We start from the raw sequence: 143202 nt of genomic DNA, 5'->3' as shown, positions 1-143202 counted from the left end.
AGCCTTCCTCCAAGGCAGGAACCCTGGGGGAAGCTCCTCTGCCCATCACCAGCTAACCTGGGAGGAATGTTCCTAACATACACTCAGCAAACCCTTTGTCCTGGAGGAAAAGGGGCAGAGGTAAAGAGTAACAGCAGGAAAAAGTGGACCCTTTGCCTTATAAGCCACAGTCTGAACACAGACCGTGCACTCAGCTCCCCGCTCTCCACTGAGCCGCCCGCCTGGCCTGCCAGGTGCCTTCTCTCCATTTAACCTGTAACCTCGCTCTCCCCAGTCAGAGTGGCTGGGCACTCTCTCTCTCTGTCCCTTCCATTCTGATGGCTGCCCTATCCCCAGTAAACTTTGCTGCTTTGCTCTCTGTGTCACACTTGAATTCTTCCTTGCACAAAGACAAGAACCCCACCACTCCTGTCTGCTGACAGAAGTAGGCGTACAAGTAAGTAGGTGGCTAGGGTGTTTGCTTTCTCAGTGTCCAGAAGAGGCTTAAGCTCTGAGGTGGCAATACTGATAGCTGCTTTGGTCATTTTTGCGTTCCTTGTGCCTAGATCAGCATTTTGCACATGGTAGGTGCTTATTAAAATCTAGTCATGAGCAAATGAAGGGATGGATGGATGGATGGATGGATAGGTGGATGGATAGGTGGATGGGTGGATGGATGGATGGATGGATGGGTGGATGGATGGGTAGATGGATGGATGGATGGATGGGTGGATGGATGGGTGGATGGGTGGGTGGATGGATGGGTGGATGGATGGGTGGATGGGTGGGTGGGTGGATGGATGGGTGGATGGATGGGTGGGTGGATGGGTGGATGGAAGGATGGATGGGTGGAAGGATGGATGGGTGGATGGATGGGTGGGTGGATGGATGGATGGATGGATGGGTGAATGGATGGGTGGGTGAATGGATGGGTGGGTGGATGGGTGGATGGAAGGATGGATGGGTGGGTGGATGGATGGATGGAAGGATGGATGGATGGATGGAAGGATGGATGGAAGGATGGATGGGTGGATGGATGGGTGGATGGGTGGGTGGGTGGATGGATGGGTGGATGGATGGATGGGTGAATGGATGGGTGGGTGGATGGGTGGATGGAAGGATGGATGTGTGGGTGGATGGGTGGATGGATGGGTGGATGAATGGATGGATGGAAGGATGGATGGGTGGGTGGATGGGTGGATGGATGGGTGGGTGGATGGATGGATGGAAGGATGGATGGGTGGATGGATGACATCCAGCATTCACGTAAAAGGCAGCAATTTAATAGAAAAGGCCCATGTGTTGTTCTAGAAAGAAGCCAAGAGCAGCAGTTCTGGGGCAGAGGTGTGCAGCACTCTTGGGATACCCTGTGCAGGTCTAAGTGAGGAAGGATTGGGTAGAGAGATTCTGGCTTAGAATCAGAGCCATAACAGAGAGATGGAGCACGCCTCTCTGAGCTCTCATGTAGCATCCACATGCATCCCCCATTTCCTTCCATCATACAAGGCCAAAAACTTTGGTGCATTCTCTATTCCTTTCTCTCCATATGTGCTCCATGCAAATGTATCACTAAATCTTCTCAGTTGTGTGAGAGCTCTTCAAAATGTTCTTTGAAATATGGAATCAAAAGATGAGCTTATCTTGGGTACACAAAAATTTTGAAATCCTCACGTTCAAGGGCTCTTCAAGAAGTTCATGAAAAATGTATATTATGAAAAAACCAGCTAAGGCCTAAGCCAGGAGCCAAGAATTCAATCCAGGCCTCCCACATGGGTGGCAATTAATTAAATTAAATTAAATGAGCCATCAGCGCCGCCTCTTGGAGGAGTTTGCATTAGCAGGAAACGGGAGTCAGGAGCTGCAGCTGGGCATTGAACCCAGGAACTCCAGCATGGGAAGGCTAAGCTCCCTCGTCCAAACTTATATTTAGTTCCAGCTGTCCATGAACATTTTGAAGTACCCTCATACCTTAAAATACATCCTGGGGACTGACTTGTGGTATAGTGGGTAAAGCTGCCACTTGCAGTGCCTGCATCCTATATGGCACTGGTTCTAGTTCCAACTGCTCTACCTCCACTCCAGCTCTCTACTATGGCCTGGGAAAGCAGCAGAAGATGGCCCAAATCCTTGGGCCCCCGCACCCGCATGGGAGAACTGGAGGAAGCTCCTGGCTCCTGGCTTCAGATTGGCATAGCTCCAGCCGTTGCAGCCATCTGGGGAGTGAACCAGCAGATGGAAGACCTACCTCTCTCTCTCCCTCACTCTCTCTCTCTCTCTCTCTCTCTCTCCTCTGCTTCTGCTTCTCTGTAACTCTGACTTTCAAATAAATAGATAAATCTTTTTAAAAAATACATCCTGAATGTTTCGACTCTGAGTTAAGCCATCAGCATCTCTCACCTAGCAGTGGCCGAAGCTCTAGACCATCCACCTTCTTTTACTTTCCCCTTGATACCTCTCCTCTGTCCAACATCAGACCAATTCCTGTGTTCAGAATCTCCCAAAGCTTCCCTCTCCCATCTCAGAATAAAAAAAGTCTTTGCATGGCTCACAAGGCCCATGAAACCTAGTCCCTGTTCTCTTGCTGCTGATCTGCCCCCACTCATGCTGGCCTGCTCTATCCTGCTCACCATTCTTCCTCTCTGGGGCTGAGTGTCTCACCTTGGGGCTCCTGTACCTATCTCTTTCTCCTGGTTGGCCACCTCCGGGTGCACCTGGCCTCACCCCAAGGCCTGCTGGAGATGAGTGCAATCCTCGGTGCCTTTGCCTGCCATAATGAAGTTTCTATTCCTACCTACTTCATCTCTGGGACCCTATGCCAAGCTCAGGTCCTGGCCAGGAGCAAAAGCCAGTCTCGGCGACTGAGGGCCTGAAGTAAGGAATTTGAGAACAAGTTATGTGTGGTTGTGCAGGCTGTACGTTGCACAAGGGCACACATCAAGGTGGCTAGCAGTATTACCAACCTGAAGTTTTTTTACTTACTTACAATAGAAATGGACAAGAGACCAACATTTTATCCAGACAATGTTTACTGGAGGCTTATGCTGAAACACAAGTAGGCAGCATGATGGGGAGAGGCTACACTGGCCCAGTGGGGGCTGGGAATCCAGCCTGAGCCCTTGCCCAGCGGTGCAGTGCAGGGCAGGACTGCATCCTCCCCAGGAAGGGCTCTGTCTTCTTACTCCCACACAGGCACCTTGAGTGATCTGGCAGGGCCCCAGAGGCTCGCTGGCTGGGATGCAGTTGACATTCAAGCCAGGGGCCCACAGAGCAGGTGCTGCAACCTTAATCCTGATCCTGAAAACAGTAGATGCTGAGTGGGCCCAGGAGCAGGAAACCAGCAGCAAGTTGATGAGATGTTGGGCAGTGAGTGGATGGTGGGAAAACCCCCGCCTCTCTCTGCCCTTCCAACCAGGTAAGTGGATTTCAGCTGGGCCAGGGCTAGAGGCAGCCTGAAACGTGCCCAGAATGTAGTTAAAACTGCAGCCTCTTCTGCAGAAAATGGCACACACACACATGCGTGCGCACACACTCACACACCCCTAAATTGTTGCACACGGTGCCGGGGTCCACACCACGCACCCAGCCTCTCTCGGTGGCTATTAAGTCAAGTGCCCCTGGTAATCCAGGGCATCTCCAAGACGTCTCCCAGCTCAGAGGCAAAATCCAAGCAGCATCTGCACCCTCTAGGAAGCACCTGCTCCGTGGCAGCTGTGCTGAGCGCTGGGGCATCCAGACAAGTTGGAGATTTTAGAAAACTCTATGGGAGGGCGGCCACACCCTGCCTGGCCCAAATGACCAAGGACCTCTGCGGAAGCAGATTCCTCTTCCTGACCCCAGAAACCCTGTTCTGGTCCCTTTTTCTTACAGAAGGAACAAGCGGGACCTTGGCCGTTTCCTCCTTAGCACAGAGAGCCCCATCACCAAGGGCCCTGATGGCTATTTATCCACCATCATGGCGCTGTTCAGCCTTCCACTTCTCAGACTACCACAAGGATTAACTCCATCTGTGAGATTTCCCCGGGCCATTTAAGGGAGCATCATAACTCTTTCTGTTCCCCAGAAATTGTAACCCGGACTTGGGTTTTGTAATGCTAATTGCCTTATCTTCATAAATTCTGCAGTCTTACATAATTTACCCGCATTGTAGCAGGATTTCCCAAGAATAAAAAAGCAGGTGCCGTCAATGGTAATTTGAATAAGAAAAGACATGTTAAGTGCTTCTTCTCTCACTAGTAATAGAAATTAATTAGCTTTGAGCGGCTTTGGAGGTTTTTGCATTTTTCGCTGTAACCTGTTATGTTTCCTAATTGTATGGAAAGAAGGTTTGATTTGATCACATTATTTGGTGACGGAGAGGCCTCTGTTTGGAGTCAAAGGTACAGGAACAGTGGCAGCCAGAAGTGTGGGAAGCTCTGGAGGCGGGCAGAGAGTGCAGCTTGCAGTCAGCCAAACAGCAGCTCTGAGTGAGGGCGCGCCACTTGCCAGCTCTGGGACCCTGGACGAGTGCCTTCCCCTCCTTGAGCTTCAGCTTTCCTGTCTGTAAGACAGCAGGGTCGAGAACTCTGATGGAAGGGAGGGAGCGTGGAGCCCAGGGACCGGGAGCAGCAGCTCGGGGACCAGACACACACCCACCATCCAGTCCCAGTCCCCACTCACTTGCTCTGGGCCCTTTGTAGTTCCGATGCCCTTTCACAACAAAACGTGAACTACAGAACTACAAAACGTGATTTAAACAGCTGAGGCAATGCAAACCGTAGCGTCTTACTAGAGGACACTAAAGCTAGTGCAGGCAGCAGGGCGCGCCATTAATTGCTGGATCCATATCATCAAAGATCTAGCTTTGCTTTTTTCCGTCTGCCATTCTCAATGCTGACTTTAGCCTTAGATAGGGCCTGTCTTCCCCTGGAAGGAATGCAAGCTTCCCAGCTGACCTCCAGCAGATGAGGCAGCGAGCCTCTGCACCAACATGGGATACAACCCCTGCCCTGCAGGCTGACTCCCTGCTCCACGCAGGGAGCGACCGTGGATCCTGGGAGAAGGCTCTCCATCTGGGTTGTTAGATGAATTGGGATCTACGGCTGTACGACTGGGATGGGGTGGCTTGCCTGGGATGCATGCGGGCAGTAGGATTCTACTAGAAAAGAAGTGAGGCCATGAGTGAGGACCAGGCAGCTGGTTCTATCTCCACTGTGCTTGCAGCACTGCACAGTGTAGACCCTGGGCACCCTACTGATCCCCTGCAAGCTCTGCTCTCTTATCTGCAAAATGGGGTTGTGGTGAGGATTCCCTCATCACACCTAAAGCAAGGAGTGCCCTTGAGATGTGCTACGGTCTTCCTCCTGCTTTCCTTTCTCTTCCTTTGAAAAGACTCCTCCAGCAAGGTGTTCAAAGCAGCACTCCAGGCTTTGGAAGGACCAGAAGGAAAGGGGGGCGGGGAGGAGAGGAGGATAGAGTTTCCTTGTATGCTCTCCAGAGCCGCCTTTTCAAACTGTCGTTAAAAGAGGATGGTGCAAAGATTTATTAAGGAAATACGGTGGTGATACAAGGAGCGTTAGCAAAGCAGCGCCATGAAACACGTGGAGTTGAGCCAGGACTTAACGTTTTGTACATTCTCACACCAGCCAACGCCACAGACCCCACCCACCCCTGCACAATCTCTTGGGGTGGCTTCACCCACAGTCCTGCTGCCTGGTGACCAGGAGATCCCCGGGTTGAAGCAAAGAAGCCCCCGAGACTCTAGGACTCCTCCCCCATCAATCAAAGTCCAAGGGACAGAGTGGGAGGGCAACACTCCAAGCTCCTGGCTAACGCCCCTTGTACAGCTCTAAAACATGAAGTCCAGTGATAACCAGATGGGCAGGAAGGTCAGATTCGGCTGCTGCCTGACCCCAGGACGACCCATCCTAAGTGTGGAGAAGGAGAAGAACTCTACCATGTTCTCTTACACAAACAATGAGTCGGGGAAAGCGGCACTGGCTATACTAACATCAGACAAGTTAGGCTTCAAGTTAAGGAATATTATCACAGATAAAGAGGGTGATTTTGTAAGGATAAAAGGGTTAATCCAAAAGAAATGCCTATCTATCTTAATTGCGTGTCTATTAACGGATCCTTAAAAGAAATGAAGCAAATATTGGCTATTGTAGGTGAAGATTTCAACCGCACGCTCTCAGTAATGATTAGAACAACCAGACAAAGTGGAATCAGCAAGATACAGAAAACTTGCTCAACTTTACTTAATTTACATTTTTGAGCTTTATACCCTAACACCTGCAGAACATACATTTTCTCTTTTTTTTAAAAGATTTACTTATTTATTGAGAGGCAGTTATAGAAAGAAGGAGAGAAAGAGAGAGAAGTCTTCTATCCATTGGTTCACTCCCCAAATGACCCCAATGGGTGGAGTTGGTCTGATCCAAAGCCAGGAGCCAGGAACTTCATCCAGGTCTCCCACACAGGTGCAGGGGCCCAAGCACTTAGGCCATCTTCCCAGGCTATCAGCAGGGAGCAGGATCAGAAGAGGAGCAGCTGCGACATGAACTGGCACCATATGGAATGCCAGCGCTGCACATGGAGGCTTAGCCCACTGAGCCACAACACTGGCCCCATACATTTTCTTTTTCAAATGTACATGGAGTGTTCACCAAGGTAAGTCATATGCTGGACCAGAAAATAAATTACAGAAAACTTCAAAAGATGGGAAATTTACAGATTATTCTCTAATAATGGTGGACTTAAATTAAAAAATAAATCAGGAGTGCCAAAATGTCTAGAAAAGTTCAAATAATTGAAAATTAAAGAGTACACTTCTCAATAGTCAATTTATCAAAGCAAAAAATCCCAAAGGAAAATGTGAAAAAATTAAACTGAATAATTAATACAGAGCGCATCAAAATCTGTGGGACACAGTGGAGCACTGCTCCGAGGGCAGTGCGCAGGTGTGCACATCTGTACACTGAAATGTTAATGTTGGAAAGAAGAAACACGGTAAATACATGCTCTAAGGTCTGCTTTAATATGCTAGAAAAGGAGGAGGAAATTAAATCAAAGTGAGTAAAAGGAAGTAGTAAAAGAAAGAAAAGAATGAACTAGAACAAAGCAGAGAGAAAATGACAAAAGTTTCATTTTTTTGAAAAATTAATAAGATAAAAAAAGACCCTTGTAAGACTGATGAGAGAGAGACAGAGAGACACACACACACAGAGAGAGAAACAAAAGAGCTATCATTACTGATGCTATATTAAAATAAATATAAAGCAATATTTTGCCAACTTAGATGAAATGGAAAAATACTTTAACACACACATATGCACACAACCTCTGAAAATTGCACAAGAAGAAGTAGTGAATTGGAATAGGTTTGTTTGTTAAATCATTTGACTTTGTATTTAAAAAAAAACTTTCCTATAAAGAAAACTCTAGAATTAGCTGATTTCATCACTGAGTTCTATTAAACATTTATAGATAAATAACATCAGTCTTACACATACCCTTTCAGTAGGGAAAGGCAGAACAATCCCCAACTCATTTTCTAAAGCCAGCATAATCTTGATAATAAACTCTGATGTTTTAAGAAAAAAGTTGTATAGTGATATTTTCCATGGACACCAATGTAAAAATCCTTAATAAAATATTAATAAATTGAGCCCAGTGATACGGGAAAAGGCTACTGCCTCCGTCATAGCCAATTGGGGTTTGTTCCAAGAATGCAGGGTCGCCTTAACGTTTGAAAACCGATGTTATTTACCACGCTGCAGAAGTCCAGGAGAAAAATGGTGATCACGGGTGCAGAACAAGCAGCGGAGCAAGTCAGCCCCCTCGGCCTGCAGGAAGGTTCCTCCGTCGGGCACGCGGAGGTCAGCATGGCGGCAGCAACGAGAGCAACAGGCCCAGCCGGGCCCCCTGCCGCGGTCACCACTCGTGGGCGCCATGGTGTTGGACGTTCTAGCCAGTACAGTTAGGAGGGAAAAGTAAAACTACCTGAAAAGAAGCAAAATATCACTGGTTTAGTAGAAGCTGTAGGAAATAAACTATTTTAAAACTACTCACTAATATGTTAACTTAGCAAAAATCACTAGCAGAGTAGGCTAATATACACAAAGCGATTTTATTTCAGCACACTTAGCAACAGAGAAATAGGAATGTTCATGTGCAATAGCATAAGAGCATGAAATGTTTAGGAACAAATTCTTAGAAGGAAGTGCAAGCTATTTTAAAGAAATTGAAGAGGAGCTAAGTAAATGAAGAATGTTGAGGACTGGAAGTCTCAATATTAAGGTAACAATTTTTTCTCAAATTTCTGTAGACACTATGCTTTTCTAATCATAAATTCAATAGGCTGATTTGTCAAATGAAATTGATGAGTTGTTTATAAGATATACGATAAGTGTAAAGGATCTATAATGAAAAATAAAACTGAAATAATGAAGATAATTGGAGAGTATTGTCTGATTTCAAGACCTGTGAGAAGCTTGAGAGACTACAGCATTCAAAATAGCATAGTGTAGAGATAAGGCCAGACAAGTAGGTCCATGGAACAGAAGGAGGAATCCAGAAGTAGACCCTACATACATGTCATTGAACTGTAACAAAAGCAACAAGGCAATTCAGTGAAAGTCTCCTCAAGAAACAGTGCTGGAAAAACACATGAAAACAAAATCAAATCCTACCTCACACCATACACAAAATTCATTTGAATGGAAAACAGACATAAATGTAATAGCTAAAACTCTAAAGCTTCCAGAAGGAAGCAAAGGAGACAATCTTCATAATGCTAGGCTAGGTAGACTTTTAAAAAATATATATTCATTTATTTGAGAGATAGAGTTATAGACAGAGAGAGGGAAAGACAGAGAGAAAGAGATCTTCCACCTGCTGGTTCACTCCCCAAATGACCACAGTGGCTGAAGCTGGGCGGATCCAAATCCAGGAGTGAAGAGCTTCTTCCTGGCCTACCATGTGGATACAGGGGCCCAAGCACTTGGGCCATCCTCCACCACTTTCCCAGGCCAACAGCAGAGAGCTGGATTAGAAGAGCAGCAGCCAGACATGAACTAGTGCCTATATTGAATGTTGGGGCCACAGGAAGAGATTTAACCTACTATGCCACAACACCAGCCCTCAGTAGATATTTTTAGCATATAAAAATGCTGATCACTTTGCTTTTCATTTAAACCTCAAAAAGAAGGGAGGAATCACTAATCATAAAAGAATATAATTGACAAATTTCATTTCATCCAAATTTGAAGCTTCTGCTTTGCCATTATTAAAATGAAAGTCCGTGGCCGGCGCTATGGCATAGCAGGTAAAGCTGCCGCCTGCAGTGCCCACATCCCATATGGGTGCCAGTTCAAGACCCAGCTGCTCCAAGTCCAATCCAGCTCTCTGCTATGGCCTGGGAAAGCAGTAGAAGATGGCCCATGTCCTTGGGCCCCTGTACCCACATGGGAAAACCTGGAGGAAGCTCCTGGCTCCTGCCTTCGGGTAGGCACGGCGCCAGCCATTGTGGCCAACTGGAGAGTGCACCAGCAGATGGAAGATCTCTCTCTTTCTCTCTCTCTCTCTCTCTCTCTCTCTCTCTCTCTCTGCCTCTCCTTCTCTCTCTGTGTAACACTGACTTTCAGATAAATAAATTTAAAAAAAAAAATGAAAGGCTACAGACTTGGAGAAAACATTCTCACTACATATGTCTGTCTACAGATATATAAATAAGTTCTAGAAATGAATAACATAAGACTTACCACCACCACTCTCTGAAACAGGCAAACTGCTTGAGAAGACATCTCACAAAAGAATACATATGAATGAGTGTAAGCACACAAGTGGTCGGTCCGCATCGTCAGTCATTGGGAAATGCATTGCAGCCACATCAGGATGCCACTTGACAGGCAACTAAATGGCTAAAGGAAAGAAGAAAATACTCAGTGTGGACAAGACTATGAGGACACTGGGATTCGCCACCCTGCTGATGGGAATGTAAAACAGCAGCCTGTTCAGTAGTACAGTATATTCCAGCCCTAGGCCACTCTCCAAGAGAAACAAAGACCTTTACCTTGGAAAAGACCCAAAGATGCAAGTCTTGCAGCATTTTTCACAATAGTCCCAAACTGGAAGTAACCTCAATACCATCAATAGGTAAATCAATAATAAATAATAGTGTCTTCACCCAGTGAAACACTACCTGGCAGCAAACACAATTAAATTACTGAGGCAAATCACAGCTTGGAAGAATCTCAGAACACACTCAGCCAGGCCGGCCTTGTGGCATAGCAGGGTAAGTTCCTGTCTGCAGCACCAACATCCCATTTAGATGCTGGTTCGAGTCCCAGCTGCTCCACATCTGATCCAAATCCCTGCTAATCCACCTGGAAAAGCAGTGGAGGATGGCCCTATGTGGGAGACCCTTGCACCCACATGGGAGACCCAGAGGAAGCTCCTGGCTCCTGCCTTCAGACTGGCCCAGCTCCTACCTTTGCAGCCATCTGGGGAGTGAGCCAGCAGATGGAAGATCTCTCTCTCTCTCTCTCCCTCTCTCGCTCCCTCTCTCTCTCCCCCTCTCTCCCTCTCTCTCTCTTTAACTCTGACTTTCAAATAAATAAATAAATCTTAAAAAAAGAAAAGACACACACACACACTGAGCAAAAGCATCCTCATTCAGAATTGATCTCTGATCACAGGAATCAGAACAGTGGTTTCCTGTGATGAGCAGAGATTAACTGGCCTGGAAAACATGGGAACTTTTTAGAAGGAGGAAGTCTTGGTCTATTTCCAGTTGCTATAAAAGAACACCTGCAATGGGTATTTTACAATGGAAAAAGGTTTATTTTATTATGGTTTTGAGCTGAAAGTTCAAGATCAGGCAGCTACATCCTCAACTTCTGGTGAGGACCACTGGCTGCTTCAACTCATGGTAGAAGGAGGAAGGGAAAGTGGGCATGGGCAGAGAGCATGCATGCAAGAGACAGACTTTGTCACTGTGTAACAAGCTGCTCTCTGGATACCTAACCCACTCACACCAGGACCGGAACTCCCATGACCTGATCACCACGTCTTTGGTTGCCTTGGCAACCAAATCTCAACATGCATTTCTGTGGGGACAAGTGACATCCAAACCAAGGCATATGGAAGCATCTTTATCAGGGTGGTGGTAAGATGGATATACACATTGGTCAAAGCTGACCGAATTATAGTTAGAATATGTGAGCTCTCTGGTCATAAATTTTACCTTAAGGGAATATGACCTGACTGCTGAGTTGAGAATGGGCTCGAGGAAGTGCAGGATGAATTCTGGCCACACTGGAGGCCCGGGGACAGTGGTCGGAACACAACAGTGACAAAGATAGAGAAGTGAATACTGGCAAGAGGGATTGCAGGGTAGTACAGTCAGGACCTGGTGCTGGCAGGGAGAAGCCATGTCTTATATTGTTCTCAGAGTTTTGATCTCACTCACTAAGATAGAGAAACCAAGGAGCACCCAGTTTGTATGGCAAGGTCACAGGGCATGAGAAGAAACTTTCTAGGATGAAATTCCCATCCCGTTCCTGCCCTGCTTCCTCACCTTCAGGGGTCCTCTTGCCCTCGGCATCCAAGGCAATCCTTCCAGACACATGGGCGCCTGCATGATAAGGACCCTGCTGACTTCAGCCTCAGGCCCCCACTCCTCCTTCCCTCCCTCCCTCCCTCCCTCCAATCCTGCTCTGCGTTCATTTCCAGAGGTGTCGTCGTGTCTTCGCATGGCCCTGTGCACTGGCCTCAGCTGAACGCTCTGCTTGAGAACTCTCTCACTGGGGCGATGTGCCGGTCCTTTCTTTGGGAAGCCCACACCGTTCAACGTGTGCCTCCAGTATGGGGACCTCTGCTGCCATTTTTGATTCCCACATCTGCCTTTCTCAGTAGACTGGGAATGCCTTGAGGGTAAGGCTGTTTCTCATTTAACTCTGGTACCCTCTCTATCTGGTGCCGGTAATGTTGAGAGACTAGCTAGATGGTGAAGGGTCAAGATTTCAGCCTTTGCCCTCACCATGGCTCATTCTGCAAGATCTTATTAAGGTCCAAATAAGTTCTCTGCAGAAGGGGAGAAATGCTAAATGCTTTAGTTGGTGGCAGATGACCTGATAAATGGCATTTGACCAGAAAGAGTCTATGAAAATGATTTCACTGTAGTTATTCTCTGCGGCTCTGTAAAATGAAAATGGCCACAGCTGTGCTCCCAAGAAGCAAGACTGATGTGCAATATGCTTAGGGGAAGGACACCCTCGAACCCAGAGCTCTTTACAGCAGTCTTGCCACTATGGTGATACAGAAACAAAGAGACTGAAGCCGGTTTGGATAGAGCCTCGGATAGAAGGAAGGTATGGGTTGGAATATTTCCCCTCCTGGAGATCTTTAAGAGAACAAACAGCATCTTTATTTTATTTTGCCTCCAAAGCACAAATTGCTTTCTTCTCTCTCTTCCTGGCTTCTCCCCTGTTTCAAGCATTTAGCATCTCTTGCCTGAACCTCTGTACTAGCCTGCCACATCCACCTGCCTGCAGCATACGCTGGGCTCCGGCCACTGAAGTGGCCTTTCTCTAATATAGATCCCATGGTGCTGCTCCCTGCTGAAGCCTACACTTCTTAACGTGATCCAAAAGGCCCTCCATGTTGAAGGTCCCATCTCCCTGTGCGGCCAGCTGTCTGCACTGCTGTCCACATGCATGAAGCCAGAAGGACACACTGAACACTGTCCCAGCCACCCTGCTTTTCTGGCTGTTCTCTTCAAATGCTGTGCTTGTTTGCTGTTGCTGGGTAACAAAGTGACCTCCCGTTTAGCCACTTAAAATCCCACACATTTCTTATCTCACCAGTTCTGTAGCCCAGGCCTGGCCCAGCCTCAGGACATCAGCAGGTTGTAAGCAGTGTTGGTTGGGCTACATTCCCACCTTGGGAAGAGAAGCTGGAGAAACTCCGCCTTCCTCCTCTAAGACGCCCGCAGCTCTGCGCCGTGTGGCTCCCTCCACAGACAGCTCACACACTCAGGAGAGAGCAAGGCCACCAACAGAGGGAGTCTCATGAACGTAGTGGGACCCTAGGAGTAACCACCCACCCCCCTTGCCAGAGCCTATCGGGCAGAGACAGTCACAGGGATGACACCCTCAGGCCATGAGTACCGGAAGCAGGGCGCCATAGAGGACATGGTGGCGTCTGTCCTCCAGTGGCCGTGACTTCCCGGCTTCTGAGCCTTTGCTCATGCTGTTCCCTTCTCAGGACTACTCTTCCCTTCCTACCCATCCTGCAAGCAGAAGTCGTGTCTGTGAAGCCTTCCAAAGGTCTCCCTCTCCTTTTGTACAAAATGCTTTGCTCACCAGGCTCTGCTGGCACTCAGCAAAGGGTGCTGAGCCTGACAGTGAGAGGCCTCCGACAGCCCCTAGCCTGCACCTGTCGCAGTTCTGTCCTGGGGAATGATCTCCTTTAGTACTGGGCACAGAGGAGCATTTCTAGGAAGGGTCCTCCTCTAAGCGAGATCCTGGACTGAGCACATCAGAATCCCCCGGGGGAGCAGGGAAAGGTCTCAGGTTCCAGCCCCCTGATGACCCTGACTCCAGGGATCTGGGCAGGGAGGGGGGACTCAGGAATCAGTTCTCACAAAGTCCCCCGGTTAATCTGACTCATGACCAGGTTTGGCACAACTGGTGTAGACACACCTCTGTGGGATGTAACCTGGATGGACAACCTCAGAACGCCCTTGATCAACCTGCCTTCCTCATAAAATCTATTTGGCTTCTGAAAAGATACTGATTCTCTTCTGGCCTCAGCTGCCTCCCATAAAATGGGGAAATGAGGCAACTAAGACAGTGAAGATGAAATGAGGCATTGCTCATGACAGACAGAGAGAGGGAGAGGCAGAGAGAGAGGTCTTCCATCCACTGGTTCACTCCCCAAATAACCGCAACAGCCAAAGCTAGGCTGATCTGAAGCCAGGAGCCAGGAGCTTCTTCCTGTTCTCCCATGTGGGTGCAGGGGCCCAAGGACTTGGGCCATCTTCTACTGCTTTCCCAGGCCATAGCAGAGAGCTGGATTGGAAGAGGAGCAGCCAGGACTCGAACTGGTGCCCATATGGGATGCCGGCACTGTAGGTGGAGGCTTAGCCTACTGCGCCACAGTGCCAGCCAGTTTTATTTTTTTAAATATTTATTTATTTGGAAAAAAGAATGATGAAGCAACAGAGAGAGATGGAGAGATCTTCCATCTGCTAGTTCACTCCCCAAATGGTTGCAACAGCCAGGTCTGGGCCAGGTCAAAGCCAGGAGCTGAAATTGAACCCGTGTAATATAAAAGCAGGACCCATCCTCTCGTCTGTCTCCCTGAGCCCAAAATGTTTTTATCAAAAAGAATTCACTGACTTAAGGGAGTGATACAGCTGTCTTGCAAGATTCTCCTCACCAGCCTCAAGGAGTCATTTGCTAGTCCAACAGATAAGAACCTTGATGGCCAGTGTCGTCCTGGAGCGCTTTGTGTAGGGGAATTCCAGGTTGTGGCAGAATGTAGCTGCCACCTTCAGATAACCCCCAGATCAGCTGGAGCCCACCTGGCCACCATAAATTCCCTAAAGGGCACGGCGTCACTGACCAATCAAAGGAAGGTCACACACTCCGTTGGACATGAGCTGACCACGCCCCTCTCAGCTCAATTTCAGTCTGTAAGAACCTTCACCCCTAACTTCTCAGGGAGCCTGGGAATTAAGCACTAGCTGCCCGACTCCTTGCTCTGCACTTTGCAATAAAAACCCTCTTTCTTCCATCACCCCCAGGTCACTGATTGACTCTCTGCGCATCAGGGGAGCAGATGGGTTCTACACAAACACCTCCAACTAGTTTGGGAGGGGGTTGTTCAGCAACAAAGCCAGGAGCTCCGTTGGAGTCTCCCAGTGTGAGTGGCAGGGGTCCAAGCACTGCGGCCATCATCTGCTGCCTCCCCAAGCATATTTGCAGGAAGCTGGATCAGAAGCAGAGCAGCAAGGACTCCACCCAGCACTCTGAGATGGGATGAGAGCGTCACAGGCAGCGATTTAACCCGTCGCAGCACAATCCCGGCCCCATGAGAGCCCTCCATGAGCATTGCCTTGTACTGAGCTTATTCCTGATTTTGTGGATGGAAAGCATGGCCCAATGTGTAGAGGGTGCTGTCTGAGCTAAGGATGTTTGTCTCCGCCTGGGGGCTGCCCTCCTGTCTGCCGAGGTCACTCTGCGTGGCTCACAGAAATAGCTTATCCCAGACAGCCTCCTCCTCTGCCATCCTTGTCTCCCAGGGCTGGCTCCTCCCTGGCCTCGGCCACAGCCATGGTCACGGTCAGCAGGGCAGACATGGGCCTGACCCTCCTAGGGCTTCACAGCCTTCCCTGGGGGCTCACGTCTCCCTCTGGGGAGGGGGAGCAGCCAGTGTAGCCCCAGCACAAGTACAGCTCCTGCAGAGACTCTCAAACCTGGCTCCCTGGGGGCGGCGGGGCGCAGGAAAGCAGGGGGGGGGCACCTTCCACCTTTTCCAGGGCTGCCTCTGAGTACTTTGAATTTCATTAGGGCAATTATTTCAAATGGAATTAAAAGGGTTTAAAATTAGACCCTAAACTCTTAACAATTAGTGACGCAGCGACCTGCCATCCGCGGAGCCACAGTAGACCTGTGTGGATTGGTACGTGAGCACAATGCCAGCCGCCAGATTTGCATGCACTGTTACAATAAACGGCTTTTAATAAAATGAAGATTCTTAATTACCGCTGCATTAATAAGAGGCAAATTAGTCATCATTAACGGCCCCACGGTCCCTCCCCACCTCGCTGAGAATCACCGGTGGACTTTAGCTTGGCTGCTTCTGCAAACTCTCGCATTTTCCTGCAGCCTCCTAGGAAGTGATGAGGGGTAGGGGAGAGGGGGCTCAGTTCCATGTTGTCTGGGCCAGAGATGGGTCTCTGGAGTGGCTTTCTAATTCCCCAGCTTGAGACTTCCAGGGTTCCCCATGGCCGGGCAGCGCTGTGCAGGCTCAGGTCCTCAAACACTTGGGCTGTGTCATTTATTTGCCATTAGCCATTCTTTCATTCAGCAGGTACCGTGCTGCACTGGAGATCAGAGCAGGGATCCAATACGAACTTGAACTTGTCCAGGAGCACCTCTTGGTACCTGGTCGACCTGTCGGAGGCTGAGCCCTCCTGGAATCTGTCTTCCCCAGCACTGGGCTGCAGCTGTCACGTGACCAAGCAAGGGCAAGTTCAGGCAGAGAGGAGCCCTGGGAAAGGGTCATCCATACCAGAGCGCCAGGCTCTCAGGAATCTGCCCCCCAGTCGGAGCTTGGATGAGTCACCCGTCTTCCCAGGCTGCAGTTCCCCTGTCGGTACTGTAGAGGCACTGTTCAGGGCCAACAGCCCACAGGCTTTCCGGCAAGTACAAGAGAGGAAAAGGCGTAGGTTTGGTGGGTCCTATTGTCTCTGTCACAACAATATAACTCAACAAAAAAGGCAGGGATCAAATTTAGCTAAGCCCTGGGCTTAGTGAACAGGAAAAGCCTTGGGAACCCCGATGTTCCATGAACTTGGAAAAGGGTTATTCCCCCACTAAAAAGTTAGGGGGAAGTTGGAGGTCAGCCTTCCAAAGGCCGTGCAGACTGCATCACAAAGGTGATCTCTACAAATGGGATAGAGGGGCTCTGCCTTCCTTTCCCTTTCTGAACCACACCCACCAACACATGCACACCCATAGCACATGCAGACACACACACACACACCCTAAGCAGACTAGAGGGAAGTCCAAAGGTGCTGGGTCCTAATCCTTAGAACTTGTGAATGCTACCTGGATGATAAGATTCTTCAGGTGAAATTACCCAAAGGATCTTGAGACAAGGAGAGTCCAGTGTGTTTTCCAGATAGACTCTAAATGCTATCACTAATGTCCTTTTAAGGAAGAGGCAGAGGGGTCAGTGTGGTGGCACAGCAGGCTGAGCCGCTGCTTGCAATGTCAACTCTCATCTCTGGGTGCCTGTTTGCTCTGCTTCCCTCAGGAGGCCTGGTTGCTCTGCTTCCAATCTGGCTTCTTGCTAATGCACCTGGCTTTGCCCTGGCCCAGCCCTGGCTGTTGCAGCCATTTGGGAAGTGAACCAGCAGATGGAGAATCTCTCTCTCTCTCTCTCCCTCTCTCTCTCTCTCTCTCCTCTCTTCTCTCTATGTGTGTCTCTCCCTCTCTCTGTTGCTCTGTCTTTCAAATAAGTAATCTTTAAGGGGGGGGCGGTGCTCAGAGGAAAAATTGAGGAAGAGAAGGGGGTTTGAAGGTGGAGGCAGAGACAGCGGTGAGGAGCCCGCAGCCCTAGGAATGCCGGCAGCCGCCAGAAGCAGGAAGTGGCAAGCAGCAGATTCCCTCCTTGAACCCAGAAGCGAGTGTGGCCCTGCACACAGACATCCTGCCTGCAACCCAGTGAAACTGACTCTGGAGCCCTGGTCCCCAGAGCTGTGAGACAATGAATGCATTTTGTTGCTGTTGGTGATTGAAGCCACCGAGCTTGTGGGAATTCCTGACAGCTGCCATAGAGCAGGAAGAGCCACGCCTCCTCGCCTGTCACTGATGTTCCTCTAGCTTCTGGTGCCTGTATTTTGACTACAAGGAAAAATAATCGCAATAACGTTCAGTGCTCTGTCCAGCGTCACTCTATCAGCAGGTGTCAGACCCAGCACTCGAGCCCAGATCTTTCCATTCCAAGTCTACACAGCAGTCCAAACTGAAGACAGGCTAAATGCACTGGCTCCAGGGACACAAGAACTATGGGAGGGTGATGTCAGATTGCATTTTGGGAAGACAGTCCCCCTGGTAGGGAAAAATACTGCTTGGGTCTCCAGCTAATGCCAGGTTCACACTCAGGCTCTGATGAGGATTCGCTGTCTTAAGCCTGGGTAGTTGGCAGATCCCAACTCAGGGAAGCTCCTGGCTGGGGCCCAGCAGATCCTCTGGGGCTTGCACTCACCCCGGGGTCAGGGCTTTGTGAGCCCTGGAGGTGACTCTTCAATTTAGGGCTTTTCAAGTTGTTTGTGAAAATCCCAAGCAGCTCGGCGGTGCGTGCCAGAGAGGGGTGGCTGCAACTAGTCAGTCCAGGATGGCTTCCAGAGCCGCACCTGGTGGAGCCAGAAAGCGGGTGTGTGATGATGGCCTTGACGGTGCCGGGTAAGGGGAGCAGACGCAGATAGGGGTTCACGGTGTTAACAGGCAGCAGGCTGTGAGGGAAGCTGGCTCCCTGGTTCACCACCAGACTCAGGTCTGCTGTAAGCCAGGAGTCCACATATCTGGATCACTATTTATTGTAAAACCTAAATGATACCTTAACTCAGGATTCTCTGAGGACCACAGATTTATTGATCGAGAGTTATTGAACAACCACATTAGAAGGATAATTTATACAATTTATTATACATTTAATTCAAGCACATTTATTTCCAACAATCACAAGAGATTTATAGTGTGGTGCTCTAAAGTCCTGGTTCCAAAGCTTATCGTAAAGCTAATGGTATCCAAGACACTGTGGCACTCACTCGGGGATGTACAAATAAGTCAACAGAACAGAATGGAGTCCAGAAACAGGCTGGACCTGCATGTCCAGGGGAGATGATTCAATGGAGAAAAAAATACTTTTTCAACAAATGGTGATGGAACAATTGGGTATCCTTATAGGAAGAAATAAACCTCAACCTCCATCCAATACAGAGAAATGAACTCAAATGGGTCACAGACTTAAACATATAATCCAAAACCATAAACTATAATACAAAACACAACAGCTACTAACTACATATACTGTCACGCATCACTTAATCATGTTCTCAGAAATGTGTACGTAGGCAATTTTGTCACTGAGCATCATACAGGGTACTCACACAAGCTACATGGTAAGACCTACTACATACCAGGCCATATGACATACTCTGTCATATATGTAGTGTATCAATGACCAAAATGTCATTGTGCAGCACAGAACTGTATGTATAGCGATGTACATGTAATACACACATGCACACGTCTATCTGTAAAAGGACTTACATCCAGGACATGTAAAGAACTCTTACAAACCAGTAAGACAAAGTAATTTTAAAATGGGCAAAATAGGGGCCAGTGTTGTACAGCAGGTTAAGCCACCACCTGCAACGCCAGCGTCCCATATGAGCACCGGTTCAGGCCCCCGCTGCTCCACTGCCCATCCAGCTCCCTGCTAATGCTCCTGGGAAAGCAGTGGAAGATGGCCCAAGGGCTCGGGCCCCTGCACCCACATGGGGGAATGAAGCGCCTGTCTCCTGGCTTTAGCCTGGCCCAGCTCCAGCCGCTGCAGCCATTTGAGGAAGTGAACCAGCCGAAAGAAAATTTCTACCTCTCTCTCTCTCTCTCTCTCTCATTCTCCCTCTCTCACTCTCTCTAACTTTGCCTTTCAAATAAATAATAGATCCTTTAAAATGGGCAAAACATTCAATCAGGCATTTCACAAAAGGTACATATGGCCAATAAATACATAAAAATGTACTCAACATTATTAGTCACCAAGGAGATGCAAATGAAAATCTCAGTGAAGTACTGCCCATACCCACTACTATTGTAGCATAAATTGAAAAGACTGACAATAAAAAGTGTTAGTGAATATGCACAGTGGCTGGAACTTTCATCCATTTTTGTGGAGGGTATAAAATTGAGAGAACACTTTGGAAAACAACTATCTTAGTTCCTATCAATTTAAACAGTATTATATGACCTAGTAATGCCTAGGTATTTACCCCCCAAAAAATACATGGCTACAGAAAAAAAACTTGTACACAGGAGTTCATAGCAACTTTATTTAAAGTAGCTCAAAACTAGGAACAAACCAAACGCTCACTGACAGGTGAATGGGTAAATTGTGATCCACCCATACAAGGAATATTACTCAGCAATAAAAAATGAGAGTCACCAATACATGCTACCACAGAGATGAATTCGACACAGAAGAAAGCATATTGTACGAATCCATGTGTATGGTGTTCTAGAACAGATACAGTTCATCTACAGCGGTGGAAACCATCCCAGGTTGCAAGAGGAGGCACATTCTGGGGGAGTCGCCTGCCCGGGGAAGGCGCCAGGGCACTTCCTAGGGGGAGAGAAATGTTCTATGGATCAACTGGTGTGATGGTTACACAGGTGTAGGCATTTGTCCAAACTCAAACTGGTTCACTTCATTGCAGATAACTAAATATCTCAATGAAACCTATTTTAAAACTATACACAGTGTAGGATTCTCACAATTAACTCCCATAAGCACCCCAGAAGAAACTGGTGACAACTCACGCCCAGACAGGGACATGCAGTCCAGCCGAGCCTAGGTTTTTCTTTTCTCAGGTCATTCACGTGCTGAGCAGCCCGCCGGCCAGGTTCTTCTCGCCTGCTATATGTCAGCCAGCGCTGGTACACACACTCCCTTCTAGGAGGGCTTCTGTGGGTTTTCTTTTCCTAATTCTGAAAACACCCTCCCTCTACCTAGACAGGCGTGGGTTTAGGGGAGCATGAGCTCCCTAAAATGCAGTGGGTATAGGATCCACTGAGAACCAGATGCTGGAATCAGAGCTGCAAACTTCAGGGCTGTGTCGGCTCCGGCTGATCAAAGGTTTCTGTTGGTGGTCAGGTCAGGCTCCCGAAAAGCTCTCCCTCCATCCAATCACTGGCCTTCCTCCATGGAGGAAGAGAGGGGGCTGGGCTGTTGAGGACTGCAGCTCCCAAATCAGAGAACCTCCAAGGGGCTGAGCCAGGTGCCATCATCCAGATTCACCTAGCAGCAGAGCCCTGGAAAGGGGGAGGAGCCTGTGGGGCACAAGGAATGGTGCCGCACATTGAACAGGTGCTGTTTGGGGTGGGGGACAAGCCAGCAGCAGGCGGCTTTGGGTGACCACACATTGCGTTTCGGTGGGGACAACCTCAGGGAAACCCACCACCATGTGCAAGCTGCAGATGGTGCCCCCTCACCCTCAAAAGTGGCCCCGCCACCCACCGACCCCACGGCAAAAAGTTTGTGTTCCCCCAATGCTGGTCACAAACGCCTCCACCTCCTGTGGACGGCTGCCTACTTCCCAGAGGCTTTCTCTCTCCTGGGCGCTCTCAGCCTTCTGCCTCCAGGTCCTGCTCACACAGTGGGATCTGGAAGGGCTCACAAGTCTGATTTTACCCACTCCCTCGAGATCCCTCTGGCAAACTGGATCCAAACCGAACGTGAGGCAAATGCATGGCAACACTGACGTTCCCCGGGACTGCTTCTGCCACTCCCGGTTTTCCTGTTTCACCCTTGCTCTTTGCTGGGAGGAGGCGTCACGGATGGGCCTGACAGAAGTGCTGGCCTTGCAGAGCCTCTAACCTGCGCTATTGTGGCGACTGTGTGCTGCTTGCACACGCTGGGCCTCCCAACGGAGAGCTTGCTGCCTCGGAGAGGGAAGCGGTGTTCTGGTTGTGCATGGGGAGATGCGGCACGGGGACACAGCACCTGAGCAGAGCTGCGAGGTGTGACTAGGTGGAGGCAGGGTCTTCTCAGGCTTGTGCTCACTGGGTCCTCCCAGGATCCCACCCTTGCCCAGGACTTCAGCTTCCCTCGTGAGATGACCCCGGGGGTCCCCCAGCACCCCCTCTCCTCGGTGGGCTATGTTGCTGCCAGAGCTGCCTCCCTAAAACACAACTCTGGGCATCCCGGTCCCCAGCTCGAAATCCTGCAGGGGCTCCCCATCGCCCACCACGAGGCCAGCACCCCAGCCTGCATTGGCATCTCACTGCTGTCTCCCTCTCGGGGTTTTCCTGCGTACTTCTGGCTGCGCTCTCCCGGAAGGCGTCGGCATCTCCCTGGATTCTCCAGGGCTGCTCTAAGGCTCTCGCTGCAAAGGCTCCCTTCTCTCCCGGGTCGCTCGGACTGCTGGACTGCTCCAGGCTGCGGTCGCTGCTCCCTTCCCCGCACCTGTGCTGCACGCGGCACGCATCCTAGCCGTTTGCTTTGCACATTGGCCTATTGGGCTCCCAGGCCTCCTCCTGCCACTGCAGACAGGGAGGGAACTGCCCCCTTCCTGTCTTCGTGCCCGGGGCCAGCCCAGCATGCAGCTCAGGTGATCAGGAAGTCCCGGGTGCGATGTGGAAGAAGGCAGTGGGACAAACGCCCCCAGCACATATGCACACCATCCCCCACATGACCTGTGCCCTATCCACACCCAGGGTCCCAGGAAGCGCCCTCGATGACCAGTCCACCCTCTCCCTGTGGGGTGGGAGAGCCCGTAGGAAGAACTGCAGGAGAAGAAATGAAGTACATTAGTTTACTGCTTGATCTCTGCTCCCCTAAAGCAGAGCCAAATCTAAAGTGAATATTGATGACTTTACAAAGCCCAGTGTTTGGTATTCACTGAAAACCATTGTGTATTCCCTAAATAGTTCGTTTTGTTTTCCAAAGTTCTAAAAAACTCGCTGTATTGAAATGCATGTTGTTGCATCGATTTTTCTAAAATACACCTTGTTATCTTTTCTTTGGTAATTGGTGGCTGGTAATGACTTTGGCAATTTAACATGTTCTTGCAGACACTTTCCCCATTCCCCTTGATAACTGAAGTCAGGATCGAGGGCCTGTCTGTCAATCTCTGACGCCTGTCAGCCGCCGTGATTGACGGCTTTTGGTCCCACAATAGAGACCATTTTTGCAGCCCCCGTTCTGTTATTTTTCCCTCCTTTAATACTTGTGGGGGATGGTGTTTGCTTTATAATCTGCGTTTAAAATCCAACTTGGAATGAGGCCAGCTCCAGAGAAATTATCACAATGTCTTGTTAGCTTTGCATCAGGAAAATTCCCCAGAGAGTTCCTTAAGCTATGATTCCACCTTCTGAAATTACCTCTGCTCAAAAATCTAAGCCCCAGCCTTCATCCTGATCCCTTCAAATTCCAGGAGAAAGGCCGAGGGGTCTGCCCAGCCGTGCTCTAATAGAGGGCACAGCCAGGGGGACCGCGCGTGTGGGAGCGGAGCCTGGCCGACTCCTCTCCCTCTCTCTCCCGGGTCCTCCGTGTGTAAGCCTCCACATAATGAATGTGGGTCTGCATGCCCGAGCTCAGCAGGAGAGAGTGCGCTGCAGACCTGCTGGGCTGTTACGGACCTCAAACCCCAGGGCAGGCAGGAGCCTTTGCAAACCCAGCTGAGGCAGCCTTTGGTTGGGTCACATGACTGGCCAAACTTTTTGCTGAATGCCTAAGAAGCAAGACCAGTAAGGTGGCAGGTTGTGAGCAGCCTAGGGAGTCACAGATCCTTTTTCCAGTCTCATGAAAATGATGGCTCCCTTTCCACTCCTAATGTGCCTACATTGCCAGGTGAAATGCTGCTCCACCATGGCCCATGGCTCCTGGGTTAAGCCCATGCTCAAGGTGTGGGTGGCAGAGAGCTCATGACCCTGCAATGTGGGAGGCCAGCACGAGGGTTGGCTACAGGAGCCAAGATTGCACAAAGCCCGCTCTTGGACCTAGCTGCCCTTGGCAGAAGCCCCCTATGAGTGTAGCTGGGGAGGGCGCACAGGTGGCGGGGAGGCGGGGCTTATGCTCTAGCCCAGGCCTGCGCACATTCACAATCAGCTCACCAGACTCCCAGCAGGTGGAGGAACACATCAGATCCCAGGCAACAAAGAAGGAGGCCTGGAAATTTGCCCTATGGAGAACCAAGCCAGCTGTGGGGAAGGAAAGACCCTGAGCAGGCCCCACGGGGCCCAGTTTCTGTGTCCGTCTCAGAGGGACGGCTCAGGGCCTCCTTTCTGGGAGTGGCCCCACACGTCTGGGAGAAGACATCAAGCAAGTCATTGTAAAGGGACAGAGCCTCCCTGTCATAGGAAAAGGCCAGGGCCTGGTTTCTTTTTTATTTCATTTTATTTATTTGAAAGACAGAGTTACAGAGAGAGGTAGAGGCAGAGAAAGTGGTCTTCTGTCCACTGGTTCACTCCCCAATTGGCTGCAATGGCCAGAGCTGTGCCAATCCAAAGCCAGGTGCCAGGAGCTTCTTCCAGTCCTCCCATGTGGGTATAGGGGCTCAAGGACTTGGGCCATCTTCTACTGCTTTCCCAGGCCATAGCAGAGAGCTAGATCGGAAGAGGAGCACCTGGGACTAGAACCGGTGCCTATATGGGATGCTGGTGCTTCAGGCCAAGGCTTTAACCTGCTGCGCCACAGCATTGGCCCCAAGGACCTGGTTTCTATCTCTCTGCTGAAAGGCTGCGCCGAGCCACCACTGCCTTCACTGCTGCTCCAGGCTCAACCCCTTGGAGGTTTCTCAGTGGAGTGAGTCCCCACCTACTGCCCGTTCATCTCAGGTCAGGGCCCTGGCTTTTCACTGTGGATTCACAGCTCTTTATAAACAGAGCAACATCTGGCACTTCCCAGCAGGCAGGTGCCTTGCACTGGGCATTCACACACATTAGATGTGTAGACATGTATCCATCCTCATCCCCAAGCCTGTGACGATGTGGCCTTACATGACAAAGGGGACATAAAGTCAAGGACCCTGAGCCAGGGAGATGCTCCTGGCCAGCTCAATGGCTCTTGTGTCAGCCTGGTGGTCCTTATCAGGAGGCAGGGGGCCAGCATCAGAGCTGGACCATGATGCCAGAAACAGAGGCTGCAGTGATGCGGCCACAAGCCAAGACATGCGGGCAGTGGGGCAAAGGCAGGAAAGGCTTCTCCCTCTTGAAGGAGCCCATGGTTCCCGGGGTAAGACGTCTGGCTGACATCCTGATTTTGGCCTCATGGGCAGTATGTAATCTGTGCTGTTTGCAGTCACCATGTTTGTGGAGTTTGCTACAGCAGCAGTAGCAAACCGACGCAGGATAATTGGCTGCCTTGCTCCCCTAAACGTGGACAGGTGATCTCAGTGAGTTCACGGGACTTTGACTGGCATTTGTGCTCAGCAAGGAATCTGTCTCTTTCTAAGAGTCCACCTCCTTCATCCTGCCAACCACGCGGCCTCTGACCTTTTCCCCGCCTCCCTCTATGCCCTTTCTCCTCTGTGCCCTCCAGCTGGGATCCTACCCCCTCCTCACCTCCCCATCACGCTGCTCAAGTGCTGGAGTCAGACTCTACATTGCCCGGCCTGGGGACTTCTCTCCCACCTCTGTAAGGAGCCACATGCTCCTCTCGTGGCCCAGGTGGCCCAGGGTGGGCTCATGGTGGACCACCTGCCTCCAAATCAGCCTGCCCCAGCGTGTGGCTCTGCAATCTGCATTTGCAGGCACCAGGATGCACATTTCAGAAGTTTTAAGGAACAAGAAAGTTGCCTTCCTGCTAGAACATGAATTTCCCAAGAGCCAGGTCTTTCCTTTGCAGTTCTGTCCTCTGCGTGAGCCCATGCTAGTGGCCGACTTTCTACAACAACTTGTGTGTCCCACAGAGCCGAGCTGTTTGGCCGAAGACTGTCTTGGAAGCTTCTGTGAAGGTGTTTTAAGTGAACCTTTAAATTGGGCTTTGAGGAAAGCAGGTTAGTACCCTCCGTAAGGTGGGTGGTGCCCTCCACGGGGCAGGTGGGCCCCAGCCAGTCGGCTGGAGACCCTCGTAGGAGAGAACTGAGCTCCCTGAGCAGCAGGGAGTCCTGGCAGCAGGTGGCCCTGGGCTAGGATGGCTGCTCCTTCCTGCTCTCCAGCCCACGGGCCTCCCTGGCAGATTTTGGACCTGCAGTCCACAATGAATGTCTCTCTCTGTACACACATGTACACACACATGCACACACATGCACACGCATGTATGCACACACACACAGCCGGTTCTGTTTCCCTAGAGAGCCCTGACTAATACACCCACTAATTGATAAGGTTTTTGTGGCTGAAGCTGGGGTTGGGGGCTGGGTGTCCCACAGACAGCCTTTGTGGAAAAGCCACCCTGAGATTTTTAGATCAAAGGCCCAGCAAGAATTCATTCACAGAAGGAAGCCCAGAGCCGCTGAGCACTTCTCCCCAACTCCTGAGAAAACGACAGGTGTCTCTCCCTGACGGGAGCGACTACAGACCAGGGCGAAGCAGGAGGCAGGTGCTGGGCACACTGGTCCCTCTGGGGGCCTCGGATGGGAAGAGGAATTGGAGCTGCGTGAGAGCCCTGGTGCCAGGGGCCAGCAGGACAGCTGTGAGTGGGGCAGGGGGTCCCGAGGCCGGCGACCCTCCACCTGACAAAGCCCAGGGACCCCTGATTCCAAAGCCATCTTTCAGACTCCCCAGCGATGCCTTAGAGTAACTGCAGGCTACTGGAGCTGCAGGCACCTGCCAGGCCGTCTCAGGGTCTCGGTTCACCTTTTCGCACCTCACTTGTTTCAGCAAAATGTTTCTGTGTCTCCTACGAGGCAGGTTCTGGGAACGCATGAACGCAGAAGCGACCACACACAGACAGCCTCTTCTCCCACTGATCTTTTCTATGGGGGGGGGGGGGTGTGGAAGGGGCCAACGAGAGATAAAAAAAAAGGGGGAGCCAAAAAGACACAATGAAGGGCCCACAAAGACTTGGAATTGGATTCTTTGGTCCCTCAGATCGGAACGCCCGTGACTCACTCGTAACCACCAGGATATGGCAGAAGGGAAGCTGTCATCAAAGAGAGCAAGGCTTCTGCCCTCCGCGGCACAGCACTGGCCCTGCGCCTCCCAGGAGCAGTCCGCGGTCCTGAGGCCGCCATCTTGTCGGGAAGCCCCTGTTAGACGCCACTGAGAAACCACACGGAGAGAAACCACACGCTCTGACTGCCTACACAGAGCGGCAGGGATGTCCAGCCAGCCTCTGGCCACTCTGGCCACTCCGGTCCCCCACTGTCCCTACTTCCTAACCTACAGAAATGGAACGCGATGATAAAATAATTGCTGTTGCTTTAGGCCACTAAACGTGGGGTCTGTACATCTTGGAGCAGCAGTGACTGGAGGGAAGTGGCTGCTTTATTTGGGGAGGCTGGGAGGGCCGCTCTTGGGAGGAGGACATGTGAGCTGAGACTGCAGGGACAAGAGGAGCAGCCACCCTGGAACCATGCAAGGAGCAGAGGGCTAATGTGGCTGGCTCACAGTAAATGAAGGGGAGGGAGGGCAGAGATGGGCAGAGAGGAGGCAGGCAGGGACCTGCAGGCGGGGTGACCAGATGTCCTGGTTTGCCTGGGGGTCTCAGTGAAAAGCCTGGAGGGTTCATGGCCCCCGATTTCTCCATTCCTCCACCCCCAAGCTCCAAGTTCAACCCCACTCACACACTCTCCAGCCTCAACTCCACCCACGCATCCCTCCCCCACCCACGCTGAGTGTTCTTCATTCTTACCCACTTTGGAAACAGCCAAGTCTGTTCTTTCCATGGCCCAGTGAGAGCCCTGTGAACTTCAGCTTAGTGGGTGGATTTCAAGTCAGAGGAAAGGGAAAGTAAATCAAAGCAAAAAAGATCATGATTGGACACAAGAAGAAGCGCTTGGCGTGTGGGCAGCGGGGCAAACTCAGCAGAGGGGCCATTCTGTAGATTCCTGGGGAGAATAGCTTGCTGCCCCTGGAGCGGGGTGATCTGAATTCCTGACTTAGAGGCTGGAGTCTGGTGTAGATGACATCAAGATGACCTCTGTCACCCCTGAGTTGATAAATTCTTTTAAACAAGGCCGGGATCCCAGTCCCAGTTCTCTCACTTGCTGGCTGTGTCAGCTCAGGCAAAGTACTGCCTCAGTTTCCACATCTGTGAAATGGGAGAAATATTAGTACCTACGCTAGAACCTGGGGGACAACAAGATGGGAGAAACATTAGTACCTACGCTAGAGCCTGGGGGGCAACAAGATGGGAGAAATATTAGCACCTACGCTAGAGCCTGGGGGGCAACAAGATGGGAGAAATATTAGTGCCTACGCTAGAGCCTGGGGGGCAACAAGATGGGAGAAACATTAATACCTACGCTAGAGCCTGGGGGGCAACAAGATGGGAGAAATATTAGTGCCTACGCTAGAGCCTGGGGGGCAACAAGATGGGAGAAACATTAATACCTACGCTAGAGCCTGGGGGGCAACAAGATGGGAGAAATATTAGTGCCTACGCTAGAGCCTGGGGGACAACAAGATGGGAGAAATATTAGTACCTACGCTAGAGCCTGGGGGACAATAAGAGGGCGGGGGGGGGGGGGCGGTTTCCAGCTCAGTGGTACAGAGGCGAGTGCTGTGCAGAGGCCGCCATCACACTCACTTCATGAATGAAAGAGAGAGACAGGCAGGCAGGGAGCCCCTGGGGGTGGAGAGTGTCGCTGTCAACCCCCTGCCGCCTTCCCAGGCCCTGCTTCCAAGGCCACGAGCTCTGCCTTCGTCTGGTTTCTGGGACACGCCCGTGTCCTTTCCACGGCTTGAGGGAGTTTCTGCTACTTTGTCCTCGGTGGTCCCCAGGGGTCCAAACAGCCCTTAGGAGACTGCAGACTGTCCATGCGCCGAGGCAGCTGCAAGGAAGACGGCACCAGTGACCTCTGGGGATGGGGACCGATGGAGATTCGGGATCCTGAAGCTTATGGCAGAGAGGACGTGGACCTACCTTGTCCGGGTAGCCAGACCGTGGGAGCTGGGACACGCAGGGCATCAGCTATAGTTGAGAAGAGGGACCACTTACTGAGAATGGCATGAAGAAGGCGGAGCCACAGGGCGGGAGCAGATCCCTTGGGCTCTCGGGGGCAGGCTGAGGACAGAGCACGGAGTCACCACGGTGCCTGTGAGCACAGGCCTCACCGGGACAAACGGCAGCTGTTGGAGGATGGATGTTTCCCCACGGCGCTGAAAGCAGAGGCGGCAGAGACCAGGCCGCCGCGGGTGCCCGGACAGAGCCCAGGGGCCTGTGGCGAGGGTGGGGCCAGCAGAGACGCACAGCGGGCACCGGTCAGGCGATCGCCGTGCGCTGATTGGCCAGCTTGGTCACCTATGCACCTATGCACCCTGTGCCGAGAGTCACCATGGTGGCTCCCTGGATGGGAGAGTGAGAAGGGGGTTTCCCCAAGGCACCCGAAGAGAGACGAGGAAACCAGAGCCGGGCAGCAGCCGTGACAAAACTAGAACTTTGGGCTGGAACCGCAGGCTAGGAGGTCAGCGTGGAAGGGGGGCTAAGGGCATACGGGGTCAACAGGCACGCGTGTCCATGGGAGGAAGAGCCGGGAGCCACAGGGACGTCAGGCAGGGAGGGACGGCTCCAATCAGCGGCAGCCCAACCGCTCCGAGGCTAGGAGCGCACGGGGCCGGGGAATGGACTCCTGAGATAGCGCAGCGGCAAGCGAAGGGGCCAGCCCAAGGATGCTCTGCCTGTTTGCGTTGATCAACGCTTTTCTTCGCAATTCCAGGCGGGCTGAGTGACAAGAGCAGCGCTTCGTGGGAGCCTTGCCTGGAGGGGAGGGCTCCGCACCAAGAGTTCAAGAGGGCACAGTGGGGAGAGAGCATGTGAGTGGGAGGAGGCGGGGCTGTCAGCGAGGTTGGGGAAGGAGAGCGACTCCGGAAGCCACATCTTGGGCAAAGCTCCTGCTCCACTTCCTTGGGGAAACCAAGCATGAAGACATGAGTGATTCCTGGGCTTCTGCAGCCCGATCTGGGTTATTTCGGACGATTGTTGGACAGGGACCCGCCTCGGAGGCTTCCGAGAGCTATCTGGGTCACAACTCTGTATTTATTTCAGCATTTAAGAAAAAAAAAAAAAAAGTCTGAAAGGGCACACCCCCAGCTGCCAGCACAGTTATCTGCAAACGGGGAAATGTCAGGGGACTTTTACTTCCTCTGTATTGTTTTTTTTTAAACAATGGTTTCACCTAATCATGTATTACTAGAATAAGCGACACAGATACAGGGAAAAGGAAACGAAAAGGGAAAAAAAAATCTGCAAAACTCAAAGGGCACAGTAAATAAATACATGTTAGCTACAAGCAGACTGAGTAAACAGTAATTAGGGACAAATTAAATAAAGCTGGTAACAAAGACGAACATGATGAAAACCCAAGACAATGGGGTACCTCCTCCCCCGCCCCCGCAGTGCTGCTGCTACTGGAGGCTTCGGCCCTGGCTCCACTTCCAGGTTTTCTGGAAAGGGCTGCTGGGAGGGGGGAGAGTGGACAAGATCCCTGGCCCTCTGAGCCGGTTCCTGGGCTGCATGCAGAACTCTCTCCTCTCCTCCTCCCCTGCCCTCCTCTCTCTCCCTCTCTTCCCCTCCCCCACCTCCTTTCCTCTGTGCTCCTCCCTCCTCTGTCTGTAAGTCTCTGCTGGGCTCAGCAAGCAGGATGGCAGCCAGCTCTGCTCTCAGGGTGGGCTGCGTCAGTGGGGAGGGGCTCCCAAGGAAACCGGGAGACACTTCAAAGAGAGAGAGGCCCCACAAAGGCCCCAGCAGCAGGGTCTGTGGGACCAGGAAGGTGCTCGCAGGGTGGTCTGAGAGCTCAGGGTAGGCAAACGCCCCCCTGGAAGGCCAGGTGACCCCTGCGCAAGGGAGGAGACTCCGGCAGGTGCACAGCAGCATCTGGAGGGGACAACGGTGCTGGGGGCACTCCCCTCCTCACTGGGGATCTGGTGGACAGGAGTGAAGGAAGGACAGGAAGGAGAAGCAGGACCCAAGTCCTAAAGCTGAAGGGCCTGGAACGTCACGCTAAGACCTCTTCTTGGCCCTATGGAATCAGGGACAGATTTCAACTGGAGAGTGAAAGGGCCAGGTGTGCGTTTTAGAAAGCCCCCTGGCACCGATAGGGGGATGGAGAGGAATCGAGGCAGGTAGGGCTGTAGTGGCCGGGGCATGACACACAATGAGGTTCCCAGTAAGTGAACAGTAGGGGGATGAGCAGGTGCTGAGACCCACGCATACCCCTGGCCAGGGCGGCTGTGATCTGGGGCTGTGAATCTGCCCCGCACAGCGTCTGGTTCTCCAAGGGACCAGCTCCTTGCCGTGTCTTATTCCTTAGCCCTCTTGCATAGCATCCATTCTCTGCACAGGTGTCACTGATTTCTTCTGTAGGCCCCGCCCAGCAGCAGCGTGAATGGGAGCTAAGTCCAAGGAGCTTTGAATCCAGTAGGGATTACAAAAATTTCCCAGGTGTGCCCTCTCCCCTTCTGCACAGACCTTTGCTGCGTGACACAGGAACTCCTGCAGTGCCCAGGCATTGATTCTGGGCTCATCTTGTGATTTGCGTTGGCCAGTGGAATGAGGCAGTTCTGAGCTACCCCTTCTCAGCTTCCTGGGACTTTGTCACACCATGAAGGACCACAGGGAGCAGAGCCGTGTCTGCTCAGCTGTCCCAGCTGGGAATGGCGCAGGGTACGAAAACACAGCCACGTCCAGCCCAGCCCAGCCCAAGTCAGCAGACCCTCCAGATGGCTCAGAGTCACAAGAGGCAATAAATCATTCTCTTACTCACCAAGTCTTGGCAACAGCTAGTCAACACAGCTTATAGTAAATTAATTCTTTCAAAAACGTACTTCAGAGCCTGGGTTCAAGTCCCAGGTCTGCTCCTGATTTCAGTTCCTTGCTAATGCAAACCCTGGGAGGCAGGGTTACTTGATGACTCAAGTAATTGGGTTCCAGGAACCCAAATGGAGACCTGGATCAAGTTCTCAACTCCTGGCTCCAGCACTGGCCCAGCCCTAGCCATGATGGGCATTTGAGGAATGAGCCAGCAAATGAGAACTTGCCTGCCCTCACAATATATAAATCAATATTTTACAAACTGTGCTACAACAGTTCGTGGTCCATACGTCACTGGGGCCTCAGAGGCAGCCTCTATTCCTATGCTACACCCACGTTGAAGTAGGGATCAGCACTGAATCGTACTCTGGGGCAACTTCGCCAGGGGTCTGTTGCATTTTTAGCATTTTGCAAGCAAAGGCACTGCCTGCCTTGGTCTGGGACTATCTTTTAAAGGATAGCCTTGGAGACCAGAGAAAGTTGCTCTCCAGAGCAATGAGAAAGTTTGTTGGCTGTCCAATGCAATCAAGGCAAATTTCAAGCAGGTTTACAACCTATTATGGAAGGTTTGGGTTCTCTAAGCCGTAGCCCACTGTGGGTGCTACAGGTGTCAGTTGGCTCTCTTTGTGCCATCCTGCGGGGACTGGAGCTTAGCAAACCAGCACACGTGCTAACAGCCTGGCTACTGCTGCCGCCGTGACTCCCAGAGGCCTGTGTCTTACTCAAGAGTGGCACTGTCTTCTGCCAGCACCCACGACACCACAGCAGGTAGCTTGTTAGCCTGCAAGCAGCACGCGTCTCGTATCCTTCATAGTTCTTGGTACCTACCCTTCCAGAACAACTGAATCCAACTCCACAAAGCCTGCTTCACCAGCGATGTCACTGGGGGTACAACAAAGAGGCTTAGAAAGCACAGCACACACAACACTTAACAAAAAATACATGCCCCGAAACACTTATTTCCTCTGCATGGGCCCCCAAACTTCCCCTTCAGCCATCAGCTGCCTCTTCTCCCCCAGGCCCTTCCCCATCCTGTCCTCCCTACAGCCTCCCTGCTGTGCTGGCTTCAGCTCTCCAGACACACATACACACACACACACACACACATACACACACACGTGCACGCCTTTCCAAAGTCTTTGCTTAAATGAAGACATTTGGCACAGGCTTCCCTGGGGTTTTGCAGGCCAATGTCCCCACACCCATCACCCGACACAATGAAGAAAGACCCCTTCATGGGGTCCCACCCTTCTCAAAAAGTGGCTGGAGAGGATTAAATAATAAACAAATACCCCCCCCCCTCCTTTTCTTGCCATAGAGATTCTAACCAAGATGTTGATGGTATGTTTGTGAAGGCACAAAGGAGGAAAAATATTCCTGCTGGGAGATGAGCAAGGGTTTGCAGACTCTGGTCTCTGAGGGTGAATGTGTTTTCCAAGGACACGAGAGAGCCAGAGGCTGCCTGGGGGACATGGGGAGTCCGCCCAGGCTAGGGGGCTGGGTCAGGGAGTTAAGAGATGGGTTTGAGGTACAAGCCCAGAAAAATATGGGACTCATTGGAGTCTACAGAGCGGAGTGCCCTATGGACGCCAGCGGGAAATGTCATCTCTCTCCAGTTACTGGGCACATGTGCGAGTTCTTTAAATTCACACGTGAAATACCAAGGCACGAGGGCCTGCAACCAAAGGAAACACCCACTAATCATAGTTTTCACCAGGAACACCCTAACTGACATTTTAATTAACAAGCTGTTCTCCCCCCACTCCGCTTTTAATATAAGGACTTCTTGTTGCTTTAAATCTAAAATTAATTAAGTGAGAGTTCTCCTCTGGAGTGGAGTATATGGCTCATGCTAAACGGACGGGAGTGATAAGGTAAGATATATGATTGGGGGAGGGGTGTGGGACTGAGCCTCTGCAGCTGAGACCAGCGGGGCTGGCCACAGCCCACGTGCTCACTGGGGACCTGGGGATCCTGGACTTTTTCCAAGAAATATTCCATTTGTGTCTGCAGCCCAGCCAAGACCTGGCATTACAAAAGCTTAAATGCTCTTACAAGGCCCGACATGATCCGGGCCCTGCCTCTCTCTCTCTCTCTTTCAGCTCCATCTCACCATGCTCCGCTGTGTTCACAAGGCCAAGCCGCTCTGACCTGGCTTTTTCCAAACATGACAAGCCATTCCCACCCCCAGCGTTTGCACTGCTGTCTCTCATGCTTTGGAAACACACGGCTTGCAGCACACCGGCCAGCAGGTCTCAGGTGAGAGTTGCCTCTCTCCGGTACCTTTCCAAGCTCTCTGTCTAAAATACTCCCTAGTCCCTGCCAACACACTGGTTTATGGTCTTCCTAGGGCTTTCCACCAGCTGCAGTCACATGTCCTTTATGTGTTCACGCTCCACTCTGTGTCTCCCCACCTGCAGGAAGGCATCTCTGCACCAGGGACACACGTCAAGGATCTGCTGATCAAGTGGCGGGGTGTCCCTCCCTCTGCCTAAAAAACTTTCTCTGCCTCCTCTTTCCTTTCTACACTTTTGCCTGGTGCATCCGTCCCAGTATGTCTTCAATAACACTTCTTAACCCTACTGGGCCAGGCAGGCCCTGTCTGAACTTCCCTCCGTGGCATTTGCCATAACTGAAATTAACAATAGTTAGAGCTGCTTGTTTAACATCCGTCTAGAGGGGCCAGTGATGTGGTGTAGCCAGTAAAGCCGCCACTTGCAGCGCTGGCATCCCATATGGGCACCAGTTTCAGTCCTGGCTGCTCCACTTCCAATCCAAATCCCTGCTAATGCACCTGGGAAAGCAATAGAAGATGGCCCAAGTCCTTGGGCCCCTGCACCCATTTGGGAGACCCGGAAGAAGCTCCTGGCTCCTGGCTTCGGATGGGTCCAACTCCGGTCATTGTGGCCATATGGGCACCAGTTCAAGTCCCGACTGTTTCACTTCCAATCCAGCTCTCTGCTGTGGCCTGGAAAAGCAGTAAAAGATGGGCCAAGTCCTTGGGCCCCTGCACCTGCTTGGGAGACCCAGAAGAAGTTCCTTGCTCCTGATTTCAGATTGGCACAGCTCCAGCCATTGCAGCCAACTGGGGAGTGAACCAGTGGATGGAAAACCTCTCTCTCTCTCTCTCTCTCTCTCTCTCTCTCTCTCTCTCTCTCTGCCTCTCCTCTGTGTAACTCTGACTTTCAAATAATAAATAAATATTTTTAAAAATCCCTCTAGAATGTAAGCTCCACAAGTGCAGGGAGCTGATGAAATGCTCCATAATTAGACACCACTGTATTTTTAGAAATTTATTTATTTGGGAGCCAGAGAGGATGGACAGACAGACGAGGAAAGAGCTCACTTCCTCTGGTTCACTTCCCAAATGCCCGCTGAGACGGGGGTTGTGCCAGGCTGAAGCCAGGAGCCAGGAAAGCTATCCAGGTTTCTCTCATAGGTGTCTGGTACCCAACTCCTTGAGCCATCCCTGCTGCCTCCCAGGGTGCACATCACCAGGAAGCTGGAGTCAGGAGCCAGATCTCAAACCCAGGTCCTCCGATGTGGAATCCAGGCAGCTTAACCAGTAGACCATATGCCCGCCCCAGTCCTGCTCTTCTCATTCTATGGTTATCACTGTCATGAGCATCATCTGCACCATCACGCAGGGTTTTCTGGCCGAGGCAAACAGAAGAACGGTCTCCCCAGACAGCCTCAGACATGGCCATGTTCTCCCTGGGGTGAGGGACAGCATTTGCGGATAGCAGGCACAGGGGCCTGTGCGACCCAAGTTCAAGTGCGGGCGTTCCTGGCTCAGCATCAGTAAAGCAACGCCGCGCGAGTGCCCTTCTCGCCCCTGACGTTCGTTCCTCCAGGCAGTGACTCAGCTGTATGGGCGTGCATCAGTCTGAACAGAACATGTCTTATTTATCCCGTCTTCTCTTGATGGACACTTCAGGCTGTTTCTCATTTTTTGCTGTGACAAATAATTCAGCAATTATTCCTTCATTCTTGCATCATCAGATTTTTTTCCCTCTGTTCTGAATTGTTCCCATCAGCCAACAAATACTTTGTAATATCTCTCATGTTAAAAAAAAAATTGCAATATTAGGGGCCAGGTAGTAGCAAAGTAAGTTAAGCCTCCGCCTGCAGTGCTAGATCCCATATGGGCGCCGGTTTGAGTCCCGGCTGCTCCTCTTCCCATCCAACTCTCTGCTATGGCCTGGGAAAACAGTAGAGGATGGCCCAAGCCCTTGGGCCCCTGCATGTGTGTGGGAGACTCGGAAGAAGGCCCTGGCTCCTGGCTTCGAATCAGCCCAGCTCTGGCCATTGCAGCCATTTGGGGAATGAACCAGTGGATGGAAGACCTCTCTGTCTCTTCCTCTCTCTGTCTGCAACTCTGCTTCTAAAATAAATAAAATCTTTTAAAAATTGAAGTAATAAAAAGTAACTCTTTGCCCCTCTGCCTGCTGTTGCAGTCACCGCCTTGTTTCTCTACTTACCTTATATACAAAACTCCTCAGACAGTTGCTTTCCATCATCTCCTCCTTGTTTTCTATCCAGCCCACTCCGTAAGGTTCTTGTCCAGCTCTCCAGCACAACGCCTGGTGAGGTTGTCAGGCACTTCTGTGTGGCTGAACCCGCGCAGAGGCTTTGTCTCCTTTAGCCGCTGGCATCATTTGGACGTGGAATCACTCCTCTCTCCTGGAAACTCTATTCGTTTCCCCTTGCCTTGGTCCCCATCCTGAGACTCTTCTCCCCAGTCTCCTCTTCTGATTTCTCTCGTTCTCCCTCGGCCCCAAACCACAGTGGGTCACAGAACTTGGTCCCTGGATCTCTCCTCTGCCCTCTCTGCCTTTCTTCCCTGGACAACTCATCTGGCCCGCAGCTCTGATTCCGTCTGCACGCTGCTGACTCCCAGGTTGCTATCCCACCCTGACTGCTTCCCCAGCACCTGCCAGCCTCACCAGTCCACTGCCTGCCTGGCGTTTCCACTTGAGTGCCTTTCAGGTTTATTAAATTTAACATGCACACACACATGCACACACAGGCACACGTACATGCACGCACGTGCACGCACACACATGCACACAGACCTCCTGCTTGCCCAGTCTTTCCGCACCTCTCATAAATGGCAGCTCCAGGCTTCCAGAGGTTCAGAGCAAAAGCCATGGAGCCGGGGCCAGCGCTGTGGCTCACTTGGTTAATCCTTCACCTGCAGCGCCAGTGTCCCATATGGGCGCCGAGTTCTAGTCCCGACTGCTCCTCTTCCAGTCCATCTCTCTGCTGTGGCCCAGGAGAGCAGTGGAAGATGGCCCAGGTGCTTGGACCCCTGCACCTGCATGGGAGACCAGGAGGAAGCACCTGGCTCCTGGCTTCGGATCGGCACAGCGCCAGCCGTGACGGCCATTTGGGGAGTGAACCAGCAGAAGGAAGAGCTTTCTCTCTGCCTCTCTCTCTCACTGTCTGTAACTCTACCTGTCAAATAAATATTAAAAAAAAGCCACGGAGCCGACCTGGACTGCCGTCTTTTTCTCACGCTCTGTCTTCACTCCTTCAGCCAAGCCTGTCAGTTTCCTCTTCCAACCTGAGCGAGCACCGATGCTGGCTATGTCTTCACACCAGCACTGTGTCCAGGCCACCATCATCTGTTACTGGGAGTGCTGCAATGGTGCCCTCACTCGTCTCCAACCTTGCTCTGTCCCCAGTCCACGTTCAACACACTGCTGCCAGAATGATCTTTCCAAAACAATGGGCGGGGGGGGAGGCAGGCATTTGGCCGAGAGGATAAGACGCTGCTCTGACTGTCCACATCCCGTGTCATGGTGCCTGGCTTCAAGTCCCGGATCCACTTCTTTTTTTTTAATATTTATTTTTATTTATTTATTTATTTTTATTTTTATTTTTTTGACAGGCGGAGTGGACAGTGAGAGAGAGACAGAGAGAAAGGTCTTCCTTTTTGCCATTGGTTCACCCTCCAATGGCTGCCGCGGTGGGCGCACTGCGGCCGGCGCACTGCGCTGATCCGATGGCAGGAGCCAGGTGCTTATCCTGGTCTCCCATGGGGTGCAGGGCCCAAGCACTTGGGCCATCCTCCACTGCACTCCCTGGCCACAGCAGAGAGCTGGCCTGGAAGAGGGGCAACCGGGACAGGATCGGTGCCCTGACAGGGACTAGAAGCCGGTGTGCTGGCGCCACAAGGCGGAGGATTAGCCTAGTGAGCTGCGGCGCCGGCTTCGGCTCCACTTCTGAGCCCAGCTTCCTGCCAGTGCACACCCTGGGAGGCAGCAGGTGATGGCTTAAGTGCTTGGGCCCCTGCCACCCATGTGCGAGGCCCAGATGGAGTTCCAGGACCCTGGCTTCACCCTAGCCCAGCCCTGGCCGTTATGGGCATTTGGGGAGTGAACCAGCGGATGGAAGACCTCTCTCACTCTTACAGATAAAGGAAAAATAAATTTAAAAATTTGTCAAACAATGTGAGAGCCTGTTGTTAGCCTACTCAAAGCTTTCTGGTGGTAAAAGCAAAACTCTCTGTAGTGGCTAACAGGGCTCTACATGGCCAGGCCCTGGCTACCCTCCAGGGTCATCTCCTACCCCCAGCTCAGCTCTCCTGCTCTGGGCCCATGACCAACTACTCACTGATCCTCAAACTCACTCAGCCCCCATAGGCTCAGGGCTTCTGCACTGCCTGGTCCCCATCCCAGACCCTCCCTCCCCCTCCCACATCCTCCCACATCCCCCACACACATCCTCCTGCTCCTCTCTGACCCAGTGTCTGCTTCTTGGAGAGGGTCTCCCTCATCTCAGGCTGCCACAACACTGAAGCCATAGGGTGACCGACTCCACAGGCCTCTGTTTCTCATGATTCCGGACCCCGAAGTCCGAGAGGAGGGTGACAGCCTGCTCGGGTGCACGCTTAGGGTCTTCCTCCCGGCTTCCCTGCACAGCTCAGGTGCTTGCCCCCTTGGAAGGGTCTCCGTCCCAGAGAGCTCAGCCAAACCCATGTACCTCCCATAGGCTGCACCTCCAAACACCATCAAGTAGGGACGAAGGCTTCAATGTGAATTTGGGGGACACCTCCAGTCCATAGCAACCCCCTCCCCAGGCTTCCCTTCCTCCTTGTCTCGCTCCACTTTCTCCGTGGCATGTATTCCTGTGGGATGGACTCTCTGTTAACCTATCTGTTCACTTCCTATTTATCACCTGTCTCTCCCCAAGTGCAACATAAGTTCTGAGAAGGACGGGGCCATGTGCATTTTGCTTACCGTTCTATCCCTGTGTAGAGCACACAGTAAGTGCATAATGTATACTCGTGCTTCGAGTGGACATCCATATGTGCATCCTTTGCCACGTGGGTTTCTGCAGGTCAGACACGGGAGCAGAGCTGCGCCTGACAGAGCGCGCACTTTTCTGTTCTCCCAGACACAGCTGAGTTGCTGTCCAAGGTGCCTGGGACAGCTTCTCCCTTCCCATCTTCCAGATCCTGTCTGACACTTAGAACTTTTGCCAAGCTGATGGGTGAGGGTGGTACTGTGCTGTTTTCATGTGGGCACCCCTGATTATTGACGGCAGTGAGCACCTTGCCGTGGCTTCCTGTCGCTTGCCTTTTGCTGTCTCTGTGAATTTGCTAATTGGGTTTGGCCTCTCTGGGCCTCAGTGTCCTGCTAACAGCTGACAATACCTGCTCAGGCACACTCCAAGGCCCGGCCCAGCTTCAGGGCTGTTTGATATAATTTGCGGGACAGTTACTTATTGAGCAATTCTGTTCAACAGGCCTTCTTCTAGACACTGAAGGTGTCTTGCTCCCATGAAGCTTCTCTCCCAGGAAGGCAGGTCAGAAAATGTCCCAGCACACAAGCAGTGCCAGCAGTGCCGGCTGGAAGAGAGAGGCATGGAAGGAGATGTTGCAGGATTGTTTCCCAGGAGGGGATGTTCGAGCTGAATGATGAGATGGAGTCAGCAAAGGACAGAGCTGGAGAAGCACGTTCCACACAGGGGGAAAGAAATCACAGAGATGAGCTTAGTGGTTTTGAGGAGAGGGAAGAAGGCTGGGGAGGGAGAAGTGAAGAGGCTGGCTGTGCAAATGTCTGGTGAAGAACGTTCCAGTCTGCAGGAACAGCGATGCCAGGTCATCAGGACAAGCAGGCCAACAACGCTGGTTGGAAAGACCAAAACCTGGACACTGATGCTGGGCTAGAGGGAATAGAAGAAGGGCATTGTGGGGAGGAGGTGGAGGGCGGGGCCAGACGGGGAGCCTCGTGCAGTGTTGTAACTGTTCTGGATTTTATCCTAGAGCAATGAGATGCCGATGAAGGCTTCCCTGCAGGAGAGACATGTGCTTGGATTTGCTCCATTCAGAGGCCGTGTGAAACATGAAAGGAAGACAAAAGCAGGTGCAGGCCAGAGTGGATACTTTTTGTTTCCAAGATGCCTCATCCTCTGAAATATTTGGGGACCCACCATTCTTGAAGCTTTGTGGTCTCTATGCCAGAAGCTAAGATGACAAGGACTTGCTCTCCTTGCCCCCTACAACCTGAGCCCCATGGTGACCTGGTTGCACCTGTCTGTTTTAAGCCAGGACTCAGTGAGACAGCCTTCCTGGGGATGTTCAGGAGTCACTGTGGAGATGTTAGCTGACGGCGGCATTCTCTGTTGCCATCAGAGGAGGTCCTGTTTGGTCCTAATGCAGGCACTGAGCCCAGAGGACTCAAGGGGAAAGCACAGGCCCCATCCAAAGGGGCACCCACTGCCCAACCCCAGGCAGGCAGTCATGCCCAGCTTGGCCAGATCTTCAGATTTTCCAAAAGAATCCAGAAAGCCCCAATATATAATTTGTGTGTGTGTGTATGTGTGATTACAAATTCAAATTTTAAAAACCCTACAGGTTGAGGCAGAGAGGTCAAACCATTAACTTGCCAGCAAGTAATTTATAACCTCTCTCTAACATTTCATCCTTTTGAGATAAGGAAGTCTGTCCTTACACCTAACAAGGGTAAGGGGGGAGCATTTTAGCAGAGGGCTGGGAACTACTCACCTGCAGATGGAAGCTTCTTGGCTGAAAGAAGATAACTGCGTTCCCACTGCTCCCTAAGGCACAGAAGTCCAAGGGCAGAGCTGAATCCAGAGGAGAGCAGGTTGTGGCACCTCTGGGTTCAAACAGTGGTAGCTGGGATGGAGAAGATCAAGGGCTGGGAAGAGGAGCACCTGCTTTCACCTGTGGGTAACCTGCCCACCCCTGGACCATCGTGGCTCCTCTGGAGCACAGCGGGCAGTGTCAGGCAGGGGCTGGGGGAGAGGGGAAGCGATGGCCTAAGAGACCCAGGCTCTGCACCAAATGCCCTGGTTCTGTTGGCTCTCTCTGGGCCTCAGTTTCCCCCTCTGCAACATGAGCAGGTGGGGGCAGATGACTGCCGAGAGAGTGTCCCACCCTGAGATCCTGTGCTCCTGGAGAGCTCTCTGCTGTGCAGCCTTCTGGGGGAGGTCCCCGGGTGGCAGAAGCAGCCTGCCGAGGCCTCCCCCCACCACACACTGAGCAATCATTTCTGGAATAACTTCAGATTCAAGCAGCTTTTGTAAACTGCCCCGTTTAAATTAAAACAAATCAATATGCTTTCTAAAATTTAGTCTCAGCTAAACAGCTGTGACAGTTCATAGCAACCTGAACTTGAAATGAACCCACCCTACGTATAAATAAAGCCTTTGATGTCTTCATTAGTTTCTCACATGCCATTTTTTCACAGTCTATCAGGCTAAGTGCTTTGCAACTTATATATATTTTTGCAGGAGGAGTATTTAACCTTCTGATTAGTCACCGCAAGCAGCACAATGACAGAAACCCTGATTTTGCACACAATGAATTTATTGATAGATTTAGCCCATTAGCTGTATTTACCTGTCAGTTCTATGGACACTAATGAGTTGTTTTTCAAGGACTAATGAGAACTGTAATGGCTAATGGATGTTTACAGCTTCACTGTGCTGCACCATGTGATGCCGTGAGCACCCGCTCCCGGCCCTCCGAGTCTTTAATTGGCACCATCAGAGGACTCTTTAATTACATTTGAGCAGACAATAAAGATCCCTGTCAAATCAATGGGAGGAAGGCAGCGGGATTCCTCAGGAGGCTGGTCACTCCGATGGACATGGGCTGATGCCCCAGCCAGCGCTGCGGCTTCCCCCTTAACCCACTCTGGCAGGAGGAAGTGCTGAAGGAGGACCCGGGCAGGACACGGTCCAGCTCCCCCCGGACCATGGGCTTGTAGAGCAGGGCTGGACATCACGGTCCTGCAGGGGGAGCACAGCCCACCACGTGGTGACTCGTCCAGGCACCAGCAAAGTGAGCAGCCTCGTATCCTTAGATTTGCTTAAACTTTGTATTCACCATGGACACATCGCCCTATGAGTTATATTCATAGATAAACACGTTGATTTGGTTAAGGTCAATGTTATCCAGACAGTTCTGGCATTAGCAAGGGAGAATCGGCTCATGAGAAATTTACAAAGAAAAATCTGATCTTTGAAATACTTATCCATTCAGTTATCCATTTATTCGACAATTATCCCCAAAAAGGGCATAAACACAATGATATCACACCAAGTAGGCAAGTAGAGGGAAAGAGCACCTAAGCTTACAGATTGCTGATAAAGAAGTGCGTTATTCCCAATGGTGTGCTTGCAGTGTTTGCTAAAAGCCTGTTTCTGTACCAAGGTCTCATGCTTGTTGGACCTTGTTGTATGTTTCTGATCAGAAGCAATATACCAAATGGCTTGAGAATAAGCATTTCATTCTTTTTAGCAGATGAAACTATGGGTGACCAGCTCTTCACAGAAGGAGCGGAGATCAGCTTGGCTGATCAATCAAGTCTTCCCTCAGAGGAGCCTGAGGATTGCTGCATAACAGGAGTGGGTTTGGGGGGATGTTAAGCCTGGAGGAAAGTAAACTGGCATAATGGCAGTATGGGGATGCCATCAAGAGGGCATTTGTTCGTTGATCCAATGGAATCAAATAAGAACCACTGGGCATATGGCGCAAGGGGACAGCTACTTGACGACCTATATACCTGTGAGAGAATCTCCCACAGCAAGCACACTCCAATCAGCCCGGACCTTTCCCAGTGTCCCAGTCCATCCTGGGAGGGAGTTTTAACCTTCGTTGGTGCTTCCTATTGGCTATGAACACATTCAATCTGGTGATGAGTGTGGTGCTAGAGAAATTAGAAGAGCAGTTTCCATAGAGAAGTGGGGGTGGAAGCCAGATTGCACAAGGATTAAGGAAGGAGTGGGTGGTGAGGAAGTGGCAGAAGTGACAAGTTGAGTGATGGAGAGAGATCAAGCAGTCACTCAAGGGGGTCAGGAGGACCTGAGCACATTTATAAGTTTCTAGGAAGATGTCAGCTGACAGGGAGAGATTGGAAATGCAAGAAAGGGGAGGTGGCTGGTGGAGCAAGAGCTCAGAGGTACCAGGAGTGGGGTGAAAATAGAGTAACAAAAAGAGGAGGTGAGATTGGCCTCAGAACAAGATGGGGACACTACCTCCACCAGGGGAGGGGGGACAATGGAGATGCCCAGCAAAGAGCTTCTGTCTCTCCCTATTCCATTCCCTGGGAAGACCAGGGAACCTCATTTGTCTCAACCCAGTGTATGGAGCAGAGTGGAGATGGTTTGGAAGCAGCCTCACTAGGACTTTCCACCAGGGATCACTCAAAATAAAAGGACTGAAGAGGGACCCACCAGGGGTCTCCCAACAACCATCTTCAGGTAACTCAATCAAAAAAAGAAAGGCTACCCCGCCTGTCCAGGAAGGAAAAGAAGCCGCAGAATGGTTTCCTTGGAATTCAAGATTAGCAAGGAGCCAACAGAAGGCAAAGGCATAAAGAATGCTCAGAGATTGTGAGACCTTGACCATGGTGTCAAGGTTGGGAGTCCAGAGGAGGATGAAAGAAGAGAATCAAAGGAGTGTGGCAGTAGGAGCCTGTGGAGTAGGGGCAGGGATCAGGAGCGAGGACACAGAAGGATATGGGGTCCGTGAGTTTCAGGATCACCTTCAGGCTGGCTCAGCCCCTAACGACAAGGCCCTCCTCCAGAAATGGGTTCCTCTCATTCCCAAAAACAGCCCCTGATTGGGGAAGGAAAGCCACAAGCATCCTTTCTTTCCAAGTAGCGGACAGGGGTCAGAGGTATTTATGCTACCACTAGCCCACGCAACCTCTTTTGTGCCTCCAAGTCACAGAGTTTGGCTTCCTCCAAGGTATGGCAGGGCTGCCACCTGAATTTCCAACTCCCTGGGTCCTTATTAGAACAGAAGTACCCCCAAACCCCAGTCTGTAGGAGTAGCATCATTGACCTTGCAGGTCTCTTACTCAGAGAAGTGGAGTCCTGTATGAAATCCTCTCAAGCAGAAACTAGAAAGACCCAACACCACTGTCCAAGTCTCAGGAGGTCGTCTTGCTCCCTGAAGAGGAGGAACATGATTTGGCTCCCCAAACACACACAGACATTTGAGCCCCAAAGTCTTATGTTAACAGTTAATGTGAATGGTTGATGGATTGAGGGTGGAGACCTAATCTGAGGATGGCGTCTGGGAGGTGGTTTAATGGGGGTGGGGTCTTTGGATCACTGGAGCTTGCCTTTAGAAAAGCAGGTTGGTTATGCAAGTTGAGTCTCCTTCCTGTCTTTGCCTCCTGGTTTGCCACGTGATCATCTTTCACTGTCTTCAAACCCCAGCAGGTGCCTGAACCAATGGAGCCCTCTGATCTTAGACTGTGAACCTCCAAATTGTGAACCAAAATAAGCTTCTCTTAGGCTTTTTTGTTAAGGAAGAAAAACCTGATTGGTACAAACAGTGATGTCCTCAGCACCCCAGCCAGAGTTCACAAGCTCCTTTGGCCTTGAAAAGTCCTTGAAAGGTCGATGAAGCCACAAAGGACAAAGCTGGAAGCGTTAGGAAGGCAGCCCACACTGGGGGCTGTGGTTACTGAGAAAAGGGGAAGATGCTGGCATGAAAAGAAGCTGGTTTAGAGTGAGTCCACCCCGACCCACTACCTCATTCATTCCACATTCATTGAGCAACTTCTTCCTAGGTGCCAAGTTCTGTGTATGGCAAAGGTGATACCTAGACAAACAAGACACAGCTCCAGAGACAAGATGCCAGCAATATGACATGGTTGCTGAGAGTGCTGCAGGAGGAGAGACCAGGCTGCTGACTCAACCTGGTGAGGTCAGGGAAGACTTTTAGAAATGGGGAATATCTGAGCTCAGTAGGAGAGGAATCACCAGGAAAGAGGTAGTCCCTCATCTACTCAACCACTGTTGGTGCACTGGCTTGCTCTCTGCAAGGCACCAGTCTAGGGGCTGGAGACACACCATTGAGCAACAGAGCCCTGAGCCCTGAGCTGACTTCCCAGGGCACAGGGGCCACGTTTATTCAGGGGGCTGCATAGTTTTCAGCACAATCGGAACTAAAAGTCTAGAAGGGTTGGTAACAAAAGTGAAAGGGGGTGAGGTCTTGGTTTCCTCAAGAAGGAACTTGGAGCTGAGCTGCAGGCAGCGCAGTCACTGGAGAATTTCACACAACTGCCGTCTGCATTTTTGTTCAGCAGTGGCAGGAAAGGCCAAAGGAGGAGGAACACTTGTCAAGACCCTTTGAGAAGCTGCTGGAGTACCCTAGATGGGCAGCCAGAGGGAGGCGGTAGGAGTGAACAGGGAGGGATTTTCAATGAACTTGAGGGACTTTTCAGAAGTAGAGTCAATGAAACTGGATGAGTTGCCAGGCAAGAAAAGAAAGAGGATCCTGGGATAACTTCCAGGTTTCCTGTGTGCTTCTTCCTTCTGGGAGGTTGTCGGCGCTCAGCAGAACACAGAAGGAAGTGGAGAATGGAACAGAAAGTGAAATTTTCAGATCTACGGAGTTTGCACTGCCGAGTGCCCCCAAGGGGCCTGTGCCAGGATGGCCGTGTTGGCAGGTCTGCTGCTCAGGACAGAAACCTAGCTGGGGGTTCACGGGAGCACCAAAGGGGCCGAGGCCATGGAGGAGGAAGGGACCAAGGGCTCAGGGAGAGTCACGGTGGGAAGGGAGGGAGCTGAGCACAGAGCGGGAGGATCTCCAGCCATGAAGGCGTAGGAAGGGCTGAAGCAGAGGACCCTGGGAGGCCCAGGGTCACAGCACAGGAGGCGGGGAGGGGTCAGACAGCTCGGCAGGGCCTAGGGAGACTGTGGCTCCCTTTAGCATCAGATGAAGCAACATGCACGTCTTAATGAGATTGGTTTCTGTGGGAGTGGAAATTGGGTGTGGTTGGGGGAGGAGCGAGAGGGAGGGAAGGAAGTGGAGACAGCGCCCACCCCTTCAAGAATCTGGCTTGGAAAAAGAGGGGGAAGAAAGGCAGTAAGTAATCATTGGGTTGAAGGAAGGAGATGTATTTGTAGGTGAAAAATGTTGTATTTGTTCGTAATCCAAGAGGAACTAGCCAGGAGAGAAAAGCGAGGAAGAGTGAGGCTGGAGCTTGGAGACAGGGCAGAGGTGATGGGCGGGGAGCCGGGGTGCCGGGGTGCAGTGGGGGGCTGGGTGCAGAGCACGTGTCCGGCGTTTGGAAGGAAGAGCGGGAGTGCTGAGGCTGTGTCCCAGAGGGGAGGGAATTCCGTAGGGACAGACTGATGATTGGGAAGCTGGAGGGGAGGGGAGACCTGGAGGAAGGTCCCAGCCTCCTTGGGGCAAGAGTGAGGTGAGGTCCCCAGGGGCCAAACTCGGCACGGGACAGACGCCCTCAAGTGGCCACATCTGAGGCACTGGGCATCGCGGCTTCAGAAGAGGAGGCAGCCAGGGTGGTGCCTGCAGATGGGGCCGGGCCAGAGCCACGCACTGATGGCCTCTGTGCTCAGAGGGAGGGTGGTGGGCAGGAGAGAGGATTACAGTGAGCTCTCTGCTGTCCTGCCTTCAGCTTCCTGTGGCTCCTCCTGCTTTCTCTGCCTTCTGGTTTGCAAGCTCCCTGAAGCCCCCAGCAGTGCTGTGGGTTCCTGGTGGGAAGCTTTAAGTCACTTCAGCCGTGGGGAAGAATGGGGACCAAGGGGGTGGCACGGGGACTGAGGACAGCACCTCCGAAAGGAAGCACCCTGTGGGCGGCTGTAGTCGACCTGGATGGCAAGTGACAGCTTCCACTGGGAGGAGAGTGGAGCAAGGAGGGCGAGGGAGGAAGGAAGCAACATTTATGTTATGCTTATGTGTGCAGCCCCACAGGGGGGCTTAGGAGGCAATCGCTTATTTAATTCTGAAACCAACCCATGCAATAATATTATTCCCCTGGTTGAGATGAGAAGCCCAATTCGCCTAAGCGAATTCCAAGAGGTAGAAGCACAAAGCAGGGCTTCAAGCCCAGGTCCCTCTTCTCACCAAGGTGGCACCCCTCCTGCAGCACATGCCGCTTCCAAATACTCTGCCTCTGCCACCCCCGTCGACCTGCAGCGGCCTGCACCACAGTCCCTGCATGGCAGCCTGGCAGCCTCCTACCCGCCACAGCCTGGAAGGCTACAGGGTTGCAACCACGCCCTGCTAAAGGCAAACCTGCTCGTTTTGCTGGAGGTGGAACTCACCCCCACGGTCTCACTCTCGGGCAGATGGACAACATGCTGGGTCCCAGAAACACGTTTCATGACAGTGTTACACAAGCTGCTGCTGGCTTTGATGGACAGAGGCAGGGCAGGCGGCTGCTCCCCAGGCTGAAGCCAAGCCCTGTGCAGTGGCCAGAGGAGGGCTGTGCTCACCTGCAGCCTGACTCAGCCTCGGCACAGACCCTGGGGATCGGAGCGGTGCCGGAGCTGGCACATGGGAGCTGCTTGCTACAGCTGAAGAGTTTTGTGAACCGGTGGATAACACAGCCCCACTAAAGATGAAATGATACGACTTAGAACTAAGCTATGCTTAGAACAAAGGTAATAAACACTAAAGCCTGAGTCATTTTCTCACTATTTTAATATTATCTCTACTCTAGATGTAGTACTCTTGGGGCTATGTCCATCCAGCTGCATGGAGGAAACAGCCTGATGAGAGTAACTCTTGCCTCTTCCCCACTCTGTGCAGGGGCGTCCCCTTAGCAGCCTGACACGGGTCAAGGTGGGAGAGTTTACCCCGCAGAAGTCAGCAGATACTGCCGACCTAGCCGTCTTCTATTTTAAATTTTATTTATTTGTTTTGAGAGCTGGTTGTTAACACGACCGGGCTTGCTCCCAGTCATATGCAGGTGACCCTTCCAGTTTGAGAATGGAGGACATTGAGGCTTAGAGAAGGGAGCGACGTCTCCGAGTCCCGCAGCTGCTGGGTCTTAGAGCCAGGAGCTAAACGCCCCTGTGCCTTACAGCTCCGAGTCCAGTGCTTTTCTCATATTCTCATATTCTCTCCCTGAGAGGCACCCAGGGAAGTGAGGAGGCGAGCACCATGGCCCCTGACTTCCTCCTACTCTATTTATTCACTAGCCATGGGACAAAGGCCCAACTGAATGAGGCAAGAGGGAAGGGTAGGCCCATGTGACCACTAAGCCACATGGTGCAAAAGAGAGGGGAGGAGGGGGCCCCTCTGGCTCAGGGCTGTCAGCCTCAAGGGTGGAGAGACAGTAAGAAGGACTAACACCCGTGTGCATATGCAGGTACAAGTGCACGTGCATATGTGTGCGTGCGTGGTAGGGCTGAGTATAGCTCGGGATGCCCATGTATGTAGTGTTGGCAGGGCCTCCAATATACCCACAGCATCCCAGCGCTGGGGCCGTCCTGTGGCCCCAGGCATGAGGGTGGGTGCTCACTGACGGTGCTAGCAAGATGCCGGGCTGAGCCTCCTGGTGTTGCCATGGGAGCCCAGGAGAAGTGCAGGCTGGGAAGTGACTGTTGGGTGCAGCTCCACCGCGAAGGAGCCTGGATCACGCCTTTGGCAGAACATCAGGTGGGAGTCTCAGTGCACAATGAGCTATTGTTCTTTGAGGCTTTACACTAACTCTGTTTCCAAGGTTTTATGAATCATTTTGCTGCTGATCTTAAAAAAAAATAATAATATACCAGTCTCAGTGCAGGGAGCTTTCAGCTTGTTTTCTCCCAGAGAGGGACATGAACTTGGAGAGAGCCTGCCCGCGCAGACATTTGATCTTCCCCACCCCTGTCAGAGAGGCCCCTTTGAAGGCTGTGATGCTGCCTGTGGCATCTCGGCGTTGGGAAGTGCAGATCCCGAGGAAGGAGCAGAGCGGTGCCCGGACCCGGGGAGTGCCGAGGAAAATGAGTGACAAGCAGCTCAAGCTACGGCTGAGCAGCTGCCGTGTGACCCAGGCGGTCCCCAAGCAGGCCTGTGCCCGCAGAAGCTGCCTCTAGGGGAGAGGAGCACCTGCTCTGAAGGTGTGAAGTTCACCCCGTGTGTGCCAAGAACTCATTTCCAAGAAGGTGCAGGCAGCTCCCGGCCACCAGCTTCCTGCTGGATTGTTCAGTCCTCTGCCTGTGTGCACGCTTGTCCCTCTGCCTGTCTACTGGCCTACGGGCCGAGGCTGCCCTTTGGAAGTCAGTCTACGACGATCTTGGGAGAAGAGCCTTGGTCCCTGGTTACCACAGGCTCCACGGCGGTGCCACTTACAGGATCTCCCACTGCCAAGCATGGGACCCCTCTTGGGACAGCACTCAGCCTGCCTTTCAGCAGCTCTCAGCAACCTGCTGAGCTGGCTAGTACCCGCAGAAGACCAAGTGTATGCTGGGGCTTTGCAGAATACACTTGAGTATTCACAGGATAGTGTCTCTCGGTTTTGTCTTTCCAAATGGAAGATTGTAGGGGTGGAGGTGGGGTTCTCTGGCACCTACCTGCCTTTCCCAACACCACCAGTGTGGACCCAAGCCTCTGGCTTTGCCAGCAGCAGCTGTAACCCATCACCTACTCCAATCTCGACCCTGACACACCCTAGGTTTTCTTCCCCCGACCCCTTTTGGTTACGGGGCCCAGCCTCAGTCCCCCACCTCACCCCTTCCCCAGAGCCCGAACTCGGAACCACTGACCAGCCCTGGCCAAGGCTGCCCTGGCCTCCTCGGTCCCCACCTCCTCCTGCAGCCTGACTCCGCGCAGAGCGTTCCAGCACTGGGTATTATTTAAACGAGCTGCTTCTGGCTCACATGTTAATTAAAACCCGCTGTCCAAAATCTCCTGGTACAATTTGCAGTGTAATCTGTAGCCTCTAGTGCATCATTGTATCTCTATTAAAAGGGATTCTCTGTAATGATGTGGGGATTTAATTAGTTTCTTTGCCAATGTTGTAAAACACAGTGATAAACGAGCCAACAGGTCCACGGATCATTATTCTCCTCAAGATGAGCTTATTAGCTGATTATGAATCATTAACAAAGTCTACACGGGATTTTCTTATCTAATTCAACACAATTTTTAACATTCAATGCTCAACATCCATTTCTTTCAACCAGCAACATTGTGTGGTGATTGCAATCTGAACGTATGGCTTCCTCCTCCTGGCTTGGGTTCCCCCCTCTTCGTGGTTAATTTTAGAAATATTGAGGGGGAAGCAAGACCTGGCGAGTGACTTCAGAGTCTCATTTTATGGAGGGAGACAGCCTATGTGCACGGGGCCTGGGCGAGAATGTGTGTGTGTGTGTGTATAGTCCAGGATGTGCACACAGACGGAACTTAAAGGAAGAGCAAATTCTGACGAGGCTTTCAGACTGACGCTATGCAACCACTCTGTGAGATCTCAGGGTCCCCAGAAGGCTCCAGACAGGTCCTGCCCATCTCCCCAGCTGGGAGGCACCCCCTTTCCATCAGCACGTGTCAATTCTTGGAGCCTGGCACTTCCAGCCCTTACAACGGCCTTGTGAGGTAGAGGAGCTCTCCCTGTGCTGCAGATCAGGAAACTGGGCCCACAGAAGATGAATGGCTCGCCCAAGCTCATAACTAGCAAGAGGTGAGTCCCGACCCAAGGGAGTCCAGAAGCCCTCATTGCACAATCCACGGCTGCCTCCTGGATGCTGGCTTCCTCTTACCCAAGAAGCCCAGGGCTCCTGGGGACTGACATCAACACTGCCCCTCTGCAGCACCTCCCAGGACACAGCCCCTTGGTCCCTGCCACCTGCAGGCCGGATGTGGGAAGAGCAGCTCCCAGTCCAGGAGGAGTAGCCTCTGGGAAGTGCTCTGTGGATCTGATCCTAGCAATTTACATCATTCCCTTCCGCCTTCTCGTGTCAACAAGCAGACGGAATCATGTGAGCCTTCAGCTACTCTGACCACGACTGTTACTGCTAACAAGGATGACAGCAAATTAGGTGCAAATGGTGTGAAGAGGAGAAAACCAGGCATTATCACCTCAAAACTGCAATGACCAAGAGCTGCATGGAGGGGACAACATGTATGCAAGCAAGCAAAGCTGTCCTAGTACAGGGGGCTCAGAGGCCCCGTGTGCTGGGACCTCAGACAGACAGGTCAGCTAGACTTGAGCGTGACAGAGGCTGGGGAGTGTCCGGGGCTGAATTGTGTCCTCCCAAAACTCATGTTGAACTTCTTAGCCCCAGTACCTTCCAATGGGACTGTCTGCGGTAATAGAACATTGAAGGCGATTAAGTGAAAATGAGGTCATTAGGGCGGGCCCTAATCCAACACATCTGATGCCTTTATAAGAAGAAATTAGGACACAGGGAAAACAAGGTGAAGACGTGGAGAACCAGACAGCTAGCTTCAAGCCAAAAGAGAGACATCTTAGAAGAACTCAACGTTGCCAACACCTTGGTCTGGACTTCTAACCTCCAGAATTTGCGAGAACATACAGTGTTACTAAATCAGTCTGTGTAAACTTCCAGAGGCTAATTCTTCATCCAGTTGTCAGTGTGGTACCCAAAGGAAGGCAATGCACATACCTCAGTAGCCATACCTGAGCAGGTCCCATGTGACCAGCAGGGGACAACTCGAGGACAAATGCTTTAGGTGAGGTTTAGTGAATCCATGAGATGCCTCCAGAGACCAGTGAGCTGAAGGCTGAAAAGTCAGCTCTTCTACTCAGCAGGAGTCAGGAGCCCACAAAGCCAGTGGGGTACCTGCAGAGCTCTAGTCCCAGCAAGAAGAAGAACATTGGTCACACCAACAGAACCAGTATGGTGGCAAGTAGGAGAAATCTTCCCAGAGACCTCCACAAGCCCCAGGATGGAGGCAGGTGCTCCACAGCGGTGTGTTGGGTGAGTGAAAGCCAGCTGTCTGGGATTTCCATATCACTTAGCTCTTGCCATATAACAAAGCATCCCAAAATTTTAAAATGAGGCTCTGCATTATTGCTCATAGGTTGGAGTCAGCTAGGCTTTCTGTTGCCTCGAGTCTTCTTTCTGTTAATCTGGGCATGACTGATGTTGGCTGGTTTTGCTCTTGTATCTGCTGTGAACTGGAAGGAGGCTGGGGGCGTGACAGTGTAGGATGGCCTCATCTGGAACAACACAGCACTCCTCCATGCGTCTCTCACACACCTCCATCAGGTGAACCCAAGCATCCTCTCAGGTCAGCAGCTGGGGACCAAGAGCAAGCTGGTCTGGTCGGGTAGTCACAGAGAAGGCAGTGGTCCAACAGAGGAGGTGGGAACCTGCAAGCACTTTTCCAACCTCTGCCTGTATCACTTTGACCATCCCAAGGCATGTGGTCAAGCCTGAGGCCGGACAAGAAGGGGACTACAAAGTTACAGAGCAAAGGGTTGAGGGCATGAATCTGGGCCACTGGTATAACCAATCAAGTCTGATGAATGAATCAACAGATGTGTGAAGCAAAAATCAGTGGGACCACAACCAAATCCAGACATACTTGCTGGTGGAGCAAGGCCACTATTCCTCTATCTTTGGTCAGAATCTCCAAAGCTGTAAGAGCTGATCCTGACCCTCTGTGGTTCTATGTGGAGCGGCTAGGAGTAACCTCAGAGGCTACACCTGACCCTTACTTTATACAGTTGAAGTTCCACCAGAAGGCGTGGGCATCTGAATATAGTGGGGCCCCCAGGGTTCTGAGGGTGACCGCTGTTCTCTTTCCCTACACACTTTGCCTGGACAATCACATGCCCTGTCCCCATCTTAGCCACTGTCCCCTGCTTCAGCACAACTAAAGAACAGCACATCAGAAGCAGCGGTTCTGCAGGACAATGTCCTGAGGCTTCTGGGAATTGGAGGACAGGGAGGCATTGAAGTAGATTATCAGATCCTGAGAGGTGCCATGGTCATTCTAGAAGGCTCCTCCATGATGTTCTGGTAAATACACCACTACCACCAATGCTGGAAACTACATAACTGTATAAATAGGTGACTTCCAAATCTAAATCTCTAGCCTAGATTATTCTCTTAAGCCCCAAACCCATAAATTCAGCCCTCTGCATCACCTGGATTCCCATAGGTCATCACCATTAGAATGAACTAGTCCCCATCCTTACCAGACCTGACCTTCCTCCTAGGCTCACCCCCACCCCTAACTCCCCACTCAGTCCTCCAAGTCTGAAACCTGGAAGGTCACCCTTAACTCCTGCTTCTCCCTCACGAATCCAGGTCATTCCCTTAGTCAGCTAGTTTTGTCATTTTGACCATCTACAGCAGTCCAAGGACTATTTAAAAGAGTAAAAGCACTTCATGTCATTTTCTGGCTTAGACATCGTCAGTGGCTCCCCAGTGTCCAAATGTCTTCATGTTGCTTACAGCGTCTTGTAGGACCCAGTCCCTGCACAGGTCTCCAGCCTCAGCTGTCTCCCCTCCCCTGTGTGAAGGTTACGTTTGCCATCTCTCTCATGCTCAGGGTTTTGCCTATGCTCTTTCTTCTGCTGGAAGTTCTCCTTCACACCACCCCATCGCCTGACAGCTCCTTGCTTCCATCTCAGCCCAAAGTCTCTTTTTTCAAAGAAGAAATCCTTTACTCCCATGGTTTAGTTTGTGTCGTTTCCCATAGGGCCCCTTTACTGCAGTGTCATACTGTATTTGATGGCTCTTGGCTCATCTGTGTCCCTTCACTGATCTGTAAGCTCCTCCAAAGCAGGAACCACGCCTGGATCCCCAGTGAAGACAAAGTGAGCGTAGAATAAAATATTGTCTAATAAACAAGTGAATCCCCAGTGAGTCACATGGGGTTAATTTACACACCCCAGGGGAGTTTCCAAGCTACTTACATGAAATCTTTTTGTAAGATGCCATTAGTCACCCTTCAGATAGGGATCATATAAGTTATGGTCATTATATCTGTGATTTTATTTACACAAGACACACTTGATAAACAGGAAGGCAATTAACTGAGGAACTCATTCCCTACACCTAAAATCCCAACACCTAAACAGGTTTCCAATGAATGTGACTAGAATCATTGACTAAATTTAGATATTGATCTGCTTTGCAAATTTCCCATTAATATACTGTAAGGGGTCATTGCATAGTAAATAATAGTGTTCACTGTGACCTACTTACATTCCCAATAGCATGCAGGTGTGATGTTTAACTAAAGAAAAAGACAGCAACTGTCATTTCTGGGTTCACAGATCCAAAGGAACTTTGCAGGCACATTTGAAAGGGTGTCTTCAGAGAACAGTTCAAGAGCAGAGGAAGATTTGGACTCAGTAGAACTTTCTCATTAGCAAAAGCATCATAATGGGACAAACTAAAATGAACACAGACAAGGAGAGAGTTAGAGAGGGTGAAGAAGAATTTCCCAAGAATGCATAGCAAATAGATTTGAAAGTACAAAAGAACAGTTAGAAACAGAAAGGATTGTGGCCAGCATTGTGGCATAGTGGGTTAAGCATCTGCCTGCAATGCCAGCATCCCATATGGGCACCAGTTCAAGTCTTGGCTATTCCACTTTGAATCCAGCTCCCTGCTAATGTGCCTGGAGAAGCAGCAGCAGATGGCCCAAGTCCCTTGTGGAAAGACCCGAATGAAGCTCCTGGCTCCCAGCTTTGACCTGGCCCAATTCCAGCTGTTGTGGCCATTCGGGGAGTGACCAGCAGATGGAAGATTCTCTCTGTATCTTCCCCTCTCTCTCTCTGTAACTCCGCTTTTCAAATAAAATAAATAAATCTTTAAAAAAAAAAAAAGAAGAAAAAAGAAACAGAGGGGATAAACTAAAAAGTGAGTATCAGTCTAATGGAGCTTCAGAAAAGATGGAAATAATGATAGAAACACATCAACATGATCATAACTGAGGCTTATTTAGTATTAAAATATATAATTTGTTAGATCAAACATAGATTAAATGGAGATAATTCTACACCTAGAGACTTATTTTAGGATGCCTATAAATTATCAAGAAAACATAAACTCTTAAAGACTTTTTTTTTATGTATTTGACAGATAGAGTTAGACAGTGAGAGAGGGAGACAGAGAGAAAGATCTTCCTTCCATTGGTTCACCCCCCAAATGGCCGCTACGGCCGGAGCTATGCCAATCTGAAGCCTGGGGCCAGGCGCTTCTTCCTGCTTTCCCATGTGGGTGCAGGGCCCAAGCACATGGGCCATCCTCTGCTGCCTTCCCAGGTCACAGCAGAGAGCTGAACTGGAAGAGGAGCAGCTGGGACTAGAACCCAGTGCCCATATGGGATGCCGGTGCTGCAGGCAGAGGATTAACCAAGTGAGCCATGGTGCTGGCCCCTAAAGACTATTTTAAAAGGCAGGTAACTTACAAAGGAATAATACCAGAGAGACAGCAAAATTATCAGCAGCAATAACAGATAGCAAAAGAACAGTAAAATAATAGTTTCAAAGGGCTGAATGAAAATAGCCAAATCTAGGTAATTTTATACCTAGATAAACTAGCATTCCAAATTGTAGGGGGCAGAGGGAGGGAGGCTTTTTCAGATACACAAAGACTGTGAGATTTCTAACTCATTTTTAAGACTACTGGAGACTTGCATTTTTATCTCTGACATGTGAAGGCAGAACTCCCATCCCTATAGCTGAACAAACTGAAAATCTATGACTTTAGTTGGGCCCATTAGAGGTCACAGTGTAAATCACCACCCCAAAAGCCACAGATATAAGCAAACGCAAAGAACCACAGCCAAGATCGGCTTAGCTGGAGCAGAAGTGGCTGGAGCCCTAATCTGGGGAACCTCTAAACAGTAATGTTGATGGATTGCTTGAGATGGAGTACAATGTAGTGTGAGAAGGGCCAGTGCTGTGGCACAGCTGGTAAAGCCGCTGCCTTCAGAGCCAGCATCCCATATGGACGTCCGTTCAAGTCCTGGCTGCTCCACTTCCAGTCCAGCTCTCTGCTATGGCCTGGGAAAGCACTAGAAGATGGTCCAAATGCTTGGGCTCCTGCAACCATGTGGGAGACTGAGAAGAAGCTCCTGGTTCCTGGCTTCGGATCAGCTTGGCTCCAACCATTGCAGCCATCTGGGAAATGAACCAGCGGATGGAAGACTTCTGTCTCTCTGCCTCTGCCTCTCTGTAACTCTGCCTTTCAAATAAATGGGTAAATCTTTTAAAAATAAATAAAAAATAGGCCGGCGCCGTGGCTTAACAGGCTAATCCTCCGCCTTGCGGCACCGGCACACCGGGTTCTAGTCCCGGGTGGGGCACCGGATTCTATCCCGGTGGCCCCTCTTCCAGGCCAGCTCTCTGCTGTGACCCGGGAAGGCAGTGGAGGATGGCCCAAGTGCTTGGGCCCTGCACCCACATGGGAGACCAGGAGAAGCACCTGGCTCCTGGCTTCGGATCAGCGCGATGCGCCGGCCGCAGCGGCCATTGGAGGGTGAACCAACGGCAAAAAGGAAGACCTTTCTCTCTGTCTCTCTCTCACTATCCACTCTGCCTGTCAAAAAATAAATAAATAAATAAATAAATAATAAATTAGTGTGAGAATGACTATATGAATACAGTAATGTAATTCAGAGGTACATACTCAGAGGCCTTGTATTTTCCTTGATGCTACCTCAAAGAGTCAAGAAAAATTCATGATTCTGGCAGGAGTAAAAGAAGTCTGTGTGTGTGTGTGTGTATACACATATATAAATATAAAATGCAATACAATGAAATTTCTATAAGAAAGAGAAAATCTATATGACATTGAGTTTGAAAATGAAGTTTTAGATATCACACAAAAAGCACAATCCATGAATCAAAATTAGATACAAATGCATACCTTATTAAAAGCAAAACATTTCTTCCCTGTGAAAGATACCATTAAGAGAACAAAAATGATAAGCCACAGTCTTGGAGAAAATATTTGCAAAAAACATAGCTATGTACTCAAAATTGAAAAACAGCCTCTCAAAACTCCACAATAAGAAAATAATCTAAAAACTGGCAAAAGATCTGAACAGATATTTCACTAAAGAATGTATGCAAATGAAAAATAAGCACATGAAAATGCATTCAGCATCATTTATCATCAGAGAATTGTAAGCTAAGACAAGATTGGGATACACTCATACCTATGGCTAAGGTTAAACATCTTAAAAAGACTGAAAATGCTAAATGTTGGAGGATGTGGAGCAACACGAGGTCTCATTCATCAATGGCGGGAGTGCAAAATGGTGCAGCTACTTTGGAAGACAGTTTGGAAATGCCTTCCGAAGCTGACTGCAGCCTTATCAAACAATCTATCAACCACACTTTTAGGTATTTACTCCATTGACTTGAAAATCTGCATGGGAATGCTTACAGAAATTTTACTTGTAATCATCAAAACCTGGAAGCAACCAAAATGCTCTTCAGTAGGTAAAAGGACAAATAAACCATGGTACAAATATCTGTGCCATGGAGTATTATTTAGCAAAATAAAATAAATGAGCTATGAAGTCACAGAACGTTTTGCAAGAAACTTTTAAAAATGCTAAATGGCAACAGAGAATATTAAAATGCTGCATGGCATATGATTACAGTTATCTGAAATTCTGGAAAAGACAAAGTTATTAAGACAGTAAAATTGTCAGTGTTTTCCAGGGAATTGGGTGCCAGGGGCAGGGGGAGCAGTGGAAGATGAAGTATGGGGACCACGTTGGAACAGCGAAGCTACCCTGCAGGAATCCATGTGGTGGATACATCATAGCACACATTTGTCTAACTCATAGATCCACAGCAAAACATGTAAAACTGTGTGCAGGTTTTTAAATCATCATTTAGGGAGGCCAGAGACCCCAGGGAGGAATGCAAATGGTGCCAAGAGACTCAGTTACAAACCTACAAAACAGCCTCCCTGGAGAGAATGGGGAAACAAGATGTGGCCAAGAGAGCTTTGGAAACTGAAACTAGAGGCAAAGGGAACTGCAGCTGCTCACTCTGCCCTAAGTTGGCGAAGCTCCAGGTTCCGGGGGTGGGGGGGGGGGGGGGGAGGGCGGCTGACAGCTCCAATACTACTACACCTGCTAACAGGAATTAGGCACCTAACTAACAGATCTAACAGATGGTGAATGCCAAGGCCCGGGTTTCCCACTGTTGAGGTAGGTGTTTACAAGAAGAACCCCATTATCACCCAAAGATTAGAGCTGGTGACATCAGCGTGAACTCATGACTAGCTTACTGTAGACACAAACGGCCTTAATTAGGGAAACACGTAGAGATGTGGATTGGTTCATGGTTTGTGTCAACTCTACTGCCTTGCGGTGTGCCCAGATTCTGGGTTATAGACTGTTTCTGGTATGAGCGTGTTTCTGGTTGAGGAAAGCAGGCTACATCCCTTAACCCTGTCAATGAAGAAGACCTAAAAGAAATGACACCCCAGTGACAATAAACACATCTAATGCCCAGATTTTTGTTTCTAATACCATTCTCCAATAAAAGGAAGCAGGAACCCTTGGCTGATTCTCAGACGGGGGCAGGAAACCGGCACGATGTAGTGTCATCGTGTAAGAACCCATTCCACACCAATCTCCTGACGGGGCTGTATCAGAGAACCAACAGGAAGGGTTCTCCACGGCCAAAGCAGAACAATTGGAACAACAAAGCAAACAGGGTAGTATTGGATTATAACCCAGAGGATAAAGCAAATAGTGCCAAATCTACACTTACATAAATAAATGCTTGACTAGATTAATCAATGATTGATAAGAATTTCAAACAACTCAGGAGATGCTCCACCCTCCAGAAAAGAGAGCGCGGCTTCCCACTCCTGCTGTGTGGGCTGTGCCCTGTGGACGAGGTGGAGGCAGGTGACTTGACAGTGGAGACACTGACAAACACGACCTCAGCAGGTGACAGAGGCCAATGTCAACAGCCGCAGCCCACACCGGGCGGCAGGTCACATACCTCTGCCCTGACGTCATGGAAATGGCCCTTTATCTCTGTGGTCTTCCTCCTAAAAACCCACAACGCCAGTCTTAGGAGGAAATACAACTCCTGTAGTGAGGCATCCTTCCAGACACTTGTCCTGTGGCTCTCGGGACTGTCAAGGTCATCATACACCAGAGAAGTCTGGGAAGACCCCACCGGGACGGGACGATGAAATGTCAAACGGTGTCCTGGATGGGGTCTGGGAGCAGGAAACAAACCTAAAGGAAACACTAAGGAAATTGGAATAAATTGTGACTTTAGTTAGCAGTAATACAATGATACTGGTGCCTTACTAATAGTAAATATAACATCCCGAAGTAATTTTGTGAGATGCTAATAACAGAGGAAACTCTCCAGGGCCCAGGGGAATCTCTGTCCTGTCTTCACTTCTTCTGTGCATCAGAAAGATAATATCTATGTAAAAAAGCAAAAATGGGGGCCAGCACTATGGCAGGTAAAGCCGCCACCTGCAAAGCAGGCATCCCATATGGGCACCAGTTCAGGCCCTGGCTGCTACACTTCTTTTTTTTATTTTTTTATTTTTATTTTTTGACAGGCAGAGTGGACAGTGAGAGAGAGAGACAGAGAGAAAGGTCTTCCTTTGCCGTTGATTCACCCTCCAATGGCCGCCGCGGCTGGCGCGCCGTGGCCAGCGCACCACGCTGATCCGAAGCCAGGAGCCAGGTGCTTTTCCTGGTCTCCCATGGGGTGCAGGGCCCAAGTACTTGGGCCATCCTCCACTGCCTTCCCAGGCCACCGCAAAGAGCTGGCCTGGAAGAGGGGCAACCGGGACAGAATCCGGCACCCCTACCGGGACTAGAACCCAGTGTGCCGGCGCCGCAAGGCGGAGGATTAGCCTAGTGAGCCGCGGCGCCAGCTGCTCCACTTCTGATCCAGCTCCTTGCTAATGGTCTGGGAAAGGCAGCAGAAGATGGCCCAAGTGTTTGGGCCCCTGCACCCACATGGGAGACCCAGATGAAGCTCCTGGCTCCTGGCTTCAGCCTGGCCAGCCCTGGCCATTGAGACCATCTAGGGAGTGAAACAGCAGATGGAAGACCTCTCTGTCTCTCTCTCTCTCTCTCTCTCTCTCTCTCTCTCTCTGTCTCTCCCTTTCTCTCTGTAACTCTGCCTTTAAAATAAATAAATATTTTTTAAAAAGCAAACAAAAAATAAAGAACTATCAAAGGACCACTTCATCATAGAGAAAAGGTGCATGTAGAGCTGTGAAATAAAATATTTCAGAAAATGTATTGGCTGAAAAAGGGACCTTTTACAAATAAGTAAGACTATGATTAGAAACATCAATGTCGAGACGGAAATGGTGTTCAGTGAAGGTTAAAAAGGGTTAAAGTCTGGGTTGTGTTTAGGAAGAGGATAGAAATACCGAATGACTTTCAAATCTCTTAGAAAAATGTGCACTTAGGTACACGGATGTAATGAAAATTCAAAGGCAACCTCTACAAAAATACCTACAATCTGTTTCCCAAAGGTATAGGGTGGGGAGGAAGGGGGTGGTTAAGGGATCAGAAAACTGCAGTTAAACTAAAGGCAAAAAAAAAAAAAAAAAAGAAGCAAAGAACATAAAACACAAATAAGGTGGTAAAAAAAATAAGCACATTGGCCGGCGCCGCGGCTCACTAGGCTAATCCTCCGCCTTGCGGCGCCGGCACCCCGGGTTCCAGTACCGGTCCGGGCACCAGATTCTGTCCAGGTTGCTGCTCTTCCAGTTCAGCTCTCTGCTGTGGCCTGGGAAGGCAGTGGAGTATGGCCCAAGTCCTTGGGCCCTGCACCCCATGGGAGACCAAGAGAAGCACCTGGCTCCTGGCTTCAGATCAGCACGGTGCGCCGGCCTCAGCGGCCACTGGGGGGTGAACCAACGGCAAAGGAAGACCTTTCTCTCTGTCTCTCTCTCTCACTGTCTAACTCTGCCTGTCAGAAACACACACACACACAAATATTTAGTTACAATCAGTGTTGCCTGAGATGGGTCCAGAGCACACCCTGGAATTTTCCTTCTCACACCTGCCTCTCACACTCGGCCTCTTGTTCTTCCACAGCCACTGGCACGCATGGTCAGCTCTGTGTGGCACCGTGGCTGGGGCCACTGCCCAGCATCCCTGCTTTGTGCCACAGTGCAGACACCAGATAACTCAACCTAAAGTTCAGAGGAGGTGAACCCCGAAGGGCAGAGTCTAAGTAGACAGGTGATAAGAAGGAGCCAGCAGAGCAAGCCCTTCCCCCTCTCTTCCACTCGGGACCATTCCAAAGCCCACGTGTGTCGGCACAGGCCACGCACAGGCAGCCCAGAGACCAGGCATCAGCGTTTTCTCTCGGCTCGCTGAGACGTCTCTGTACTTGCTTTCCATTCCACTCTGCCTCAATTTCCTTTTCTCTCTTTCTTAGTGCTGTGGAACTGCAGCAGTCTCTGTTTTAAAGACAAGCATGGGAAAAAATTAAGTTCACTTGCTAAACCAATTATGATATTAGATTTAATTAAATCCAGCAAAACCTTTAGAAGAGACATACTCGAAATGAAATTATTTAGAAATGTTGAAACAGAGGAGCCAGCACAGCAGGTGAGCCACCACCTGAGACGCCAACACCCCGAGTCCTGGCTGCTCCACTTCTGACCCAGCTCCCTGCTAGTGTACCTAGGAAAGCAGTGAAAGATGGCCCAAGTGCTCGGGGCCCTGCCATCTACATCAGAGACCCAGATGGAGTTCCACTTCCTGCCTTCATCATGATCCAGCTCTGGCCATTGTGGCCATTAGGGATAAACTAGCAGATGGGAGATCAATTTCTCTCTCTCTTTCTCTTTCTCTCTCTCTGCCTTTAAAATAAAATAAATTTTTAAAAGAAATGTTGAAATTAAAGACAGAAAAGATACACTGGGTAATTACAGTCAGCAAAAACAAAAAACTGGTATCCTAGTATTAACATTAGACTAACTAAAATTTCAGGTGTAATATACTGCATAATATTTAATGTCTTCATACAACATGATTTATGTAATGTGACTTTCATATAATATGTATTATGCACACTTACATAAAGAACACAATGCACTAAGGAAATATAATAATGAATTCATAGGCACCCAACAAAATTACCTCAAAATATATGACACAGAAACAAAATTGAAAGAAAAGAATTTCTAACATTGAAACATAGTGAGATATTTTAACAATCTCCTGTTAGAAGCTACATATTAAGTAGACAAAAATATCATTACAGCATAGAAAGTTTGAACAACTAAACACACATTTTCTAATAAATGTTTATAGAGTTTGTAACCAATAAGTAGAAGAAATGCATTCTTTTCTAGTTGGGAAGAATCATCTACAAAAGCTGACCACACATAATACTAGAACACAGAGAAACCCTCCACAAACACCAATCAATAGTATAGAGGTCATTTTCTCTTACAGCAATAAAACGAAATTAGAAAGCCATGATCCTGGTTAATTCAAAACAAACAAGCATGTTGGAAATTTTAAAGTCCACTCCTAAATAACTCATTGTAAAACAGGGCATATTAAACCAATGTAGCTACATGGGGACTTGTAAGAGAGTTTGTTACTCAAATGCCTAATTAAAATAAAGTTAGAAAATAATTGAGTTGTGTTTCACTCAAGAGCTAACAAAAAAAACAGAAACAAGATGGAAGACAGGAAATGTTAAAATTAAGAGTAGAAATCAATTAAATAAAAAACAATAAAACTGTAGAAACAAGACAAAAGAAATTTCTCTACTAAAAAAGTAATAAAATAGACTTCCAACAAGAAGAGTAAGAGGACCAAAATACTAGCATATGTGTTTATGCTTCTAAACTTGAAAACTTAGAGAAATTTTTTTATTTTCAGAAAACAAAAATGACCCCAATTGGCTCATGAAGAAATAAGAAACCTGAATAAATCAAGCCATCAAAGAAATAAAATGATAAATGAAAGAAAATCCCCCTGAACAGAAATGTCCACCCTTAAATGAAACCTGGCATCGACAAAGGTGATGTCACAATCGATGGGGGAAGAATAGCATCGTCTGTAGGTGGCACTGAGACTTGGCCATGCTATGCAAAAACAACAAAAGTAGAGGCTTCCCTTTCTTCATTACATATTAAAAAATTAATTCCACATCGGTTGAAAATCTGAGTAGAAAAGGAAAAAATTTAAGACATTTAGGGGAAAAAGAAAAAAACAGGACAATGTCTTCAGATAAGAGAGGCATTTCTTCAACAAGAAACTAGAAGGAAAATATTGATACATTGACTTTCAATTTAGAACTTTGTTCAACAACAGCTACCGCCAACAAACCGAGAGGCAAGCCACAACAGTCACTTTGTGGGCTACCCTGGCGTTCGCTGTCTTCCAAGCTAAAGACATGCATACTTCAGGGTTGAGAAACTCCTCTCAAAGGACACGCACGAGAGTGAGCCCAGCGACATGGCTTGGAAGGCTCCGCAGCTGGAGCGGAGAGGCCAGAGCAGCAGTGGGCTGGGCAAACACATCGTGGAACGTTTGTGCAAACACCTTCGGCAGTGAAAATCAGGAACTCAGGCCCTGCATCCCAAGGACTAGTCTTGCAAACATACGTTGCATAAAGAAGCAAAGCAAACTGAAAAGTGATCGAGTCCACTTATAAAGCTCACAACAGGCAAAACTAGCCAATAGTGTTTGGGCTGCCTGCAGCTGAACTACCTAGGTGGAACCCACACTACAAGATGGCACGTGGGTGTCCCCGTGTCTTTTTTGTTTGTTTGGTTTAGATTTATTTATTTATTTATTTATTTATTTATTTGAAAGGCAGAGTTACAGAGGTAGAGGCAGAGAGAGAGATCTTCCATCTGCTGCTTCACTCCACAAATGGCCGCAATGGCCGGATCTGGGCTGATCCGAAGCCAGGAGCTTCCTCCAGGTCTCCCACGCAGGTGCAGGGGCCCAAGAACTTGGGCCATCTTCTGCTGCTTTCCCAGGCCATAGCAGAGAGCTGGATCAGAAGTGGAGCAGCTTGGACTCAAACTGGTGCCCGCATGGGATGTCAGCTCTACAGGCGGTGGCTTTACCGACTATACCACAGCGCCGGCCCCTCCAGTGTCTTAACTGCTGAACTAATCGACCGCCCACGCTAAAGTGTGCAGAAGAACAGGAATGTGATTCTTAAAAACCAGCACGGTGGTTCCACCAGGGACGAGGGAAGTAAATATGATTAGGAAGGGACACAGGACGGGTGTGTGGAGCTGGCAACTTCCTACTTCTTAAACTGAGTGGTAATTTCCACGGGTGTTAGTTTTTTTGTTGTTGTTGTTTGTTTTTTGACAGGCAGAGTTAGACAGTGAGAGAGAGACAGAGAGAAAGCTCTTCCTTCCATTGGTTCACCCCACAAATGGCCGCCACGACCGGTATGCTGCGCCGATCCGAAGCCAGGAGCCAGGTGCTTCCTCCTGGTCTCCCATGCAGGTGCAGGGCCCAAGGACTTGGGCCATCCTCCATTGCCTTCCCAGGCCACAGCAGAGAGCTGGACTGGAAGAGGAGCGACCGGGACAGAATCCGGCGCCCCAGCCAGGACTAGAACCCGGGGTGCTGGCTCCACAGGTGGAGGACTAGCCAAGTGAGCCGTGGCACCGGCTGGGTGTTAGTTTTGTAATTATACACATCATTTACATCTTAAGCACTCTTCTGAATGTATGTTTCATTTCACAATTTTTTTAAGGTTGGAAAGAGACAGACAAGTCATAGACAAGGAGCGTATCTTTGTAACGCAAATGACCAGCAAACGATTAATATTCAGAATACATATATGTTAAAAGTCGTCAAGTCAATTAAAAAAGGGGGATAAAAGATATAAATAGCAATGTGGTTAACATGTGTGTGTGCGTGCACATGTGTGTTTGTATATGTTCTTCTCACTAATACATTGAGGAAGCTAAATTAAACCAACAATGAACTATCATTTTATAGCCATCAGATCAACAGGCATTAAAAGCCTGATGACACGAAGTATTGGTGAGAATTGGGAAAATAGAGTCACTAATTATACTCCTGTGAGCGTGCTTCAACACCGTTCCCATAATGCATTGGAGAGAAACAGCCTCCCACAAGAATATTCATCTGTGCCATTGCTGCTAGTGGCTAAAAATCAGAAGCAGCCTGAGTGTTCTCAGACAAAAGCAAGACCAGAAAAATGGGAGAAAATAACACAACACCACGTCACATAGCAACTGGAATGAACCAGAGCTACAAGTATCAAACTGGAAAAGCAAACTATGGGATATGCATAGTAACAGCCATTTATATGAACTTTGAAAACTGCACAACAACACTACCTGTTGTTTACGATGCATACATATGTAGCAATCATATGAAAATATGCATGAGAATGATAAACACTGAATTTAGGATGGTATTTGCCTCAGGAGAGGGAGGGAAAAAGAAAGCGATCGATTCACAGCACACAGAGTTTCAATTACATCTGAAATATTTTACTGATTTTTAAAAGAACTGTAGCCAAAAGGAAAGAAAATCTATCATTTTAATTCACCAGATTAACAAATTAAAGTAGAAAAATCACAGGTGCATCTCAAGAGGTTGAGAAAAAGCATTTGATGAAATTCAGCAACACTAATTCTCTATTTTCAAGAAAACCTCTTAAACTAGGAAGAGAATCTTAAGCTAGTAAGAGGTATTTTCTGAAACCAGTAGAAGGCAGCTCTCTGGCACAGCAGCTAAGACATCACGTGAGGCGCCCGCAGTTCATGTCAGAGTGCCTGCGTTCAAGTCCTGGCTCCAGTTTTGATTCGAGCTTCCTACTAATGCACCTGGGAAGTAGCAGGTGATACTTGGGCCCCTGCTACCCATGGAGGAGGCCCAGACGGAGTTCTGGGCTCCCGATTTGGGCCTGCCCCGGTCTTGACGTTATGGGCCAAATGCCATCCATAATGAAGAAATGTTGAAAGAGTTTCTTTCTAAAAAAAAAAAAAAGAAAGGAAGGAAGGAAGAAAGAAAGAAAGAGTTTCTTTCTAATGTGCCAGGGGATTCCAATTCAATCCCATCAAGGTGGCATGTACCAATGCCATCTCACTAGTCAAAGTGATCAGTTTCTGTTCATAATTGATCATAATGATAGGATTAAGAGTCAAAGGGATCACATAAACAAGACTAGTGTCTGCTAATATAACTGATAGAATTAGAAGAGAACGATCCAACATGGGAAGTGGGATACACAGCAGACTCATAGAATGGCAGATGTCCTAAACAGCACTCTGGCCTCAGAATCAGCCTTTAAGGATTCGGATCTGGCTGAAGAGCCCATGAGAGTATTTTAGGCATGGAAAGCCAAGACACTCCGGCAGGAAAAAAAAAAAAAAAAAAGTTCTAAATGAAAGATCTCTGTGAATGAGATCCCAGTGGAAAGAACGGGCCATCAAAGAAGGAGGTACCTTTCTCTGAAGGGAGGAGAGAACTTCCACTTTGACTATGACCTTGTCTAAATAAGATCAGAGCTGGCGAACTCAAAAGGCTTCCATAGCCTTGGCAACTCATGACAAGAGCCTAGGGTGACTACTGACGCTATAAACAAGAGTGTCAATTGTTAAGTCAACAATAGGAGTCACTGTGCACTTACTCCCCATGTAGGATCTCTGTCCTTAATGTGTTGTACAATGTGAATTAATGCTATAGCTAGTACTCAAACAGTACTTTACACTTTGTGTTTCTGTGTGGGTGCAAACTGTTGAAATCTTTACTTAATATATACTAAATTGATCTTCTGTATATAAAGTTAATTGAAAATGAATCTTGATATGAATGGAATGGGAGAGGGAGCGGGAGATGGGAGGGTTGCAGGTGGGAGGGAAGTTATGGGGGCGGGGAGCCACTATAATCCAAAAGCTTTACTTCGGAAATTTATATTTATTAAATAAAAGTTAAAAAAAAAGAAAGAGTTTATTTCTGTGCCAAGAACAGATCAAGATGTCTTAAGCATCATAATAGGATCTGAGAGCATGGGGCTGGGGAGAAGAGACAGGGAGAAGGTGGGAGGGACTGAAGTAACACTGAGCTACGCTTATCAGATGGGCAGTAGTGAGCCTTTGGACGACACCACCTACTTTGGGGGGACAGGAACTGTCAGTCACTCTGAGGCTGCACATAACGCTTAGGAGAGTGAATGGGTTCCACCTACTGCGGAGGAAGATGAGCACAGGTGTGACACAGGGTCCCCGCCTCGATTCTGTATTAGCAAGAAGGTAGGAAACAACTGAAAAGTCCATGGGTGGGGAATAAACACGCAAATGAGTGAGGTCAGTTCATTCATACAATGAGCTACCATACAGCTGTTGAAGTTAATGAACTAAATTTTCACGCACTAACGGGAAACAGTAAATGTAAGCCATCAGCTGCAAAATAACACAGTACGGTCTACTGCATATTAGTTTTTAGAACTCAAAAAGCAATACTGCACATTGTGGTTATATGTATATGCATTAGATGTGGAAAAACTAGCATAGAATGATTAAAAAAAAAAACTAAACTATTGGTTGTGGCCAGAGTCATGGTACAGCGGGTTAAGCCTCCACCTGCAACATCAGCATCTGATGTCAGAGCGCTGGTTCCAGTCTGCGTTGCTTCACTTCTGACCCAGCTCCTGCTAATGTGCCTGGGAAAGCAGCAGCAGATGGCCCAAGTGCTTGGGCCCCTGTCACTATGTGGGAGCCCTGGATGGAGATCCTGGCTTCTGGCTTTGACCTGACCCAGCCCTGGCTGCCGTAGCCATCTAGAGAGTGAACTAGCGGATGGAACACCTCTCCCTCTGTCTCTCCCTCTCTATCTGTTCCTATGACTTTCAAATAAATAAGCAAATCTTTAAAAAAAATATAAAAGAAGAAGAAGAGAAGGCTATAAGGAAGCAAAATACCACAAAATAGTTTCTATTACAGTATTTTTACCTTAATTTCTGCATGTATAAAATAGTTCAATTTTTTTAGGATTTATGTATTTATTTGAAGGGCAAAGTAACAGAGAGGATGTGACAGAGAGGTCTTCCATCCTCTGGTTTACCCCCAGATGACCACAACAGCCAGAGCTGGACCAATCTGAAGCCAGGAGCCAGGAGCTTCTTCTGGATCTCCCACATGGGTGCAGGGGCAAAAGCACACAAGCACTTTTCCCCAGGCCATAGCAGAGAGCTGGATTGGAAGTGAAGCAGCCAGGACTTGAACTGGTGCCTATATAGGATGCTGGCACTATAGATGGCAGCTTTACCCAGCTAGGCTATAGCACCGGCCCTGGAATAGTTTATTAAAATGATGATTAAAAAGAAGATGTAAGACTATGAAACCACAGAATCTCAGACATGGAAGAAAACTCAGGCATCACTAATCTAGCTGCACCATTTCCAGAGTTGCCCAGCGTTGGCTTACACGCTCCCGGTGACGGGGAGCTCACTATTTACCAGGCAGCACTGATTCTGATCGGGAGAGCCTGTTCAATCAGTCATCCCTATGATGAGCAAAAGTCTCCCTCCGTTCACTTCCCCTGAACCCAGCAGCAGGAGTGCAGCCTTGCCCTTGAGTGCCCGACTAGGAGTCTAGAGCCTTGGACGTGGGCCAGGGTTCCGCACTGGGTAATACGCTCCAGTCTCTTGGTCTCACTCCTCCATCAATCACTACATGACCTGAGTGATCACACAAGGCTCTAAAACCCAAGAATTCCATAAGGTCAATGTGTTCCCAGAAGTTAGCTCAGCAGAACCTTCTGTAAAAACTCAACTATTTCATTTATTTAATAAAACCCTCCTCTTCAAAAGTGTGTATTTCTTAAAACAAGACGTAACCTTCCATCTGAAAATTGGGAGTGCAGCACACAGGCCTGGCCAGGGCCACAGCAGGGAGCTCCCCAAGAGACCAAGAGCCAATGTCCCCCAGGCAAGGCCGGACATGTCCCAGCAGCCGCAGGCACCCCAGAGCTGTCCCAAGGGATGAAGGCTTGAAGTTGACCTCCTAGGGACCACTGGGCAAGGAGCTCCTATAACCTACCCCCTCCACCTATGTACGTCCCGCTTGTCATCCATGACCCCAATGGGTGTTGTCTCCCTGAGGCAGGCCACCCCTCTCGCAAGAGGGTCAGCTTCTCCTCCCGCAGCCTCTTCCTCCTATTTCTGACAGCACCGACAATTTCTGCTCAACTCTCACCTCCTGCTTACTACAAGGGTATTTCCAAAAGTTCATAGAAAATGTACATTACAAAAAAAAAACTATGCATGAATTTCAAAACTATTTTTATCAAGATAAACTCATCTGGGGCTAGTGTCGCAGGTTAAGCCACCGTTTGCTACTCGGGATTCCCATATCAGAGCACCAGTTCAAATCTCAGAGGCTCTGCTTCCAATCCAGCTCCCTGCTAATACTCCCAGGAAAACAGCGGAAGGTGGCCCAAGTGCTGGAGCCATGGCATCCACCTGGGAGACCCGCAGGGCGCTCCTGGCTCCCAGCTCCAACTCGGCCTGGCCCTGGCTGCTGCCAGCATTTGGGGAGTGAACCAGTGGATGGAAGACATCTCCAATTCCCCTCCTCCCCTGTCACTCCACCTTCCAAATAAATGAACACATCTTGAAAAAAATCTTGTCTTTTAATTCCACTTTCCCATGACATTTTTGAATGTATCGGGGACACTCTGAAGCACTTCATATACGCTGACTGATGTAGATACGTGCTATTTTGAATGCCCATTTTACTGATAAGGAAGCTAAGACACCGACAATCACTTATCAGAGCTCACAGAGCCAGGTTTTAGCAGAGTTGGGATTTGCATCCAGACAATCTGATTGCAGTGTGTACATTTTTTTCCCTACTGTGCTGGGTTCCAAATTGGTTGAATTGTTTATGCACATATCTGATCAAGTCCATGAATTCATCTGTTTTGGAACCTACTGTTTCCCACGCAACACTTTATCCTGTACATCTATGTCATTAAAAATTATTCCACAACAATTACAAGTTTAAAAAGATTTATGTATTTGAAAGGCAGAGCTACAGAGAGAGGGGAGGAGAGAGAGAGAGATCGATCTTCCATCCGCTGACTCACTCCCCAAATGGCCACAAACACTGGGACTTGGCCAGACCAAAGCCAGGAGCCAGGAGCTTCAGCTGGGTCTCCCACGTGGGTGAAGGGGCCCAAGTACTTGGGCCACCATCTTCTGCTGCTTTCCCAGGCACATTAACAGGAAGATGAATTGGAAATGGAGCAGCCGAACCTGCGCTCATATGGGATGCCAGCATCGCACGTTGTGGCTTAACCAGCTGTGCCACCACGGTGGCCCCTCCATGACACGTTTTTTCGTCTGCCTAGGAATCCACTGTGTTAGATAACCAGCCCAGTGGTGGGATGTTCAAGTTACTTTCACTTTTTTCAGTATCAACAATGTCTCAGTAATTACTCTTGTAATTAAATCGCTGCATACATCCTTGATTATTTCTTTAAGCTCTGTTCCAGAAAGAACTGCTGGATCAAAGCAAGTGGAAACTTTTAAGGCTTGCGATCCAGATCGCCAACCACCCCGCTCCCCGGGAGGATCCACCAGCAGCTGCAGCGAGGGGCCCGACCAACCCAGCTGCCATCGCACACTCGGGAAGAAGGTGGCGGGGAAGGGCACGCCTTGAGTAAGTTCATGTACGGAAGTCTGTGAGTGAGGCAGACTCCTCCATCTCCTTGTTGGTTAATTGTATTTCTTCCTTTGTGACTCTTAGTTGTTCATTATGCAAATCTATGTGGTCTTTTCCTTTTGTGTTTGCAAGAAGAGAGAGAAACTCTTGGAAGCTAAAACCCCACATTTCACACAGGGAACTGCACTGGGGCATAGATGGTTAAGCCACCGTCTGCAGTGCCGGCATCCCAATGGGTGAGTCCCGGTTGCTCCTCTCCCCCACTAATGCAGAAGTGCTTGGGCCCCTGCACCCACATGGGAGACCCAGATGAAGCTCCTAGCTCCTGGCTTCAGCCTTGCCTTGCCCTAGCTGTTGCAGCCATCTGGGGTGTGAACCAGGGATGGGAGATCTTTCTCTCTCTCTCTCTCTCTCTCTCTCTCTCTCTCTTTCTCTTTCTCTTTCTCTCTAACTCTGCCTTTTAAATAAATAAATAAATCTTTTAAAAAAAGAATATAACATACATGCACACCTTTAGCAAAAACACACCTTAGCAAATGCCCAGCCCCTACCAATTCCCAGGCTCTGAATGCTAAGAATGCCCCAGGCAGTGGACCTACCTGGTCCTGGGCTATGTGCCTACCTGGTCCTGGGCTATGTGATGGGCTCCCAGACGCAAGGGGTGGACCACTACTCCGGCCAAATCCCAGCTCCACTACTCAGGACCATGGGACCTTGAGTAAGCTGCTTAAACCTCCCTACCTCCATTTGTCCATGTGTAAAATGGGAAGAATAATAAATCCTATGGCTAGGGCAAAGGTCAAATGGCTCATTTCTGGAGCACCTGAGCCTCCTGGCTCATAGTGAGCCCTGTGTAACTCTCACTGTTACTGTTCTTTCTCCATTCAATGATTTCTCTGGATATAGCCGCCCTGCCCTCATTCTTTCGTAAGCCATGTTGAAGGAGGATTTCCTCTGGGTATGTTATAAACTCTTCTCCGAAAAAGGAAGCGACCACTTCACTATTGTCATTTATTCATTCAGTATATATTAGCCCTGGTATGTGGAGGACTCTTGCTGGATATGGGGGATAAATCAGAATTCCTGCCTTCCAAGAACACCCCTGCAAGCCCAAGAAAGCAATATGTACATAGCACCAGGAGGCAGGCAGGCAGGCTGGGGGAGGGGCTGGCGGCCAAGCACCTCAGCACCCGATCACTCCAGCCACCACTGAGGGACCAGCCCTGCACAGGCTTTGGCCAACTTGCTACAGGTGCTGCTTGGCAGGGCAGCGTCTGCCCCGGCCTTCTCTGAAGTCCCAGGGAGAGAGAACGGAGGGAACCCTTGGGGGATGCTTATGTGTGAGCTGGAGCGGGAGATGGTGAACACCGTGGAGCCAGCCGTCGTTCCCCTGGGAAGCAATCCTAAGACTCTTTTCTTCAGGCCTCTGCTGATGGCCAGCTCAGTGACTTCTCCTTCCATGACCATCCCCCAGCTCACCCCCTGCTGCTCATGCTTGCTCCCTGGCACCACTTTCCAAATAAATTCAGCGCACGCAAGGCAGTTTTGCAGCCTCCACTTTCACACACACCGCAGCTAAGAGAGATCCTCAGAGAAGCACAGCCGAGCGGCTGTGGAATTTCAGCAGTGGGCAATCCGGGCAGGCTCCTGGAAGAGATGGTATCTGGACGGGATCTTGAAGGCTGGCCATGCATTCAGAAGAAGGAAAGGATGAAGAAAGTCTTGCATGCAGAAATTCTCAAGGTACAAGCGAAGAAAGAGGGGCTCAGATTCTCCATGGTGTCATGTGAGTAAGGGAGGCTCGTAGGAGCTAAGACGAGAGAGGGCAGCCGGGATCGGGCCTTGGAGGGCTTTTGAATGGCAGAGCGTGGACTTCCTTGGCAGCAACCAAGTGTCAGTGAGGTCAGCCCTGGGCTTTCAGACAACGTTGGAGCTGTGACACAGGAAAAAGTGAACACAGGTAAAGGCGCACTGGCCAAGAGTGACCTGGAGGGGAGTAGCCCGGTCCAGAGGGTCTGTTGAGAGATGAGAAGGACTGAATCCTGGCTGAGCCGAGGGCCAGGAAAAGAGGGACCGTGAAGCAGGGTCCCCGTGCACTGGTTAGCAACTTGCCCAAGTCTGGTGAGACCCGGCATCTACTCACACACAACAAGTCACAGGAAGCAGTTCTATTACTTATAACTGGGCAGTGGGGACCAACAAAAGCCCAGGATTCATTGGGAGCCAGTCCCCTAGGAGAGCTGTCCGGGGCGATGGAGTTTTGCATCACAGCCCATCTGCACCCTAGTTGAGAGACCCCAGGAAGCAGCCCACCTCGGTTCTACACTGCAGGGCTGGGTGAGTCACTGGGCCAGTGCACTGACGGAGTGCCTGGAACAGAGCCCAGGGTCCTCAGGCCGATCCATTCCTATCTCGGGATCTTACATTCTCAGCACATTCTATAGGGATTCCTGAAAATGACAGCAAGAGAGGAGAACTGGGCTGGTGCAAGGCCACCTAGGGAAGTGTCCTTTGGGAGGGCTAAGGGTGGCAGCTACAGGACTTAACGGGACAAGGACTGAGAGAGAGGGAACAGCACTGTATTTAATTCGCTTTATCGCAGGCCAGCATTTGCCTACTTTAATTCAGACGCTCTGTTTGAATCACGACCTTTCTATCGCTCTATGAGCGATGAGCCTTTATGTTTCCCCATGGTGCAAAGCCCCGGCCGTGTATTCCAACAAACGGATGCTTTTAACGGTGATCCCAACAAATTCCCAGCCAGACCCTGGGCCGATGGGCGGTGCCGGGCTGGGTGGCTGTGCAGACATGGCGAGCGGCTTGCCAGGAAGCTCTTCTCTCAACAAATACGTGTTGAGATGCAGCAGTAGGCGAGTCGACTCACGCTAACAGTTCACGCTCATGCAAAATCCAGTGCTGATGGTCATTGTTCCTGGGGAGCTCAGCTCCGGCGATGATGGAGGAGTTAAGGTGCCTGCATCCAGTATAGCCGAGTTCTTCACTAGACCCTTGCTTTGGGCTGGAGAAGGAAGGAAGAGAGAGGATGAGCAGGGTGGGGACCTCCTCGTTTACCACTTCAGTCCAGGAGGCACACGTCACTCCCGCTCACCTTCCACTGCAAAAGGAAGATTCACAAATGCAAGCAGGAGTGAGAGTGCCAGTCCCTGGCTGGCAACTGCTTCCCGCAGCAGCTTTGCCCTGTGGCAGCAGACTGTGGGTCCGTGGTGCTTCCCCGCTTGGTTCTGCACTGAACAGAGAGGTGGGCAAGCCACCATTGTCCCCCCTCCGGGGCAATGGTCCTGGTGAGGGAACAGAGACACAAGGCTATGAAAAGCAATTTGCCAGAGAAAGTGCCACTCGGGTGGGTGGGTGGGCCTTGGTGAGGAGTGCTCAGGGAAGGCTTCTTGGAGGAAGGGGCGACTGAGCTGAACCCTAAAGCATGTATGGACTAATCAAAAAGAGGAAGCAGAGTGCAAAGGTGATCTGAAAGACACCAGGATGCCGCATTCTAGAAGTGAAAGGAATTCAGTCGCATCCAGGAGAAGAGGGAGGCGCGCGTTGGCGCTGGCGGAGTAGGCAGGGGCCAGCCCACTCATTGCCCCAAAAAACAAAGCTAAGGGCTCTTCAGAACATTCCTGGGAAATGTGCGCTGGGAAAAACCTATGAAGAGCTTCGTTTGTTTCTAGCTTATCTTTGGATTCCATCTTTGAATTCCATTTTTCCGTGCACTGATGAAGTCCTCTGGTAGTCACGGAACGCCTGGCGTATATCCGCCTGGTTCTAGGGGATAAAGCAGTGGCTCATGATGGACTCTTTGAGCCAGGGTGAGAAGATTCCCCAAGGCTATTCTCACTGGGGCACCAGAACGCCCGGGTGTTTCGGGCAGGGCCTCCTGCACGCCCCTCCGCAGCGCTGTGGAGCTGTCAGGACAGTGGTCTGGAATTGGCAGCCGTGTATGGATCCAATTTCCTGCATTTGGGCGGGTGCCCTTTGCTGCGGGTGGATTGTTTACTCCGCCATTTGTTGTAATCATTTCTGATCTTTTGCTTATTGTGTCACAGATAAACACCGCTTGGCTGATCCCCTGGGAGCAGGACGCGGGTTCCGTGGGGCTTTCTGCACCGTTGCTCCGTGCTTGAGACAACCTGTTATTTCCTCTCTCGAAGGAGGCTCGTAAGATGATAGATGAATCTCCGGCACCTGTAATACCTTCCTGATGGTTAGAGAGACTGGAGCCATAGAGCAGGGGTGCAGTGTAGAAGAAAAACGGGAGAGTTAGGAAGACAAGCTTTAAAATAGAAGGATGTGTCGTCATGGGCAAAATGAAACATGTGGGGCTGTGAGAATCCCACCCGGTGCATCGTGAGCTCAGCCCTAGCCGGAGAGCAGGCCCCTCTGCCCGGTGCCCACTCTTTCCCCAGGGTGGGCGCAAGAACAGAGTTTGTTGAATGACTGCGCAATGAGTGTGTGTTGAGTGACAAACTCCACAAATACCATGCACTGTGCAAGTGATGGATAAGTTCTTAAACATAGCGTTGGGTCCCCTGAAGGCACTGGAGAAACGCCTGCTGATCACGGAAACAGATGATTCTAAATGTTTCCCCCGCAGGGAACTTGGGAACCGGGGGTGTTTACTGCGCTTCAGGCTCTGTGCGGAGAGCTCTGGGAGGAATAACTCATTGACCTCGGAAGCCAAACAGCTCGCAGATGGGAGCAGCGGTCGTTGCAATGGATAAACATGAGGATTAAAGACACTGACTCTCAAAACACCCATACACGAAAAACCGTGCACCAAGGCAACCAAGAAAAGCAACATTCCCCCCCCACCAATCCCTGATGACCACGCCTGCAAGGTGCCCCCTTTGAATACTATTTAACTTGGCTGTGGCAGATCGCAACTTCCAAAAAAGATGGCCACATGTTCTCTGACATGACCCTGTCACTCCCTGGTCAAAAAGGGCCTGGAGCCTCGTTGGCTGTCTCCTTGGATCTGAGTGGGCTGCAAGTGCTCCAAGCAAGAGAGGACACAGAGGTGGACCTGCCCCTGGTGGTGATGCAGCTTGGATGTGTGCACTAGGACATTGTTCTGGGAGCTCTGAGGCCCAGGGTGGGCAACCCAACCACCCAAAGCCACCAGGCTGTGAGGAAGCCAGGCCACCAGCAGAGGCACTTCTTCTGCAGCCCTAGACTCTGCCCCAAGCCAGCCCGCGTGCGCTGGGCTTGGCAGTGAATGGGTCTTCCAAGGACGCCAGCCCCCGCCTTTGGGTTTTTTCCCAGCTGAAGCCTCGGATGCGGTGGAGCAGAGAGAAGCCCTCCCTGCCGCTTCCCGTGCACAGTCCCGACCCACAGAACCCAGGTGCGTAACTGCACCTCCTGCATAATGCAAGCAGCTGTCTGTGGGGTCATCTCACTGCACCGTGTCGGGTCAGCTCACTGCCCTACCCCGGCTGAAGGGTGGGCCTCCCGAAATTTGCATGCTGAATCCCAACCCTTGGGACCCCAGAATGTGATCGAAGTAAAATGAGCTGGTCTAGGTGGGCCCCAACCCTGTATGACCCAGGTCCTTCGGAAAGGAGGGAATGGGGATACAGTGGAGAGGGAAGATGGTGCGAGGACTCCAGGAGAGAGCTGTCTGCCGACCAAGGAGAGAGGCCTCGGAAGGAACCCGCCGGCACCAGTCTCAGAACCGTCGGAACATCGGGTGTCACTGGTTACTCTGTGCAGTGACATCAGTGTCACTGTTTATGCTGTGGCCATCTGTCCTGACTGACACACAGGAAGAATAACCAGGACACTCCAACTGCTGCCTTCCCCGGCCAGGCCCTGGGCTAGGGAGAGGAGCGCTCCAAGAGAGAGAGGAGTTCTCAGGGAGAGGGCAAAGAGCAAGGCATGAGGCAACAGGATGCAATCCAGGTGCCGAGGGGAGGAAGCAGCCAGCCAGGGCTACCGGGAACCGTGAAGGCGGAAGGATCACGGGAGCTCACCACACCGACAGGGGGCCGCGCTCGTGAGCAGCCTGGAGGTGAGAGCCAAGTCCCTGGAGAGGCTCTTGGCCAGAGGGAAGGGGTGGCTCACAAAGGGCCTTGAATGCCACGTGCTGGATTTGCTGGGCCCGCCAAACAGGAGAGGGCAAGAGAAGCCAACGGGAAGGAGGGCTGGAAATCCAGGAAGGCAGGACACCCGCATCCACCTGTCCCTTCCCAGCGAGGGGTGGACAGCGGGAGAATCCACGCTGGCTCCGGCTGCAGATCCAGCCCTCCCCCCCCAGCCCCGTCCCCCGGCTCGCGGGGGCCGGTCAGCAGGCTGGAGCCTGCGGGTGGGGCAGCGGGCAGCCTGGGCGCCCCCATGAATATACATGACTCTGCCCTGGAAGCCTGGCTTCCTGCAGAGCGCTCTCCACGCTTTATCTTGACAAGGTGATGTCCTTCCGTAGAGGACATTATATGGCTCTTAGTTCAGCACTTCTGTCAAGTCCGAGGCAGCCGTTTGATTTCCGCTTCATACATATGCTTAGGTGCTCTGCAAAGGCGGCGCGCGGAGGAGCGGGCAGGCCAGGGAGGCAGGTCAGCCCCAAGGAGGCAGACGCAGCCTCTCCGCGGGCGGCTGCCCGGGCTCTGACTTCCAGCTGACTTTGGCCGCCCGGGCCGTGGGCTGCATTTTAACAGTGCTGACACGGGGCCGCCCGGCCGGGGAGTCTTGTTCCGGCTCTGCCACATGCATGCTGGGTGACCGTGGAGAAGTCGCTTCCCCTCTCTGGGTCAGAGACCCAGCCTCCAACAGATGAGGGAATTGCAGACTTGTTTATCCTTCTGCAGCAACCAAACCACAATGAAGCCGCTCAGATCGCAAGGGGGTGGGGTCTCCAAGTCCTGTCCCCATAGCTTCTCGCGGCTCTCTGAGGGGCCCAGGGATCCCGCCAGGCTGCACAGAGCTCAGAGGAGGAAACTCTGCCCTGGGTGCTTTGTGCACACTCTCGACCAGCCTTTTGGAACCTAAGGCTGATTTCAATTTGGGACCTCTTGCTAATTTCACCCCCCACATCCCTCCCCGCCCTGACCACTCACAGAGGATCCTTGTGCCTTTAATATCCACCGATCAGAGGCGTTGTGGAGCTGCAGATTAAGCTGCCCCTGCGACACCAGCATCCCATCTGGGTGCCTGTTCAGGTCCTGGCTGCTCCGCTTCGGATCTTGCTCCCTGCTGATGGGCCTGAGATGGTCCAAGTGCTTGGGCCCCTGCACCCACGTGGGAGACCTGGAAGAAGCTCCTGGCTTCACCTGGCGCAGCTCTGGAGGTTGCAGCCGTTTGAGAAGTAACTCAGTGGATGGAGGGTTTCTCTCTCTCTCTCTCTCTCTCTCTGTAACTCTTAAAAATCTTGTAAATCTTAAAAAGAACTCCACTTGCCCAGCGCCGCGGCTCACTAGGCTAATTCTCCACCTGTGGTGCCAGCACCCCGGGTTCTAGTCCCGGTTGGGGTGCCAGATTCTGTCCCAGTTGCCCCTCTTCCAGGCCAGCTCTCTGCTGTGGCCCAGGAAGGCAGTGGAGGATGGCCCAAGTGCTTGGGCCCTGCACCCCATGGGAGACCAGGTAGAAGCACCTGGCTCCTGGCTTCGGATCGGCACAGCGCACCAGCCGTGGCAGCCATTTTGGGGGTGAACCAACGGAAGGAAGACCTTTCTCACTGTCTAACTCTGCCTGTCAAAAAAAAAAAAAAAAAAACTCCATTGATCAGCACCATTTATGTTTAACAAAAATGACTTGAGTACATTTGTGTTTTATTTATTACCACGTTTGTATCAACTTTAAAATGATGATTTCTGGAAGTCAAAGGTACAGTCCATCAGCCCAATGTGTGTTTCTCATAATGGGAGTCCTCCCAGGAGAGTGGGGATGGAAGCTCCGTGGGTGCGGGAACCAGCTGGGCAGCTGGCTCAGATCGCAGCCCTGCAGCCCTGTGGGGAGTGGATGCAGCGGCTGAGGGTCCCCGGGGTGCCAGGAGCCCGCGTTCTGAAGCCCGCAGTGGTTCTGACCCAGGTGGTTTGGGAAACGCTGAACATCCCGGGAAAGGAAAGAAGCATTCTTGGGTTGGGTGAGGTTAGGAGCCTCACAGAGGTGCGACAGATGCTCCCAGGAGTCCAGCCGGGGCTAAACTTGCTTTGACCACAGAAACTTTCCCTCCTAATTCAATCCAATTTAATTCTGGAATACGCTTTGAGAGGTGCTGGCTTCTTGATAAGGTTTGATGAGACACACTTGGATTTGGGGTCCTTCCCAGTCATTTCTCAACCTGCCTTTCTCCTGTTAGCTCTGCGGGGCTGCACATTGCCAGGCGGTTCCGAGGGAAGGGAGGGGCCGCCAGCAAACAGCCTCCTCTGTCCCCCCAGCCAAGAGCAGGAGCGCTGGGCTGAGGACCAGGACTCCCTGTGAGATGCACGCAGCATCCATCCTCTGCCTTCTAACCTGGGAGCCAAGATCCTCTTCCAGATGCTACAGTGACGCCGGCTATTCCAAGATGCTCCAGGATGTCTGTGGCAGAGTGGAATTACAAGATAAGTTTACTTCAGTGCAAAACCAACGTTGAAATCGCAGCATGGTTTTTTCATGCTGTATATTTTCCGCGCTTTTTGAAGCACTCTCCTATATCATAGTGACGGGGCATGAGGACTTGGAATCCACTGGGTTTGCGTTCAAACCACAGTTCCCAGGGAGTAAGACCAGGGCGACAGTGAGCTAGACACCACCGCTCTCAGAGCCTCCTTTCGCTGCCTGCCACAGAGGACACTGCTCAGCTCTTAACGGTGCTGGGTGCTCAACTGAGAGGACAGAGCAGAGCTTCGGCGTAGTGTGTCGAGCCCAGTAAGCACCCTGTGGCAAGGATGCTGGAATGGTCACTTGTGCCACCGATAATAATCCAAGCTTCTATGGATGAGCAGATAAGAATGGACTCTGGAAAATGGTACAGGTGACCCAAACCAGCGGCAGGTGCACAGAAGAAGCCCCTGTTAGAAGTTTAGACTTTCTTGTACTTTCTACTTGTAGACCATTCAGGTTCAAGCTCAGCTTTCTAGAATCACCTGCAGCCCAGAGTAATGAAATCAGAGTCTCTGGAGTGGAACTCAAGTCGAGGATTTTTTAAATCTTCAACTCTGACTTCTCTTCCTTTTTTAAATTTTTACTCTTTTATTTATTTTTTTTTCTTTGACAGGCAGAGTTAGACAATGAGAGAGAGAGAGACAGAGAGAAAGGTCTTCCTTCCATTGGTTCACCCCTCAATGGCCGCCACGGCCGGCGCACTACGCCTATCTGAAGGCAGGAGCCAGGTGCTTCCTCCTGGTCTCCCATGCAGGTGCAGGGCCCAAGCACTTGGGCCATCCTCCACTGCCTTCCCGGGCCACAGCAGAGAACTGGACTGGAAGAGGGGCAACCGGGACAGAATCCGGCACCCCAACCGGGATTAGAAACAGGAGTGCCGGCGCCACAGGCAAAGGATTAGCCAAGTGAGCTGTGGTGCTGGCCTGTTCTTTATTTTTTAAAATTTATTTATTTGAAATAGTTACACAGATACAGGGAGACACATACACACAGAGAGATATTTTCCATCGGCTGGTTCACTCCCCAGATGGTTACAATGGCCTGGGGCTGGGCCAGGCTGAAGCCAGGATCCAAAAGCTTCTTCCCAGTCTCCCACGTGGGTGCAGGGGCCCAAGCACTTGGGTCATCTTCCACTGCTTTCCCAGGTACATTAGCAGGGAGCTGGATCAGAAGTGGAGCAGCCAGGACTCGAACCAGCACCCATATGGGATGCCGGTACTGCAGGTAGCAGCTGAATCCGCTGCACCACAGCGCCGGCCCCCTGACTTCTCTTCTGAGTTTCAAGTCTGCATATCTGTCTGCTCACACCTCTTCTTGGCCATCCCAAACTCAACATTTCCAACACGGACCTCCTGGTCTGCACCCCAAATCTGGACCTCTCCCAGGGTTCCTGCTTCTGCAGAATGGTGCTGGCCAGTGCCAATAGGCAAACAGGTAGAAGCCCTCCCTCACCCCTTCCTTCCACTGGCAACCCCTGCTGAGGGCCGAATGTTTCGGTGGCTTTCTGTGCTCACCACTGTCTCATTGTGTAGCTGCCATGCAGTCCTGAATGCCAGCTTCTCTCACCTGGACCCCGGCAGCAGCCTCCCGACTGACTGACCCACAGCCGCTCTGGGCCCCCGGAGGGCCCCCTCTGGCCCATTCTCCTCGCTGTAGCTAAGCTGACCTTCTCTAAACACCAATCCAACCACGGGCATGCGCGCACACACACAGCCACACACAGAGTTCCACCTCCCTTTGTTTGCAGGAAAAAGGACCCCTTGGCTCCACTCCCTTTGCTGCTCCCCAGTACACGGCACTGATCTTTACTTGGGCCCAACGGCTGTGCCCCCACCCCCACTCTGCAGGAGCCTTTGGAGACCTGCTCGCTCCTCTTCCCTGGAGAGCTCCTGTTTACCCTGTAGAACTCACCCAAGCCGGCGCCTTGGCCCTGAGACCAGGTCAGACCCTCCCTCCCACCTCCCTGCCCTTTGGGGCCCCTGCTAGGGTGGTAGAGTCACTTTTGTCCACGTGATTATTTGATTAATTCCCACATACCTTCCCCCACGGCAGACTCCAAGTTCCTTGAAAGTAGGTCCCACTTCCGCCTTTCTTGCTGTTGTTTTATGCCCAGAGTAGGCATTGGATACACACGCGAGCGCTGTTCCCGCAACCTCTGTACAAACCACCTTCCAGGGAATTTTCCTGTCTGCATTCCTGCTGGTGGGCTTTAAAGAGGATTTCCAAAGAATGTGGAGTCCTAGGGATGAGTTTTAATTAACTCCAATAGGCATTTAATGTAGATTTAATAAGACAGTTATTGTATGTTAATTAAATGTCAACTGATTGCTAAAAGGTTTTTGCAATTATTGAAGTTTACTAATTATCTAATAGATAAATCAGTTTCCCATGTAAATAACTACTAGCATCTACATAAGCAGTAAATATGCCATTAGATTCCACACATTAACATATTGAAATTAGAGGGTCGCCCCTAGGGGAATTCACCAAACCTTCTGTCCCATCCAGGGAGGGGAAGTAGCCAACGTCTGCTTCCCCTCCCTGCCTATCCCTTGGAAGGTGCCGAGAAACCAGGCTGCAAAGAAGCGGCTGGGGAAAGCCGGAGTCAGCTCGCGAACGCTTGGCTACCACGCTGCCAGCAGCCGGAAACCGAGCCGACCGAGGGGTGGACCCTGGAAAGGACACTTGATGTCCCTGAGGTTCTGTCTTGCCAGTTGCAACACTGGGATCTGTAAGGCTCTGTCCCCAGGGGGTGTCAGCAACCCCCGGCCGCTGTCCAAGCCGAGCATCCCACACAGAGCAAGCCTGCAGCAGGTGGGAGTGTCCCAGTGTCCCCTTCTCCAGGAATCACGGCCGAGGCCTGGCTCTCCCAGGGACCCCTGTGCTGTCTCGGGAAGATCATGTCGCAAGCCTCAGCTTTCGCATCTGGAAAACGCAGCTCACACAGCTGCACAGGCCAGCGGAAGCAGGGGCCTGTCCATCTGTGTGCGGAGCGGAAACAGGAGGGGAGGACCCGGTGCTTTAAAAGACCTGGGAATCGGTCACCTCCGGCATGCGCTGGCTGCTGTGCCAGGCACAGTCAGATACGTTCTCTTCATCTTCAACCACTCTCCAGCCCCAAGTAGGGCGAATCATCCTCACCTTACACAGAGACACAGAGAGCCTAAGGAATTGGCAGAAGCTCACACAGCAAGGGAACAGTGGAGCCCCGGAGCTCAGCTGCATCACAGTCTTCAGTGTCTCTCCTGACCTTTGCCCTCTGACCTTTGCTCTGCCACCGAGGGTCATGGGAAGTTAAACTGAGTCCTTGTAAGCATAGCTATTCCGAAATGGGAGGAAGAGTGAAATCCAGGCCAGCATTGACACTCCAGGCAGAATTCCCAAACACTTTAATAGACAACATTGTCTTCAAAAAGACATTTATGTACTTATCGATTTTATTTGACAGACAGAAAGAGAGCCCCTATGTGCTAGCTCACTCCCCAAGTGCCATGGTGGCTGGGGTAGAGGGGAGGGGTGGGGCGCACGGCTGAGAGCCAGGAACTCAACCCAGACCTCCCACATGTGTGGCAGGAACCCAATTACTTGGACCATCCCTGGGCTGCCCAGGGTCTGCTTTAGTAGGAAGCCAGAACTCAGAGTGGAGCTGGGGACTTGAACCCAGGCCCTGCAGCCAGGGCGCCCTCACGGCGCCTTAACTGCCCTGCGAGCACCTGCCCCTCACAGTCCTCCTTAGGTCTTGCAGCAACCCTATGAGGTAGGTGCTGATATTTGACAGATGAAAAACTGGGAAGTTGCAGGTGGCATGGTGGCACAGCAGGTCTAGCTGCAGCCTGTGCCACCAGCATCCCATGTGTGTGTGTGTGTGTGTGTATGTGAGCATGGCTGGAGGTCTGGCTGCTCCACTTCTCATCCAGCTCCCTGCTAAGGTTCCCAGGAAAGCAGAGGAAGATGGCCCAAGTGCTTGGTCCCCTGCCTGCCATGTGGGAGACCCAGATGGTGTTTCAGGCTCCTGGCTTCCGCTTGGCCGTTGTGGCCATTTGGGGCATGAACCAGTGGAGGGAAGATATCTCTCTCTCTCTCTCTCTCCCTCTCTCTCTCTGTAACTCTCCACCTTTCAAATAATAAAACAAAGAAAAGTAAAAATAGGACGCAGAGGGATTTAGTAACTTTCTCAAGGTCACTTCTTGGTGAAGAGCAGAATGGAGAAGCAGAAGGTAGGTGGCTGTGGTATCGGAATAGGTCCCCTAAAATACGAGATTGGGCTATTAGGAAACTGGCGCAGTTTTGGCCAGGTGGCTGCATGGCCCAGCTACCTGAGCCAGGCTCCACCCCCATCCTAATGGGATTCGCTGCTCCTGCTTCCCTGCCCGCCCTGGGGCCAAGTTTTAAAAGGGCCTGTTCCTGAACACGTGCTCTCTTGGTCCTTCTCTCCTGCGCTGTCTTGGCCTCTCTTGGCTTCTCTCCTCCTCTCTTCTCTCTCTCCTCTCCTTGCTAGCTCCTCTCCTCTCTGTTTCTCTCTTATGCTCTTTCTCTCTCTTTTTCCTTCACCGCCCCTTCACTCTGGTCTGTAGGGTGTTCCCCAATAAGCCCTTTCCCTTACTCCAGTGTTCGGTGTGTTTTGCAAGGGCTAACATTAATATATAACAACTATGGAGTGTCATATGATATCACTGTGTGTTTATTAATAAATTCCCAATATTAAGAAGCCCACGTGGGTTCTTGCCTAATATTCAGATTAGAACTCTGAATACCGGCATCAATGCACGGCAGCATGATCCATTTTAAGCTCTTATTCAGTGAGAGAAATGCATAGGAGAGTGAGGGTCTTACCTAAAAGAGAGAGGGAAATCTAGATTCCTACTGAGTACCAGGAACCAGGACGGAGGAGCATCTAGGCCAGGAAGCATGGGGCGGGCGCCTGGGAGGCGTAAGGCCTTAGCAAGCCCTGCGCTGGCAAAAGGCCAAAGAGAGGAAAGGGGCGGGCACACGGTGTCCCAGGCTTTTAATCCACTTCCAAAGGGGAGTGGTTAATTATCCTGATTGGCTGGTGGGCGCACAGGTGTGGCCAGGTAGGGGCATGCGGTCTCACAGGGGCGTGGTGAAGGCATGGTCGTCCAGCTCACAAACCTGATCAATTTTATTCTATATGCCTGCCTATAACAGCTGGGGCTGTGCTAGGGCCAGGCCACCCAAGCTAGGGCGCACACTGCAAGCTGCAACACTGAACGGTCCTACAGATGTCCCCAAGCACCTGCAGGCCAGCTCTGAATTTAGAGCCTTGGGCTGGACAGAGGTCCCCATTGGCCACAGTCCCTGTCACACACAGCACCCGACACCCACAGGTGGGAGGCCCACCCTGGGTGAATGACCCCAGAGAAGGGACGGGGGCGTTGGTGTCCCAGCTGCCTGGAATGTGATGTTCAGCTTGCCAGACAGACTCCTGGAGCCAGGACTCCTCACTCCAGAAAGGGGTGTGGCTGGGGAGGGGAGGGCCAGGCCTGAGGACGCTCTGGCTCAAATCTGAAGGGGGCAGAAATCTCCTGCACCCCCACCCCAGCCCACACTGTGATGGAGCCAGGATTTGAACCCTGGGCAATCTGTCTCCCTAGCCTAAGCTCTCTGGCGCTCCACTGGAAGTCCCTGGAAGCCGGCTCAGCCACCCTGGGGTCCTCTTTCCCCTGGGAGTGAGACCCAGCCACACTGATGCCTACCAAGGCTCAGCTGCTGCACTTTGCTTCCCTGCTTGTGGCATGGGGGCAGTCTGAGCTGCTTGACTTCCGAGGGCTGCAGAGGCACAAAGTGGTGGATGCAAAACCCAGGCCCGGGTGTGATGAGCATTTGAGAAAAAGACAAGCAGCTCTCTGTGGCTGCATCCAAGTCCTAGCTGAACAAGACCCTCGGGGCCCCAGCTGCAAGCTCTTGTTCTGTGTCCCCACCAGGGCTCCCCCAGACCCCTCCCCACCTCCTACGCCTGCCCCCCAACCCCAGGGCAGCCAGGGCTCTCTGGAAAGCTGGGAGTCCCACTTGCAGGGATTCTCTACCACCCTGAGAAAGCCCTGTCTTTGGGAAAACCTCTTCCTTTCAGTGGCCAGGAGGCCAGAGGGGCTTTTAGCCAATGAAAATTCTCAGAGCAAATAAAGGGGGACAAACCCCCCAACCGGCTCCCAGGACCCCTGGGGTCAGAAGCCAGGCAGCGCATTTATGTGCAAATGGGGCCGGATTAGGGATTAGGGATTATCCCAGTCCCGAATCACTTGCAGCTGCCAGATCTCTTTGTCCGCAGGGATCAGGGAGATTTCTTGGTCTCCCCCGGCTCGCCCCTCCCCTCCCCTGTGCAGTCCGAGGCAGAAGGCCGGAGGGACTCGAGCTGCCCGCTGGGGGAGGGCTGGGGCAGGGCTGAGAGCAGCAAGCCGGGAATCAATAGGCAGCCCACGTGGCCCAGCTGCCAGTGCGATCGATGAGTCCTCCTGCTGATTCCTGCACATCCGGCGGGGTGGGGTCAGCAGCGTGCTCAGCACTCAGTCCCAAACGCGGGCCCCTCCCTGCAGAGCCCCCAGCCCGGAGAAGGGGGCCGTTCCTTCGGGACACCTGTCTGCAGGTGAAGCAGTCGCCATCAACCCATTCCTAGCGCTATGTGTCCACCCCGCACCCTTTAGCGGGCCCCGGCTGGGGAGACCCGGCTTGTAGAGTTCAGGTCTCCCCCTCCTAATCCAAGGTTCTGGTTTTTCCTCGTGCAACCCATTCTTAGTGAGTCAGACATTCAGAGCAAGTTTCTGTTTCAGGTTGTTTGAAGGACCGATTGCATTTCTCTCTATTAAATACCGCTACAGAATCAGAAGGCTTTTTTTTTTTCCTATTAAATATACAAAGTGGCTCTTCCAGGTAGTAATGGTTACCCCCATTTTGAAGCTAAGAAAGCTGAGAGCCTTTGGTGGCTGGCCCAAGGTCATCCAGCCATGGGCATAGCATTGAATGGCCCCTGGACAGTTCCCTACAGCCTCTGGGCCTCAGCAGCCCAGACCAGCAGAGTCGAAGCCTGCTGAGACTGTGGGCCCCAGGAGCTGGCTCTGGGAGGGACACAGCCTCTGACCTATGAACCCTGAGTCGCTGGTCCCCAGGACAGCTCCTGGGAATATACACTGGTCTCCTGGTTCAGGCATCTCTGAGGGGCCCTGCCCAGAGCACGAGGTTGGGGGGGTGCATTATGGGATGGGGGAGCACTGGGACCAAACAGCCCCCGCAAAGCAGTTGTGGACTCTCCCAGAGGGAGCTGATGCCCTTCCTGCCTCTGAGGGGTGGGCATTCCATCCAGAGCCTGGGGAGGCAACAGGAGACTTTCAGCTCTCAGAGTTCAGATTTGGAGAAATTCTCCTGCAAAACGCAAGCCAGAGGAAGTCAAAACCCAGGGCTACTCTGTAAAAGGCCAGCTAGGAAATATTTAAGGCTTTGCAAGTCACATATACAGGCTCTTCCAAAAGTTCGTGGAGAAATGGAATTAGAAGATATGTTTGTTTCGCTATTAAAATTTTTTGAGAGACCTATGCATAGTTTTCTCATCAGATGCATTTTCCACGAACTTCTTGAACATCCCACGGGCACTCCGTCTGTGTCCTTTCCTTTTCAAAGACGTTCTTAGCTCAGGGCGCGGGCTGCAGGTTGGAGCTGGCCGAGGCCCCACTGTTTGCCCACCTCCAGGTCTGAAGCAGGGGCCTGGGGCTCCTGTTCCTGCAGCTTCTGCCGCTGCCTCCTAGCCCCTCTAAGTGAGAGGAAACCCAGGGAAGTGAGCATTTTTCACTGAGCACATTCTCGCCCCAAGGCGAAGACCAGGGTGGGTGCCAGGTGGGGGCCGGGCGGGGATGGGGTGCAGCTGTAATGGAGACCAGATCCCCACATTCCCCCCTCAGCGAGAATCAATAACTATTTGAATTTCTTTCATCTGAGCAGGGATAGCAACACACGCAAACACGGGGAGGGAAAAGGCATTGATCCTTCCCAGCTGCTGCCGAACCTCCTTGCTGTTCTCCCCGCCGCAGCCCCCCCCCCCCCACGCCTTGCCATCTGGCCTCCCCTCCTCCAGCCTCTCTCCCTGTCCCAGGCTCAGACATCCGCGGGCCAAGGCAGCCAGCAACGCCGGCCACTTCCAACGACAGAGGCCATCCAGTGGATGCCAATGAGAGGACCCCACTTGGCAGCCTCCCCAGGGGACAGGCCACGGCTGGGCTCCCCTCGGGGAACCTCCTCCCTCTGCCCTGCACCCACTCGCCCACCCCACCAGCTTCCGGAATGCATTTTCATATTCATGTATCTGGGAGACAAAGCAGGTATTTCATGATTGGCTCCTTGTGCTGAGTGTGATTTCAAATTCAGCCAACATTGGAGTGGTCCCCTGAGGTGCTGGATAATGGATTTCACGGGGAGACACGGGAGGCAGGGTGCGTGGTTAGGAGAATGAGGCAGAGGGGGTGATGGGGAGTGATGGAAGCCAGAAATAGGCCGAGAAGGAGAGGGGACGTATTGCAGCGTGCCCGGGGTATAAAACCAGTAGGGTTTAATGACAGTGCGAGGGAGAGGGGGAACTCTGCAGTGACCCCCGGGGTTCCTGGTTTGGGTAGGTGAGAGGCGGCTCCCTCACTATAGGAAGAGGTTCTTGCTGGACATCCACCCCGAGGCTGGCTGGAGGCATTGCTGTAGAACCCCCAAACTCTCCGGACAAGCAGAACGCCAATCCTGGACCTCGGGGTGGTGGCAGAAAACCGGTGTTTATTGCGAAGCGCAGAGCGAGGAGCCGGGCAGCTACTGCTTCCTTCCCGGCTCCCCAAAGGGCCAAGGCTCCTACAGACTGAAATTGGGGCTGAGAGGGGCGTGGTCAGCGCGTATCTGAGTTCCTGGTTGGTCGGCGGTGCTCTTGACCTTCCCCAGATTGGTCAGCAATGCCGTGCCCTTTAGGGAATTTACGGTGGCCAGGTGGGCTCCCGTGGGCCTGGGGGCGGGGGTTACATGTCAGTGGTGGTCAGCTCCGCCCCAGACCTGCGATTTCCTCGCCTGGGTCTGGGAGTCCCCTACACAACCCCTCCGGACAATACTGGCCAGCAAGGTCTCACCTATGGGAGAAGCAAATGACTTCTGTGTCCGGCGATATCACTCGCTCAGTTCAATGAATTCCTGTTGGTAAAGGACGGGCAAGGACAGCTTGGGCTAAGGGAGACAGACTGGAGCCTGGCCCTGCCTTTACATTATAGGGGTTTGGCCTCAAGCCCAGGAGAACTGGGTTTGCAGAAGAGCCTATCTCAGATCACGGCCTTGGGAGCACCTGGGGACAGGAAGGGGAAAGATCTAGTGGGTAGCTCTGAGGGTCCTGCTCTTGGAGCAGCCTGGACTAAAGTGTGAACCTCAGCACCCTCTTGTCAACCGTCAGGGTCCTGGGAGACACTTGTCCTCTCTTGTCGGTCCCCCGTCTACCCCTCACTCTTCCTCACTCGGTGAAGGCTCTGAGCCCACCTCCTTCATGGTGTCTTGTCCACACAGGGAATCCACCCAAACCCTTGCTTTCCAGTTCTCTGCCCCCCGTGTCCAGGCTCCTCCTCCTGCAGCTTTGTCTAATTTTAGGCTTCATCGCTACCAGGAGCTGCACCACCTCACAAATCACGAATTAAAAACACCCGCTCTCCAGTCAAAGCATATTCCCGCTCTAATTTCTTCTGTGAGCTTCCTTCTGTGATCTCATTAAGGCTCCAAGTCACTGGTCTTTCCACTCTTCCCATCCTTAAGCTCTCTGGAGAGCTTACAACGGTCTTTAGCTGCGTGTAATAGAAATCCTACTACAACAGCTTAACCGCAAAGGAACCTACTTTTCCTCCCCTAACAAGATGTAGGCAGACAACAGCTGCTTGCGGGAGCCATCAGAGCTCTCGGGCTCCCTGATCTGCCACAGGAAATCGTGGTACTGGCCCCCGCACTTTCCCCTTTCCTATAGCCAAGCTTGTTGGGTGACCCTGCAGCCCTTCCCACGAAGCAGAGAAACTTATGTCTCTGGCTCTGGCTTTGGGCCAAACTGCACTCTGGCCAACAGGATGCAGCAGAAGTGACTATGTGCACGTGCTAGCCTGACCCCAAGAGCGTCTGTGTCTTCCCATTTGATCTCTTGAGCTTCTGCCCGGGCTCGAGAGAAGGATATGCCCCAGAAGGAGGATGAGAGCCACTTGAAGCAGAGCCATGCCACCTGTCACTGCCTGGAGCTGAGCCACCCAGCCCAGCCCAGCGCGGTGCAGTCCACCAGGGGACTCCTTGCTCGCTGAGTGTGGGATGGCTTGTTTGCGGCATTGTGGTGGCAATGGTTGATGGATAAGTGCATGAACTCAGACAGTCGCTTCACCTCCGGCCTCTCGGTATTGTTCTAGAAATGCAGATTGAAAACAAGCAGAAGGCAATCCCAGACACAGATTTCTTCTTTCAAACACTTCCCAGAGAAAGAGATATCTTCCACCCACCGGCTCACTCAAATGGCCTCAATGGCTCAAGCTAAGCCAGGCCAAGCTGAAGCCAGAAGCCAGGAACCAGGAACTCAGCTGGGTCTCCATGTGGGTGCAGGGGCCCAGGGACTTGGGCCATCTTCCGCTGCTCTCTCGGGTGCAATAGCAAGGAGCTGAATTGAAAGTGGAGCAGCCGGGACACTAACAGATGTAACAGCAGCAGCTTAATCCATTGCGCCACAGCGCCACCCCTGCCCCTTTTCAAATGCCCTTGCCCCCTTTGCCCATCCTTCCAGATGTCACACACGCAGGGTAACAGCCCAGCTTTGATGAAACCAACTCTCCCTTTTCTTAGCAATTTGACCCAAGCAGCTGGCTGAGCTGAAGAAATCACACAACTGGGGAGCCCAAAGCCACCTGGGAAAGGAATGCTCCGAAGTCTCCCTGTGCTGAAGCTCACTCCTCTGCTCCCTACATTTCCCGTGCCCCCCCCAACCTCTGGTGTCCTTCCCACCGCCCCCCTCCCCGCTCTCAGCAGAGAAGCTTTTCTCGTTGTTCATAGAGACAGAGACCCTCAGGTTGGGGATTGCCTCAACTTTCCACCAAGAGATCTCTTTTTCTTTTTCTTTTTTTTTCTTTTCTTTTCTTTTTTTTTTTTTTTTTGACAGAGTGGACAGTGAGAGAGAGAGACAGAGAGAAAGGTCTTCCTTTTCCATTGGTTCACCCCCCAATGGCCGCTGCGGCCGGCGCACCGTGCTGATCTGAAGCCAGGAGCCAGGTGCTTCTCTTGGTCTCCCATGGGGTGCAGGGCCCAAGGACTTGGGCCATCCTCCACTGCACTCCCGGGCCACAGCAGAGAGCTGGCCTGGAAGAGGGGCAACCGGGACAGAATCCAGCGCCCCGACCGGGACTAGAACCCAGTGTGCCGGCGCCACAGGCAGAGGATTAGCCTAGTGAGCCGCAGCACAAGCCGAGATCTCTTTTTTTTAAAAGGTTTATTTATTTTACTTGAAAGGCAGAGTTACAGAAAGGCAGAAGTCAAGAGAGAGAGAGAGAGGGAGAGAGAGAGAGAGAGAGGTCTTCCATCCGCTGGTTCACTCCCTAGATGGCCGCAATGGCCGGAGCTGTGCCAATTCAAAGCCAAGAGCCAGGAGCTTCTTCCGGGTCTCCCACATGGGTGCATGGGCCCAAGGACTTGGGCTATCTTCTACTGCTTTCCCAGGCCATAGCAGAGAGCTGGATCGGAAGTGGAGTAGCTAGGACTGGAACCGGTGCCCATATGGGATGCCGGCATTGCAGGTGGCAGCTTTACCCGCTACGCCACAGCGCCGGCCCCTCACCAAGAGATCTTAACTTGCCCGGAGCTGGACTGGACTCACCCCTCATAGCCAGGCTGAAAGGCCTCCTGCCTAAGGGCTCGCTGTTAGTTTTAGGATTTTAGGGTTCAAAGAAGGCGAGCAGATGGCTAAAGTAGAGAAGGCTTTATTTTAAGAGAGATGGAATGGGAGGAGGGTAAAGAGAATGGGGACTGAGCCTGTGCAGACGGAGGGCAGGGGTCTGAGCAGCAGGCAGAGCCCCTTCTGCAGCGCTTGTGGGGGGAGGTGCAGAGCGCCACAGGGACCCCCGTAGGTGGGTGGGAGATTGAGAAAGGCTCCTTGGGGAATTGACACCTGATAGATAAGCTTCCTCCAGCCCTTAGATTCTCTCTCTGCACCCCCTCCCATCAGGCCTGGGGGTGAGGCCCAGTGACCTGATGAGTTCTAACACTCCCCAGGGCTCCCAACCCCAACCAGAGTAGGTGTCCTTGGCTTGCTTCCTCCCAGCACTTCCCTGTACTTGCCCATTGTAGCCCTGTTGTTGCAATTACAGAAGAGTGGGCTTCAAAAAGCTCATAGAAATAGAATTCAAAGATAATGCAAAGCTTCCGTGAAGTTTCCGAAGCCCCCCGGTACTCTTGTGTGGTTCTTGCTGATCGTCTCTTGTTTCAGAAAAACACAGTGGACGAGCTCCAGCCGTCAAAGGGGAGCTGTTGTGAGACTGGAGAAAGAAGACAAATCCAAGACTGTAGGGACTGCCATTTGTCCGGTGGCCATATGGACTGAAGCACGGCTCTGGGTTCTACCAGGCAAGCGGGATTCTTGACCACAGGGCAGGAGCACAGGGCTAAACTACGGTGACCATGGTAACCAGAATGGACTTCCCAATCAGAGACATTGCAGGCAGCAGGTAAGAGACATTCCTTCAGGGACTCCAGGGAAGAGTGGCAGGTGACCTTAAATGACTTTGTTTACCCATCATACCTCAGCCTTCATGCCTCACCCCTTGGTGAGGTGTGGGACTTGGGATGATCTCCAGGGTCACCTAGAGGACAGTACGGTGACTTTATGCAAGATGGCCACGGCCGTGGCAAGCTGAAGCCCTATGTCTCTTTATCTCATATGCACTCACTTAACAAATAGGAGCGTACTTCCAAAAGTTCACTGAAAAATGGAGTTAAAAGACAAGTTTGTTTTGTTGCAAAAATCGTTTGAAATCCATAATATTTTTTCTGATTATACTCATTTTCCAGGAACTGTTCTAAGACCCCTTATATGTGTTTCATGCTTAGCATTTTTACCATCGCTAGGGAGGCAGCAGTGAACAAAACGAAATCTCTGGCCCTGTGAAGCTGGCGCTCTAACTTCTGAGCTTGTGTTGCTCACCTGTGTTTCCCGGGCCCCAGTGAAGTGTCTGACACCTCCTGGGAGCCGCACAGTTGTCGAATCGCGTGCTCTCTAAGGAGGTAGTGAGAGCAAAGGGTTAATAAGCAGATCCCGGGTCCGTCCACTCACCCTAGGGAGCACTATGATTTAAGGATGGGGTCGACCAATGACAGGGAGAGCAGTCGTCAGACAAATGGGAGACAAACCAGTGCTAGGCATTTCTCAGAAGCCGGAAGAAAGGGGCTCATGCGAGGCGAAGGGATCAATGGCAGCAAAGGTAACTTCTTTGTCTCCAGTGACGTAGGGGTGATACAGGGCTCGTCTTAAAGAGACCATTGACTGTCTTCACTACAGAGCTATGACAGCAGCCAAAGTCACAAAGTGACAATGTGTTCAGGTTGAGTGTGTGGCACAGTGGTTTAAGCCACCACTTGGGACCCCTCCAGCCCATATCAGATGGAGTAGCTGCGATAGAATCCTACCTTTGCTTTTGATCCAGCTCTCTGTCAATGCCCCTGGGAGGCAGCAGGTAATGGCTTAAGTGCTTGAGTTCCTGCCACCTGTGTGGGAGACCCGGATGGAGCTCCTGGTTCCTGGCTTCAGACTGGCTCAGACCCAGCTATGCTGTTGCAGACATCTGGGGAGTGAACCAGCGAATGGAGCTCGCTCGCTCTCTCTCTCTCTCTCTCTCTCTCTCTCTTTCTCTGCCTTTGCCACTCTGCCTCTCAAATAAATAAACTTTTAAATATATGTGATCAAAGGGGTGTCCAGGAAGTGGGCTCATCAGATGTGAAACATGAGCTCTTTTTTTCTTTTTCTTTTTCTTTTTTTAAAAGATTTATTTATTTATTTGAAAGGCAGAGTGGCAAAGGCAGAGAGAGAGAGAGAGAGAGAGATCTTCCACATGCTGGTTCACTCCCCAAATGGCCACACGGCTGGAGCTGCACCGATCTGAATCCAGGAGCCAGGAGCTTCTTCCAAGTCTCCCATATGAGTGCAGGGGCCCAAGGATTTCAACCATCTCTGCTACTGTCTCAGCAGCCGGAACTCAAACCAGTGTCCATATGGGGTGCCAACACTGCAGAAGGCAACTTTACCTGCTACGCCACGGTGTTGGCCTCAACATGAGCTCTTCTTACAAAAAGTTTGTCCATGGGGCCAGCACTGTGGTATAGTGGGTAAAGCCACCACCTGCAGTGCTGGCATCCCATATGGGCGCCAGTTCAAGACCCGGCTGCTCCACTTCCAATCCAGCTCTCTGCTGTGGCCTGGGAAAGCAGTAGAAGATGGCCCAAGTGCTTGGGCCCCTGCACCCACGTGGGAAACTCGGAAGACACTCCTGGCTCCTGGCTCCTGGCTCCTGGCTTCAGATCAGCGCAACTCCGGCCAGTTGCAACCAACTGGGGAGTGAACCAGCGGATGGATGACCTCTGTCTCTCTCTCTCTCTGCCTCTCCTTCTCTCTGTGTGTAACTCTTTCAAATAAATAAAGAAATATTTTTTAAAAAAAGTTTATCCAGTTTGCTGAGGCATAAATGGGAGAGAGTATCTTACTCAAAGAATCACCGAGTTGGAAAAAGTTGGTTAGCAAACAATGAGAAACTGCTATATTCCAGACATTAATCTAGTGTACTGTGTAGAATCCCTGCCCATTAGAGGGGAGAGATAGAAAATAAACACTTATGTGAGTAAAAAGACAGTTTTAGGCATCACAAGTGCTATAAAAAAGATAGAAGGGGCCAATGTAATGGTATAGCAGGTTAAGCTGCCACCTGCCAAGCCAGCATCTCATATAGGCTCAGGTTCGAGTCCCAGCTGCTCCACTTCTGATCCAGCTCCCTGCTAATGTGTCTGAGAAAGCAGCAAAAGATAGCCCAAGTCCTTGGGCCTCTGCACCCAAGTGGGAGATCCAGATGAAGCTCCAAGCTCCAAGCTCCTGGCTCCTGGCTTCAGCCTGGTCCAGTCAGTCCCGATCACTGCAGCCATTTGGGGAGTGACAACAGATGGAATATCTCTCTCTTTCTCTCTCTCTCTCTTTCTCTCTCTCTCTCTCTCACTCTTTCTCACTCTCTCCTTTCTTTCTAAGTCTGCCTTTCAAATAAATAAATATTTAAGAAAAAAAAAAAAAAAGAAGAGGAACACTGAGTGAGAGGAGAATCCCCTGGCCTGCATTGGCTCTGCAGGCCTCCTTGAGAGGGTAGAATTTGAGTTACAACCTGAACAACACAAAGGAAGCAGGCAGGCAATGGGAAAGCTGGTGTGCAGGCCCCAGGGTGGGGATGCTGTTGGTGTGTTTGAGAAGCTGTGGGGAACGCTACGGCAGAGGCTCGGCAAGTGAAGGGAGGGAGGGGCTCCCTCTTGTAGAACTCTACAGGCTGTGGTCAGATGTCTGGGTTTTGTTCTAACTGAAACAGAAAAGATGACTTCAGCTGCTCTTTGAAGGAGGGCCTATGGGGGACAACCTATTATTCCACATTGTCCTGGAGAGCCTAGCTAGTGCAATAAGACAAGAAAAAGAAAGAAAAGGCCTACAAATAGAGAGGAAGAAATAAACCTGTCTCTATGTGTGGGTGACATGGCTATTGACATAGAAAACCCTGTTGACTGTAAGCTGTCTACAAGAAGTCTATACACATACACAGACAGATACAAGATCATAGTATACAAAGTCATATGCAAAAATGTACTGTTGGTCTATCTACCAGCAACAAGAAATGGGAAATTAAACTGTTAAAGGCATCATTTGTAGCAGCACCAAAAATATAAAACATTATTGTGAATTTAGCAAAAATATGTATAATTTCTACATGCTAAAAACTATAAAAATAGAAGAAAGAATTCAAATATAACCCAAATACAAAGATATACATTAATCTTCCCAAACTGATGTATAGACTGAGCACAATCCCTATCAAAATTAGAAATTTTTATAGAAATCAACAAGCTGATTCAAAACTTTATATGAAAATACAAAAGAATTATGACAGTCAACACAATTTTTGAAAAAAAGACAAAGTTGGGGAAATCTCTTTACCTGATGTTGAAACTTACTTATAAAGTTAGAATAATCAACACAGTAACAGACACAGAGATCAACAAAACAGAACAGTGTCCAACAATGGATTCCGACACACATGACCAACTGACTTTGAGGTGCAAAGGCCAGGATGAAAGGAGAATCTTTTCAACAAACAGTGCTGGAACAATCATATGCCCGCATGCAATAAATAACCAATAAAACAATGGATCCATTCCATATATCATATACTAAAAAAATACAGGATGGATCAAAGGCTTATAATATTTCTAGGAAAAAGGAGGGGAAAGTTTGGACTAGGAAAAGATTTTGTAGATATAACATCAAAAACATGATCTATAAAAGAAAAAAAAATTGAGAAATTGGACTTCAACAAAATTAAAACCTTCTACTCCTTAAACTTAAGATAAAAAGGCAAGTCACAGATTGGGAGAAAAATGTTTGCTTTTTCAACAGTATAATTTGATCTTTTATTGCCTTTTCCTTTATCTACCTACAGAGACGCTAACAAAAACTTAGCACCCAGATTAATGCAAATAAAAGCAGCTGTCACTCATCAATGGAATAAACTCAGTTACCAAATTGTACATCTTTATCCCAAAACAACTTCAGCATAAAATACTAACCATAGTGATATTTGTTGCTTAATCAAGTGCTACTGCCGGCAGTTTTTTTCCACTTACATATACTTATACACTTTTTACTCTTTTGCAATTAAAAGCCCCATTTCCTAGGCCACTAGTTTAAACTTAGGCCTGAAGCTGGGAACTACATTGTGAGAGGAAAATGTTTTAAAACACATATTTGATTAAAAAGTATATGAAGAACTCGCCGGCGCCGTGGCTTAACAGGCTAATCCTCCACCTTGCAGCGCCGGCACACCGGGTTCTAGTCCCGGTCAGGGCACCGATCCTGTCCCGGTTGCCCCTCTTCCAGGCCAGCTCTCTGCTGTGGCCAGGGAGTGCAGTGGAGGATGGCCCAAGTCCTTGGGCCCTGCACCCCATGGGAGACCAGGAGAAGCACCTGGCTCCTGCCATCGGATCAGCGCGGTGCGCCGGCCGCAGCGCGCCTACCGTGGCGGCCATTGGAGGGTGAACCAACGGCAAAAGGAAGACCTTTCTCTCTGTCTCTCTCTACTATCCACTCTGCCTGTCAAAAAAATTAAAAAAATAAAAAAAAATTTTTTAAAAAGTTTATGAAGAACTCTTAAGAGTACAGTAATAGGAACAAACAACCAGCTGGAAAATAGCAAACATTGTTCCTAAGGTTTAGTGACTTAATTTCATCTACTTGAAAGGCAGAGAACTGAGAAGAGAGAGACAGACTGAGAGCAAGAGCAAGAGCTCTCCACCTGCTGGTTTACTCTCCAGATGCCTGCAACATGTAGGACTGGGCCAGGCTGAAGCCAGGAGCCCAGAACGCCATCTGGACCTCTCACATGGGTGACGGGGTCCCAAGCACGTGAGCCATCACCTGCTGCCTCCCAGGATGCATTAGCAAGAAGCTGGAGCCAAAGCAGAAGAACCAGGACTCAGGCCAGCACGCCCACCTGTGATGCAGGTGCCCCAAGCAGCAGATTAACCTGCTGTGCCACGATGCCTGCCCTGGGCAGAAGTTTTGAAGAACACTTCACCCAAGAAGAAACACTGGATGGCAAATTTTTAAAAATATATGGAAATATGTCCAACATTATTAATCATTAAGAAAATGTAAGCGGGGCCGATGCCATGGCGCAGTGGGTTAATCCTCCGCCTGTGGTGCCGGCATCCCATATGGGTGCTGGTTCTAATTCCGGCTGCTCCTCTTCCCATCCAGCTCTCTGCTATGGCCTGGGAAAGCAGTAGAAGATGGCCCAAGTGCTTGGGAGACCTGGAAGAAGTGTGAGAGACCACGTAGGAAATCTGGAAGAAGCTCCTGGCTTCAGATCTGCACAGCTCCAGCCGTTGCGGTCATCTGGGGAGTGAACCAGCAGGTGGAAGACCTCTCTCTGTCTCTACAGAAGAAACCCCCACCCTCTCCTTGCCTAGACTCTCTGTAACTCTGCCTTTTAAGTAAAAGAAATAAATCTTTTTAAAAAAGCATAAGCTAAACCCACAGTGAGATACCATCACATACCTATTGGAATGGTGGAGCTTACGTGATTTTGGTCTAAAACAGGCAGTACGGAGCCACACTGACAAGGGCACAGAGCGAATGGAACTCTCATTCTGATGGGAACACAAAATGGTATGACCTCTGGAAGACAGTTTGGCGCTTTCTCATACGTGTAAACATAACTCACCTCATGAACCAGGAATCTCACTGTTAGGCATTCGCCCAGGAAAAAACACAAACATATGTTCACACAAAAACCTGTACACAAATGTTTATATCAGCTTTAGTTACAGTGGCCAAAATTTGGGGAAAAAAATCCAGCTATCCTTCTAAGGGGGACTGGCTCAACAAGCTATGGTACAACCGTGCCATGGAATACGGCTCAGCAATGAAAGTCAGCCCACTCCTGAAACACAAACTACGCCTGAGACAGGACTCTCAAGGGTAGTGACCAGTGACGTGAGGAAGCTAAATTCAAGAGGTTGCGTATTGTTTGATTCCACTCATAGTACATTCTGGAAAATGCAGAACGGGAAGGGAAGAAAACAGATGAGTAGCTAGCAAGGTACTGGGGAGAGGGAGCGGTCCAGGGCATCTGGGGACATGTGGGGTGTGCTCTGTTTCACTGGTGGTGGCCACAGAAGGATATGGGACAGCCACAATTCATCCAGCCATATCTTTGAAAGAGTGAGGGGAGTGTCCATCAACTGACTTTTAAAAAGCAGTTACAGGGTCTCCAGGTCACCTCTGCCAAGTCCCAGCAACCAGCAGAAGTTGCGTTCACAAGAAATGGAGGCGGCAGGGAAGGCAGTAGATGGGGAACTCCACCGGAGAACTGACCTGTGGAGGGGGCAGTTGGCTGACGGACAGACAGACAGGTGGACATCAGTGCTGGAAGATGGCAAGAGGGCTCCCAGGGGTGCCAGCCCTGGGTGTTGGCCTGGGGAAAGTCCTTTTTCCTCTCTAAGAAGGAGAATGACCCCCGCCTCCCAGGTGACGGCAGGTATCCAGTTCACACCCATTTAGTGCTGGCTCTGTGCCAGGCTCTGTGCCAGGCTTCGCCTGTATCCGTGCGTGTGATCCACACCACCGCATGCCCACATGCCCACAGCGGGCAGCAGGTGCACAGACCCGGGGTTACCTGGGAGGAAGTGATGTAGCTGGGACTGGACTCCAGCCTGAGCTCTCTCCAACCCCACCCCCACCACGTGGGTCACCCCACCTGTGGAGATCAGGTTGAAATTGCTGATATGTAGTCACTTCTGACGTACAAAAACGGCATTTTCACAGGGCTCAGCCTAATACTCCTTCTGCGATTAGCCGCTGTTTATTGAGTTCTTCCTGTGGGCCAACACTGAACCCAGCCCTTTACATGTGTGATCTTATTCATGTTCTCAGAAACATCCTAATAGAAGCATCGGCGTTCCCATCTCACAGGTGAGAACCCTCAGTGAACCGAGCGCCTTGGCCCATTCAAACAGTAGTTGGCAGAAGTGAGCCTGAATCCCCTCTGTGGCTCAGAGCTCCCTGCCGGGGAAAAGCCAAGGGCCAGGCCTCCGGCCCCCCATGCAGTCCACGTTCCCCTCCTGGAAGCCCTAGACTCTCCCCTTGGTCCTCCCAACCTTCTCCTGCAGATTCAAGAGAGAGACTGGCAGCAGGAAGAAGCTGCTGGGCTCCCTCTCGTTCGACATTTGGGAGTTCCTAAACTCTTTGACCCATTAATATTGCAAGGGCTGGTGCATCCAGGACAGCTGTCCCCTACCTTCCCGCCCCCTCCCTTCTTCACCACTTCCTCCAGGGCTCCCCAAGCCCCTCCAGGCCAGACGCCTGTGCCATCCTGGTTATGAGAGGTGGAAATAGCGGCTGGGCTCCCACTGGCCCCATCCCCAGCCGCTGGCCGTTCCCCAGCCCAGCTTTGGATGACGCTGGGGGAAGCCAGCGTTGGTGGCTGTCAGCTTCTTGTCCCACGGCTGGGGCAGTGCTGGGGGCTCAGCGACTCAGACCCCCCACATACAAGGCTGACCTCTGCTCCCGGCCTCTCCGGGCCTGAACACAGGCCCAGCTGAGCTGCTGCCCCGACCAGAGCTGGAGGAAGTAGCTGTTGCTGCCATGGCAACATGGCTTTGTGCCGTCTGCCCACAACAAAGGGGGTTTTCTTGTCCCTCTCTGGGTCCCGGGGTGGGGGAGCAGCTGCTGTGGGGAAGAGGCCTGGGGGGCGCTCCTGTGTCTGACAAGCCCCATGCCCCGAGTGCTGTGAGCAGCCAGCAGCTCAGGAGAGCCCTGGCGCAGGGCAAGGCAGATCCCCAGTCCTCTGCTCTCTCCTGTGGCTGCTGTCTTGAGTAGCTCTTTCCACCCAGGGCATGGGGAGGTCCTGTTTCCCTAAAGCAGAGGCATGAAACACACACACCAAGGCTGTAGAATACGATCCAGACTCTTCCTCCCCAGAAAACCCACAGCTCTGCCTGCCTGGAAGCACCCAGCCCGTGGCACTCGGCGTTCAGATCCCCGAGGCGGGCAGGACATCTGCCACGGTCCCACGGCCGACTTTCCTCAGGCTGGGGCTGGCAGCCCTTCCCCCCGACTCCCAGCTTTGGCACAGCATCAAAGTTAGCAGCGCCCCATCCCTAGGGCAGGGCGGCCAAGATGCTCTGGGAGGCACAAAGGAGGCACTGAGGCAGAAGGATCAAAGGCAAGGGTCAAACTTGGAATTGAGGCTGGCTGGAGGGAGGCGAGCCATAACTGGGGTGGCGGAACCCAGCTGCAACTGAGAGCCTCCTGGGTCGAGGCCGACTCCAGCCCCTCCCAGGTCCTCCCCGTGGGCCCCAGCCCCGCCCCCATCTCCCTCTCCTGGGAGCTGCTGATGGGCCAGGCTGCTTCCTTTGGGCGCCAATGGAGACGGCTCTGCGGGGAGCCCCTGTAAGTGTCTCATTGTGAATGCATGGTCAGGAATTGATCCTCTTCTGTGATGTTTGTCTTGTTTTTAAGCAAACTGCACAGCAAGACATTTTCTTAAGAGCCCAGTGTTTCGAGGCAGGGGGACAGTCCCTTGCTGTACCCCGTGTGAGCCTTGGCCACAACAGCTCACCCACTTGCCTTCTGCGCCCAGCCTCACTTTCCTGCTCTGATAAATGCCAGGGTCGACTTGGGGATCTCATGGCTTCCTCCCAAGGCTGATGTTCTATGGGACCGGGATTCCAGTAGTTTTATTTGCCATTAAAATAACTTTTGTTATAATAAATGATAAATTTTATGAAAATAAGCAGATTTGGGCTTGGAGATCAATGTGCTAATATCAGCTAAATATACAGAGATAGGCAGGACATTGTGTGTGTGTGTGCACGCGCGCGTGCGTCCACACCTCTTACGATCCGCAGTCCACTGGCCCCAAAGTCTGAGATGGTGTTCCGACGGCACCGCTGTCTGGTTACAAGACCTGGGAGAAATCACTTGCTGAATCTTTCTGTGCCTCAGTTTTCTGGTCTTACAGAACAAAGCTAATAAATCTGTGTCACTGGCTGGTTGTTTTCAACGCATAAAGTACATTAAGTTTCCAGCGCTGTGTCTGACAGTTCGTAAACAGCAAATAACAGAACATGACAGTTTTGTTAGGGTTTTTTTTTTTTTTTTTCAGATTTATTTTTATTTATTTGAAAGGCAGGATTACACAAAAGAGAGAGAGATCTTCCATCTACTGGTTCACTCCCCAAATAGCCACAAAGCCAGGGCTGGGCCAGGCAGAAGCCAGGAGCCAGGAGTTTCTTCCAGGTCTCCCCCATGGACACAAGGGCCATCCTCTGCTGCTTTCCCATGCACATGTACAGGGAGCCGGATCAGAAGTGGAGCAGCCAGGACTCGAATTGGCACTCATAAGGGATGCTGGCATCTCAAGCAGCAGCGCAAACCACAATACCAACCCCCAGGATATGACAGTCAGCTTCCATGGACCAAGTCCCTGAATGAGTGAACGAGTGAATGAGGAGAGTGTGGGGTGGGGTGTTTGCCCTGAGCTCCTCAGTAAGACAGGACTCGGGTGTCACTTCTACTCCTGGGGTTCAGGCCCAAGCTCCTCTGTGCGGTTACCACCCGTCAGCTGGCTTCCTCCCCTTCCTTGTCCCATGTCTCCTTTCCTCACTCGGCACCCCTGGCTGTTTTGTGCAAGGGCCTGCCCCTGGATGCTCTGGGAGGGAGGGCACCCCGAGGCTGCAACCCCACGGCAGGTGCAGGGAGGAAGGCGCACAGAAGCAGAGCCGGCCAGGAGGAGGACGTTGGTGGGTGGTGGGGTGACAGTGCCAAGGAGGAAGTGTGAGCCCTTTGCTCTGTGACTCCTGCAGCCCCCTGTGGTTGGTCGCCCTTGGTGACAAGACCCGATCACATTCTCACTCCTGAGAAGTGGCCTTGGGGAGAGCCGCGCTCCATGCGTCCACAAGTCTGGAACAATCCTAGCGATAAGCGAACATCAGACCCCAGGGGCCAAGGGGCCAGGGCTCGGGAGGCCCAGGCACCAGGTAAGACTTCCGCACAGGGTGCAGGGGCTTGGTCCTGAGCCCAGGACGGAGACAGGGGAGTCAGACAGGAGGCCAGTGGGAGACAGAAGAACAACACAGTCCCCAGTGTAAGACTCGGGGAAAAAAAAAAAGCTGACTCAGGGGCCCTGCAGCCAGGGCTGGAACCCAGAGAGCTTGAGTGGCCCAGTAGCCACGGGACCATGTGCAAGTCCTGGATCCCTGCACACTCCATCCTGGGGCAGAACCGGACAGAACGGAGCCCATGCATGGGGGGAGGGCAGATACGGAGAGGAGACTCCAGGACCAGGCCGGGCAGGGAGGCTGGGGACCACCTGTCCAGGCGAGATGGCCTGGCCGCCTGTCCCGGGCTGCCTGCCTGGCCCTCCAGGGTCCTCAGCCCAACAGCCTGGAATTATCCTGCCATTAGCTGTGATCCATCCCTTCTGAGCTCGGTGCCATCCCCGCCGTTTCATCTCCGCGTCTTAGCATCGAACGTTAGGAGATAACTGCGCTCACAACATATGTCATTACTCATTAAGGGACTTTTTCTGGATTATGGCTGGGGCTTAATGACTTGTTAAAGATGTTTAACACTTACAATTTTGTTTTTAATTTAGGAAGCAGCATGATCAAACTGCGCCCTGAGACTCTCTCCTCGATTTGGTGAAATCTGGAGCCGGGCTGGCTCCGAGGCTGTCTGTGCAGGGGAGGTGATCCTTAAATTGAATTGCAGCCCTCGAAGGGGTGTTTGCCCCGTCAGCCGCTGCCAGGATCTGACATGTTAATGGGGCTGCGGAAACAATGGGTTTCAGAGGTAATTGCTGAAGCAATGACTTCCAGGCAACATTTGACTTAAAAAGAAGGGCTGGCTGCTGCCACTGCCGCCGCTGCCACTGCCACTGCTGCTGCTGCCGCTGCCGCGGGAGGGGCACACAGGGGCTCTGCTCCCCCGGGTTCCAGCCAGGCCGGTTTCCATGCCCAGCTCAGGTGCACCTGCCCTCCCCAGCTTTGCTTCCTGCTGGCCCTTTGTTCTGCCCCGTTGTCTACACTGGGAGCTGTTTCTCAGAGGGGCTGCTTTACAAAGTTCCTGTTTAAGCCTCCCCTAAGAAGACGGGGTCTGGAGCCCCCGCGGGTAGGGGGAGACTGTGCCCACACTGCATCCTGTTCTGCAGAAGACAGCATCTCACAAAGCAAGAGTGCGGGGGGTGACACCTGTACGACTGCCTGGATTTGTTGTAAGGATGAAGGGTGAGCTGCAAGTGCATTGCTTAGCCCTGGATTGGGGCCATAGAAAGGACACAGTGAAAGGTCTTTTTTTTTTTTTAAATTTATTTGACAGGTAGAGTTATAGACAGTGAGAGAGAGAGACAGAGAGAAAGGTCTTCCTTCCGCTGGTTCACTCCCCAAATAGCCGCTGCACAGATCCAAAGCCAGGAGCCAGGTGCTTCTCCTGGTCTCTAATGTGTGTGCAGGGCCCAAGCACTTGGGCCATCCTCCACTGCCCTCCAGAGAGGTGGACTGGAGGAGGAGCAACCGGGACTAGAACCCAGCACCCATATGGGATGCTGGCACCGCAGGCGGAGGATTAACCAAGTGAGCCACAGCACCGGCCCCAGCAAAAGGTCTTAAAGCTAACAGTTGGCGAGCGCTGTCCAGTTGCCAAAGGCCTTTCTGAGCGCTGTACATGTACTGATCCCTGAATCTGCCCAGAGACTCACTGAGGAAGGAAATATTCTGCCCATTTTCCAGGTGAGAAACTGAGACCCAAGGAGCTGCAGTGCTGGGGCCGGAATCCTGTTTTAGGCAACTGATGCCACCTTTGAGAGGCGGGGTCTAGTGGGAGGTCCTTAGGTCCACTGGGGCCATGCCATTGAAGGTGTTCGATGTTTCTCATGGATTAGTGCTCACTAAAGGTTTGTTGGTGAAGCCTGAGCCCGGCCCCGCCCACCCCCTCTAGCTTCTCCAGCCCCCAGGTCACAGCATTCTGAGCCCATTGGTGCTCACGGGCAAGTGGCTCGGGACAGGTCCATGTGTGTGTCTGCACAGGGGGGCAATGATTATACCAGGACTGGCTCTCCTCACTGCTGGGTTACAGTGGGCTCCTTGTGGCGTCCCCAGCCAGCCAGGAGCTCTGAGCCTCTGCTATGGAGAAGGAATCCGAGGCCTCCAGAGCTTCACGGAGGACAAATCCAGGGGATCGCATACCGCATTTTAGCAAACGTGCAGCTGCCTGCGATGGAAAATCGGCCATCAGCACCTTCTGGGCATGAGCGCCTCTATCAAGAGCCCTGGACAAGGAGATGGGAAAGAGAACGGACCCTGAGCCTGGCTCCTTGGAAAGGACCTGGGTTAAGCGAAGCAGACGGGGTTGAGCTTGAGGGCCTATGGCAAAACGGGGGCTCTTGGGAGGACCTGGAGGAAAGGTTATTAGATCACTCGTGCAGACATTCATTTGTTCACTTAACACATATCCACCCAAGTTTCCACCAGGGATGTGGCTCTGCACCGGACAGCTGGAAACCGCAGAGACGCTCGAACCTCTCGAGCTCACAGCCATCATCAACCAGAGCTTCTTAAGCACCAGACTCTGCCTCAGCCTCCTTCCACCCCTTGAACTTGAGCCTGGCTCTTGCTGCAATGGCCTTGGATCCTGCTGGTCACACACACCCTCGCCATCCAGAAAGGAGGCAGTCATTTCCCCATCATGTCACTCCCAGGCTCGGCAGCCTTCAGCGCCCTGGCAGCACCTGCCTAGAGCTCGGGCCAGGCCTCAGGGGAAGGGAGATTGGCACCCACAGAGCCTCCGGAAGACAGAAGCCTCCAGGAGTAGGCAAGGCTGGGACCCAATCCGAGTCCTCTGAGAGTTGTGGACTTCTACCCTGAACTTGGGCTTGAGAGGAGGGGTCAGGGCGTGGGTCAGCCCTCACCCACCGAGGATCAGGGTCCACCTAGCTGGCCGGGCTCCCCCACTGGAAAAGTCAGCAGCCCATGTGCTACGGCCTGGATGTGCCGCGAGAGTCCTGTGTTGGGCCCTTGGTCCTAGGGTGGCAGCATTGGGCAAGGGGGGGACCTTTGAGGGGTGAGGCCTAGTGGGAGGTCCTTAGGTCAGTGGGGCCGTGCCGTTGGAGGTGTTCGGTGTTTCTCATGGATCTGTGCTTAAGTGCTCACTGGAGGGTTGCTGCTGAAGCCTGTTCCTGGCCCCGCCCACTCTCTCCAGCTTCTGCACCCACTCCTGCCATTGGCCAAGGGGCTCTTGCAGGAGTACTGGCCTCAAAGTTTGCACTTTCAGATTGTAAAACTGGGAGCTAGATAAAGCTCTTTTCGCTGTAAAGTTTGTCTCCCTCAAATATGTCGTTAGAGAAACAGAAAACAGACGGCCTGGGCGGCCCAGCCTGGCCTCCAGGACTCTACCGGGATTCTCTTGGCTCTCAGGAGACACCGCTGTTTGAAACTTCACAAGACGACAGGCACAGGTGATGTCCTCTCGTGGCCCAGAAGTCCTGAGCACCTGGCACAGACGCCCAGCAACCCCGACCGAGGAGAAGCCTGGTTTAGGGACCCGAGTGATCCTGCATCCACGCCTGTGCCCTCTGCTTCACACCCAAAGGTCTCCAAAGAGGAGAGTTCGCTCCACATCCATGGCCTCATCTCAGTACTGGGGAACCCAGAAACACCAGAGCTTCCTGAGGCAAAAGGCATGGCTGTTCCCATCAATCTCCAGGCCCACTCCCCACCACACACACAACCAAATTCAAGCACTTAATCACCAGGCCTTTGTGCCTACTTCCCTTTTTCCTTATGAAATTTCACACACACACTCCCCAAACTATTCACCCCTACAGCCCCAACTCTGATGTTACCTCCTCTAGGAAGCCTTCCGAGACCCTCTCTCACCTAGATCTTCACAAAACTTTATGCCAGCATCTTTTGTGGGATACAGGTGTTGATTCCCATGCAGGTCCCTCCTAAAAGACTGAAGCTCTTGCAGATTCAAGATCTTTTCTTGCTTGTCTTCATATTCCAAGTATCAAGCACAAGGTAGCTCAAGGACATGTGTGAAGAAGAGGGGAAAGAGAAAAAGGGAGGGAAGGGGAGAGGAGAAGAGGGGCGGGGAGGAGAGGGGAGGGGAGGAGAGGGAGGGAGGGAAGGAGGGAGGGAGGGAGGGAGGGAGGGAGGGAGGGAGGGAGGGAAATCATGAGCAGTGGGTTGGGACCATTCTCTGCTGTGGATCTCTACATGCTGTAATCTCAGGACATGGCCATGACCTGTTATTTGTCTTCTTTTTTAAAATTTTTATCTTTTTAAATAATTTTTATTTATTTGAAAAGCTGAGTGATGAAGAGCAAGGGAGAGACACAGAGAGAGACAGAGATCTTCCATCTGCCGGTTCACTCTTCAAATGGCTGCAGCAGCCAGATCTGGGCCAGGCCAAAGCCAGGAGCCAGGAGCTGCATTCCGGCTCCCGTGTGGGCTGCAGAGGCCAGGCTATCTGGGCCACCTTCTGCTGCTCCCCAGGTTCACTAGCAGGGAGCTGACCCAGAAGCGGAGCAGCCAGGGCTCAAACCGGCACTCCACTATGAGATGCAGGTGTCACGAACAGTAAATTCACACATGCGCAAACACACAACCGCCCCTGGCCACAACACCAGCCCCCCAAATTATTATTTTTCCCAAGGAGAGAGAGGGAAGAGTTAAGCATGTTTGGTACTGTTCAAGGTTCCAGTTCTAGTTCACAGTGACTTCTCTTCAGCCACTCAGTGTTAAGCAGCTTTGTGTTTTCTGTTTACTTTCTGTCTTACTAAAAAAAAATTTTATATATATATATATATATATATATATATATATATATACCATTTACACTGTATAGAGCAAATAAAACTGGGACTCCTGTTTCACTATTTGCATGTGTGTTGCAACTTACAGTGGGAAAAGTTGCATGGACTTGTGTGTTACAACAGTAACATACCCTCAAAGAAAAACAACACCTTCCTTAGCACACCTTGGTGGGGGAAGCACCAGGGTTGCAGGTGCAAAGCTTTGGCTAAGAGCAAATTATTCTCATGTATATCTTACTGCTCTTTGCTGGTTCTTCCTTCCCAACTGTCCCAATCATCGGGTTCACCGTTACCAGGTAGATTTCCTCCGTTGTACTGCCTTTCCCACCTCTGAGCGTCTTCAGGTCACGCGTGGGCCTGCCCTCCCTGGCGCCACACTCTAATACTATGTTTATAGCCAAGAGACCCAGAAAATGAATACTCCCCCGGGGGACGCTTCCCACTGGGCCTGTGCTGGACAAGGACTCTGTCTCCCCACCACCACCATCAACATTATCCCCTTTCCTGGGAGCCCAACATCATCCAAGGCTAAAAGAGGCAGAGATCTGAGAGAGAAGTCAGTACAGGAGAGCAGACATGCCTGAGCCTGTGGGGTTTAGACACTCTCTTTAGTCCTCAAAATAATCCACTTTTACAGAGGAAGAAGCCCAGGTCACAGAAGTTGAGAAATTGGGGCCGCGTTGTGGTGCAGTGGGTCAAGCTGCCCCATGCGATCCTGATACCTCGTACTAGAGCGCTGGCTCCAGGCTCAGCTGCCCCACTTCCTCTCCAGCTCCCTGCTAATGTGCCATGGAAGGCAATGGAGGATGGCCCAAGTCCACAGGCCTCTGCCACCCACGTGGGAGGCCCTGGTGGAGTTCCAGGTACCTGGCTTTAGCCTGGCCCAGCCCTGGCTGCTGGGGCCATTTGGGGGAGTGAACCAGTGGATGGGAGATCTCTTTATCTCTCTGTCGCTCCACCTCTATCACTCTGCTTTTCAAATAAAATCTTAAGAAATGATGATCATCCAACAAATACATTTTGGGGTACACAGTGAACAGCCACTGGGATGAGTGCTGGGGAAATTCAAGGCGAGACACAGGCAGTCTGTGCTCCAACGGAGCAGGTGTCCCAGCTAGAGGTGACAGGCAACAAAGCAAAACATGTAATGAGTGCATTAGCTAAAGAGCACATTAGGGGCCGGCGCCATGGCTCAACAGGCTAATCCTCCGCCTTGCGGCGCTGGCACACCGGGTTCTAGTCCCGGTTGGGGCACTGGATTCTATCCCGGTTGCCCCTCTTCCAGGCCAGCTCTCTGCTATGGCCCGGGAAGGCAGTGCAGGATGGCCCAAGTCCTTGGGCTCTGCACCCACATGGGAGACCAGGAGAAGCACCTGGCTCCTGGCTTTGGATCAGCGAGGTGCGCCGGCCGCAGCGGCCATTGGAGGGTGAACCAACGGCAAAAAGGAAGACCTTTCTCTCTGTCTCTCTCTCTCTCTCACTATCCACTCTGCCTGTCAAAAAAAAGAAAGAAAGAAAGAAAGAAAGAAAGAAAGAAAGAAAGAAAGAAAGAAAGAAAGAAAGAAAGAAAGAAAGAAAGAAAGAAAGAAAGAAAGAGCACATTAGGAGATTAGGAGGCCGGCGCTGTGGCTCAGCAGGTTAACGCCCTGGCCTGAAGCACCGGCATCCCATATGGATGCCAGTTCAAGTCCCGGCTGTTCCACTTCCGATCCAGCTCTCTGCTGTGGCCTGGGAAAGCAGTACAAGATGGCCCAAGTCCTTGGGCCCCTGCACCCGCATGGGAGACCTGGAAGAGGCTCCTGGCTCCTGGCTTCAGATCGGCGCAGCTCTGGCTGTTGCAGCCATCTGGGGAGTGAACCATTGGATGGAAGACCTCTCTCTCTGCCTCTCTTCTCTCTGTGTAACTGTGACTTTCAAATAAATAAATCTTTTTTTTAAAAGAGCACATTAGACAGACCCAGGCCAAGCACACCACACGATAGGTGAGGGGCACTGGGAATGCCTGTCATGGGAGGGGCAGGGGTATTTCAAATACAACCAGCTCTCTGGAGGGCAATGGAGGATGGCCCAAGGTCCCCTATATCTGCACGGGAGACCAGGAGGAAGCACCTGGCTCCTGGCTTCGGAGTGGCGCAGCTCCGGCCATAGAGGCCATTTGGGGCGTGAACCAATGGAAGGAAGACCTTTCTCTCTGTTTCTCTCTCACTGGCTAATTCTGTCTGTCAAATAAATTTTTAAAAAAATAAAAAAAAAAATAAGAAATAGCCTGTAGATGGAAGAGGCTCAATCAGGCAAGACAATCGTTGCAATAACCAGGTGAGAAAGGACAGTGGCTTGGAGCAAAGTGTCTCTGTGGGTATCTGGGGGAGGGCACTCCAGGCAGTGGAAGAGGTGAGAAGTGCTCACATCTGGCCGCATTTGGAAGGATGAGCCAGCAACCATGGTGATTGGATGCAGCAGGCGACACGAGAAGAGGCATGATGGAGGTCTCCGAGCCTTTTTGACCTGCATCACTGGAAGAACACATTGGATCTCAAAGTCTAGGAGACGGCTGAGTGGAGTCACTGGGAGCAGTTAGTTATGGGAGCCGAGGCTCAGGGAAGAGTTCAAGGATCTGGGAGCCATCAACCCAGGAGGGTGCTGAAAGCCGCGAGACTGGATACGAGCGCAGAGGAGGGAGGGGGAATGCAGGCCCAGGGGGCAGCAGGGCTGCGGCCTCTCCACGGCCGAGACTGGGGAGAGGAGGAACCAGGAGAGAAGACCCAGGAGAGGTGACCAGCGAGGATGGGGAGAAGTCAGAAAGGCACAGGGTCTAGGAAGCCACGGAGAAGAAAGTGTTTCCAGAAGGAAGAGGAACTGGCCAGCTTTGTCCAACACAGTAAGACCTAGAAAGAGAGCAGTCAGGGGCCGTCACTGTGGCGTAGCAGGTAAAGCCGCCACCTGCAGTGCCGGCATCCCATATGGGCACCGGTTTGAGACCCGGCTGCTCCACTTCCCAAACAGCTCTCTGCTATGGCCTGGGAAAGCAGTAGAAGTCCTTGGGCCCCTGCACCTGCGTGGGAGACCCAGAAGAAGCTCCTTGGCTCCTAGCTTCGGATCAGCTCAGCTCTGGCCATTGCAGCCACCTGGGGAGTGAAGCAGTGGATGGAAGACCTCTCTCTCTCTCTGCTTCTACTTCTCTGCAACTCTGCCTTTAAAATAAATAAATAAATCTTAAAAAGGAAGGAAGGAAGGAAGGGAGGAAGGGAGGAAGGAAGGAAGGAAGGAAGGAAGGAAGGAAGGAAGGAAGGAAGGAAGGAAGGAAAGGAGGGAGGGAGGTAGGGAGGGAGGGCAGGCAGTTGTTGCGTTCGGCCACATGCCTGAGGTCCCCGCTCCGGTGTGTGAGCTGCCCTCAGTCTTGCCTGTTGCACCTGCTGTCTGGAGGGATTGGCCAGAGGCCCCTTCCCCCCCTGCCTGAGTGTGGGTCTCGGGAGTCTAAGCCAGGACACAGTCTAACATGAAGAGCAGACTTGAGTTCCCGCACACTCCCTCCTTTCCCCAGCCCTCAGTCACTGTCCCCCAGCCTCACCCAGGTCACTTCGCCTCTCTGGGCCGCAGCTCAGAGCCAGGAAACCAGAGTAGGTGAGACAGCGGCGTGAAACACTTAACACGGTGTCCACACCCATGGTAAACACTTTTCAAAGTGGCTACTAACAGGTGCAAACAGCAGAGCAAGAACAGCCAAGGAGTCACAGGGCCCCCTCTGTCAGTGGGCCTACTTGCCCCACGCTCCCTCTCTCACTGCCTTTTCAACCCAAGTCCCTTGAAGAGTGTGCTGGACAGGAAGTGTCCCTGGAGTGCCTGAGGCCAACAGGCACAGCAGGCCTCACCCAGAGGGGCCTCAGGACTATGCACAGGCCCTGCGGGGGTTCCTGTTCAGAGCCAGGCCTGGGCTGTTGCCTGAGGGAGGCAGTGAGTGGTGCTCCTGTGCTTTCCCAGGAGGGGATGAGGGCAAAGGAGGCCTTGGGCTCCTGCCACCCAGGGCCATGACAGGCCCAGAAGTGACATACAGCAAGTAGTATTCCAGCCTGGGGCTGGGTGCTGCACGTGTGAGAGTGTGTTCATGCGTGTGTGTGTCTACAAGGGAGTGCGCGCACCTCCCCATGACTTCTCGTGTGTGCCATGAGAGTAGCCGTGTGTGCCATGCCCTCCTATGTCAGGCTATTCCTTGCATAGGCTTCAGTCTACAAGAAGTGACGTTCAAGGCCGGCAGTCTGAGGGCGTCAGCAAAGGAGGAGCAACTTGGATTTCGTGGGCGAAGAGGAGCAAGCCCCACAGGAACTCTGCCGGCCAGGCCTGCTCCTTGCATCCCACAGGAAGCCGCTGCACCTTCTCTGGCCAGCCTGATCCCCACCCTGCCGTACACAGCCGAGTCCCGGGGCGCCCTTCACTGCCTGGACCTGGTGATGGCCCCGCCACTGGAGGAGTGGCAAGCACCGGCCCATGCCACCCCCAGATGTCACCCAAGGCCACTGAGGCAGGCACTCCACCCATCCCGGCAAAACTGGAGCTCCCTGTGTGTCTGCCCACGCTCCGCCCTTGGAAATGAATCATTGAAGACGCTGCTTTCCTGCTGGCACCTCTCAAACAGCCCCGTGAGCTGCGAGCCTGTCTCCCTAGGTAGGATTTAAGGCAGCTGCAAAATGCCTCGATATTTTCAGAGGGCTTCTTGCGCTTAAACTCGTTAGAGAGGCCACGGAGTTAATTAGTATATAGATTTTCCCATAGAAAGCTAATTTTCGGAATGATGTGCAGCCACTGGGTCTGTAAGAGACTGCAATCCATTTTCTTCTCAACTTTTTTTTTCCAAAAGAAAAGTCCAAATTACAGGGGCCAGATGATTTGCATGCCTAGGACCCAGCCCATGCACCCCCCTCAGGGGTCAGGACCCCCCCCCCCCCAAGGGCTGGCTTCCTCCCCATGATCCTGCCAGATTCTCGGCTCTCAGCCAAACACCTGCACTTCCACAGACACCACTGGGAGCTGGTTGAGACCCGTTTTGAGCCAAGGGCATAGAGCTTGTGGGCTGAGGGGTCTGCCTTTCAGTAGTGCACAGTACAAGGGTCAAGTGCGTGACCCTGGGGTCAGACAGACCTGGACACCCGAACCTTCTGGCAAGTTATTGAACCTCTGTACTTCCCATCCCTCATTGGTAAAAGAGGAATAGCCTTCGTCACAGGATTCTTCACCGGAAAAGGAGTGCTACAAGGACCACTTAACATGGATTTCGTAAAAGGCTATATTGTTGCCACCAGTGTTCTAAGCCTGGTGCTGCCTGTGTTTTATATCAGCTTAAAGGCCAGGTATCTACTTACTTCATGGGAGGAAGGTGAAGTTCAGAGAGGTTCGATACCTGCCCAGGACCACACAGCTAGTGGCTCAGCTCTGCAGGAGTGCAGAGCCACCCTCAGGAGAAAGAACTCAGGGAAAGAAGCCCCTCTTGCTATCACTACGCTCCCTGTGACTACCGCTGCCACTGGAGACCCTCCCCAGGCCTTCCCCAGGATTCTGAGCCCTCCCTACATGTCACAGCAGTGCGAGTCCTCCCTGCTGAGCTCCCAACCACAAAGAAGCAAGAGAATTGCAGAGTCTCAGAGCCAAGACCTTCCGATCCAGCTCCCTGCTGACGCACCTGGAAAGGCAATGAAAGACTGCCTGAGAGCTTGGGCTCCTGCCACCCCCGTGGGGGACCCAGATGGAGTTCCAGGCTCCTGGCTTCAACCTGGCCCAGCCCTGGCCACTGGGGGGTGAACCAGCAGATGGAGGATCATTCTCTCTCTCTCTCTCTCTCTCTCTCTCTCTCTCTCTCTATCTATCTCTATATCTCTACCTGTATGTGTGTGTGTGTTCCTCTTTTTGTCACTCTTTCAAATAAATAAAATAAATATTTCTTTAAAGATAGAGAGACTGTGGAATCCAATCCTCCCCCAGGAAGTGGAGGTCCAAAGAAGTTAACACAGATCCGACAAAGGCATCAGGGAGAGCAGGCCACCGCCGGCCTGACTCCTCCTCCTACTGCCCAGCCAGAGCCTCGGAGGCCAGCTCGGAACACCGCACCCGGCGGCGGTGATGCGTGGCTGGCTGGCGAAGCCTCTGCCCAGCCAGGCGGTACGAGCCATCAGGGATGCGCGCGTGCCCGACAGTGCTTGTCGGAGAAGGTGCCGACTTAGCGGCTGAAATGTATTCCCTGCCTTATCACAGTGCTGGAGCCACAGCCCAGCAGGCCCTGGCTGGGGAGGCAGTCAGCCTAGAGACTCCGCACAGATAGGGGCGTTTATCAGAGACAGTCCAAATGGAGGCTGAGCCGGGAGGATGACGGCTAATGGCTTGGGGACCTGCTGATGGCGATAAGGAAACAGTATCTGCTCCTTCCCCTCTCTGGATGCCTCCCCCGCCACCCCAAGCCCACCGCCCTGCTCATGCCCCTTCCTCCAAAATCCCATTCCAGAAACATCTACCGGGCACTCAGGAGCCAGGCCCTGTGCTAAACGAGCCCTACCGTGTGCCATGCTCCACGAACACCTCCCCTGTGGGGGTATACCAGCAGCTGTCCTAGAAGGCGCCTGCTGTGTGCTGGACCCTAGAAGAGCTGTGTGGCCAGCTCTCCTAGGCCATGAACGCTGAGTGCTGGGGCCAAATCCTCCACCAGCTCCCCATAGGCACTTGCCTGCTGTTTGCCCAGGAAGACAAAGGACCCCTTGACTGAGATCCCTCTGAGCCGTTACCGGTTGGTTTATAAAGTCTCGTAGGGAATGAGACGCGTGAGAGACGCACTCTGTACCAGGCTTCCTGCTGGGAGGGCCTTTGGGGTCCGCCTTGAAGGAATGTTCCAGACAGAGAAGAAGATCCGAGCATCCCAGGCCGAGGGCACAGCCTGAGCAAAGGCGGAGACGAGGCGCAGCCTTGGCACAAGGCCAGTGTCAGGGAGGGGAGAGGCAAAGGGAGATGGCATGAGATGAGACTGAGGGGAGGCTGAGGCTACCCTGGGGGGGGGTGGGTACCTGCACGCCTGGGGAGCTCTGTGGTCTGCAGAGGAGCCTTAGAGCAGGGTACACTTCAGGGACGCCCCCATGTCACCCCCTCCCCATGCGCCCCATCTTCATCTCATAGATTGGGCATCTGTGTAAGACAACTGTTGAAACCGGGCAGCTAGAAGGGAAGGGAGGGGAAGGAAAAGACAGAGCGTGGTCCCAACTGCATAGATGTAAAGATGAAAAGCTGAGGCCCCAAGATGCTAACCGACCAAGGCCGGGTTAGATCCCAGGTCCACCGGCCACCAGTCACCGGCTCAGTGTCTGTGAGCGCAGCCCAAGATAAAGCTCTGCTGACCACAGATGCCCCACCCCCTCCCAGGATGCCACAGTGGTTGCCTCCCTCAAGTCACAGACAGCGCTAAGCCAATGGGCGGAAGGTCCCCCAGCCACAGGTCCGCCGTGAGACATCGTGGAGCTTTTGTCTTGGTTGACTCCTGCTCTTCGGCAGGCCTGGTGGAGATGGCTCCCTGCCCGTGTGCATTTTCCTAGAGTCTGAGGAGTGACTACCAGCCACTCTGCTGTCTTCAACGTGGAATCACTGGGCACACAGTCTCACAGAGGGCCAGCGCATCCCGGGCAGCCCTCTAAGAGCCCACTGAGTGACAGTGAGTGAGGTGACAAATCTGCAAAGGCCCCGTGGACCCCTTCTAGGCACAGCCAGGACTAGACAGATACATGAGCAAGCCATACTCTACACAGGCTCTGTGTTGACCCACCTCCAGTCTGATACACTTGGTAGGGGGGGTCTACCATGTACTTAGGGGAGAAAGGAGACCCGCTTGATGAAGGCAGAGGAGGCAGCCCCTTGCATGTCCCGCCTGTGCCATCTCCTTCAGCATGGTCCCAGCAATTCTGCTCTGCCCCACACTTGCATGTGTCCATTTGGCAAAGCACTTGTCCTGTGTGCTACTGATCCACTCTCCTTAGAAGGTGCGTTAGAAGCCACCTGTGCTTTCTGTGGTCCCTGGGGGAGGGAGGTTTGTGCAAAGTGATACTGCACGTGCCTCCCATCAGCTTCTGTGTAGTGACATCCAGTGCCATCCCTGAGACAGGCTCTGGCCAACATAACTGTCCCCCTAGTGTCACATTGCCAGTGTTTTTGGTGCCCTGGTTTTGGCCACCAAGGGCCACCATGCTGAGATGGATCAAGCCCCGACCTCAGGAATGAATATTTATTGAGCACCTGCTGTGTACCAGGCACTGACCAGTGGCTTTCGTATCTGTTCTCCCATCAAGCCCACATTAACTGCCCCAAAACGTAGAGACTGTCATCATTGTCACTTCACAGGCAAAGCAACAGGCTCAGAGAGATATCGTCACTTGCCTGAGGGCCCTCGGCTCAGGCCCGGGCTTGTGCCCAGTTCTGTGCGCCCTTAGCCTGCCATGCCTCAGACAGGAGGGTCCTTTGCTCCTCCCCATGTGGGCTTCACTTCCCGGACCATGCTCTGGGCCTCACAGGGGCCGATCCACCGGGCCTGGTGACTTGGACAGCCAATCCTTTCCCCCAGGGTCACTCAGAAACCCCGGGGTCGGGCTGCAGCCCTCCCAGCTGCAGTTAGTGGGTTTTCTGGAAGCTTCTGCCCTGCAAGCCCCAGGTCCACCAAGTGTCCCTAAACTCCCAGAGACCGGTCCCCTCATGCCCGTACTGCTGTGCAGCAACAGTTCCCCCGAAGGGTTAAAAAAAATGGGAACCAAATAATTTATTTTCAGATCTTCAAAAACAAATTCAAATTTTTTTTAATTATGTCAAATTAAGGCCATTAAAAGTTAAGCTGTGTACCAAGAGCATTTTCCTGGGAAAGGTGCCGTAACATCATTATTTCTCCCCAAAACGCACTTACTGTACATTTCTCAAAGCCATCAGCCTTGATTGAAGGCTAATGAAAAAGCTGTCCTGCGCCAGTTTATTCCTTGTATCCATTAAGAATAATTACGGCTGAACAATTTTTGATGCCTGTAACCTTCGAAAGCGTTGCTAATGGCATTATAAATTGCTCCTTGTCCAATGACTACGGCGAGATGCTTAATTCAAAGGCGCTCTGTCAACAGGACTGATTTGTGTGGCTAATGAGTGCGTTTAAAACAACAGCCTCGGCTCATGCATCCGAATGTCAATAAGAGGACGAGGTTCAATAAGGAGGCTTGTCCGTAATAATTAGCAGGGACAAGCACTCTGGATCCGGCCCACTGTGGCCTTCACAGCCCTGTTCTCAAGACAGCACCGGCCCCCCTCCCCCGGGAGCCTGCCCCAGCACAACTCTTTGCTCCTGGGCTGGGGTTGGAACCAGGCCCCAGAAGACCAGGGCGGGGGGAGGAGGCACGGACCAGGGTGTGCAAGGCAGTGATTGGAGGATGGCTAGCTACTGTCTGCCCCTCACTCTGCAGACATTAATAAAGTGCCTACTGTGTGCACGTGCTGGGAGAAGGCAGTGGTGCCCAGGACAAACACAGACTCTGGGCTCCCCAAGTTCAGTAGCCAGCAAACAATGAAGGAGCCAGAGCCCGCAAAGCTGGCAAGTGTCGAGTTACAGAAGAAACGGTGGGGCCTGAGCCAGCCCGAGTCTGGGGGAAAGGAGGCCTAGGGTGAGACTGGCAGGGAAGGGGTGCACCTGCCAACAGAGCGGGCAGCCCCTCCAGAGGAAAAGAAACCCCACCTGCTGGAAGACGGGCGGGGGGACTGCGGGAGAGTAAGGGGTGGGGGTAGGGGGAGTGGGAGCCCTGGCTGCTATACACGTGGGCTGTGGATGAGGAAGTACACCGGAGGACATTGAAGCACTTCAATATGCAATGCTCTCCAGGCTGGGAATGCCCTCTTCTATCCCAGCCCTTAGAGGCTTGGTGCTAGTGCCGTCTCCTCCAGGAAGTCTGCCCTGATTTCTCCTGGCTTTCCTATTAGGCTACACGCGCGCGCACACACACACACACACACCAGCTAGCATCAAGGCTGCACTTGTCAGCATTTCCTGGCTACCAACATGACATGTAGGCAGTCACCTCCCCAAAAATAGAGAGGGATGCTGTCATTCACACTCGCCCCGCAGGTCCAACCAAGAAGTCAGGCCTAGACGGCCCTCAGCCAGGGCTTGATGACTGCCCCATCCACCTTTGTCTGGTATTCCCAGTGCACTGCAATTTTCTTGGCTGAATTGGGGCAGGTGAGGGGTGGGTGGAGCAAAGTTGCAAGGTTGGAGGAGGTGGGGGAAGAGAGTCCCTCCGGGAGCCCCACTGTCCTGCACAGGGACACGCATGGCCATTGTTCAGCAGTGCCTCTGGCAGGTCCTGGGGCCGGGACCTGTGTGAGGAGACAGGAAGTAAGGCTTTGAGGGACCAGATGGGCATCCGGCTTTTAGTGTGCGGACTGCAAGCCAGGGCGTGACCCAGCCACACACGGAATATGAGGGTATTCCAAAAGGCTCATGGAAAAATGGAACTGAAAATAAACTTTTGATCCAAAAAATTGAAATGCATTGCCCACAGATTTTCGAAGCACCCTTGAAAGCTCCTGACTGCATGAGAGCATTGAAAGAAAAAATCAGAAGCAAAGGAAGTGGCAAAGAGCTCGGGCTCCAACTGCCTGGGTTCAAATCCCACCTCTGCCGCGTCCAAGCTGTGAGATGACCAGCCAAAGTTATTTATCAGGTGTAGCCTCCATTTCCTTCTCTGTAAGATGGGAATGGCGGTGTCTTGGGGCGGGTGAGTGAGGTGAGTGCTTTGCACTCAGTCCCTGCTCTGGGGCTGCTGTGGTCCCTACAGAGCAGGCACTCTTCAGCCAAACTGGATCCCAGTTTTATCAAATGAGGAGGCAAAGACGGGACGAGGTGACGCAGTGGCACAGGTGGCTTAGCCGGTGTCGAGTGCAGGGGCTTGGATCCAAACCCGGGACACTTTCTTCTACCCCAGTTGTTTCCCCAGCACGGCGAGTGATGGCATGCAGCTCCCAGGAGTGCAGGTGTGCGTGTGTGTATGTGTGTGTGCACATGTGTGTTTGCAGGGGAGGAGGCAGAGTGTGAGGACAGTGTCGGGCGCAGCCACACCCCCCCGCAGGAGCTCTGTCCCACGACAAACCTGGGCCTGCTGGGAGGGCTCCAGGTGTTTGCCTGCAGGAGCCCAGAGGAGCAGATGCGGTGGGGGCGGGCCTGACTCCCCCCCCCCCCAGCCCGTGCCTCCAGGGGCTGTCCAGGTGCGGAGGCAGAGGGCAGGTTTCGGGAGGACGGGCTGTCAGGATCTGCCTCCCCGCTGCGGATGACAACTCGCAGATTCCTATCTCAGCAGAGAGGTGCGAGGGAAGCCCCGGGAGGAAGTGGGGAGCAGTGCTTGTTCCAATCAATCTCCAGACAGAGACTGGGGCCCCAAAGCCCTGGCGTTCTGGCAACAGGGAGGAAGCAGGCGTCCAGAGCCGGGTGTCCAGCTGCAGTTTTCCCCGGGATGGGCAGGGCTTTGAGGCAGGCTGGTCGCTGCCCCCGTGCACACCACAGTTCTCCAGCGTTGTCACAGGACTTCTCAAGATTATGTATTCATTCAAGAGCAGAGTTACAGACAGAGGGAGAGATACAGAGAGAGGTCTTCCATCCACTGCTTCACTCCCCAAGTGGCCACAACAGCCAGAGCTGAGCCAGGCTGAAGCCAGGAGCCAGGAGCTTCTTCCGGGTCTCCCACATGGGTGCAGGGGTCCAAGCACTTGGGCCATCTTCTGCTGCTTTCCTAGGCCACCAGCAGGGAGCCAGATTGGAAGAGGAGCAGCTGGGACTAGAACTGGCACCCATATGGGATGCGGGCACCGCAGGCAGAGGCTTAACCCACTGCACCACAGGACCGGCCCCTCAAGATATTTTTCCCTTTGCCGTCTTCTTAACGAACATGTTCCTCTCACTTCCACCCCGTGTTCTCTTCTGGTCCACACCTTCTCCCCCGACCCAAGCCTCCATCCAAGGCTTCCTGTGCCCCCTAAAGGCCCCGAGTCTCTCCTCCCACCTGGACCCACATGGCCAACTGCCCTTTGAACATCTACGTAGGTGACTCACGGGGACCTCACAGCCAGCGTCACCACAGTCCTCCCAGCCTGGCTCTCTTGTTGCTGCGCCCTCCACCTCATCCCAACACCATCTCCTGTCATCACCATCATCAGATGGACCAGACCAGGAATGGGGAAGCGAGAAAGCCTGGCTTGGATCCAGGCTCCCCCACCTGGCAGTGCTGTGACCCTAGCCAGAGGGCTGCTTCTCTGAGCCTCAGTCTCCAGGTCTGTGAAATGGAGATAACTGCGGTCCTTCCTCCCTCAAGAGTGGCTGTGCGTCCTGAGTTACGCTATGCAAAGTTAGAGGAGTAGCCCCCATACCCGATTGGTCAGTCACTGCTTGGATCGCTCCTACCCCCTGAGTGGTCCCTAACCTGTCTGCTTCTCTGCCTGCCTATTATCAGGTTCAGGACTTACTGAAAACACCACCTGACCCCTGCCCCCTTCCTGGACAAGCAAGTGAACCTTAGGGGACCAATCAGACCGGAACCTGCCTGCGGCTCCTCATTGCCGTGGCGACAAAGTTCCGATTTCTGAGCCTGGTTCTGTCCAGGGAGGCTGCTGCCAGGGTCTTGCCCCGCCTCTTCTCTGAGCACCTCCCTCTGAGCTCTGGGCCTGAGCCCCACCAAATCACCTGCTCTTGCACCTGCTGCTGCCACTCTCCGTGCCCCGTGCCCCCAGCACCGCCCTCCTCTGAATCAGTGCCACTCACGTGTGCTGGCGCCAGCCCCTGGGAGGCCTTTGGTAGCGCACGCTGTCGGGTGTTTCCCAGAGCCCCTCTCAGAGGTAAGGAGCTCAGTTCCAGCCCTTGGGAGCAGGAGCCCTAGCTGCCCACCCCCAGATGATGCCCCTCCCTGGGGTGCCCACCCCCAGTGACTGGTTGACGAGTGATGCAAAGGCCCGGTCCTCCCTCAATTCTGGATGCTCTGGCCCTCTCAGCACCGGTGTTCTCAGTGGGATCAGTGAGGCCTCTGGTGCACCTGCTCAGCCCCTGTTCCTGCCAGTCTGCTGCCATCCCTTCTTCACAGGTGTCACTCCCCAGAACATTCTCTGGAAACTGGCTCCATACACTCTCCGCCTTGGAATCCATCTCCAGGGAACCAGCCTTAACTCAAGTCCCAAAGCGCCCTTTCTCCCTGGGCTGGACTCGGGTCCCTCCTGTGGTGTCCCCTCGGCACACCTGTCAGCCTCCTACAACACTGGGTACAATGTTGGGTTTCCTTGCCCACCCCCTCGTTAAGTGGAAGCTACCTGAGAGGGACCGCGCCTGTTCCTCTGTGTCCGCCCAGCACCTGCTCTGTGCCGGCAACAGCCTCAGGGCAGGAGACTCAGACGTGCCCGTGAAGCCCTCTCCAGCTGAGATTTGTGATGTGCCTTAGACAGGAAGTCATTGAACATTACACTCTTTAAAAAATTGTTATTTAGGGGCTGGCAAGTTGAGCCACCCCTGCAGTGCCAGAATCCCATATGGGCACGGATTCAGTCCCGGCTGCTCCTCTTCCGATCCAGCTCTCTGCTATGGCCTGGGAAAGCAGCTGAAGATGGCCCAAGTGCTTGGGCCCCTACACCTGCGTGGGGGACCCAGGAGAAGCTCCTGGCTCCTGGCTTTGGCCTGCTGTTTTGGTTATTTGGGAAGTGAACAAGCTGATGGAAGATCTCTCTCCCTGTCTGTCTTTTTCTCTCTTTCTCTCTCTCTCTCTCTCTCTCTCTCTCTCTCTCTCTCTCTCTGTAAATCTGCCTTTCAATTAAATAAATAAATTTTTAAAATATTGTTATTCATTTGAAAGGAAGAGAAAAAGAGAGGTCCCCTCTACTGGGTTGCTCCCCCAAATGCCTGCAACAGCCAGGGACAGACCTGGTTCAGAGCTGGGAGCCAGGACTCATGTGGGTGGCAGGGACCCAAGTACTTGAACTATCACAGCTGCCACCCACGGTCTGCACTAGCAGGACGCTGGAGTCAGGAGCCGGAGCTGGGAATCAAACCCAGGTACTCTGAAGTGAGATGTAGGCAGAATCTTAACCACTAGGCTAAAAGGACGCTCCTTTTCATTACCAAAAAAAGGGATCATAGACATCCCAGAACTCCACTCTGTCCTGGAGCCGGAAGGCTGTGGGAGGCGTGGGATGAGACCAAAGATAGGAGAGACCAGAAGAGCACAGAAGCCGAGGAGGAGATGAGACCCCGGGGGCGTGCCCTGTGGTCTCACACTGCAGTGATGGACAAGGTCATCTTCCACTTGGGGAGGAAAACAGCCACACCCAGTGCTGGCCCTCACACTGGAGCCCTTTGCCGGCAGCCCAAGTCCTGCCCAAGCAGAGGCAGCAGGATTGGGTGGTGGACAAGAGCGCACCTGACCCTCCAAAGCTGCTTTGCACTTGGCAGCCTGGCCAGAGCACCCTTCCGTTTTGCCAGGACTTAAGTGACACTTGGCCCCATAAGCCTCCCTGGGACTCTGAGGCCAAGCCTGAGAGCCATTTCCAGGACGACTGACAGCACACGTGCTGGGCTTTGGAACCGTGATATGTCACAGATAGGGAAGTTATTGCTGCTAGTGGTACTCTTATGTATTTTACTTCTAAGGGAGGGGTGCCTCCTGGCATCCTTTTGTTCACAGAAATAGATTCAAGAGTCAGTCGGAATATGGAAGATTTCAAGTCAACATTGAATAGAATCTGTGATTACTTTTAAAAATATATAGTTTATTCTAGGAAGATCTTGGGTTTGTAGAGATTAAGGCAGAGAGATGAATGATCAGATTGATCTTGAAGGGTTTTTTTAAATATTTTATTTTTTTTATTTGAGAAGCAGAGTTACAGACAGAGAGAAGGAAAGACAGAGAGAGAGGTCTTCTATCTGCTGGTTCACTCCCCAAATGGCCACAATGGCCAGAGCTGCGCCGATCTGAAACCAGGAGCCAGGAGCTTCCTCTGGATCTCCCATGCAGGTGCAGGGTCCAAGGACTTGGGCCATCTTCTTCTGATGCCTTCCCAGGCCACAGCAGAGAGCTGGGTTGGAAGAGGAGCACCCGGGATATAAACTAGCCCCCATATGGGGTGCCAGCACTGCAGGTGGAAGTTTAGCCTACTACGCCACAGCGCCAGCCCAGTCTTGAAGTTTTGGTTCTTTGTTAACAAATGTACTTATATATTTTAATCCACAAAGCCTCCATAGGAGCAGGTGTTGGGGGCGGGGGGGACACACATGCATGTGAGCACATGTGTGTGCATAGACAGACCTCAGCTATAAGTTCTGAATTTTGAGCTCCCCAAGGGCAGAGACCGTGTCTTCTTTCCTGCCCCCCACACGGAGCCTGGCACATGACTGATGCTCGATAATTACTTGTTGAGTGAAAGAAAGTGAAGACAGTGCGGTCAATAAGAAAGAGCTGATGTAGCAACCTTCCCCTGGGCAGCGTCTTGATGGGCCACGACCTTCTGTCAGCTACCAGCCGCGGGAATGGGGTAGAGCAAAGAAAGGGATGGAATCGCTAATGCTGTGAATCTGCTAAGTGGCCCGCCACCCTGCCCACTGAAGGTCAGCTTCCTTCTCCATCTCCTGCGCCACACACATGTACACACACATGTACACACACATGCATGCACACACATACATACACCCACACACATATACACATGCACACACACATTCCTGTGATTCCTCGGATCTTCCCGACACTCGTACTGTACCATTGCCTCCAGTACGCTGGGACAAATTTCCCTCACTCTTTCCACCTTGGCGCTGCACCTTGGTCTATGTCCTGGAGAAGCCCAGCATTGGGACTGACGGCTTATCCAACCCCGGGGGACTCTCAGGTCCTCAACCATAGTAGACCGGAAAATGCCCACCCTTCTGTGGCTCCTGTCGTCGAGATGAGGGGCGCACATCTCCCCCTCCTGATTTTGGACAGGGCTCAGGATCCCTTTAGCCAATGGAATGGGGAAGTGACGTCACACACGTCCTCAATCCCGGCCTCACCTGGGCGGTCAGAGGCACAGTGTCAGGTCTCCCATAAAGCCTCAGCTAATGGCAGGCACCCCTGCCCCAGGCATGTGAGCGAGGCTGGCTGAGAACAGCAGTGCTCAGACACAGCGGAGAGCCCAGCCTGGATCAACCAAGCCTGGCCAAGACCGGCAGGCCCTCCCTGCTGGTACTGCACCTGGGAAGGATAACTGCACCTGTTTCAGGTGACTCGTTCTGCCCCAGCGATCTCCCTGCAGTGCACCTCAGCCACCACCTGTGCCCGCGTTCTCCCACGGCACCCAGAGCCGCAGCACTGCCCGGCTCTCTGACCTGAGCCCTGACCCCAGCTCCCTCACCCTCTTACCGTCTCTGTGCCTCCTCTGCAGTTGTCAGCCCACTTCCCTCCCTTGCAGGCTCCCCATGCCCTTCCTGCCTGCCCGTCTCTCCCACCCCATGGAGAACGCATGGTCTCACATACCACCTGTGCTTCAGCTTGCACACTGCCCAACGCTGCAGAGAGAAATCACCCAGCCCCAGGTTCCCGCCATCGACGGCAGCCCCAGCCGCTCCCAGCAGGCCTCCAGGGTTTCCCAAGGCCACTTCCTACGCGACGGCCCTCTGAGACCTGTCGAGGTCAGCACTCCTCCCAGCCTCAACTCCATGTCCAGGCAGCCTCACTTCTACTGCACAGAGACACAGGGCCCCTGACAACTCGCCCACCTGCCGGGGACCCTCCGCATTCCCCCACCGGACAGTCTCCTTCCTACTAAGATTTCCTTCCTGCCTCGACTTCCTGCTCCCGTAGGGTCAGCGTGGCCGGGTGGCTAGGCTGTGGTGTCAGATGACCTGGTGGGCAGGAAGCCCCCTGCACACGTGACCCGGCCAGCAATGGAAGACTGGCCTGGAGGCAAAGAGCTGAGAACCCATCTTCCCCCAGCATAGGCGCTCTTGCCTCTGCCTGCCTCTCTCTCTCTCTCTCTCTCTCTCTCTCTCCCCTCCCCATCTCCCTGGCTCCGGGTATGTGTTCTTCTTCCTCAAATGTGCAGTGTGTGGAGACATCAAGAGAGCATGTACCCAGAGGTGTGCAGACAGGGCAGCCTGGAGAGGGGGGTGACTCCAGACAGAGTCTGGAGGTCTCAATAAAGAAGCTGGGCTTAATCCTGAGGGCCCCAGGGAGCCCCGAGGAGTTTTAAGGCAGAGAAGGACACGGTCCAAGGTGCATTGTAGGTAAAATGGCCAGGAGAGGCAAGCAGAGAGTGGAGGGAGCCTGTAGACAAAGACACAGCGTGGAGCTGCCTGAGGGATCCCATGCCTGGCGAGAGGCAAGAAGCTGAGCTAGACTGGGCCGGAGGCGGGAGCTGGGGACAGGGGCTGGGGACGTATCAGGAGAGCAGAGAGCGCAGATGCTGGGACAAGCCGCACACCAAGAGACAAAAAGAGGGTGTTGGAGAGACCAAGGAGACCGCAGAGAGAAATAGAAGGAAGGGGGAGGGGTGCCTGATGGCTAGGGCCGTGCAGGGCAGGGCTGCCGGGTTCTCTGCAGCTCTGCGGGCTCGTCCCTGCCTCTCTGCCATTGCTGGGGTGCTGGGCCTGAGGCTGGGCAGCAGAGAAGGGAGAGGGGCGGATGGAGGAAGAAGATGGAGTGGGAGGAGAGAGGGAAGGGCAGAGCCCTCCGCAGGGGCTGGGCCAAGCGGCCCTATGGCCCCGGCCACTGCTGGGCGCCTTCCCGGCTGGGTCTGCCGCTGCGACCTGCACTGGTCCTGAGATGGGTGTAGACCCGGGGCGCAGGTGACTTCATCAGGCCAGGGAGCGAGGCAGGGCTGGAGCTTCTCGTTCTGATGGTAGTGATCTGCAGAAACCCGGGGTGCATCCTCTGCCTCCTTCCTTATAGAGGGGAGGGGGGGAATTGCCAGAGGAGAGACGCGCTGACTTTCAGAAAACAAAGGAATGACACAAAAATTCCAAGGGAGGCCACGGACCCCAGCAGGGCCATGACCCATGCACCCTTCCCCAACTCCCAGAAGTCCTCCCTCATGGTTTTCCTTCCCCCGGTCTCCCCCTACCCAGGGGAGGGGAAAGACCCCAGCCCAGGCTCTCAGAGCCTCTCTTTGCTCCTCGGACAGAAGCCGCAGGTGCTGGGACCCCAGGTGCATAGAAAGACTGTGCCTTGGAGTCAGAGCTGCAGCTCACGCCACCCTCCGCTTGTTCCCCCTGAGATCAGCCCTCTCCACCTCTAAGGTTGAGACCCTCCCAGGTGCCAGGAACCAGCGTTGACTGAGACCATTGGAATCAAGTGCAAGGAAGGATCTCCTTGAAACAAAGTGGTACTGTGCACATGTCATCCGCCCAGCAGTCCCTCCTCCAGCATCTCTGCTGAGATGCACGTCCAGGGCCTCGGGCCTCAAGCCGCTGTCCCTGGCTCACATCCGCCCCTTGTTCTCTTTGTAGGAGCCTCATCCTTCCACCCGGGCAGCCAGAAAGCAAGTGCAGAGCCTGGGGAGGGAGCACACATTCAAGCTGCCCCTCAAGGAGCTGGTAGAAGCGTTGCCAGGCCAATCCCAGGGCCAGGGCCAAGGCAGGCCTCTGGGGGACACGGAGCTCCCAGGAATAAAGGAAGTAACAGATGGTTGCTCCCAGGGGAGAGCCTGAGCCATATCACAATGAATGGAGCCACCCACTGGGAAGAGCATTTAACTGAGGGCCTCTGGCCAGACCCCAAGCAGGGAGGCAGCCAAAGCAAAGCAGGCTCGGATTGGAGGACCGAGGAGGGGCCTCGCTCAGCTGGAAAAAGCAGCCTGCCCACAGCCAATGGCCACAGAGCCGAGAGTACCGGGTTCTCCAGCAACGGAAGGAGGCAGGCAGGCACGTGTGGGCTGGCGGGGAGCAGAGGGCCGGAGTCCGGTGCGAGGAGGAGCCCGCCCGGTTCTGTCCGTAAACATCTCAATAGCGTGATTAACTGAGCATCGCAAATTGTAACCCTTTCCTTTAATGCACTTTCCCTGAATTACCGCGGGAGCCGGCGGCCGCGGAGCCCGGACAAATTGCTCGAATGGGCAGTTAAGCGGGGAGGTCGGAGGTTAAATGAACACGGTTGTTTATGAAGACACAGCCCGAATCCATTTGCATTTTAATATTCTCTCAGTGAGACGGAAAGCCACTTTGAGGACAGCTTGTTTGGAAATCCCATTAACGGGTTATTTATGGGGCGCGTGGCTGCATGACCCTTGCCCTTGTTTTGTTAAACATGAACCAGACATGAATCAGCCGGGCAGCGGGCTAGCTGCTATTGTTTCCTGTAGCACGAAATGTCATCGGATTCAATTATTCTGAGGTTGACACTTTCTGAATTATCACCCTCATAATGCTCAATTTTCCCTTTTTCCCCCTTTGGTCAACCTGATTATTTCTGTCTTTGTAGAAAGCTCACTCTCGGTGCAGCCGTTTCACTGCCACCGGCTGTCAGGGACGCTGGCCGCGACCCCAGGGGGCTGCTGCCGGCCTGGGGGATGGATGGCGCTGGGGGCCACGAGGAGGGACCCGTGCCCTGCACAGCGGGCAGCCTCTGCACCCACTTGGGGGCCTGTGGCCCTGGGACTCCTTAAGAACTGAACAGTGGTGCTCTGGGAGAAAAAAAAAAAGCCTTTTGATGGACATTAAAATTGATTTCTCTGAAAAAATGAACTGGAAGTGTATCGTAAAGGGGGCAAAAAGTGCCAAGGAATATTCTAGCATGTGGAGTTTCTTCTTTTTATTTTAAGACTTGTTTGTTTATTTGAAAGGCAAAGTTACGGGGCAGAGGGTGAGAGAGAGAGATACAGAGGCAGAGACAGAGAGGTCTTCTCTCTGCTGTTTCACTCTCCAAATGACCCTAACAGCCCAGAATGGACTGGCGCCTGTCCACCACCCACCATCTAAGCCATGATTGCATGGAAGGACTTGGAAGGGCCTCTTAAAACATAGGGGGTCCTCGAGCCCAGAGGGAGGACAGGAACAACTCGCTGTTATAGTGGAAAGAGAACACAGAACCCATCTCCTTGGCAGGCCCCAGGGATGGCATCTGTGCGTCTGGAATGGATGCTGGAGCCTAAGGAGGAGCCCTTGGGCGGGGGCAGGGGTGTGTGGGCCGGGTTGCAGCAGCAGGAGCTGGGCGGGCGGAGCTGGATCCCTGGGGTGAACGCCTGCCTGACGCTCCACCCCCTGCTTCCCTCACCCAGTTTCTCCCTGTTTGCTACCTTCCAGGTGGAGACTCAAACCACCCAGAGCAGCCCTGCAATGTGGCGCAGTGCAGACCCCGGCTCCCTCCCCCGTCGCGTCCTGCAGGCTCCACACCTGCTCCCAGGGATGCCCGCAGGAGGGGCTGGCGTCCTTTCAGGGTGGCGCCTCTCTCCTCTTCCTCTCCTCCCTCATAACCCATTTCTACTCGAACCCGTGTCTGGGGGGCTCTGACTTCAGCAGTCAGACCATTCCACGCTGTACCCAAGCCCAGAGCGGGGACGGTGGGGATGCGGACGGGGACAGGAGTGCCTCCAGACCTGGCCAGGTGTAGGGACTGCCGGGGCAGCACCTGCATCTCCTGGGGGACTCTCTTCCCACCACTTTCCACAGAAGCCTTTCGACCAAGTTTAAAATAGATCTCTCCTTATGAATCGGCCGTCTGAGGAATGCTCCTCCAGTGGTTAATTCAATCTTAATAGAAGCTGATTTTTTTTTCTCCCAGAAGAAAAGGGAACAATACATCTTTAGAACGGGTTTATAAGTGTCACGATTTTTCTACTAATTTACGCGGCATTCTCTGCTTTAAAATGTGAAATTACCTCATTGTGTCTCTGAATATCCTCTGTGCTTGGGCCTGAAATTAAGCTCGCCGGAGAGGAGCCTAAATGACCACAATTTGCTCTGTGAAATGCCCTGATTGCAGTGCAATCCCCAGCAATCCCCAGCCCCGGCGCAGCCCCGCTCACTCGAGCTGATTGGCCCTCCTCTTGCCTTTGCCAAACACACCTGGCGCTACCTGCCACGGTGGGGGAAGGGCAATGCCGAGGAAGTGGCCTGCCGGGGCCGTCTGTCCCCATAGGCGGAGCCGGCCCCTCCAGCCACTGCCCAGGAAAGAACTCGTCTACCAAAGGGGTTCAGGTAGGTAAACAGGGAGGCTGCACGGAGAGAGACAGCCCGCAGATGACCAGGCCACCTCGGGCCAGCAGCACACGGTTTTGAAACCCTCAGTGACGTCACGATGGCCTTGCATTCTTTCTGGTTTGCTCTGTGACTCCCAGCTCTTAGCTTCCTGGTGGCCCTGGGTGCCAGGCCTCAGGTGCCAGCCCTTGGCTACTGTAGAACCTGGGCTCAGACGCCTTGAATTCAAAGCACTACAACCCGCTATCTACGTGGCCTTGTGGGGGGAACCCCTTTTCTGTTTCTCAGCTTTGCTCGTCTGTTAGTTGGAGGGGGGAATGGTATGGGCGGTAACACTGTGGTCAGTAGCATGAGTAGGACGTGGTTAACAGAGCATCTGGCTGTGCTGGGCTCAGTCAATGTCCATGGCTCCCAGGCCACAGAGGCAGGTGTGCAGCGATTTTACTTTTCTATAGTGGACGCTCGGGTTTACTTCGAGGGATGAGTTCTGGGGAACAAGAAGACTTCTCTCTTGGGAGAACAAACAAGGTGACCCAAGAGAGTCAAGAAGCTGAGATTAGCTCACAAATGCACCTTCCCCCATATCCCTGGAGGCAGACACCTCCGCTGCCTGCTTCAGGTTCCCAGGGGGGGCATCCAGGCCCCCCACCCTGGGTCATGGATGGCCCTAAGCCCAGCCCCGAAGCTCTTATGAACTTGGGATGCAACCCCTCCTGCACCCAGTGCTCCTCCAGGGCTCCCCGGCCTTCAGACGCATTTTAGTTCAGGAACAAAGACAGACAGTGGCTTGGCTTCAGCTCCGAGGTTCTGTCTGCGTGGCTCCCACCCACCACACTTGCCTGGAGCCGTGGAGAGTAGATCCACCCATCATGGCTGCCCCGGAGCCAGTTGAGCCCTGAGGCCGACCCTGAGAACCGCAGGCCCAGAAAGCACCCTGTGAGTGGGGTTCACCTGTGAGCTCTCTCCCTTAGAGCCGCCCTAACGGAGCACCCCCCGATGGAGGGCAGCCTCCTCCCAGTTCTGGAGACTGAACACTCAAGGTCAAGGTGTCAGCAGAGGGAGAAGTTGCCCCTTGCCCTCCCGGTGCGGCTTGCGGTTTGCTGGCCATCTTGGCCATTCCATTGGTTGGCTTGTAGACACATTGTGCCAGCTCTGTTTCCCTCTTCACAGGAAGTTCTCTCTCTCTCTCTCTCTCTCTCTCTCTCTCTCTCTCTCTCTCTCTGTGTGTGTGTGTGTACATGCGCCTCTGTGTGTATCTCCCAGCTTCCCCTTTTCCTGAGGATGCCAGTCCTTAGAAGAGGACCCACCCTGATGACCTCACTTGAACTTGACCCTCTGTCCACATGAGGTCACAAACTGAGATACTGGGGGCTCGGGCTTCAACGCATGAATCTTAGGGGAGCACGATTCAACCCATGACTGTCAACCACCCCCTCCCGCCACAGCTGGGGATGCTGACAGCCGAGGGGAGGGGTTTGCCCAGCAACCTGGCTAGGGAAGGGAGACCCTCGGTCCATCGCCGACCTCTCCACAGCACAAACCTGGGGGAGGTTTGAGAGGCCTCCTGGAAAAGACTTGGCTGTGACCCAAGAGGGCTGACGGTGACAGTCCCATCCAGATGCCGAAGCCGGTAAGTGTCCCTAATGGTCAATCAGGCTGCATCTAAGAGCTTTTTAACAAACACTGTTCATCTTCTTCCAATGCCAGCCAGGGGACTGGTGCGCACACAGCGCAAACGCTGAAGGCAGCATCACGATGACTCCAGTGCCCACCGTCGGGTGCCAAAGCTCAGGTCTGCCGTCTCCACCGCAGCCGGTCTGGATGCGGAAGCTGGGCCCCTGAGAGGCGATTTTGTTAATGCTGCTGGGAGGGGCGTGCAGGTCTGGAGACCCATCCATCATCTTAACACGCTTCGGGATGGACTGGCAAGATAAAGCTTTCATCTCCTCTGCCAGGCAGAGCCTCTTCAATTAGGCTCGGTGGGAGGAAGGAGAGGGTGGAAGCAGGGACGGGCACCCTGGGGGGGGGGGAATCGCTTCTGTATGGGGGGGAGGTGGGGATCACTCCTATATCGGGGGGTAGGGGAGAAGGTGGAGATCCCTTCTGTACAGGGCAGGGGGATCGCTCCTGTATGGGGAGGATTGCTTCTGTATAGGGTGGGGGGAGGTGGGGATCGTTCCTGTACCGGGTTGGGGCGGGGTGCGGGAGTGCCCAGGCCCTCTGTCCCACAATCTACGGAGAACAGGGCCGGAATCCGCCCCTGCTTGGTGGTCTGGTGGGGAAGGCCCAGAGCAGAGCAGCCCTTGGGAGAGCAAGCAGAGGCAGAAAAGGCAACATCAGGGCTGGCCCAGGCCAAGCCCTCCCCCGCGGCCCTGAGTTGAGTCCACTCCATGTCCCCCTGCCCGGCTGAGGAGAGGGGGTTGCTTAAGCTACTGGAGCAGGTTGCAGAGGCCATGGGGTGAGGCAGCGAGGCTCAGCCCCCGTCCACACAGCCCCTTGCTCCTGCCCTTCCTCCCTCAGCTCCCACAGGTGGGACCAGGCAGTTCCAGCTCTTCAGGTCTCACAAGCACTGCAGGTAGACAACCCCCTCCCCAAATCCACCCCATCGTCCCCCGCAGCAGGGCTCCCAGGGAAAGGCATGAGCGGCTGCCTTTTCTCTTCCTGTCTCTCCACAGAGCAGCTCTCGCTCCCCTCCAGGATATAGACAAGAGGCAGGGCTGTGCCACCCAAGTCAGAGGCTGCTGAAGCAAGGCCACGAGGGCTTCCCCAGGGGAGGGGCCAAGTGAAAAGCAAAGTTCCCTTGAACTTGGACTTGAGGTAGGCTGTTTGCTCAGACTGCCACTTTGGGTCTTTATCCTGACACATCGTCACCTGCCGTGGCTGGACTCTCCAAGAGTCAATTGATTATTGATCAGTCTGCCGATAAGTCAACCAGGGGCTTAGCGGGTAGTATCCACCGGGTGCTTAATGGGCCTTGCCCTCTACTATCAGCCAGGAAACACCCACTGGAAGTCCCCAGTAACGGCCACGACGGCAGGTGCAGTGTCACGCCTGGAGCACTTCCCATGCATTCCAAATCCTTTGCAAAGACCACTTTGTTGACTCTCTTTTCTTCTTCCTGCTCTGTCTCTGTGTCTCCTGATTTGAGCTCTAGCAATTCCTGCCCAGGGACCCTATCCCTCCTTCTTCAAGTCGCTGTTCTCTGGTCATTCCACAGATGTCCACCTAGGTGGACACGGGTCAGGAAGCCCACGGGAGCCCCAGCTGGAGCCCAGAGTCCCTCCTGCCTGTTTCCAAATGCACCCAGCTGAAAAGGCAAATGGAGTCTCCACCTTTCCCTGGCTTCACCTGTGGCAGCCATCACTAGCGGCTCACAACACCATCTCTGAGAACTTTCCAGAATGTGTATGGCGTGGGTGATTGAACTGGATCACTGAAGCGCGGACTCTCAGTGGACTGTTCAGCACTGTTGCATCCGTGGTACCCATCTCTCACCTTCCTGGTGGCAGTGGGAGAGAGGGGGCTCAGCAGATAAAGAAGAGAGGAGTGGAGGAGGCCACTAGCGGAGCAGAATGGGGCTCACAAAAGCAAGGGACAAAAGGCTTCTGTGCTCTGGCTGCAGAGGCCCGGGTGTGTGTTGGAGGGTGGGAGAGCAGGCCAGGCTGGGGCTTTGTTTCCTGAGCCTCACTTCCACCCCGCTGCAGAGTGCTCTACATGTACTCCGTCCTCTAAACTGCCCGAGAGAGCGGCTACGATCCTCACTTTACCACGAGGAAGCGGAGGTCCCTGGGCTCCCTTGTCAAAAGTCGGTACATCCAGTGCTGGGATCCAAGCACGGGGTGAGTGGAGATTCTCAGGTTGCAGCTCCTCCTTCCTGCCCTTCCACCCCAGGACAGCTGGGCACCGGATAAAAACCCCGTGTGTGTGCACGCCCATGTGTGTACACGCATGTGCCTGTGTATGTACATGTGTGTGCATGTGTGTGTATCTGTGTGTGCACATGTTGTCTCTGTGCGTGCATGTCCGTATGTGCACGTGTCTGCATTCATGTGTGTGTGTCTGTGTCTGCATGTGTGTACGTGTGTATCTCTGTGTGCGTGTGTGTGTCTGTGTGTGTGTTGTGGGGAGGGTACGGGTGACAATGAGGGCTGGGGGCTGAGCAGAACAAAACAGCAGGCCCTCAGGTTTCCCAAGCGTGTGTACAGAGAAGAAACAAAATCACTCAGAAAATAAGCAGCCTCTGCCTGCGCCACACTTCGTGTCTTTGTTCCCTCCACCTGATTCTCTGCTCCCACAACCCAGCCCTGGCTTGATGGCCCAGAGACAGGGAGGAGGGGCTGCAGGCGCCCCCACCTCAGCACCCACCCTGCAGTAAGTGACCAGCAGTCTCCTTTCTTCTGAAGACAGAAGCGGTTTCCTTGTGTTCTATGCAAATGAGCTACTTGTACATGTGCATCCATAATACAGGAGCTGTCAGGTTGGGCTGAGGGTTGGCTGGGCTGCAGGAGGATAAGGGAGTCTGTGTGCTGGGGTCAGGCCTAGGGGCAGAGGACTTCGGGGCGCAGGAGGCTGGGAGAGAAGGAGCCTGGTGCAGGGGTCAAGAGAGGGAGTGAGGAAGCCCAGGCCAGAGCCTCGGATGAGGAGGCCAGACCTGGAGCCAAGGTGCCAACGAGCAGGGCAGCCAGTGGCAGCAGCTGGGGTGGGGGAGCACCATGTGCCAGGGTGAGGAGAGAGGCCTGGGGCTCTGGGGCAGCTGGGCACCCCACTGAGTGTCAGGAAAAGGCTCAGGGCAGCCTACAAGGGGCGACCTTGGAAAGGGGCCAGGAAGCCTGTTGCAGCGAGGCTGTGTGTGAACCACGTCACTGCGGGGGCTGAGCGTGGCCTGCACAGCTCCCACAGAGCGTGGCCTGCACAGCTCCCACAGAGCGTGGCAAGGCCCAGCACAGCTCCTGATGCGCGCGGCGATGTTCAGACCTGGTGGTGTTGCTGACCCAGACTTGAATTGCAAGTGAGTGTGAAACTGCTCCAGTGAGCTGTAGCAGAAGGGCGAGGTCTCTCACGGGGCCCCGGGGCATCTCCTGGACCCCACGCAGGCCAGGGAGCCCACACAGGCCCCTCTGCATCCCCTGCGGGCTCCTGCAGTCTCCTGGCTCTGCCTCTGGCTATGTTCATGTCCACACGGTAGAAGTAGCAGGCCCCAGCCCCTGACAGCGCATGCGTGACTTTCTGCCCCTCCACACCGCGAGGGCTATCCAACTCCCTCCCAAATTCCCTGGGGGAAGCCCGATTGGAGGAGCTGGGATCAGGTCTAACAGGGGCCCACCAACTGTGGCCTGGGGAACAGGGACTGTATCACAGCCATTCACAGACTCAATTATTCGTTCACAACGAGCTGCAGAGCCCCTCCTGGGTGCCAAGTCTATCAGAGGTGCCAGGGGGAATGGAAGAGCGACGGCAGACAAGGAACCGCTGACACTGGGAACAAGGTGGCAGAATAACGGTTTGGCAGGGTAAAGAGAACATCCTGGGTGGAGGGGCCAGCACTGTGGCGCAGCGGGTTAATGCCCTGGCCTGAAGCACCGGCATCCCATAGGGGCGCCAGTTTGAGACCCAGCTGCTCCACTTCCGATCCAGCTCTCTGCTATGGCCTGGGAGAGCAGTGGACAATGGCTCAAGTCCTTGGGCCCCTGCACCCACATGGGAGACCCAGAGGAAGCTCCTGGCTCCTGGCTTTGGATCAGCAGAGCTCCAGCCATTGTGGCCAGTTGGGGAGTGAACCATCGGATGGAAGACCTCTCTCTCTCTCTCTCTCTCTCTCTCTCTCTCTCTGCCTCTCCTCTCTCTGTGTAACTCTGACTTTCAAATAAATAAATAAATCTTAAAAAAAAAAAAAGTCCTGGGTGGGGACAGGGTACAAACAGTTCCATAGAAGGTGGCCAGAGAAGGCCTCCTGGACAAGTTGACATGTGACAAGGGACCCGAAGGGAATTCAGGAATCAGGTAGTTGAGTAAGGGAGGGAAGGGGCTCCAGGCCGAGAAGCAGGTGCCAAGGCCCTGGGGCAGGATGGGTTAGGAAAGGCAGAGCCTTCAGTGCTGATGGTGGGTGTAGGAGTGGAGTCAGAGGAATGGCGGGGCCCAGCTTGGGCAGGGTCTGGAAGTGAGCAGCTCCGGGCTCTGAGCCGAGGAGGGGCAGCAGTGACGCTGCAGGTCCCCAGAGCCACACCCACAGCCACCAGTACCCTAAATTTCTTTTTTTTTAAGATTTGTTTTATTATTTTATTTGAAAGGCAGAGCTGCAAAGAGAAAGAAGTCTTCCATCTACTGGTTCACTCCCCGAATGGCAGCAATGGCCAGGGCTGGGCTAGGCTGAAGCCAGGAGCCTGGGACTCCATCCAGGTCTCCCATGGGGGTGGCAAGGGCCCAAGCACTTGGGCCATCTTCTACTTTTTCAGGCACAGCATCAAGGAGCTGGATCAGAAGTGGAAAAGCCAGGACTCGTAGGGCATGCGTATGGGATGCCTGCAGCGCTGGAGGCAGCTTAACCTGCTGTGCCACAGCGCCGGCCCCTGCCCTTGACCTCTTGTTCTGCATCACTCTGACTCCCCAGGGGGCCGCACCCCAGTCACAGCAGTAGGGACCCCGCAGTTCTGCAGCCTGAGACTCCCTAGCCCAGGGCTTCTGCAGCCGCCCTCTGCTTCTGTACCCAGGGAACGAGTTAACCAAAAGCATGGCTTTGAATTCCTTTATTTATTTTTTATTTATTTATCTTTAAACACACTTACTGTCTAAGGTGACCTTATCTGTATTTTATGACTGAGCACCCCATGCACATTTTAAAATCTTCTGGACTGTGGCTGAATATTTCTTTTTCCTTCTTTTGTTAAGATTTATTTATTTATTTGAAAGGCAGAGTTACAGAGAGGCAGAGACAGAGAGAGAGGAAGAGAGGTCTTCTATCCACTGGCCCACTCTCCAGATGACCACAACAGCCAGAACTACGCTGATCCGAAGCCAGGAGCCAGGAGTTTCTTCTGGGTCTCCCATGTGGATGTGGGGGCCCAAGAGCTTGGGCCATCCACTATTGCTTTCCCAGGCCACAGCAGAGAGCTGGATCGGAAGTGGAGCAGCCGGGACTCAAACCAGTGCCCATACGGGATGCCGGCACCGCAGGCGGCGGCTTCACCCACTACACCAAAACACTGGCCTCCCTGAATTCCTCTAAGAGCCACAGAAGTGAAGGAAAGTTTGTCCTCTATGGGGAAAACTTTTTAAGAGATGGGGGAAATCTGAGGATCAGCTCCCTGGATAACCTGTCCCCAGCACGAGGTAGCCACCAACGTATTCAGATATAGCAGGGGTGGTCCCGTGCGCAGGAAGACAGCCCCAAGCCAACCCGCCAGCCCTGGGCATCCGGCAAGTGTGTGTTGAGCAGATCTGGTCCCCGGTATTTCTGGTCCTCTCTCCCTCCCACACCACCCTCTGCTCTCACCCTTGCTGCTGGGACCGTGCTCACAGTGCCATAGCACCCTTTGCGTCCGAATCTGATTTCTGTTGGTCAGGACTAAGGTAGCTGGTACAAGGCATGGCCCTAGATCATAGATCCTCAAAACCGGGATTTAGGAGTTGTATTGCCTGCTACTATCTGAAGATAGGAGGGTGAGACACCTGTGTAGACAGCCCTGAAAATCCTGACCCTCAGAGTCCCCCGCGCTGAGCCGGGTAGGCCAGGAGCAGCAGCACCTCGCCCCCCTTGCCACAGTCTCACCTGGACACTGGGGAAGGACAGCATCCGAAGCCAAGCGAACTGGGAAAGTGTGAGAGGGGATGCACTCCTGCTTATGAAGGGCAATGACGTGTAACCTGGGGGGTGAAAGGCAGAGCTCAGGTTGCTACAGGAGGTCAGAGAAGTGAGATGCACAGCCCTGAGCGGTGTCATCACCAGGCATGGGAATCGCCAAGAACTGGGACAGGGCAGTACTGTGGGAATAGCACCCATTAGGTAACATCTTCAGGAGTGGCTGGGCTCTACAGATGACCGCATCGAGGCATGACAAGGGGTGTGGTCCGAGGGCTTGGCCTCAAAGCAGCAGGTTAGGGCATGGGGGGCAAGGAGGGTCAGCGCCATGCCTACCAGGCCTGGAGGTGCAAAGGGCTGTGGGAATGAGAACAGCCACTGCCTTAGGGGCTGCAGAGGGGCACAGCGAGCTCAGATGGGAGCCAGGAACCCACCAGAGAGAGAAGAGGGTCGTGCAAGGGACAGGTGCAGGGGGCTCCTGGGGTGACTGAATGCAGAGAGCACAGTGGAAGGTCTCCAGAGCTGGGGTCACACTGGGGGACACCAGAGCTCTGCAGAGCACCCTGAGGACAGAACCTGCATCCAACAGCGTGCTCTGCCTCAGCTGGGCAGTCCTGGACAAGTCCCTGGGCCTCTCTGAGCCTGCCTGCTCATCTGCTCCCGGATTACTGTGACACAGGGCACGGGAGGCATTGAGCAGAGCCCAGCTCATGCCAAGCCCTTAGCAAGAAAAAGCTTTTCACTCAACAGCACTGCAGACTCGAACCACCCAGTCTGGTCTGGAACCTTTTGTAAATAATTTATTTGTGGGGCCGGTGCTGTGGCACAGCAGGTTAAAGCCCTGGCCTGAAGCGCCAGCATCCCATATGGGTGCCGGTTCCAGTCCCGGATGCTCCTCTTCCGATCCAGCTCTCTGCTATGGCCTGGGAAAGCAGTGGAAGATGGCCCAAGTGCTTGGGCCCCTGCACCCACGTGGGAGACCTGGAAGAAGCTCCTGGCTCCTGGCTTTGGATCAGCCAGCCCAGCTCCAGCCATTGCGGCCATCTGGGTAGTGAACCAGCAGGTGGAAGACCTCTCTCTGTCTCTGCTTTTCTCTGTAACTCTGCCTTTAAAATAAATAAAATAAATTTTAAAAATTTATTTGTTATTTATTTGAAAAGCAGATTTTCAGAGACAAAAACAGAGAAAGAAAGAGAGAGAGAGGTCTTTCATCCACTGGTTCACTCCCCAAGTGGCCACAAGAGCCTGGACTGAGCCAGGCCGAAACCAGGAGCCAGGGGCTCCTTCCAGGTCTCCCTCACAGGTACAGGGGCCCAAGCACTTGGGCCATCTTCCACTGCTTTCCCAGGCCATAGCAGAGAGCTGGATCAGAAATGGAGCAGCCGGCTCTCAAACTGGTGCCCACATGGGACGTTGGCACTTCAGGCGTGGTTTTACCCACTATGCCACAGCACTGGCCCCTACATATGGTATTGTAAAATGTTCATTTCAGTGTAAAAATTGACACAGCACACTCCTTACTTTCCAGCTTATAGAATGGCTCTGAAGCCTACCTGGCCCTCTTCCATGGGGCTAAGTAAACCACAAGAGAGCCGTTACTGCTTGCAGCATCTGAGGATGCTCCTTGGGTCCATTCTGTGTGCATTCCAGACCGGTCACTTCACTCATTCAGAGCACACACTCCGAAACCTGCAGAGGGTACCAAAGCCTACAGATGCTGTGTCCTTTCCTATACATTTAGACACACATGTGATGCATTGTCTACCTTAAGCAAGCACTTACCAGGCACTGTGGCCCTGACTTTTGTAGTTGGCAGTGTGACAGCAGAATCAGCACAGATTACTTGCCTTCTTCACAGTTTCACAGGCAGAAGAATCGTTCTGATCATAGATTTTTTTTTTTTTTTGACAGATAGAGTTCAACAGCGAGAGAGAGAGACAGAGAGAAAGGTCTTCCTTCTGTTGGTTCACCCCCCAAATGGCCGCCATGGTCGGAGCTATGCCATCCGAAGCCAGGAGCCAGGTGCTTCCTCCTGGTCTCCCGTGCGGGTGCAGGGGCCCAAGCACTTGGGCCATCCCCCACTGCCTTCCCAGGTACATTAGCAGAGAGCTGGACTGGAAGAGAAGCAACCAGGACTAGATCCCAACACCCATATGGGATGCCAGCACCGCAGGCAGAGGATTAACCAAGTGAGCCATGGCGCTGGCCCCCTGATCATAGATCTTAGCAACCTCGCCATACAACTTTTTTTTTAAGTCAAGAATTTTCACCTTTTCACCTCCAGGAAGCATTTTATGCTTCTCTTTAGCATAGAGTAGCCTTGCTTTGCTACTTTTGTGTTTCCTTGAATATTTGACTATAGGGTGGGTGGCATACACAGTGTGGATCCCCTACACAAAGGGATGATTCAGATCCCAGGTGGGACAGAGCAGGACAGTGCACAACTTCAGATGGCTATGCAGAAAGCACACAATTTATACATTGTCTGTTTCTAGAATTTTCCATGTCACATTTTCAGATCACAGTTGGCCATAGATAACTGGACCCACTGAAACTGAAAGTGTGGATAAGGGGGAACTACTACAAATATCTATCGAGTGCCTACTGTGTGGCTGGACTCACATCAGATGGGAGATGAGGTCAAAAGAAATACAGGTGCCCAGGATGACTCCAAGATTTGTGGCCTGAGCCACTGGATGACCCGTGGCACCATTTAGTAAGACAGGAAGAGGCAATGGGGCTTGGGGGCGGAGGGAAACAAAACGTTTGGCTCCTGCCATGTTCAGTTTAATATCCTTTTTCATATCCCAGTGGAGACGTGAAGCAGAAAAATAGACGTACAAGCACAGGACTTGGGAGATGGCTCAGATCCAAGGACAGCCATTTGGGAGTCATCAGCCAGCAGATAATATTTAAAGCCACAAGACAAGATGTGGTCGCCCGGAGACTGAATGCTGGCAGGAGAGAGATGAGGTTGAAGACTGAGTCCCGAGACTGCTATCAGAGGAAAAGCATTCTGTTTCTCCAACTGCAATTGCTCCAAAATCGTATTTAAATCCAGAGCCTCATCAGCTGTTCCTTATATCAATTCACAGGCTTCTAGAACATTCCACAAGCCCTTCTCTTTCAGGAGTAGATCTTTGCCACTCAAGGATTGGTTTGCTGTCAGATCCATCTCCACCCTTCTCTGACTATCTCCACCTTGCCCAGCTTTTAACCATCCTATGCCTCCCAAGAAGAGGGAACCTGCAGTATAGAAGAAAGAATCTAAGAGCCCTCACCTCCAGCATTTGCTGGGCATGTCACTCAACGTCTCTGAGCCCCAGTTTCCTCGTGACCACGGAGCAGATATCAGGATCTATGTCTCGGAGCTGAGGGATTTGACATGATCATGGCTAGGAAAGCTCCTGGTGGCCAGCGGGTGGTGAACTCAAAGCATGTCAATATCGCTTCCGGAGGGTGATCCCCGCACTGCTCCGTGTCCACTCCCTCGTTCATCGATTTGTTCATCTCTAACATATTCACTACATGTCCAAGCATTTATTATCCATCTATTACGTACTGAACAACCCTGTGGGGGACGCGCAAATGAGTCGGACACGGTGCTGCCTTCAGGGACCAAGAGGAGATTAGACACGTCCATCATGACTGTAACACAGGCAGGACGCGGCACAGGAAAACCCCCCACCGGGCCCCCGGGGGCTGAGAGGGAAAGATAACTTCGCAAGGGATCAGTGAAGATCCCATGCGTAGCTCTTAGCCGTTCTTCATGCCACAGTCCCCGTCGGCAGGGCGGTGGAGCCTGCAGAGCCTTCCCCGGGATCAGGCTTTACGGCACGGAAAACAGAAAATGCGCAGGATTACAAGAAGAGCTAACTGTGCCAGAGTCTAGATACCAAAGTATTACACCTGCCACCTGCGGGACAGAAATGTAAGGGCTGCTTAGTCCCTGAACAGCAGGATCTAGTAGTGTTCTTAAGGCGACTGTGCATTCATAGTATCTATTTTTAGACAAATTGTTATTTATTCAATTAGTTAGTTGTTAGTTTGTTAGTTAGCTAGTTGAAAGACCAACAGATGGACAAATAGCCCTCATACACTGGCTCATTCTCCTAGATCCCTGCAACAGCCAGGGCTGGACCACGCTGAAGCCAGGAGGTTAGGGAATCCACCCAGGTCTCCCACGTGGGTGGCAGGGACCCAGCTGCTTGAGTGTGTTGCCCCCCAGGGTGCACATCACAGGAAGTTGGAATTTGGAAGGCAGTTGCAATTACAACACAGGTACGCCAACGTGGAATGCGGGCATCTTAACCGCTGTGCCAAACACCCGTCTACAGGTGGTATAAATTACATGCCAAGATATACGTCACAGAGGTGGGCACTGTGGTGCAGTGGATTAAGTGGCTGCTTGGGACAACCTCATCCCATATCAGAGCGCTTGGACTCAAACCCCAGCTACTCCATGTTTCTTTCACTTTTTTCCCTAAGATTTACTCATTTATTGGAAAGGCAGAGTTACTGAGAGAAAGGGGGAGACACAGAGAGAGTTCTTCCATCTGCTGGTTCATTCCCCAAATGGCTACAATGGCCAAGGTGCGCCAAGCTGAAGCCAAGAACCTGAAACTCCATCTGAGTCATGAGCAGGAAGATAAATCAGAAACACGGAGTAGGGGCCGGTAGGCTTGTGGTGAAGCTGGTCAAGCTGCTGCCTGTGATGCTGGCGTTGCCTGTAGGCATCAGTTCAAGTATCGGCTGCTGCACTTTGGATCGAGCCCCCTGCTAATGCACCTGGGAAAGCAGCGGAAGATGGTCCAAGAGCTTGGGTCCCTGCCACCCATGTGGGAGACTCAGATGGAATTTCTGGCTCCTGGCTTCAGCCTGGCCCCAGTCCTTCAGGAGTTTAGGAAGTGAACCAATGGATGGAAGCGCTTGTCTGTCTGACTCTCTCTCTCTCTCTTTCTTTTAAATAAGTAAATTTAAAAAGACAGATATGTGTAACAACCATGCTATCTGTGATGTCCGCTGGTGATGGAGTTCTGACACACAGCACTGCAGCACTCCGTTGCCTACATTTACAGAAGGAAATGCCACGTGCGGGTGAGGCATTTGGGAAAATGAGTTGCAATTGCTTTTGCCATTTCATTCACAAGCTCCCAGAACTTTTCCATGGATCCTTGGGCCTCCACAGAACCCAGTAGAGGGATATCCTTACAGTAGAGGGAATATCCCCGCACAGTGGGAGATTCACAGCTGCCAAGAACCTGAACTTCGGACAATCATACCCTGGCTTCCAGTCCAAGCTCTGCCACTCCCCTGTTCTGTGATCTTTCTCAAGGGAGACATTCCTGAGCTGTCCTGAGGATTAAAGGAGTGATGTCTGCAGTGCCTGGAACCTTGTGAGCGCCCCACCCCACCCCGTGGCCAGATGTTGTTTTGTTTTGCTTAAGATTCATTTGAAAGACAAAGTAATGGAGGGTGGAGGAGAGAGAGACTGGACCAGGCTGAAGCCAGGAGCCAGGAACTCCATCCAGGTCTCCCACATGGGTGGCTGGCCTCCAAGTTCTTGGGTCAACATGCATTGCTTTCTGAGGGGACTGAGCGGGGAGCTGAATTGGAAGCTGAGTAGCTGGGATGCCAGCATCCGTTCTACAAGCAAGCTCTGTGCTGTGAGCCAGGTTCTGGATGCCTCTGCTCTCCACAGGGCCATGAGCAGGTCTCAGCACTACCCCAGGAGGAGACTCACTTGTTCTGAATCCTGAAGCCTGGCCGGGTGCAGCCCCCATGTCCAGGGGGAGAGGACAGGGAGACACCAGCCAGGGACTGGCCAGCTCCACAGGTGCACAGGGGCTTCCACAGGGCACCCACCCAGCCAGACTCCAGGGAGGGGTGGGTGGATTTTCTCCACGTTTGACTGCTCCTCCCGTACCCCTTACTGCTCCCTGGCCCGCGTTCCCTGCAGACCGAAGCCTTCTCCTTAGGCAGACATGTAAGGCCCTCTCTGATCTGGCCCCTGCCTACCTTTCCAACCTCACTCACAATTGCTCCCGCACTCTAGAACTTCTCTGTTTCTGTGAAAGGTATGCCTTCCGGTGCACCCCTGCATGGCTGCTCTGGGCCTTCCCCCAGGCTGCTCTCTCTGCCTGGATCCCTCTGCCCTCCCAGATCCACGCCCTTGTCACCCACGCTGACCTCTTCCAGGAAGGCCCCCCTCTCACCTGCACTCCAGGCTGTACCTTTGCCTCTCTTCGTCTGCCACCGGTTCTTAGTCCTGGCTCAGGGACTCTCCAAACACCCCTGCAGAGCCCACACCTAGGAGATAACTCAGGAAGGGATGGAGGAAGAGACCACCAGCCCCCAGGCCTCCCCAAAGGGTCCTAAAGTGCTGGGCGCCTGGCCAGCACTCAGGCTCCCAGGGCCTTTGCCCATGCATTCACTCACTGGGTCATTCCACAAACATTTACTGCATGCTGACCACGCTCCAGGAAACACAGCAGCGACCAAAACAGGTAGGGAGCCTGCTGTTCATGGAACTCACACTCTAATGAGGGGAGGCAATAAGTAAATAAAATAAACCTGCAGAACATGCAGAATATGTGGCAAGCAAGATAGTTGTCAGGTTCTCTAGAGACAAAAAAAAGAAACCATAGAAGGGAGGGAGGGAGCCCCAGGGTGGTCTGTTCAGCGGGATGCTTAGGGAAAGCCTCGCAGAGAAGCTGAGACGCTGACAAGTACCCGAGCTGTTTCCGAGCAGCCCAGCGCATGCCTGGTTGCCAAAGGTGGAGGGGGCTGAGCGCCTGAAGAGAGACGTGAGCAAGTGCAGGACTGGCCAGCCTGGGCTTTATTGGGACTTACGGACAGAAGCGCGTCTTGGGCGATAGCGAGACAGGAGAATCCCCCAGGACAGGAGAAGGGGTCTAAGGTGGTCCAGGTAGTCTCCAGCCAACCGGCAGGACCTGGACTTTCTCAAGAAATATTAACACTGAGAGCCATCTGGGCCTCAGTGCACAGCCTGGAAGGCTCAGTAGGTGACCTGTGACTCTGTCCAACAAGTTTGGGGATGAGTGCCAGGGTCACCTAGTTGGCAAGGTGGCTACAGCCATGCCAGGCTGGATCCCTACCTGAGCAGGTTGTACTGGAGGCCATTCAGACCTTGGGGGAGGAGAATTCCAGATGGACGCAACCGTGGATGAGGTTCCTGCTGCTGCTGTTGAAAACTTAGCATGGACTTAGCGGTACAAGGCCATGAGGCTTATCTCTGACACTCCTGGAGGCAGGAGTCAGAGGGAGTTTCTTCCAGGGCTAAGCTTAAGCTGACGGCAGGCTGATTCTTCTGGAGATGCCCAGGGAGAAACCACCCAGCTTCTGCTGACCCCTGGCCTGCCTTGGCCTTCCTTGGCTTGGGTTGCATTGCTACCATTTCTGCCTTCATCATCACACGGCCTCTGTTCCATCCTCAAATCCCCCTCTGCCTGCCCCTTTTGGGGACCCCTGGATGACCTTAGGTCACCCCAATAATCCAGCATAATCCCGCCATCTCAGGATGCATAACTTCACCTGTCCTGCAGAATCACTTCTTCCGTATAAGTAGCATTCATGGTTCCAGGGATCAGGACAAGGCCATCAGACATTTACACAAACACAAGTGCCGTGGCCCTGAGGCATCTGAAGAGGAACCAGGGGATGAGCATGGCTGGGATGGAGAGCATGCAGGTGAGGGCCGGGGGAGGAGGTCTGAGACA

The sequence above is a fragment of the Lepus europaeus genome, chromosome 5 (assembly GCF_033115175.1).
Source record: "Lepus europaeus isolate LE1 chromosome 5, mLepTim1.pri, whole genome shotgun sequence".
In the NCBI taxonomy this organism is placed as follows: domain Eukaryota; kingdom Metazoa; phylum Chordata; class Mammalia; order Lagomorpha; family Leporidae; genus Lepus; species Lepus europaeus.
Note: the sequence above shows the minus strand (reverse complement) of the source record.